Below are 113,924 nucleotides of genomic sequence, written 5' to 3' on the forward strand. Positions count from 1 at the left end.
ATTAGCAAAGTTGGCAACTATTTCTTCCTTGATAAAGTCGTCCCTCTTAAAAGAGCTGAATAGAACCTTTCTTTGATGAGGCTTCAAGCCATCAACCATTGACGGAATTGAGCGTTGTAGAACAGCAAGCATGGAAAAGGGTATAAGCTCCTTGTCAACAAAGTCACAATAAGTTACAAGTTTCTCCTCATGATCAAGATGCATACCAGACTGCAAACTTCCCACCTCAAACTTCTTGCTGAAAGCAAGCTCAATTGCCTCATCATCACGTTCATCAACCCAAACAAAATCTTTCTTCTGCATTAAAAGATTTTCAAAATAATCCTTCCCTTCATCAAAAACACATGCTACATCCTGCAAAGACAAGAAAGTGAAACAATATGACGCGGTTTCATCAGTTTGTTACTTACTGGAGCAAGTGAAAACAATATGAAGCATTTACATCAGTTTGTTACGTATTGGAACAAAGTGAAAACACACACCTTCTCAATGGCCCAGCCACTCGCATTGCCCCTCAAACTTTCCCTCCAAGCTTCATACTCTTGCAGGGAATAGAATACACGTTTTTCTTTCCCTTCCTCACTCTCTTTTGTTGCCTGTGCAGAGGCGCGAGCATATCACAATGATACTTGAGAAGAATCTCTTCCACTTATATCGAATTAGTTGCTAAGCAAGTGCATGTATACACTAGTCAATAACTCAAGTAAACCAACCAACCAACCTTGATGGTAAGAGGAGCTATAAGCTCAGCCAAAAATGACGGAAGCTTTAGCAATGATGGCCAGAACATATGAAGAAAATTGATCAACAACCCTTTGATGTAACTACCATAATGATCCTATCAAGCAACAAAACAAGTATAACTAAAACCGAATATCTAACCATGAAGAATGAACAATGAACCAACTTGTTAAACCTGTTCAGCAGTCATAATAATGACCCGGCCATATCTCAAAGATTCGGTACTGGTAAATTCTTCATCTAGCTCAAGTCCGAGAGTCTTCATAATCGTCTTGAAAATCGGATTATACATGACCTCGAAGAAGCCAGCTTCTCTCACGTTGAGCAATTCACCTACCAGTGGGTAAACACCGTACCTTTCCCAACCCTTCATGGAAACAACGCCGTTTAGCTGCGTAAGAGAAGCCAATCACCTGTTAATTATCCCTTAATTAATTAATTAACTGCACTAATTAGTTTTTTTTATATAAATTATATAGAGAATTAGTCGATGTTATTAGTTCTTCTGCGACAGTCAATCGCAACTAGGAACCCACCGCCCGGCCCTCCATTTAATTTTATTAATAAAAGAACTACACTAATTAGTTGATAATCTATTTAATTAACTAATTTAAGTAAGTCGTAAGTGCTTACTGCGAGACTTGAAGTTGACATTCCTTGTGTCAAAATCAAAGTACACTCTTGGGACTTGCGCCCTCCGGCGAATTCAGCTTCCTCTAGCCACGTCTCATCGCACTCCACCTCTTCCTCCGACAACGACTCGTCGCTGTCGACTTCGTGGATAAGCTCGTCGCCGTCATCGTCGTCGTCTTCTGGATTCTCAGCGTCGTCGTTCTCGTCAGCTTCTGCGATCTCGATGTCGTCGTTCTCATCGCCTGAGCCGCCGTTCTCCTCGTCGTGTTCGCCGTCTGAGGGGTCGTCGTCGTCGTCTGAGATTTGCATATCGAGGTCCGCGGCGATGTCGCCGTCGACTCCGGGGGCGGGGGCGTCCTCCGGGACCTCCACCGCCATGAAGAGGTGGTGATCGGAGCGCGGGAAGAGAGAGAGAGAAAGAAAGAGAGGGAATTATCGGTGATCTGAGAGGGTTTAGAAAAAGTGAAAATGATTGAAGGGAAAGAAGAAACTGGAAATGTTGGGCCAACTGTGTGAAAATTCAGAGTAAGCCCAATAGTTAAATATGTTTGCCCAATTCAAATTGAAAAGCCCGGTAGTACTTATGCTCATTGGTTTAGTCGGAACAAATTTAATGATCCGACCGCCAGATTACAAACTCACAATCATGAGACAGAATTGTTATGAAAATAATATTCGATAACAAGAAGTTTCATACCCAATCAAATGTAGGAGATGCCTGTTGCACTTCTAGAGTGTTTCGAGCTTAGAGCTTCGTAGTTAAAGCATCGCCAGGAATTCCAAACTTATAAGTTATAACCTAGCTAGTGTTGAAACCCTAAATTTTGAATTTTGAATAACAAGCTTCGTCACAACTATTTCGTTCATATATACAATCAGGGCCATCCCTTGGCCAAGGCAACTAAGGCAGTTGTCTTGGGTTCTAGGAGAGCTCGGATTTTTCCAATTCAACATATAAATATATAGTTTAACAACACTCCTGCACCCTCCTTTCAAAAAAAAAAAAAAAAAAGATAAGAAAGCTGATGAAAAGGAACTTGACAATATGAATAGTCTTCCTTGCAAACCTATGCCGCAAGTATGTCATCTATGCCACTTTAATCTTTGCCTAATATGATGTTAATAAAACCACTCTCTCTTCATACATCATACTCTCAAATTACACTCTTTATTAAGTTTTAAAGGTTTATTCAAAATTCGTCAAACGCCTTTTTTTAAAATCGGAACAGCCCCGCATACAATTAATTAAAGAATACTAGTTAAATAATAAATATACATGTGCATATATTATTAACACTACGTGCTATTCGAAAAGAACTAATTGATCAACAGCTTATCACCATTCTAAGATGCCGTCTCTTTCTCTTGCTCTTGCAAACCCTAGCGACGCCGTCACCGGTGTCGAGCACTTGGCGCATGATCTCGGTCGCGCTCCTTCCTTTCGCGATCTCCCAAAACGATCGCGTGTGTTGACCTCTCCTTTTTGTTGGTTTTCTGATGGGTACGGATCTGCCATGGCTAGGGCTGCACACAGATTGGGTTGGATCGGTTTTCACTCCAAACCGTCTCTATGCCAAAGTGAACGGTTTAGGCATTTTGGAAAACCGGTCATAAAAAAAAAAAAAAAACTAAATCCGACCCAATCCAATCCAATTAAAGATGGTTTGGTTTGGTCGGTTAGGCGGTTTTCACCTATATAATATTAACATGCTATTTATGAAAAAATTCATAGTAAAAATTCAATCTCGAGAATTGAAATTATGTTAAATTATCTAAATTTAAAATTCAATAATTAAAATCCAAAACATATAGTCCAAAACTAAAAGCTAAATTAGATTCAAAGTGATTCACTTATTTAATGACTTAGTCATCAATACTAGCTTAATATGATAGTATTAAAGGTCAAAGAATGAGAGATTGAGAGATCAGAGATGTGATATGAAAGGATAAAAAAAAATTGTAGCGATTATATACTAAGGTTTTAGGCCTTTGAGCCTTGAATTCAATATGATAGTATATCATTTGAGAATAAAGTTATAACTGAAGATTTAGAACTTACTTAGAACAAACCGGACAAATGAATATATATTTATTATGTGTATATATATATAAAAAAAACTTTTTCTCTTATGTTTCAAACATACCGGTCGGTTCGGATTCCGCGGTTTAAGCACAAGAGAAACCAAACCAACCCAGTTCATAAATGGTTTGGTTCGGTATTGAACCAATTTTCAATTTTTAAAGTTAAAAAACCTTAACCAAACCATATTTATCGGTTGGTTTTGGCCGGTTTGGTCGGTTTGTACCATGTTTTGCCCACCCCTAGCCATGGCAGATCTCCTTTGGCTTCCTTTTGGCTGGCAAGGACGGCCACGAAGAGGGCGGCTGAAGGGTGGTCTTCGGTTCGGATGGGGCGGAACTCAGATGGACTGGTTGAGGTGGATAGTGGCGCTATGGATGCTACTGGCGGCGCAGACGCTGTTGGCGGCGGAGGTACATATCTGGCTAGGTTTGGCGGTCTGCATCGCTTGGGTGCCCAAATCAGGTGCTTGCAGATGGGTGCCCAGATCAGGAGATGGCTTCTCCCAGATGTCTACAGGGATTTGGATTTGGGATCCAGGAGGTTTGCTAGATATTCTTTTCCATGTCACAGTTGTTACTTGTTTGGGTGTGCTGTTCTTAATTGCTGGTAGAGTGATGATCTCTATATTCTATGAAGAGCCTCGATGTAATCACACTGTGAGTACCACAATTGCATGCCTTGGCGAGCAGTGTGGTGAAAGCGGGGACGAGTCTAGAGTTGATTGGTTTGCCGATTTTTTGCATTCCCAAATAGCAAATTCTGACTGCTGGGTCTACAATTCCCAAGATCATGACAATGGTTCTGTTGTTGGTAATTATCTTGTGGATAATGAAGATTTACCTTTAGAATTTGCTAGTGCTTCTAGAAAAGTTTCAGAATTGAGCCTTATTGTACAAGAACAACTTATTGATATAGTACATCTTCTAGTTTGTTCTACTTTAGTCTTCAGACCTAGGCATTTTTGGCATTTGTATGCTCCTCATTGGGATGCCCTCTTAAGCGATTTCAATCGCTAATTCAACGAACTTTTCTTTAAAAAAAAAAAAACCTACGTGTTAATCGAAACAACTGGAATATTGGTGAGGCCGAAAGAGACTAAACAAATAAATTTGATCAATGAAGTTGACTAAGAATGTGGGGATCGAATGAGGGACCCCTCATCGTTCACATCAGCTTAATCATAATTTTTATATACCAAGTGATGAATCATTAACAATAATGCCATGCATGATTTACGTACAGCATGAGGTCATGGACTCATGGCCTGATTGGCCTCTCGTGTGGACCGTGAATTAACAATAATCATTGACAATATAATGCGCGCTTATTCTTTTTTTATTTTATTTTTTCTAACTAGTTGGTGACATTAATTGAGGCATCTTTGAGAAATTTTGCACTAAATAATTTGGTGTAATAATGCGATTGAGATTGAGAAATTAGCTAACTGAGAAATGAGGCAGGTTAATTACAAAGCTATATTACGCTTAATTATGAAGCTATTGGAATATTCTTGAACCTAATTCCCAATATTGTATAGCCAATATTGAAAGAGTGAGACGTTAAAACTTGCGCCCTCCGGCGAATTCAGCTTCCTCTAGCCACGTCTCATCGGACTCCACCTCTTCCTCCGACAACGACTCGTCGTTGTCGACTTCGTGGATGAGCTCGGCGCCGTCGTCGTCGTCGTTCTCGTCAGCTTCTGTGATCTCGATGTCGTCGTTCTCATCGCCTGAGCCGCCGTTCTCGTCGTCGTATATATTCGCCGTCTGAGGTGTCGTCGTCGTCGTCTGAGACTTGCATATCGAGGTCTGCGGCGATGTCGCCGTCGACTCCCGGAGCGGGGGGGTCCTCCGGGACCTCCACCGCCATGAAGAGGTGGTGATCGGAGCGCGGGAAGAGAAAGAGAGAAAGAGAGGGAATTATCGGTGATCTGAGAGGGTTTAGAAAAAGTGAAAATGATTGAAGGGAAAGAAGAAACTGGAAATATTGGGCCAACTGTGTGAAAATTCAGAGTAAGCCCAATAGTTAAATATGTTTACCCAATCCATATTGAAAAGCCCGGTAGTACTTATGCACATTGGTCTGGTCGGAACAAATTTAATGATCCGACCGCCAGATTACAAACTCACAATTATGAGACAGAATTGTTATGAAAATAATATTTGATGACAAGAAGTTTCATACCCAACTTCCAGAGTGTTTCGAGCTTAGAGCTTCGTAGTTGAAGCATCGCCAGGAATTCCAAACTTATAACCTAGTGTTGAAACCCTGAGGTTTGAATTTTGAATAACAAACTCTGATCTATGTTATTAGGCATAGTTGAAAAACTAAATGATAATAAATTGGTACCCAAATTAACTATAAACTTTTAATTTCGTGTCACACGGTGAAATCCCGCGCCGTCCAACAAGCATACCCACCTTGTTCCTTGTTCCTTGTTCTCGAGAATTGACCAGCTCTCAAGCTCTCTTGATGTGGCAAAGGCCGTCGGAATTGAAGTATCACTAGGGCATCCAGTTGATACTATATTTAAATGTTTTGTCTCTTAGTGAGGAGATACTTTGAACTAAAATTTTGTTCTTTATGCTCCACATATAGTCATATACGAAACTTGTAAACTTTTATATGGAGATGGAATGGACTAATATTAATAAAATATTGAGGTAAACTTTTATATAGAGATGGAATGGACTAATATTAATAAAATATTGAGGTAAAAGCCTCAAGTGTCAACACTAAATCGTGCTCTACGGATTTAGTGATAAACTCTAAATTACTGAAATATTGGTGAGCTAGAAAGAGACTGAACAAATAATAAAATAGAGAGAAACCAAATTACAACAAACTAGTACCCAAATTAACTTGAAAATTTTAATTTCGTGTAATCAACCGCCATCGAGGAAGTGGGTATGGTTCGTCCACCACCTTTCTTGTTCCTTAGAGCATCTCCAACAGTGTTTGTTATAAACATAGCTAAAAATTGCTAAAAGTTAAATATAGCTATCCAATTTGAGAGTTGTCCTCCAGCAAGGATAGTTATTCTTGAGTTAATTTAAATTTTGAAACGTTGAGGATGTTACGTGAAGTTATTTTCTCTCTCCTCTCTAGCTATATTTAGCTAGAGTTTTTAGCTAAAGTTAAATTTAGCTTTTAAATAGGTATTCTACAGGAGATAAAACTTATCCCAAAATTTGTTAAATTTCAAATTTTTTTTAAAATAGGTATTCTGTTGGAGATGCCCTTATTCTCGAAAACGATCGGCTCTCAAGCTCTCTCGCTGTGGCAAAGCAGTCGGAAAATTTAGGGTTATTTCCTTCCCTTGTTTTAATTCTAAAACATGTCAATGTTAACATGTGTTTAAAGGAAACTTACTGTTTCCAACCGTTGTAATGAAGTTTATCGATGATCAAGATGAAATGTACGTTTTCTTCCATGTAAAGTTTCTCTAGGGCGTCCAGCTGATACTATACTATAATATTTTGTCTCTTAATGAGGAGCTTTAGTTCTCTATACTCCTCATATAGGAAAGATTTAAAATCTTTGATGGAGATGGAATGGACTAATATTATTAATTTTAAGAGTAAGTTGAGAGTAGTGTCAACTGCAAAAGACACAAAATCATGCTCTACGGCTCTAGTGATAAACTCCAAACAACTGCATAACACAACGCCCTACTACCCATTTTTTAAATTAATTTCATATCATATTTTAACGTCACAACTATTTCGTTCATATATACAATCAGGGCCATTAATCCTTGGCCAAGGCAACTAAGGCAGTTGTCTTGGGTTCTAGGAGAGCTCGGATTTTTCCAATTCAGCATATAAATGTAAGATTAGAATGGACATTATCATTTAGTTCAATCAAGCAATCAACAACTTGTCAATCTATTTTCAGAATAAGCAATGGAAATTTTGTGACTTAATTGCAGATTGCTTATTCATTGTGTGTCAAAATGGATAATGCAAGAAATCAGATAAAAACTTGGAAACCAAACCAAGTGATAATGCTGTACAACTAAAATTATGTGATTCAACATTGAATGGTTTCCTTTATGGGAGGGAGCCAAACCTCAAATGAATCATATATAAACTAGGTCCCTGCACTCTCACTATCATCATCAACACACATACTTGTCCCATAGAGAGTTTTGGTTAGTGAGCAGTGCAGAAGACTTGAGTTTGGGATCAATGGCCTCATCAGGTTTGTTGATTCTCTAAGGAACTCCTAATATGCTTATATACATGTTCTTGTGTGATATTTCATGATATGATCTTCTTTTGTATTTATGATCCTTTGTGTGTTAATTTACTTATCAGTATTTTATAAGTTAACAATAAATATATAGTTAAACAACACTCCTGCAACCCCCCCTTTAAAAAAAAAAAAAAAACAGAGAAGAAAGCTAATGAAAAGGAACTTGACAATATGAATAGTCTTCCTAAGCTTTGCAAACCTATGCCGCAAGTATTTCATCTATGCTACTTTAATCTTTGCCTAATATGATGTTAATAACAGATTTGCTCACCTAATGGATAGTTTTAAGGGACTATAAATGACACATGCATCTCAACCACATGTATTAAATATAAAAGTAAAAATTATAACAACTTAAAACTGTACATTTATTTTATGCTGTTAGATTTACTTATCACTCACAGACTCACAGTTCCTTAAAAACTGCCTCTTAGATGAGCAGACCTTCTGTTAATAAAACCATCCTCTGATTCTCTCTTCATACATCATACTCTCAAATTACACTCTTTATTAAGTTTCAAAGGCTTATTCAAAATTCGCCAAACGCCTCTTTTTAAATCGGAACAGCCCCGCATACAATTAATTAAAGAATACTAGTTAAATGTACATGTGCATATATTAACACTACGTGCTAATCGAAACAACTGGAATATTGGTGAGGCCGAAAGAGACTGAACAAATAAATTTGATCAATGAAGTTGACTAAGAATGTGGGGATCGAATGAGGGACCCCTCATCGTTCACAACTTCACATCAGCTTAATCATAATTTTTATATACTAAGTGATGAATCATTAACAATAATGCCATGCATGATTTACGTACAGCTCTCGTGTGGACCGTGAATTAACAATAATCATTGACAATATGTGTGTGAATGCGCCCTTAATTATTCTTTTTTTATTTTATTTTGAGTTTTTCTATTGGAACCTCCAAATTTACTCACTTGAGCTCTATGCTTTTTACACCTCTTATCAAATTTTCAAATACTAAATTTACTCACTGAACCTCACTAAACTTCCTTAAATAACCTCACTCATATAATTTGCAAACAAATTGTTATCTTTAAAATAAAAAATTTAGTCATTTCAATGATTTAATCACTCTATAAATCTTAACTAAATATACATTTCTTAATCAAACTTGAGTTTTAAAAATTAATGTCTAATCAATAAGAAAATGCCATGAACTATTTTTTTTTTTTTTTCTCTTTTAGCTGTGCAAAAAAAAAAATCATTTGTTTTTAGTCTAAAAAAAAAATCACTTGTTTTTTAATGTTTATTTTTTTTTCTGTATTTTTGGTACCACATGATTAATTATTTAAATATTTTTAGTTTTTTTTTAAATGCTAGTTTTTTTTTTTTTCAAATATAATGGATTGACTTAGATTTAGGTCATAAATCATAAGAGGATTTATTTTGTTTTCCCTCACCAATATGCGTTCAACATATATATATCATACATTTTTATGTCACATGATCTTAATCATATTTTTAATTTTTATTAAATATATATGAATGCTTTAATGAGTATGTAGTGAAATTGGAAAATGAAAATAGATAAGGAAAATAATAAGAAATAGAATCTAATATTATTGAATTGGAAAGTCTATAAAAAATAAATATAATATTTTTTGCTATAATTATTGTCCTTTTTTATAGTAGGTTATATATGTCATTTAATAATTCATAATAGAGTGAGGTCAAGTGAGCAGATTTGGAGGTCCCAATAGAAACTCTCTTTTATTTTTTCTAACTAGTTGGTGACATTAATTGAGGCATCTTTGAGAAATTGTGCACTAAATAATTTGGTGTAATAATGCGATTGAGATTGAGAAATTAGCTAACTGAGAGCACTCTTATATATATGAGGCAGGTTAATTACAAAGCTATATTACGCTTAATTATGAAGCTATTGGAATATTCTTGAACCTAATTCCCAATATTGTATAGCCAATATTGAAAGAGTGAGACGTTAAAAGAGTGATTTGTGGTGGCATGCAATCGAGCAATTTTTAAAAATAAAAATAAAGTATTATTTGTCAGAAAGTTCATACGACACAGACTTAGATAACATTATATATCTAGATCACAAATGGCATTTTTAAAGATAAAATAAAAATAAAACATTATTCGTTAGAAATTTCATACAACACAAATTTAGATAACACTATTAAAAAACAACAACGACAGAACATAAGAAGATTATAACAAACTTCAAGTTGTGGATTTCCTTTAGACACGATCTTGCACTGAAAATGGAATTTGCTCTGAGCTAAAGTATTTGATCACAAATAATTAAAGTTAGTCTACGTCTTCCATCCAATGGTGCTTCGTTTATAACTTGATATTTCTAGATGCATAACACTTTAGTGTTTAGTAGAACTCCGAAAGAGACTAGGTTGGCGTCTTGGCGAGGTTCATGGAGTTTTGGAATTATATAGAAACACGTGGGGCTACGCGGTCGTGCCTACAGAGACACACGAAGAGTGACTCAGAGTATCCAGCTACCCCATCCACCATGCTCCACGTGGATCTATAATTATCCTTTTTTATTTTCCAAACCCGATTCGATATTCATTAAATACAGTAATTTTCTTCTTTTTGTAGGTGGAGATCCAGAAACCGATTGTGGATTACTTGGTTGTTAATTATATGATTAACAAAAATAAAATCTCTATTTTAACGGAAAATTTGACATAGATATTAAAGTAATGTTTGATGAAGTACAAGTAAAGGCGAATCATCAGTTTGATAAGTTTACAAATTTGAAGTCTTAGAGTATGTGATGGAGCACCTTTCAAACTTCCAAGTACCATTGTTTTTTTCTTTCTTTTTTGTACTCTATAACTTACATCTCCAAATATTTTTGTACCGTGAATGACGATTCAAATTCTTAAGTCCATACATTATAATATCTCTTATAGCTCACCATTTAATTAAACTAGTATAAATGTGATTTTGAGATTACTTGGGTACGTATTAAAGAATAACAAGCAACAATTAACTAATTTGTGAGCTATTATTAAGAAGATAAAAGAGTTAACAGTGACATATTAGTGAGTTGTGATATATTGATTATTTGAAATATTCGACACTACGTGTTGAGCTCAAACACTACGATTGCATGTTAGCAATATGGGATATGGTGGTGCTACGGCAGAAGATTAGCATCAAACAGTTAGAGCACGGCTGGAAATGAAACCCCAGCTCCTTTCATTTTTTATGGAAAGGAGTGATGTTTGTTTAAAGATGGGTAATGTCATGCCGGATGTTACAATCAAAACAGCTTGCATTTGGTTAGCATATATAATTATGAACATTCTGGATTCATGTTATACACGTTGTTTATGTTTTCGGGTGGCCACAAAGTTCTTCTTTGTTGATTTTTGCCAGTAATATATATTATTTGCTAGTGGAAAATGCCATTTTTATAGGTCAATAATTCTCAACAAAGTCGCCCAACTAGAAAATCTGGCTTTGTACATGCATGACGTAGAACAAATAGTATATCACTTTTTATAAAGGGGAACTCCACTCTTTTAATAAAAAGAAATAAATTTTGACAAGAATAAAAGGAGAAAGTTTAGTGTATATACATAGAATGTTCAAAATGTATGAAAGTTAGGAAATTTGTTTATCTTTACCGAACTTTCATATATTCGATCGCTTTTATTCTCTCTCTCTAATTTATCTCGTTTTCTTTTATTTAGTTAGAGGTTGATCTATCTCCTCCGATGATTGATTATCTAAGCTCTCCTCTATTCATGCTTTTGCATCGGCGGAAGGCTGCCTTTGGATTAGTGTAATATTATTGTGGATAAAGCTTGTGATAGAACCATATTCGATGGAATATTCAGTGGAAGTGGGTTTATCGGCCCTTTACTAGATGTTGTTTAAAGGTGAACCATGTTTATGATCTAAAATAAGCATCAGCGTTAGAAAAAACCTTAGACATACTTATTTATTATGAACCGTGATTTTGCTCCACTTTAATTCAAATCTCACTCGTCTACACTAATTTAAGTGTGTCATTAGACTAATCATTTTTTCGTCTCCACGGAGATGTGCGTAAATTGTTTAATTTTTTTCTTAATATATTTTATCAAATATCAAGAGCTTAGCTAACGGGCAACTCATCCCTCTAACACAAATAACTTTGAATGACCTTTTCTTTTCCTTCTTTTCGGAACATAAGATGTTTGTCGTCATTTCTCCAAAATTGAAATATGAAAAAAGTTAAAAAGAAATAAAATAAAAGCAAGTAATTTTTTCTTTTTGGTACTATTATTAAAATCAGAAAGAGTCCGGCCAGAGCCGACACAAAGGGCTGGGCTAAAGCTGAAAACTATCCAAAAGCGCAGCCGCACGGACACATGGTGGGGCAGACCAATTACTGTCCAGCAGGAAGGTGTTTTGGGTATTGCACTTTAGAGAGCAGGGACAGTTTCGGAAAAGAGAAAAAATTTATTTTCTTCTGATTGGGTGGCCCTAAAACCACGTGGCGGGAAAACCCCACCTAATTTTCCATTATATAAGGCAAAGCAGAGAAGGGAGCAGCCCCAGTTGCCTTTTAAGAATTTAAAGCGAACGTTAAGAGCTAAAGAACCTCTTCTTTGAAATTTAAGAGAGAGACAGACGTGTCCAACCCCATATTAAAGGAATCTGAGAAAACAATAGTTTTTTCACTATCAAAGAAAAAGATTTGGACTAGAAACAAAGAGAAAGGGATCATCCTTTTGCAGTAATTATATCCACCCATCTTGGGATTCTGACACCACAGCTCTCTTTCAAAGGTCCAGCTCTCATCTTTCTTCAGTGAAGATTTTGGGTTGTGTTTTATGTTCTTGAATCAAAGATTATGTTTTTTTGGTTTCTTTTTCTTTGGAAAGGTTCGATCTTTGAGGCATTTGTGTTGTTTCTGGAACTGGGTTTGGCTCGGTTTTAGCTTTTGTTTCACAATTACATTGGTTTCGTTTTTATTCCGCAGAAAGTTTATGAAAATTTGAAGACCATGTTTTTGGCTTTCTATGTTATTTGTGTTATGGATTCGTTCAGTTTTCTGCATTTTCTGATTTTCTGTGTGTTCATTTAATGGAATCAACTTCAAAACCATTTTTTTTTTTATCAACTTCAAAACCATATGTTGCTCTATATGAATTCACCTTTTTATTGTTTAGTAAGTGATCAAGTTTATGGCTTTGAATATGGTTAATTATTTAAGGTTTGCTTCCCAGAATATGGTTTTTTAAGGTCTGTGGTCCCAAACAATATGGTTTTTTAAGTCTGTCATTTTATACATTCATATATGTGCGTTTGTGTTTGTATTGATAGCTTTGAGTTGCTTGAATATGACTATATGAGTTTACATAATTTGGAAATTAATAGGGGAGGTGAGATCAGCTAACATAAGGTTATTGGTATAGGGTGTTTCAATAATATATGAAAATCATTGGATTGTTGGAAGATTACGAAATTTCCACAACAGCTTTGTATTTACTCCTTTAAATATCAAAGACTTGTTTGGTCCCACAATTAATTGAAAAACAGAAAAAAGAAAGACGATCTGCACTACAAATAAGTTGCTTGATGGGTGTTACAGAAATTGTGCTGCCTTCTGTGTCTGATAGAATATTCGTACCTGAATGCCCTTCTTTCTTTGATTGTGCTTCTACAAATGGAGACCTAAGGCACTCACAATTGGTCTTACTGATTTTTCAGTATTTCTGTGAGTGAATTATGTTGGTGTGTTAATGGGCTGCTATTGTTCAAAGCCAGAAAAAACTCCGGGCTATGAGAACCCTACAGTTCTTGCTGCTGAAACACCTTGTAAGCATGCTTTATCATCCTTGTACTGCAACCTGCTCATCTCCACCATAATCATATTTGTCATGAAATGGCTTAGGAAGCCATAACTAGTCTTAGCATTTCTTTTCCTTCTTCATCTGCCATTTTGTCGTAATGAATTGATAATCTGCGATCAACTCGGAGATCATTGTGGTAAACTAAACCAGTACATGCCAAGGCATCTGGATATGTAACTTATAATTCTCAGTCTAGCTATCATGCATAAATGTACTGTAAAATTAAACATGTTGTATTATGGTCATAACTGTTAACTTTGGGGGTAAATTCAGATAAGAAGAACATGGCAAATAAGTTTAATGAGAAGCATGTCATAAGACTCATATAGGAGCATCATTAGTTAAGATAGAAGTCATAGAACTGAGGTCCTGGCTCTTTATAGCTGGATATTGCTTATCCAGTTCCTATCCATGTTGCATACTGCGAAGACATTAAATGGACCACACCTCCTGACTCCTGATTAGTTATCACGGTATTAGTTCCTGATTACTTATCATGGTATTAGTTTAGCCAAAATGGAAATATGACAATTTGAATTGTTTTTTCTTTGTTGCAGTTACAGTAAGTGAAGTAGAAGCCTTGTATGAGCTTTTTAAGAAATTGAGCAGTTCTATATATGATGATGGGCTTATCCACAAGGTAGGTTTGCTAAAATGTGAAGTAATTTCAACCTCATATTTATCTCCATTCTGTTCTGAAATTTTGGTTTTTTATGTACTGATATTGCATTTGTCCATCTTTTTGAACAGGAAGAATTTCAACTAGCGCTCTTCAGGAACCAGAATAAGAGGAATCTTTTTGCAGACAGGGTATGTAATGTCCACTCCTACTATGTTTTTAAACTGCATTATCAGTAATATGTTTCAGGGAGTTTGATGATGAGGCAAATAAGAGGGAGAGTTATATTCTACTTGTGGACTTGTGTATATTAGATAATAAATAAACACTACTAGCTATAGCTGTCTACATAAGTTAATCTTTAGGTGTTGCATGTAGATTTTCGACTTATTTGATATCAAGCGCAATGGGGTTATTGAGTTTGGAGAATTTGTTCGATCATTGGGTGTCTTTCACCCCAATGCACCTGTAGAAGACAAAATTGCATGTAAGTTTACTTTTTTCTTACAATGGGGTAATGATACACATGTTTTTCCAGTTTTAGTTTCCTCTCTATGTCAAACTGCAATGTCTTTTGTTGGAAAGTGGAAAGAATAAACTCTGAAAGTTGAGACTTTCCTACTAAATCTAATATTATCTGCTAATTTATGGCTGGAATCCTTTACAGTTGCGTTTAGACTGTATGATCTGAGACAAACAGGGTTCATTGAACGAGAGGAGGTCAGTTTTCTTTAAGCTTCTTTCTTTTTGTTCCTTCTCTTACATTTTGGTTTCTCTTATGACAGTCATTCCTCTAAATTGTTGAATGCTTTTACATTCATTCTATGAAATTAAGCAACCATAAGTATGGCGTCAAAATCAGTTGCATGATTCTTCTTTCACAACTTATGGTAGTAATTTCTTTGACAGTTGAAGGAGATGGTGCTGGCACTTTTGCATGAATCAGATCTGTTACTTTCAAATGATGTCGTTGAAGCCATTGTGGATAAGGTGCAAATTTATACATACAGTGACCCCAACTCTTCATGCTGGTTAAGATGAATATTCTAAAGTTTTTCCGTCTCTTTTTTTCCAGACGTTTAAAGATGCAGATAAGAAAGGTGATGGAAGGATTGATCAGCAAGAGTGGAAGGAATTTGTTTTGAAGCATCCAACTTTGATCCTAAAGAATATGACTCTACCGTATCTAAAGTAAGCAATTTATTCTAAATGAAGTTGTCAAGCATTAGATGCAAAACTTCGATTTGTCTTCTTTTTATCTTCTATGTAAGCAGTTAATGGTAATGTTTCTGCTCCACAATTTTAATGTTCTTCTGTGTTTCAGGGACATAACACTAGCTTTCCCTAGCTTTGTAATGAGTTCTGAAGTTGAAGATTCAGATATGTGAGAGGATTCCATGTCATTAACAATTTCACGTGCCAAGATGGTGATTGAAATGAATGACGACATTCCAGTGAAGCTACTTACATTAACAATGATATCTTTAGTTTATGAAGAACCCATGAAGCGCAGCTCAGAGATAAGTCACTCATCATCCACAAGTTGCGTTCCTGAGTCTATCTTCAAAATCCCAACTGGTTCTTGAAATCCACTGTAGGCATGGATAAGTGTATATAGCGTCCAACATATGTGCAGCTGGGGGTAAAATTATATATGCAAGTCAATCTCTGTTTTGCCTCATACAATGGGGTTTTGTAACACCAGTAGTCCTGTGATAAGAGTTGAGTTTATATCTGTAAGTCAATCCTTTGACACAGACACAAATTGTTTTGACTATGTCCATGTTTTCTTCTTCCAAGATAAGGAATGCTAGAAGATTGCATGTCTGGTAGCAATGTCATACCTTTGAAATTGTTATTATACAAAACCATCTACCAAGGAGATAAGAACTGAGATAAGGCAGGAGTCCTTATCTATGCATAAAGAAACGACAAGCGTGACTCGTGGTCCACCATTGTACAGATATTGTTCCAACTTAATCATCCGATAGGTGATGGGTTTTGTCCACCGTTGTACAGATATTGTCCCAACTTAATCACCCGATAGATGATGAGTTTTAATCGCAAAAAGTCTCTGTACAATTGGTTAAGAGCTACCCACACTTATAAGTTATATTTTATTTTGCCACTTTTCCAATGTGAGGACACAAATTGTTTTGACTATGTCCATGTTTTCTTCTTCCAAGATAAGGAATGCTAGAAGATTGTCCGGTAGCAATGTCATACCTTTGAAATTGTTATTATACAAAACCATCTACCAAGGAGATAAGAACTGAGATAAGGCAGGAGTCCTTATCTATGCATAAAGAAACGACAAGCGTGACTCGTGGTCAACCATTGTACAGATATTGTTCCAACTTAATCACCCGATAGGTGATGGGTTTTGTCCACCGTTGTACAGATATTGTCCCAACTTAATCACCCGATAGATGATGGGTTTTAATCACAAAAAGTATCTGTACAATTGGTTAAGAGCTACCCACACTTATAAGTTATATTTTATTTTGCCACTTTTCCAATGTGAGGGATCTTTCCTCTTTAACACGCCCCCTCACGTGAAATTAGTTAACAATCCAATTCTCACATTGGAAATTAGGACACAAATCTCATATCGGAGACTTGGCCAATATAATAATCCAAGGCCCACATCGGACACTTGATAACAATCTAATCGGAATTTTCTGATGACAATATAAGAAACCCAAATTTAGGTCCATGATAATTGGAGACGCAATTGGAGAGGGACCCGCTCTGATACCATGTTAAATAGCGACAAGCGTGGCCCGTGGTCCACTATTATACCAATATTGTCCTAATTTAACCACCTAATAGGTGTTGAGTTTTAATCACAAAATGCCTTGGTACAATTAGGTATGAGCCATCCCCTCATAAATTATATTTTCTTTTGTCACTTTTTCAATGTAGTATTTTTCCTTTCTAACAGAATAGCCCAGCAAAAGGGTAGGTTACCTCCTCAAAAGGGGTCAGTTAGCATGGGAGGCCACTGAATCAAGGCAAACCATAACACCCACAATCTGATCCACAATGGGCTTTTATTGGGCATGGTCCCCTCATCTTTTGTGATGATGGAAAAGTAAAAGTCGATGTGTTTCATGCTCTGCTTGTTATAAGACTTATAACCAAAAAGAAAGGACACCACATGATTAAATTGTCATGTTACTAAATATGGTTTCTGTCACAGTGTTGGGTCTCTAATCCACTTTTCCAACCAAATTTGTCATTTGGATTTCAAGCAATAGTGCAATCCACTTTTATTGTCTAAGTGAGATAAAAAGTAATGAATCGTCGGTGATTCATACAAAACATAATATTTTCTGTGTACTTTATGAAAATTAAATAATTGTATAATTTGTAATGATAGTCAATCTTTATCTAACATGCTTACACGCATGGGAATAAATAGTTTCAGAATACATTGTCACTTTTTTTTGGGGAAATTACTGGTCCCCCCTTTAACTTTTTAGGATTCGACAGTTCAGTCCCTGCTATTCCAATTTTAATAGATAACTCCCCACACATTCAAATTTCACACAATTTGGTCCAAAATGACCATTTTACCCCTCATTTCTTCTTTTTTATATATCTAATATATACACACACACACATATATACATATACATATATACATACATACATACATACATATATATATATATACACACACACATATACATTATATATATACACACACATATGTATAAAATTATACATATATTTATATATCTACATATACATATACATACATACATATATATATATATATATATATATATATATATAGATATATACACACACATTAGATATATAAAAGTTGTGAATTTTTTTTATAATATGAAACATAAACATAGTATATAGACTTACCAAATACATAAACACATTAGATATATATATATATATATCTACATATACATATATATATATATATGTATATATCTGCATATGTATATGTACACACACACATATATACATATAAATATATATAAAAAGAGAGAGAGAAGAATAAAAATATACACACATATACATACATATATACTCACACACACACACACACACACACATATATATGTGTGTGTGTGTGTGTGTGTATTTTATTCTTCTCTCTCTCTCTTTATATATATATATATATATATATATAAAGAGAGAGAAGAATAAAAAATATATATATATACACACACACACACATATATACATATGTATAAAAGAGAGAGAGAGAAGAATAAAAAAAACAAAAAAAAAAAAGTGAGGGGTAAAATGGTAATTTTGGATCAAATTGTGTGAAATTTGAATGTTTGGGGAGTTATCTGTTAAAATTGAAATAACAGGGACTGAACTGTCGACGCACCAAAAGTTAAAGGGGGGACCAGTAATTTTCCTTTTTTTTTTTTCCTCATTACACAAACATCAAGATAATCTGATAATGATCAAGCGAGTAGACTTAATTGTTGCTAAACCAAAAAGAAAAGACACCACATGATTGAGTCATGTTACTACTTATGGTTATGTCACAGAGTGTAGTTGTTGCTAGACCAAGAAGAAAAGACACCACATGATCATGTTAATAAGTATATGTCACAAAAGTGTTGTGTGTTTAATCTTACTTTTCTAACCAATTTGTCACTTAGGGTTCAAGGAACAGTGCAATCCACTTCTAATTCTCTAAGTAAGATAAAAGGTAATGAACCGTCGATGATTCAGGTAACACACGTTATTATTTATCTACTTTATAAAAATTAAACAACAGTACGATTTACAATATGAACTAATGTGTACCTAACACGCATGCGGATAAACAGTTTCAAAATACACGTCGTCACTTTCTTTCTATCACCTAACGTTAAAATCATGATCACGTCTTAGTTGTATTATTCGAACTTTAATTATTGAAAAAAAAATTGTTTTTCTCGACGTGATTGAAAAAAAATAAATAAATTAGGAAACAAAAAAAAGCCACGGCGCGTTTACCACACGCGATTAGATCTGTTCCTAATTATTACGATTTGTTTTATAAAAAAAAGAAGAAGATGATGATGACGATTAGTAGAAGCCAACAAACAAAACAGATAGAAGAAGAAGAAGAAGAGATAGTCAAAATCAAAAATTAAGCGAGATTTTGATTCACACTGATTCTGAAGAATCCGATTCCTCTCTGAGCTTTCATGGCCGATCATTTTCACCTCTTTTCCAGGTTCACCTCCCAAACCGACTCCACTCATCTTTTTCCTTCTCTTGTACGTTTCTTGATTGCGATTGATTTGATGTAATTTTTGTTCTGGTTTTTGTTGCAGTTCGTGTGATTGGATCCAGTGGATTATACTCTGGTAAAAGATCGAAAAAGGATTGATTTCTCGCCTGGTAATGCTTTTCAATTTCGACTCACTCGGATTCATATGTTTTTTCTATGACCTACTCGTATAGGTTAGGGATTCAGTTGTTTGTTGAATTTTTCGCAATCACGAAACCGGTTATATGTGTTGTTAATCGAGTGTTTGTTTGTTTTCGGCTGGGTTGGATTGGTGTAGTGTGAATTGTTCAAAGCAATTGGAGTTTTATTTGTAATGCAATCAGCTGATGAGAACAATAAGAAGAAGAAATTGAAGTTAAGTTGCGAAATGCCGGTCACGGATTCTAATTTTTCACAGAGACTGGATGACTGTATTGTGTTTCCTATTGAGGAGATTGTGCAGCAGCCTCTGCCTGGATGTGTTGCTCCTGCATCGATTAGTTTTAGTGGTGATGATAGCATTGTGACGTATCTGTTTAGTCCTGATCAGAGTTTGAATAGGAAGGTGTTTAAATTTGACCTCAAGAGTTGTGTGGAAGAGCTGTGTTTCAGTCCTCCGGATGGGGGACTTGATGAGAGCAATATATCGGCGGAGGAGAAGTTGAGGAGGGAGAGGTTGAGGGAGCGGGGGTTGGGAGTGACAAGGTATGAGTGGGTGAAGACAAGCTCGGTTAAGAAAGCAATCATGGTGCCATTGCCAGCTGGGGTTTGTAACTCAATCCCTTAGAATGATTGAATGTTTTTTTGTTTGCACATACATGAACTTGAAATGATATGGTGTTCTCTTTATGGACAGATTTATTTCCAGGATCTTTCCTGTTCAGAACCGGAGCTCAAGATTCCAAGCACACCGTCTTCACCAATTATTGATCCCCATCTGTCCCCAGATGGTACAATGCTTGGTTATGTAAAAGACAGCGAGTTGCATGTTCTATATTTGTTGTACAATGAATCAAAACAGCTTACATCTGGTGCTAGAGGAGATGTTTTGGTAAGTCTTCTTTAATAGTTAGTTAGTAACTGTAGGTCTGTATTAATTGAGTCATTGGGATTATCAGTATTCGTTACACGTTAGATTTTCTATAAACATATTGTTTTATCTCTATCATGATTGTATGTAACGGCTCCATCTATCCTAACCAAATAATTTATGCTAAAGATGTGCTAGTGGTCTGCTTTGAAAAGTAATATGTCTATCCATTTGATTTTAAAAGCTCAACCTTATGTAGATTAAGATAGTTGAATTTCTGTTGTTTTTGTAACTCTTGTTAATATGGCTCTGGTGTTTTCTGTATTGCAGACTCATGGCCTTGCTGAATATATAGCGCAGGTGAGAAACTCATCAAATGATACTACATTTATTTTTCAGGGGATTCAGTTAAATTATTCTTACATTTACAGCATTTTACTGATTGCAGGAAGAAATGGACCGCAAGAATGGATACTGGTGGTCTCTAGACAGCAAATTCATTGCATTCACAGAAGTTGATTCCTCTGAGATTCCTCTCTTCAGAATCATGCATCAAGGTAAAAGTTCTGTTGGTTTAGAAGCTCAAGAAGATCACCCTTATCCCTTTGCGGGAGCTTCAAATGTCAAAGTTCGCCTTGGAGTAGTTTCCTCTGCTGGAGGTCCTGTTACTTGGATGGAGCTTCTCTGTGGGGGTACAGATCAACCAGACAATGAGGAGGAATATCTGGCAAGAGTAAATTGGATGCATGGAAATGTTCTAATAGCTCAGGTTTTGAACAGGTCGCACAGCAGACTAAAGATCCTTAAGTTTGACATTAAAAATGGGAAGAGAAAGGTTTTATTGGTAGAAGAACAACGCACATGGATCAACTTACATGACTGTTTTACACCTCTAGACAAAGGACTAACCAAATTTTCTGGGGGATTTATCTGGGCAAGTGAGAAATCAGGATTCAAACATCTTTACCTGCATGATGCCAATGGGACATGCTTAGGTCCTATCACTGAAGGAGAATGGATGGTCGAGCAAATTGCTGGTGTAAATGAAGCTGCTGGTCTTGTTTATTTCACTGGAACTTTGGATGGGCCTTTAGAATCACACCTTTATTGTACTAAACTATTCACAGATGGAAGCCAAACCTTGGAAGCTCCAGTGAAGTTGACTCGCAACAAGGGGAGGCATGTCGTCGTGCTTGATCATCATATGAGGAATTTTGTAGATATCCATGACTCCCTAGATTTTCCTCCCAAGGTTTTACTCTGCTCCTTGCACAATGGAAGCATCATTATGCCTCTATATGAGCAGCCATTCACAATTCCAAGATTCAAAAGGCTTCAACTTGAGCCACCAGAGTTGGTTCATTTACAGGCTAATGATGGGTCAACGTTGTATGGGGCTCTATACAAGCCTGATGCAGCAAAATTTGGACCTCCACCTTATAAAACGATGATCTACGTGTATGGTGGACCATGCGTCCAGCTTGTTTCTGATTCTTGGATAAGTACAGTTGACATGAGAGCACAGTTTCTAAGAAGCAAAGGCATCTTAGTATGGAAGGTCAGTTTTGTTTCATGCACATTCCATGGGTTTTCTATGTTTTTCCCAGTTCTTAGTCTAATACTTTTATAATGTACTAGTAGTCTCAGAATAGAACTTATAATTGCATATGAAGAAAATCCCCCTCTTTTAAAATCCAAGCACTTGCATGTTTTATAAAGGATTTGGAAGTTGAAATGTACGCTAATGTTGTAAGGACAGGTTGATAGCTTGAAAGGGGTTTAAAATATGATGAAAATAGTTATCTGAACTTCAGTGTAATCTCTTAACTTTGAAGAGGGAGATTTTGGAAAACAATTTGCATTGGGAGCCAATTGGGGAAATCCTATTCTGGAATATTAGGTATAGATTTAAGGCAATGTTTTGACTGTTTCCTTGCTTACAGTTGGATAACAGAGGAACTGCTCGACGCGGACTGAAGTTTGAAGGCTCTTTAAAACACAATGCTGGTCGTGTTGATGCTGACGATCAACTGACTGGGGCCCAGTGGCTTATAGACAAAGGGCTTGCAGAAGCAGGTCACATTGGATTGTATGGTTGGAGCTATGGTGGGTATCTTTCAGCGATGACTTTGGCCAGGTATCCTGATGTGTTCCGATGTGCAGTGTCCGGTGCCCCCGTTACAGCGTGGGATGGGTATGACACATTCTATACTGAGAAATATATGGGACTTCCTTCTGAGAATGAAAAGAGTTACGAGTATAGCTCATTGATGCACCATGTGCACAAGATGAAAGGAAAATTGTTACTCGTGCACGGAATGATTGATGAAAATGTGCATTTCAGACACACTGCCAGGCTTATCAATGCACTTATTGCAGCTAGGAAGACTTACGAACTGTTAATTTTCCCGGATGAACGGCACATGCCACGTCGGCTTAGTGATCGGGTTTATATGGAAGAAAGAATTTGGGAATTCATAGAAAGAAACTTGTGAAAGCTGAAAACCATGTGCTTATTATACCTTTGTTGTTGTAATCTTCTCTTCTTGTTGGGGCCTTGGCGGACACCAGTGGCTAGAGAAATTTGTTCATTTCTTTCAGTTCTCTCGTTTTTCAGTTCGAATTAAAATCTTACTTCTGTTGTTCAAATTTAAGTTACTGTACAAAGATAATAAGAGCTCATGGTTTATTCTTCCTCGTAGAATTCAGTGGATGTCTAGTTAGAACAAAGGTTGATTAATCTGGAAGAGTCCTGGTTACTCCAATTGTGTTTCTTTTGTGTCTGTAAGTGGGTAAAGGGCCTGAAAACTATTGGGTTTATTCTCATTTCTTCAGCTGGTTTTTGGGACATAGCTAAATGTGGCAACGTCCTATTGGCTTGTTTGATGTGTTGTGCACGTTGTCATGTTCCCAATCCGAATTTTCTAAAAAAAAAAATATATATATATTTTATATAATTAAGCCAATTCCCGAGGAAATAGTTAAAATTTTAAACTATATTGAATAACAAGCAGACCGCGATGACATGCTTGCTTTGGATTGACCTTTCCGATTCCACTTGGTTTACAATAGCAAAGAATCATTGGCATTGGAAAAACTTTCGAGTTCCTTCCTCAGTTGACTTAATGTTTGGTATATACTTCTTGAATGAGAATGAGACTTACCATTGGCTAAGAATTTATGCACAACACCAACAATCTCGATGAAACTCCAAGCAGAAATTGAAACTACCTCTCTATCCTTCATCATTTTCCTTAGCCTCAACACATTCTCCCAGTTTTCCATTTTGGCATACATGTTCGCTAAAAGAACATACCTTCCACAATGTTGAGGCTCTAATTGAATGAGAAGCTTCCCAACCTTGCCGGCCAACTCAAAATGGCCATGTATCAGACACCCGTTAAGTAAAGACCCCCATATAGCTCCGTCTGGTTCCATTGCCATACTTCTTATCAATATCTCTGCCTCTTTCACTCGCCCAGCACGGGCCAAGAGATCAACCATGCACCCATAGTGCTCAATCTCTGGAGCAATGCTATAAATTTTACTCATACGTCCCAATACTCGCCATGCTTCATTTACCAGAGTTTTGTGATTACATGCAGTGAGAACTCCAACAAATGTCACAGCATTTGGTTTAGGTCCCTTCTTTTCCATTTCAGCAAAAAGTTCAAGCCCTGTATCATTCTCACCATTAGTAGCATATCCCATGATCATAGCACTCCAAGTTTACGCGGCATCTTATCAAATATCTCTTTAGCATCTTTAATGAATCCACATTTTGCATAAAAATCTATTCCTGCCGTACCATGGTCATCCAAATACATCTGAATCCACTTCCGTTCCTCGAATGCACCCACAGAAGCACAGGCATTAAGAACACTAACCAAAAGAGACTCTTTCAACCTCACATTCGCACGACGACGCTTGAAATCACGAAACAAATCAATAGCTTTGTTGAAACAAGCATTCTGAACATAACCCGAAACCATTGCACTGTAAGACACATCATTTCTCTCAGGCATTTTATCGAACAGGTCACGGGCATCATCAACCAACCCATTGCCACAATACCCGCTAACAAGACTAGTCCAACACACCACATTCCTATCCAAACTTTCATCAAACACTCTCCGAGCAAATTCCACAGCTCTCAATTTACAGTACACGCTAATAACTGAGCTAGTAACATAAACATCACACTCATGTCCAAACTTCATTATCTGACCATATATCCGATCAAGCAAAGGCACCCCCAACACAAGCTTTAACCAAGACTGTGAAAGTTGGAGCATTTGGGTCGGCGCCTATCCTTCTCATTTTGGTGAACACAGAGAGACCCTTTTCGGAATGTGAGTTTTTCAAGAAACCCATGATCATGGAATTGAAATCAAAGACATTGGGCGCCGGAATTCGATTGAATAGAGTCTGTGCGTGGCGTAAATCACCGTGTACGTTCCGATAAGGCGGAGAAGGCTAAGAGCTTGCTGGTGATGTAGGTGAAACGAGCTAGGCCGGTGATGAGTGTGTGGGCATGGATTTGCTTGAGTTGGTTCATGCTTGAACATGTCAAGATAACTTCTGTACTAAAATAATCATGTCCAGACCAGAAATAATAACTTTGGGTTTGTGGGCATGGATTTGCTTGAGTTGGCGGAATAAGCATAAGTTCTATTAAAAAGTTCAACCACTCGATGAGTCATTATTAATATTTCTCCAACAAATTTATTTCTTGGCTCTCCCCTCATTCCACTATTTCCTTTGAACTTAACTTTTTATTAGCTCATATATAATAACTTTAGAAACTAAAAAGAAATGTTTCATGAGAAAGTGTTGACAGAATTTTGAGATGACTAGAAGATTTGGATTGTGAGCTTCACCTTTCAAACACACCACTAATCATTTTATCATTTTTTCCAACTTCAAGTTACTAATTAATTAAAAATAAAAAATATTTCCTAAATCCCCACCCAAATCGTAACGTCCGTTACAAATTCAACCACCCCCGAAAATTCCGTCCCACGTCTAATCCCAAAATTCCGTCACACGTAATCGTGTCCCAACCCTATAAATACCCTTCACACTACTACTCCCTCACATGAACGAACAATTATTAGGCCCTTCACACTACTACTCCCTCACATTCTCTCACTGCTCTCCTTTTCACTCCTCTGTTTCTCTCCAACATTCTCTCTCAGTTTCCAAAAATTAAACAACAAAAAAAACATCCTGAAAATTTGTATGAACACAAAGCCATCGGAATATGACGAATGAGATTTATGGTACCTTGTTTGATCGCAGCGTCGTCTGAATTTCTCTGCTCACATTTTCGGCTTCTTGAGGCCGGTAACCATGCATGTTCTTGTTTCTTCATGCATGTTCTTGTATCATTTCCAGAATTAATGGCTCTGATTAATTTGTTTGGATAAAAATTTTCTTTCAAAATTACTGTTATCGGTTTACTCCGGTTCTTTGTTGGTACTCTGGTTTCTGAAGGATATATATATGACCTGATGATCTTAGATGCATGTGTTAGATATATAGATATAATTTTGTTTATTTATTTATTCTTGGTAAAGTATATATAAGACAATGAAAGAAAAAAAAAAGGGGATGGATTTCTGGGATATAGATATAACAATCCAGGGATGAAACGATCTGATTGGAAATTTTTTGAATTTGTAGGGTCGAGCTAGCGGGGGAGGTTATTTCGTTTAATGCTGACAGGAACATATAGTTTGAAGAAGAAGAAGAGAAAGAAGATTGTTATATAGCATCGGCTTTTATTGGTGTGGGGGCTTGGCGCTTTAGTTTAGCCCCATTGATTAGTTGGAGGGAATATGAGTTTAAATCTGTGAGTAGGTTTGGGATTGAGAGTTCACAGTTGTGACAGGATTTGAGTTACAAGGGTGTTAAATTTAGAGGACCAATACAATGTCTATTGCCAGTGTAGCTCTTAGTCCCGTATATGAAGAATCTTTGAACTTCCCTTGCAATTTCGCCGGTGGATATGGGCTGTCATCGGGTAACTCCATTATGATATACCTCAGTGTTGGTGGGTCTGTGATTCCAATGTGTGTGACTGAGTCAGATTCCATTGCCTCGGTAAAACTGAGAATCCAGGCCTCGAAAGGGTTTTTTGTGAAGAAACAGAAGCTGGTTTTTGAAGGTAGGGAATTGGCTAGGAACAATTCTCGGGTAAGGGACTATGGGGTAACTGATGGGAACCTATTGCACTTGGTACTTAGGCTTTCGGATCTCCAGGCTATTACTGTTAGGACTGTGTGTGGCAAGGAGTTTGAGTTGCATGTTGAGAGGAGTAGAAATGTTGGTTATGTGAAGCAGCAGATTGCTAAGAAAGGGTCTGTTGATCTCAAAGATCAGGAACTTGTATGTGATGGTCAAGAGCTTGAAGATCAGAGACTCATTAATGAAATATGCAGAAGTAACGATGCTGTTATTCATTTGCTGGTCCGGAAATCTGCTAAGGTTAGAGCTAAACCTATAGAAAAGGATTTTGTAGTGTCAATTGAGGCATTAAATTTGAATGAGAAGAAGCCTGCTTTAGCCAGAGAAGTTGTGGGATGTCAAGTTTTAGAGAGGAAAGCAATTGGAAGAGAACTCGTTTTGGAACCTCTAATTGTAAATCCTAAGATTGAATTTTCATTAGGGATTAAAAAGCTGATTTACTCTACTTTGGACGGGCTAGAGAGAGGCTGTGAGCCAGTTCGCTCTTCAGAGGGATCTGGTGGAGCTTATTTCATGCAAGACTCTTCTGGTCTGAAGTATGTTTCTGTTTTTAAGCCAATAGATGAGGAACCGATGGCAATGAATAACCCTCGGGGATTGCCCTTGTCAGTGGATGGTGAAGGTTTGAAGAAGGGTACAAGGGTTGGAGAAGGGGCATTGAGGGAAGTTGCAGCATACATTTTGGATCATCCAAGGACTGGGCCTCGTACATTTTATAATGAGGAGAATGGCTTTGCCGGGGTGCCACCCACAGTTATGGTCAAGTGCTTGCACAAAAGATTTAATCATCCAGAAGGTTATGATTCTGCTGCTAAGAACATGAAGATCGGATCGCTTCAGATGTACATGAAAAACAATGGAAGTTGTGAAGATATTGGTCCTCGCGCTTTTCCAGTGCAGGAGGTACATAAAATTTCTGTGCTGGACATGAGGTTGGCAAATGCAGACAGGCATGCTGGAAACATACTGATTAGTAGAGAGAGTGAAGACAGTGAGATTGTGCTTATTCCCATTGATCATGGGTATTGTTTGCCTGAGAATGTAAGTCTTCTTCTCCTATTGATGCTTTACTAGAGTTTGAAATTTGTTTCATTCATTACACTTTACAGTACACATGACCTCTTTTTTACCATTTGAATTTTAAAGATTTGAAACTTTGGGGCTAAGGAATGACCTCTCTTGTACCTCAATATGTAAATGCAGTTTGAAGATTGCACATTTGATTGGCTTTACTGGCCTCAAGCTCAGCAACCTTATTCCTCTGACACTCTTAACTACATCAAATCATTAGATGCCGAACAAGATATTGAACTTTTGAAGTTTCATGGATGGAACCTACCACCTGAATGTGCCCGCACTCTCCGCATTGCCACCTTGCTTCTAAAGAAAGGTGCAAAGAGAGGACTCACTCCCTTTGCCATCGGAAGCATCATGTGTAGGGAGACTTTGAAGAGAAAATCTGTTATTGAACATATCATTCAAGAAGCAAAAGAAGCTCAACTCCCAGGAACAAGTGAAGATTCATTTCTCGAATCTGTGTCATCAATCATGGATCAACACCTTGATGAGCTTTACTAAAAAGACTACATTCTGAATACAAGGCATAATGCCTTTGTCCATATGCTCTTTATCCATCTCTAATGGCTTGCAGGTTTCTTATTTCTGTTGTCTGATGATGAATCTTGTATCTACCACCTTAATAATTCCTCTTTTAATTTTGTTTTCCCTTTTTTAAGCTTTCATACATCCCCGTTCATTCTGTGTAGTAGTACTTGGAATCGAGGAATAATAATCAGACAGTAATACATAATACATACTTTGATTGTACACTTGTCCCTGATTCTCTTCTTTAATTTATGCTAATGCTCTCTCAAGCTTCCCAATCGTGGTTTCTGGTTTTGATCTTTGAAATTTCAGATTTAGTGCTTCTCTTTTGGCAACAGGTGAAAACGATTTCAAAAGCAGTAAATGAGATGGGACTTGGGAGTGAATTTTTTTTCGGATGGAAAACGAAGTCTGAATCTGAGATGTGCTACATTACCTACCTGATTGTGACTGAGCATGTGTTTGGCCTTCCATGTTGCCTGACTAAGCTCCGGTAGTACCTTCCAAAGTCGATTTTTGTTTTTGGATGCGAGTATACGACGACTCTAACCTAAAACTTCATTTCAAGGACAAATCCAAAGAAATGCTATTCTGGTTTGAGTTGGGGGTGGCAGATCTAATTCAATGCTTGGCAACCAAACTCAATGAACCAGGAAAAGATCAAATTGGATATGGAACATCCTTTTGGGATGAGCCATGTGAGCATTTGGTGTTTGGAGGCACAAAAATGGATGCATGTTACAAAATCACATCAACATGAGTGGACTACACCATGACATTATGAATTGATATTCCACAGCTGGCCATGCTCTTTGGTCTTCGATGGGGTTCATCTTTCCCGAAACTTTCATTTATCGGAGGGGCCTAAAGACCAAACAAACAAGGCACTTGGTTTGACCCTAAAACATAATGACAAAAACAAAAAGTTTGATCATATAATTCACAAAGTTTTGCCAACTTTTATGTGCAACGATTTGTATTCTCCGACAGGTGGGTTTCCTCATCAGAAGGAGTTGTTGTTGTTGTTGTTTTTTTTTTTTTTTTTTTTTTTTTAACCCTTAGCCCACCCCATCCTTACATATGCTAGTGAGAATCGAACCCATAACCTTTACAATATTGGAATTATAATTTTCCAACATGTCATAGCTCACGAGCAAAAAAATCATAACCTCATCAGAAGGAGTTGATTATAACATGACCTGATTCTCAGTCCTTCATTTTTTGAGCAAGGAACTGAAGGTGAATTTCTAAATTACATTCCAGTTTGTGTGGCATAGGCCGCGATAGCTCATCCGGGGCAAGTTACACCTCCATTGCTCCATTGTAGCTAGATACACCTCTAACTACTGGGACAATGGTTTGCCATGTTTTAAGTTGCCGGAGTCTAAAACGTCTAAAAAAAAAACCTACACTTAACCTAACCTGTGCATACACTATTTCTCTCACGACTTGAGAGCGTTATACATCATTTTTGTTGATGGTAGTGAAATGAAGGATCCATGTTGTCAATATGTAAAATGTACACCATTTTTTCTCCTATTAAGAGTCACTGTTCTACTTGTATACAGTTTAATGCTGGAGCTACTTCTTCCAACCATCACGGGCCACCGACGCCAAACATTTCAAATTTAAGGGCACAACTACAAAGCGGAGGCGACCACAAGATCCAAGTGACAGTGCCAAACTTTGAAGTTGACTACACTGCATTATTAGTTTAGACTTTAGAGGAGAAAGGTAAATTCTTAATTTGTATAGCATTTAACATCATTGAGTTAAAATGAACAAGAAAGGAAAACAATGCGACTTATTCTTATATATTGTCAAAAAAAAAATAGAACAAAATAGAAAAATTATATTCTTACACTTTATCAATGAAATATAACTTTCACCTAATTACGGATATGAGACGGATTAAGTATACTAGTTTTTAGACTTTAGACCGAAAGGCCACCCAAGAATGCCACTCCGGTGGAGGGTAACCATGATGAGCCATATATAAACTGTGCAACGGTGAACTTGTTGGCCTCAACGGTGGACGTAATGACCCGATACCCTGGCCATTTTACACGTTGACCTACAGCCCCGCCTGGCCCATAGTTCATGTATTCACCGTAGTAGAGAGTATCTAGGGCAAAATTGGCATTCCACTCGAGCCAGCCTCGGGGAGCTACATGATCCCCAATGTATGATAACATGTACACAACCCTAGAGTACATTTTCCAAGGGCGACCCAAATACGTCGGAAAGCTACCCTTTACGGGGCCAAGATCTGACGCGGCAAGGATCCGGCAAGCGTGGATAGACATCCCCGTGTTTTGATTCGGGTCTTTCCTGTTTTGAGCCGTGATGGTGTTTTTCTGAGAGGGCATTGGCTTGCGGGCGTAGATACTACAATTTTGAAACACCACGGCTGCATTGCCAAATATGAAGTCCACAGTACCATAAATGTCACATTCCCGAACGAACTGTCTGTTCGAGTGCACATAAAACGTGTCTTGGTATCCGATAATGTTGCACCGGTAGACCACGGCATGATCTGCCCCAACGCGGAGGGCGACGGCTTGGTGCTTCTGCGGGCCGGCATAGTTCTCAAACGTTATGTCCCGTGCAATGAAGCCTGCTCCGGTAGCCGCTGTGGACCACCAACCCAAAAGAATCCATTAATCACAGCTTTTATCACCGTCATGCATATAGGACCATACACGTACCAATAAAATATAAACATCACCATCACCTAAAAACATTAATAATTGACTAATATACCCATTCGCCATCACAGTCTCCCACTTTCAATAATTTATAAATTATTAGTACCATATGTTGCTATCCAATATCCAAATCAAGTTTGGCAGGAGAGATTAATTAAACATTATGACAAATTGGAAAAGATTAAGAGTTTAGGTGAAGAATAAGAGAACATTCCACCACTTGGTAATTTTGGGAAGGGTAATTACGTCAATTCAGAGAACATAAGAAAAGAGAAAAATAGTGAGGTTGCACACACATCACCCAGTTGCATGATAAACTAACATGCCACGTGCAATGATAATGCGCAAAATGACCCACCACAAGAAGAACACAGATAGCTCAGTCATTATAACATCATAGACCGTATTTTAGAGTATTGAAATTTCCCGAAACATATTGTTTACGACTCAAAAATCACAAGGTAAAGAAACTCCCACTTATTAAAGGGGTTGAAATTTTGAGATGGAGGAAGAATTTACCAAAGGATGCGGTGCGGAATGTGGTTAGCTTTTCGGAAACGCTTTTACCACCGGTGATTACGGTTATACCCTTGCCGTCGCCGATGAACATCAAGTTCGTTTTCTTCCTTCCTACCTTCAGATTATCTTCTTCGTACCTGAAAAATCGATCCAAATTATTCTTTAGACCTCAAAAGGATTAAGTCATTTTTTAGTGAAAAGTAAAACGGGTCTAAAACGGGGGTCAAGTCCATGATATGCATGCCAGTAAGATAAGTATATTGACCACATGCACATGTGTTACGTACTTTACATGACCGTACGCAACCGGTAGAAAACGACGTCAATGCTCACGGTCCTCCCCACTATGATCCACCGACAACCACCCATACTTTAACTTCAAAACCTTTTTTTTTTTTTTTTGCAAAATTAAAAATGTTGAAAAAAGTTCATGAAAAAGTGGTGATCATAGCGGAAAGTTTGCAAAATTAACCGTATCGGAAAATTTCTACTCACGTGAGGTGATCATAGCGGTGAGAAAAAGTGGATAGAAACCGAATCTAAACACCGTCGGAGGCCAAAAAAAGCAATAGGAAAGTAGTGTAGGGAAAAAAACAGTCCCAATTTTATTAGTCGAGTGGATTTACCTTCCTGCCCTGACGTAAATAACTGTCCGGCGTTTACTATACTCCGGCGCCTTTTTGATCGCCTCGGCGATCGTCTTGTAGGTCCCATTTCCGTCCTTGGAGACGATTATATCGGCCTGTATCTGTGCCACCGGCAAAGCCAGCAACATCCTCTCCTTCTTACCCAACCATCTCGGGAAATCCCGCGACACATCGGCATTATCTCCTCCCATTATATCACTCTCCATCAGCAATCTCCTGTTCTGAATCGGCACTCCCGAGAAGTCGTTACTACTAGTCGCTGTAAATATCGCCAGGCAGTTACTCACCAGCTCCGACAAGTCCTTCAGCTTCTGGCCCAGCTCCTGTTTCACCGCGCCGCTCACGTCGGCGAGGCCCTCCCCGCACGTGTCCTGATTTGTCAGCGCCGAGCTCAGCCAGGTCAGCACGTCCTGGCTAGACCCGGGGCTACCGCCGAGTCCAGGCGCGACGGTAGTCAGGGCGCGCGTGAGCGCGTCCACAGAGTCGTCCAGGAGCTCGAGGCAGTCCTGGTAGGCGGACTTGGCGTGCGGGTCCATCTGGAGATACGATAGCCCCGAGGAGAGGTAGAGGGCTTTGCTGAGGTGCTGCAGCGTCATGTTGAAGGAAATGTGGACGAGGTCGGCCTCCGACGCGTTCAGAGATCCCGGGAAGTCGAGGAGGGAGTTGACGCAGAGAGAAGGGAAGCGAGTCTTGGAGCAGGCGTCAGAGATGGCTTGCGTCGGCTGGCGGTGGAGGAGGGACTGCTTCGCCGCCGGCTTGGATCGGACGGCGATGAGGAGGACGGCCGAGACGGCGGCGGCGGCGATGAGAGTGATGGAGAAAATGGAGAGTATGATGAGCTTTTTCTTGCTTTTACGAGACGGTGGTTGTTGCGGCGGGGATTGGTCGCCCATGGAGCGGGAGGAGCCTCCGGGGTCGGAGGGTTGGAGACGGCCGTATCCCATTGGAAGTTCCGGAGAGTTAGAAGTAGGCTTTAGGTGAGAGCTTTACTTGCAGCCAGCCAGGTAGCTGAGAATAGAGAGGGGAATTGAAGGAAAGGTGGGGTTTGAGCTTTGAAGATAGAGTGGGGTGCTGTGTATTTATATATATGCTGCGTATTAATAATTGTGGATGAAGAAGAAGATGACGGAGAGAGTGTAAATATATATATACGGTGGGAGTACGTATGGTGATGGTGATGGTGGTGGTGATGGTGGTGGTGAGAGAGAAAAGAGAGAGTGGAGTGGGGACGGTACCGTAGTGAGAGAATAAAACAGGTTGTTGTGAGGTCTGTGTCTTGAGCAATATTAGCTGGCTACTACTTCCTCTCAGCTGCTGAGCTCGATCCCACAGTCCCACTGAGTCGTAGACCACAGAGATCCTATACAGCTTTTCTATTTGTATTTCTTGGTTCCTTAACTAAATGGTTTTTCTCATCTCACTTTCTTTCTTTTTTCCTTTCTGATTTTTGGAAACTACTTCGAAGGTTAAACAGAGAGGAAATGTATGTATGGATGGAACTTTCCTCCGGACAAGGTTAAGAAGAAAACGTTTACGGTCTCCAGTTTGGTTGTATAACTGTATTGAGTGTTTTCTTAATCTATTTATTTGTTTTTAAAGACACTGTTACGAACACTCTGGATCCTTGTAACGTTGCTAAATAATAGGACGTAACTTGAAATTGGACTATGAGTAGTTTCCTACACTCACTCACTAAAATACACCTATGTTTGAACATCATCATCCACTCTAATGTAACGTAAACGAATAATGTGGTGACACCTAAATTTATGACACTTTCAAAATCTATATATTATTCATTTTTGTTTTTCATGAGACTTGAAAATTTATGAGATAATATATTTTTAACCATTATTTGCAAAATCATAGTTAGTTATACTCATTTTTTAACACTTAAAACTTTGAGGGAGATCATGTTCTATTCTATAAAGCAAAATAAGGGTGACATCAGAATATTAGTTAAAGTTGAGTACCACCGGTGCATGCATGAGTTTGATTCTCTTAGCTCTTAAGCTAAGTGTCAAAGTGCTGCTCACATTCTCTTTGTCATTTTACCTGGTGATTCTATTTAATCAAGCTTAATGGTTTTAATCAATTAATCCAACCAAATGGATTAGCCTTTCTATGAAAAAAATTGGGACTAAATTCAGTTTAGTCCCTTGAACTTTAGGGCTAAAATCACTTTAGTCCCTGGCTTTTTTTTTAATCACGATGGTCCCTGCACTTTCAGATTGCATCAGCCTTGTCCAAAATTTGACTTTGACTCGAAATGTGACGTCATACGCTGAGGTGGAACCGACATGGGGTCCCACTTTTCAGATTTTAAACTCCCACGAAGGGCAAAATGGACATCTCCAATTTAATCTAATTTTTTTTTTACCAAAATTTATTCTAATTTCTAATTTTCTTTCTTTTTTTCTCTGTATTTTTTTCTCTCTTCTAACTTTACCTCTCTCTCAGACATCCCAAGCCTAAAAGCCAAATCGATCCAACGCACGCCCTCCTCCACCGCATCCGAACTCCAACGTCGATACCACCATCTTCATCCCTAGAAGAGAGAAGAAGTAGGGGCTAATTTGAAATGGGGAATAGGGTTCCGGTGCAGCTCTTCAGCCGCCCAATTCCTTCATCGGCAACTCTCTGCACGATCTCAACGCCGTCGACGACAGCCTGGACAACGACGTCGATTCCAGCGCCGTCGTCCTTGCACTTACATAATCTCATTCTCCCATCGTCTTCTTCCTCTTCAATCCAAATCAGCACAAGCCGCAAGAACCGCCACTACAGTCACCTCATTTGCCCTCACACCAGCCTCCTCCATCTCCAAAAACACACGAACCGCCTCCTTAGGCTTACCACACTAACCAAACCCCGAAGTCATCAGCGTCCATGACCTCACACTTCTATCCGGCATCCCCGAAATCAAATCATAACCTTCCTCTATATCACCTCTATTCATCAACAGAGTCATCACTATGTTCCACATGACAACATCCCCCTGCGACATTTTATCAAACATCAACCGTGCATCCCTAATTTCCCAACATAATGCATACAAATTTAGAATCATGTTCATCAAAAACAGATTGGATCGAAACCTGTGCTTCTCCACAAAGCTCAGATCTTTTCTGAAACCCAATCAGATCATCCTATGAATGCCCACAAGAATCAAGCTTCACATGGACGCCGTCTTCTCCTTCTTCTCCTCCGCCTTCTCAGATAGGGCGGTCTTTTCTCCGGTGCACCACCATATCGTCGTCTTGGTTCGGGAAAACTGCCCCGTCGTGGCCTTCAAAACCAACCCTGATCTGCTGACAAACTAGCATCCCAGCCTCTTACTAGCATCGATCTGCATCGACAAATTCCTCCAAACCTCCGATCTAAGCCGCGCCACCGCCTCCATCGAAACTCCAGACTTGAGCATTGTCAGCGTCGTCGGGGTTGAAATATGCTGCCATGGCTGGCCAGCATCGCTCGACGGACCACCTCCTTAGAGATCCACAAGTGTTTCATCCTCCTCATTGTTCAACCCCACCGAGATTGCAATTTTAATCGCCTCTCTTTTGTCTCAAGCCATCTATTGTTTCTTCCGTGCTCGGAGTAGGAAGAGAGCCGGAAGAAAATGAAAAGGATGTGGCCTGGAATTGATGGAATCGGGGAGTTTTATCGGTGTAAGTTTCTGAGGTCTGGAATCATAGTTGAGGAAGAAAGGGAATAGAAAACTGGAAGAGGAAGAAAGAAAAAGAAAAAAAAATTATGAAGAAGTAGGGGTAGTTTGGACTTTTCGTCCAAACTGAGGGTTAGAGTCTGGAAAATGGGCCCTCATGTCGGGTCCAACTCAACATCTGAAGTCACATTTCGAGTCAAAGTCAAATTTTGGACCAGGTTGATGCAATTTGGAAGTGCAGGGATCATCGTGATTAAAAAAAAAAGTCTGAGACCAAAGTGATTGTATCCCTAAAGTTCGAGAGACTAAACTGAATTTAGTCCAAAAAATTGAGTTTCACTTTATTCATAAGGCTAAACTACTTGTTTATTGTGGCAACATTTGTCCCCATAAAATTGAGACGACTAGCGAGTCTAGCTCATTAACAATGGCAGCAAGCAAAGTTTGGTCAAGGTCCCCACATTTTGTAGCATGTATTTATTAATATGAACAAAGTAGTAGGCCTGGTAGTGAAAGTGAGTTTACCTGTTAATTAACTCATATACATTTGATGTTGTACAATGTGTAACAGGAATATAATTAAATTATAACCATACACACACAAGTAATGCAAGGTTCAATATCAATAGTGACCCCACGTAACAATTAGTATAAAAAGATAACAGCGAGCACAAGAACTAAAACCGAGGCCTTATTAAACTCGTAGACACCATCCAAAGACGTAGGCAAAAAATATGAGTTTTGACGCGTGAATTGGCGAAGTTAAAAACACCAATTCTTGATGATAAATCCTAATAATCTTACATCAATTCTGTAACATATTGGACCAAACATGATAACTAGACATATTCCTAAATCAAATTAAATCTTTTGATGCATAAATTGGCAAAGTTAAGAGTACTGGTTTTAATGGTAAACCACTAAACCTTAAAACTAGACATATTGACTGGGTTCCAAACCCCATTTCAAAAAAAAAAAAAAAAAACTAGACATATTGACGTTTTATCATATTTGATCAAACATCATAGCCAGACACAATAATTTCTAAATCAAATTAAGGCTTTTAGTGATAGGGGTAGATGTAAGAGGTAGGAGATTCCCTAACAAAAAAAAGGATCATCGGTCCTATAGATGCATTGAAATAGATAGATGTGATCGATTTCTACTCATGTCATGATATTTAAAATATTTTCTCTTTTTCATGATGTTTATAATATGAATAATTGAATATATAGGATTGATCCGTGATCCTGTCACGTACCTTTTGAGTTTATGACTTTTTGTTTTTGATTATAGAACTTTAGATAATGATAATTACAACAATGAGAAAACCTTGTCTATCTCGGCTTGAATTCCTCAACCTGTCTTCAATCACATGAAAGTATTAGGTCAAGATATACTTGGTGGTTAACGTGTGCTTTGTCCCCAACCCAAGTGCATCATATATTTTTTTCCAATCATAAATGCATGCAATAATGTTGAAACTAATGAATTATGATGAAAACTTTTAGGAGATATTTGATGAAATTAGAATGATACCCAAAAATTATACACCACGTATATGTATATGTATATATATATAGGATTTTTCTCAAGTAAGGATATCCTTACATAAGCTTATGGAACAGATTTTCAGTTTTTGGCCACTTTTCGATCACATATTTACATCTTAACCGTTCAGTTTTTAGGTCCTAATGTATAGATCACTTCTGCAAATTTTCAGCCAAATTGATGATCGTTAAGGCATCCAAAACTGCAATTTACACGAACGAACCGAATGTGTCGAACCGGAACCGTTCGTGTTCATTGTTGTAAATTGCAGTTTTGAATGCGCTAAAATTTTGTAGAGATGATCTATACATTAAGACCTAAAAACTGAACGGTTAAGATGTGAATATGTGATCGAAAAGTGGCCAAAAACTGAGAATCCGTACCTAAGCTTAGGTAAGGACGTCCTTACTCCTTAGCCAAGAAAGACTATATATATATATATATCTTTTGTATAAGTGACCCTTCACGTAACTATGAAAACATAATTATATATGAACAATTGATTGTACGAGAATGGACTATGTGTACGTTGTCAACTCCATATATATATAATGTAGAACTTTTCTACTTGCTCTTTGCTGAAAGCAATTTGATGCCAAGAATTGATGTTCTGATTCGAATTAGTCGCACGTTTAGAACTTTTCAAAGGGAATATTAATGGATTAAATAGGTCAAGAATTTGGGGAAAAGAATTACACGTTAACCCCAAAACTTATATAAAGTATAAGCACTACATTTTGAGCACAACAAAAATGAAAGTGCTCTATAATCTAATCCACAAAAAGAATCCTTAACGTGGAGAGCTTGTGAAAAAAGGATGCATAGATACAATTTATAGACAAAGGGATAAAGGGGCACGAAAGGTGATCGATTACCCGGTGATGAAGGAAAAACCCTTCCCGGTGAAAAGCCGAAAAAACAAAAAAGTTCTTGCAAAAAAAAAAAAAGTGATATTCGATCTTGATTAATTCTTAAGAATAGTGTCCACCCTTTGAGAATCAGATGTGATATACCCACGGGTGCTTTGGATGTGAATGATTAAACTATCGGATAATTAGTAGAAAGAGATTAATTTTTTATCTTGAGCGAAGATGTATTCGATTTTTGGACATGGTCTAGATTATAAAGTAGAATACAAATAGACCAATTTGATCTCGATAACATGGCGAGATTAATTAAATGTCCTGAGCAGTACTGTATATGTACTAAACAATTAGTAATCCATTGGTTTAATAATCTAAATTAGTAGCCAATCATTGACCATTAGATTGAATATAAATTTCAATAGATTCTGATGAGGAATGATCAAGGCTAAACATTGTTAACTGCTTTTGTCCAAAACAGAACATTGTTAATGGCTAATATCGCTACAAGTCACATAGTTTGTCAAACAGAAAAAGATGGCCACCCATTGAGAATTCACCGACAAAATTATTTATAAATATGAATATTCAAGAATGAAAAATTAAATATTGACATGGAGTGCGTAAAGTCGTGAATGAGTCATGGATTTGACTAATTTTATGTGTAAGAGGGAACAGTAGTCATAGCAGTAAGAATATGATCGAGAGGAGAATGATGGTTTTACGTTTAACTTTGAATTTGTTGCAAATTAGTAATAAAATTACATGTTGCTGTTAATTAAATCAAAACTCTTCATGTAATGATAAGATGAGAGAAAAATTAGAGAAACGACAGAGTACCAATAAAACGACACCATCCACAACCAACCCACTCAAACTAAAGTCAGGGTGATGCAATTTTGCATTCTTTGCTTCAATCACTACTCTCCTGAATTAAGTAACTACTACTAAGAGGGTTTAGCTGCTTATGGTAGTAATTGATCGAGCTTTCTCCATCCGGAAACACTCAAAACAGTGATTCAACTACCTTTTCTTCTTTTTGTGGTTTAAGGTTACTATTACGATCAAACTTGCTGTCGACACAAACTCAGTAAAGGAATGACAAGGCTAGGCTAGCTTGTTCTTGCAGCTAGAGACATATTGTGCAATCGACTCGAAAGAGATTTTTCACTCTATACTTTAACCAAAAGATCATTCTCTTGAGAAAGGGATCTTTCTTGATTTAGAATAATATGGTTTTGAAAAGAAAGGGAATGCATATTGTTTGAGCCCAAAAGAATTTTAGGCAAGATCTTTGAAGGGGGTTCAGCCTAGCGGGCCGATACCTGCGGCCCAAAATTAAGTCTACTTGGTTTTGGGTTACAGCTTCTCCCATTCCGAAAATCAAGTAGTAGAGACCAATTAGGAATCTTCAGTCAATAATCCTTCCATAGGCCATAGCAAGGAACAGTCGAAACCCTAGATATAAATACCGGGGTTCAAGGACACAAAAAAACACACAACTCTCAATCAACTAATCTCTTAGATTATCAAAGTCTATCCGGAGCAATCTACCTTCAACCTAGTTGAAACCAGCGAAGCAAGAGTAACGCCCTCGCAACCCAGCGAAGCTAAAGTCACGCTTTAGCAAAACCCGTGCTTTCTCTTACTTCCTAGTGATTGCTCAGATTAGTCTACAACATTAAGTATCAACTCGGTGACGCAAGAGATCACACCACAAGCCCTTATCCATAAGGCAAGAAGTCCTTTTCCAAAAGGCAGAGAAAAGAACCTGGTGACGAGGTTGGTGCTCTCCTCGTCCACATCGTTTGATTCAGAAGTCAGGTCAATGGACGCCCCGACGACTGCACCGCACGGTGCTGGCACGCCCGCGCACTCAAAAGATATTGTTTGCACGCCAGACTGATTTTGGAGCCAAACACATATAAAAGTGGAAAGGAATATGAAAATCCACTACCGACTACTCAATTAGCTAGCTTGTATATATAAGAATCGAGCTAGCAAGCTTCTTCTTTTAATTATAATTACCTAAATAAAAGAAGGGTTAAATACTGTTTATTCCCTGAACTTTCAGGAAAAAAAACAATTCAGTCCCTCCCTTTTTAATTTCACACGTTTACTCCCTCATCTCTCAATTTTGGACCAATAGGTGCATCCGTTAAGATTTGACGTTAAATCAATGGTAAAAATGTCTTTTTTCTCTCTTCTCTCTCTCCATAAACAAATTCCCAATTTTTTTTTTTGGTTTGATCCCACCTCAGTGAGTTCGATGGTTGCGGAGTTGTGCTCTTCATCGTCTTCCTCAACCTCTTATGGCACAAAAGACTTGTAAGCTCTTCATCTGCCGCAATGAAGAAGCCGCCCTCTACACCCGCCACTCCATCTACTCCAACTACCGCCGCACCATCTACACCATCAACTCCGTCCTCGCCGCCCAACTCCGCCAGTCCAAGTACTCCGACCTCTTCTCCCTCCACTGTTAATCTAAGGTTTCGAAGCTTAAGCATGGCGGGTGAATTGTGAAGGCAGTGTTGGTTGTCGTTTTTGAGCTATGAATTGGTCTCGGTGAATTGACTAGTCGGAGAAAAGAGAGAGAGAGAGAGAGGAAGATGAATGTTGCTCTTTTTTTTTTTTTTTTTTCTCTCTGTAGAACTTGTTATGAGCTTGAGGCAGTGAGGCTAATTTTGTTTGAGTGATGATGGGTTGCTTAGTAGTGAATTGCAGAAACAGAGTATAGAACTGGATGGGGAAATGAGTAGGAAGAGAATGAGGGGAGCGATGAAATCGAAATTGAAAATTGGGAGCTCCAGAATCTGAAATTGATGAAATCGATTTGACGGCAGCGGTGTTGGCTGAAATGGAGTCGAGGGGTCGGATCCTCGGCCGAATGAGGGAGGTCAGAGATGGAGATTGGAGAGAGCTGTGGGGATGGGTTACTAGAGTTATATATGGGTTTTGGTAGAAAGAGAGAGAAGTAAGAAAAAGGGGGTACATGAAGTGTTGGAGGTAGTGGCGGCGAGGGGAGTGTCGGAGGGGAACAGGCTTCGTCAGACTGCCCCGCCGTTGCTGGCACCGACGATGTAGACTGTGTCATGAGCTTGGAAAAGTGCGGAGAGGAGCAAGAGAGACTAGGGTGAGGGCACGAATTGACGAGGATGACATGTTGTTGAGATTGGACAAGTCTCAGACTTGAAGGAGAAGGGGAAGGTTGCGGAGGAGATGGAGGGAGATATCTGGAGTAGAGAGAGCTGAAAGAAGGAAGAAGAAGAAGATATAAAAAAAAAATATATAAAAAAGGCGAGGGTATAATAGACTTTTTGACGCGGAAGGATTGTCACGTCACCAATTTAACAGAGTTTTTGGACTGAAAGTTAACGGATGGACCTATTGGTCAAAAATTGAGAGATTAGGAAGTAAACGTGTGAAATTAAAAAGGGAGTGACTGAATTGTTTTTTCCCTGAAGGTTGAGGAAGTAAACAATATTTAACCCATAAAATAATTTACTTTTTATATAAGTACTATATACCATAGGACGATAAAGATCAAAACGACTGAAGTGATAATTTGATAAGAACTCATGTATTTTATCATGTTACATATATATGTTTCGAAATGACTATAAATATAAATTAACTATAAAAATGACAAATGTAGGATTATCTGTAAACTAATACAAACAACGATCTATGTTAGTCCACAAAGCCCGCGGTAAAATCAGTGACAAAAGTAAATTTCTACCGACTAAAGTTATCGAAAAACATTTGGTTGCCGTATTAGAGGAAAAAAAAAAATGAGGAGTTGACTATTTAAATTAATAATGCAAATGAGAATGGTCGATCTCATACATAGGAATTGATTGATCGAAAAGCTAAATAGCTAACTAGCTAACAGAAAATTGATTGCAGAATTGATAAACATGCATGTGCCTCAGTGCCTAGTTCCAAGATGGTGGGGAACATAAGGCCAAACGCCCTCTTGCTAATCACATGATTGTTAAATTGTTTGCAGCAAATCTCCATAATACACATTTCCACACAATAAGATAATATTCTGCTTTTATAAGCAACCATTATAATGATACACTGATACCCTTTTCCAGATTATGCAAAAATTCGCTACTGTAGACGGCTAGATTCCATGTTATCTCCATACCCTAAAAACTAAATCGAAACCTTAAGTACTTCAAACCAGTTATACTCAATCGACTGTATTAGTCCAATCTTAAGTACTTTCTTTTCAACGCGGTTTAAGTACTACGTCATCTTTTTTTGTTCTTATTTAATGAAAAATAATTTGCGCTTTAATTTGAGCATCACAAAAATAAAAAGCCTTTCAATCAATACAAAAAATAAACGAGTTTACCATTTTATATATATTTTTCAACCTTTTGGTTTTTTTTTTTTCAAATAGAAGTGTTTGATTATACATATATACACTACGAATCAACGATGTTAGAATAAGAAGTATTCAAACCAGCAGAGAGGTTAAAGGGAGACATCAAGCTTAAGATTCATGATCGATGCATTTGTGGCAAGACATGGGTGCATGGCCTTGGTTTTTGGAGTTGTCCACAATCAACATGCTTCTCTAACGAAAACAACGCAACATTACCAGTTGTATATCTATCAGCATCTGTATCGCAATCAAATAATGAGCATGCATGTTCTGGAAAATCTACGCGAAGAAAACACAAACAATTCTAGTATTCAATAAATTTCAGGGTTCCAATCATATTGTGCTCGCTAATGATTGACTTGATTATAATGATTTTTGATCTGCTAGCTGCGCGCAAATACTCACACATATATATATCATTTACTAAAAGCATTTTTAGCAAACTCTCTATTTTGACTCCTTAGCTATTTTGAAGAGGATGTTTAACTTTTTATCTATTTTAGCAGCTGCACCAGACTCCTAAGTGGATCTCCATTATAACTTTTAGCTATCCCGCTGCTATAGAGAGCGAGATGAGACTCTCTATAATTTAAACAATTCCTTTTAAGTTATTTTATGTAATTTAAAAATATATTTAAACTATTTAATCTTATTTAAAAAATTATATAAATTCAAAACTAGCTAAAATAGATAGCACTAATGCAGATGTATTTCTAAAGTGACTAGCCAAAATGACATTTTAGCTATTTTAGCTAAAATTTGACTATAAAATGGCTAACATTGCTAAAAATGCTCTAACTCATGACCAGAGTCAATTTTAATTAGAGTTTATATAACAATCTGAACCAACCAAACTGTAAAAGTACTATATATAACTATTCATATATATATGAAATGGATGCTAGCTAGCTCAGAGGTCACTACAGTAGTACAGTACTCGATCACCACCAGTTGTAATCACCATCGATCAGTACTAGTATACATCATCGATTAAATGAAAAGATAGAGGTCATTATCATATTCAATAACCTGGATCGGTATTGTTTTCTTTATAAAAGCAATGTTAATTGGTAAAATGACATCCATGACGTTAATTTGCTAGTTTCCTTGTTTTAATGAAAGAATAACGATCTTTTTCAGCTTTTGTTCCCCATCAAATTGTTTATCCGAAGGCAAAATGAGTCTAAAATATTGGTCCAACTTTTTTATTTTTTTTCCGTTCAAGATCTCATACTCAAATACGAACCTAGACGCCTTTTCATGAAAAATCTCACTTTCCCATAAACTGCAAACCAATTAACATCACCATCGATAAATATATATTCACGGTTTCAAACTATAATCACAGTTCCACGTATACTTTAATCAATTAGTTAGATCCGTGACACGTATAAACTCTCCCATAAGAGAAAAGTGATGAAAATCACTTCCACCCAACATTTGCTTTTCCCATGTATCTAATCAAAGATCATGGGTAATCTCTATATGTCTAATAGCTCTCCAACCAAAACAAAATACCATAAAATGAAGATTCTCAGCAAGTTTAATCCAACATGCATCCAGACATATTAACCGTACTTCTTTAGATAGATTCATTGTCATGATGGAGTTTCTCTTAATTAAATAAATTAATAAATCACTTATTATTACTGTCAAATAATTAATCAGAGACTTACTTTAATGGGAATTAGTCTATCAATACTAAAGAACAATATATTGATAGATAAATGTATCATAAAAGTATTAATGAAATCAAGCTAGCTAGAAACCCTAATTATATTATACCATGGATTTTGGTGAGACGTAGCATCAAACTACTTGACGTTTTGTGAAAAAAATGCAGTGGTGTGACTTAGTTTGACAAACTGTCCACTATTACACTAAGTTGATGATTGATCGAAAGTGATCCGATATGTACGTACATATGGGTACAAAACAAGCACATATGTATGAACTAACTATGTTACGATTGTCACTCTCTAAATCATCGTCGTTTGGCTAAACCATTACCAATGAAATAGAAAAAGGAGATATACAGATTGATGGGAAGAGGCGACGTTCATACATAGTAATAGTGGTAGGTTCATGCACTTAATTTGGAGTTTGGACCACATTCAAAGTGTGACATCCAAGCTATAGCTATACAAACCCTACAAACTAACCACTGGATGATGCATTAATGTGTAATTTCTTCCTTTAGTTTTTTTATTTGTAAATCAGCTATTGTACAGTACTAATATCTTAAAATTATGTTAAAAAATAAAATTAAAATAAAAGGTACATCAGAAACATGATCGAAGTGATCACCCAATTTGTGCCCTACAATACCTACATTCACGACCTTTCTAATTCAAGACGTTATGACATGTTTATAGAGTTAAGAGTGACTCTACTAAAGTGAATAAGTGAAAACAATCGCACTCATTTGTAATTCTATTAAGGACATAGGTGTTACCCACTTCCGCTCTTGCTTTCAAACATATATATATGGGCCTTATTTCATAGCCCATTTTTCATGGTGACCTGGCCCATTTTATGAGCGTTAGAGCGCATTTTGCATTATGCAGAGCAGTTTGCCCTCCTCTCTCTGCACTCTGCAGCATCCCTTTCTTCATGTCTCGCTAGAAATATATATCCTTACATCCTTGCATCAACATGCAAGCCCAACAAAAGAAATTGACAAGAAGACTTAGAAAGAGAGAGCAAGAAATCTTACCAAGTACTCGACGATGCCATGTATTCTACTCACGATCTGTTCTTGAACGAAGGAAAAGAAGGAGATCGAAGAATAATTAAGAGTGGCATGACATTTGATCATCTCAAGAATTAATCATACAAGCAAGAACTGGGTGTTCTTATATAGAGCTAGATTTCGTAGAAAACGCACAACCTCAATATTGGAAGATACTTGTGTCTAAGCCAACTTTTTACTGCTATTATTGCACTCGCCAGCGATATGCTCACTAGTACTTTTACAGATACCTACTAAAGTTGATCCAATTCAAAGAACTAGCTAGGTAGATCAAACATGCTAGATCTGCCTAACCAAAGTCGATCGTACTCGATCTTTCGTTAGAATTTACAACCAAGGCAGAAGGGATGGTGGAGCAAGATAAAATAATTTAAGCAAAAAAAAACCAGCAAAATGAATGGAGGTGCGGGGAATCGAACCCCGTGCCTCTCGCATGCGAAGCGAGCGCTCTACCATATGAGCTACACCCCCAATCAATGGTAGCCTACTGATTCAATTATAATTAACAAATTATCTACAGTTTTATTGCAACTAAGGGTCCTCTTTCTTGGGCTAAGTTTCATAACTCATCACTATCACGTCTGAAAGTCGATGTCTTGGTTAGAAAGACTGTGTCTGGTTCGATCAGGCAAAGACAGAGTTTCTATCAGAAAATGGAAGGGTTCCCCTCAGATTCTGTTATTCCGGTCTTCATAGAAGTTTCCCAATAAGGAAACCAAGCTAGTCCCACTACTAATCTAGCTAACTCCGGAGTCCGGACTATAGAATTTTTAGTTGAATCACCACCTTCACCTATTTCAAACCTAACAGTCTCTGATCGACCCAAGCTCTAAATTTCCCAACCTTCTACTTTCCCCAGTATCCCCACATATGAAACCATCACCTGACCAAAGCCATGTATATAAAAACAAGAAAACACCCAGATGGAGAACACAAGCAGCTTGCTACTGAACTTTGAGGCAGAGATGGAAGATCAGCAACCAAGTCTAAGCCCGGCAGCGCGTCTGTTTCACTCACCAAAGTTCATCTGCTATATTGTCATAAGAATGGGGTGCAGCATCAGGATCAATCCTGAAGTAATCAGCGCCGGCTTGAAGGAAACCTTGTATAAGCATCCTCACTTCTCTAGCAAAATGGTAAACATAAAATACTTCTATTTCAGTTTCTTTTGTGATCAAATGTGCCTTTAGTACATTGCTCTATACATGTTCTTTGTTTATGCCTTTGACATTAACATTTCAAGAAGTACAAATGTACAATATATAGTTTGGGAAATATAGCTGTTTAGCTTAATTTATAGAATCTTGTTAGTAGGTGAACGTGGATAGCATATATGTTACGTAAAAGAATGAGATGGAACCGTGAGGTGATCATAGCGGTGAGAAAAAGTGTCTTTTTCCGGGAAATGATAGAAACCGAATCTAAACACCGTCGGAGGCCAAAAAAGCAATTAGCAAAGCAATAGGAGAGTGTAGGGAAAAAAACAGTCCCAATTTTATTAGCCAATCAGAGTTGGTTCAGTTGGCAAGGGCGGACTTGAGATGTAAACTCACACAAGTTCGATCCCCGCTACCAGCAATCTCTAATTTGGTGGGCAATCTAGAAAATATCTTGCATAATTCCATACCAATGGGCTGGGCTGGGACACTGGCCAGTTTCGTAAGTCCTGTTGGGTTAAGGTCGTAGGTTTGCCCTGACCCTGCTAGTGTAGGGAAGCCTCCCTCTTACCTGAACTTTTATGTACCAAAAAAAAAAAAAAAAAAGAGATGGAACCGGGTTTCTATTAGCCTATTAGGCAATGCCATTCAGAATCGTTGTGTGAAGAAGGTGGTGATTTGTCAAAATATATGTGTGTGTGTGTGTGTATATATATATATTTAGACTAGGGTATCTGAGTCTTTGACCCGACTAATCCCTAGCCCCCCCCCCCCAAACATTTGGGGAACTGGAAACTCTAGCAATTGCTAGGTGGCATGGGTACCTTTGGAGAGGGTCGAACCCCAGACCACTTGGGAGCAAACCAAGGGCCTGACCGCTAGGCCAACAACTCTTTGGTTCTAGTGAAAATGTATATGAAGCTTTGGATTTCCATTATTTCAGTAGAATCTTAGGTAGAACCTAATATTTTCCCAACAAGGAAAGCAAGGTGGTACTACTGCTACTAACTTCCAATTTTTATCAGTTCCCCAGAACCCCACATTTTAAACGTCTCATGGTTGAAGCCATGGATGTAAAGAGAAGAAAAGATGGAAAATACAAGAGACCTACATGTAATCCAAAACACAAAATTGGAGAATGTCATGATGAATACTTATTCTCTAATGAAGATCCAAAGCCTAATTCTAAGCTCGACAGCAGTTTGTTTCATTCACCGAAATTCAGCTGTTACATTGTTTTAACAATAGGCAGCAAGACAAGAATCAATCTGGAAGTTGTTAAAGCCGGCTTGAAGCAAAACTTACCTGATCATCCTTGCTTCTCTAGCATAATGGTCTACAATAGTTGCTTTTCTCTTGCTTGGTTAAATGCGTTTCTTTTTCTTTTTCCTGGATTTGCTTTCTGTGCATGGATCTTAGTTGATGCCATTTCAATGATTTGACTTGATCAGACATCTGTAGGTATAATCTGTAGACTGTAGGTTTTAAGGTACAGAAGATCACTTTTTTAGATTGGAATCTGAACTCTGAAGTACAATCTATAATTTGGGGGACTTATAATTTTTTTTAATCGGTGAAGGATAAAAAATTATGTGGTAAAAAGATATGGATATACAACTTTCAATAAATATGGAGGACCATGTTATTGTTCCAAACATGGATTCAGATATGGAGGATGCAGACCAGTTTGTTAGAGACTACATTTCGCGCCTTACTACAAGCCCTCTTGGCCTTTCCAAGCCACTATGGGAAGTCCATATCCTCAATGTCGACAAAACCTCTGATGCAGAAGCCGTTGCAGTGATTCGGATTCACCACTTGATGGGGGATGGCGCATCCCTCATGTCATGTCTACTAGCTTGTACCAGAAAAACATTGGACCCGGATGCATTGCCTAGTGTTCCAACCAAGAGGAAACATGAGGGTGGTTCTTCAAGTGATTCGAGCGTATTCTGGTGGTTGTTGATGGCTATTTGGTTAGCAGTAACATTGATAGGAAACACTCTTGTTGATCTTGGGCTGTTTGTTGCCACAATTCTGGTTTTGAAAGACACCAAGACTCCTATTAAAGGTCCACCTGGGGTTGAGCTTACTGCCAAGCGGTTCTTGCATCGAACGGTTAGTTTGGATCACATCAAGCAAGTGAAGAATGCTATGAAACATGGTATGTTAGTCGCACATACATATTTCCTTATAGTTTTAGTATTCAATGGATCTACCAAACTGGGTTCAAATTCATAATGATGGATAAATATGCAAGTAGATGTCAAGACCTATTTTGGGTGAAAATGAATAACCTACCGCTGTTTGGCTGACTCTCTACTCTCTATGCTCATAAAAGATATTAACAAAGACGTTGGGGTTGATCTAAGCATGGTTTCAACTTCAGAAGTAACTGAAACCATAACAATTGGTCATGCCATTATAAAGTACGTAGTTGAGGAGAGCCATCTACTCATGGGATTGTTTCAAACATCTGACAAGACTCATATTTAGTTGCTGTTTAAATTTTACCAGACCATGAATCTTGTATTGGGAGTCACAGAAGCGGGTCTATCGCAATATTTGAACTGCAGATATGGTAAGATCTCTTGGTCTAATTCAGCAGATTATATCAGTGTTCTATAACTATTAGCTGAGTCACCAGTACCATATTTTCTCTCTCTTTTCACTTGGAAAACGACTTGGAAATTTTCAGAGAAAGTTCCAACTCCCAACTCCTATAGTATCTTTTTGTATGATCTACTATTCAAATCGGCGAGCATGACTTCTACAACCATAACACAGATTTATCATCTTATCACTTAAGTTAGACTGTAGCTTCTCCTGATCCTTTTTCCACTGGCTCTTAAAATTCGTTGATACCCGAGGAAAAACTTGCCAATACCTCAAAATACTCATTAGTATCTAATAACACAATTTTGTGTTTATATAGCAGCAGTGAAACTGAGAATGATGAGGAAGTAAAGAAGTGAAAGCTGACCTATGAATCAGAGACGAAGGAAGAAGAAGATGAGAGAAAGGGACTATGGGAGAGAGAGAAATCGTGAAAAATGAGAGGACTGCATTGTTACTGAGCTGGTTACAAATTACAATTTTACATGGGCTTATACATCAGCTTTTCTACGACCAAAATTACCAAAATACTCTAATATGCTCCTAACATCCCCCCTCGATCAACCACAGGCTTTGGCTACAAGCATATGGTTGGAGCAAATGTGAAAAGTAAAACGCCATAACCAAATGATGGAACTGGTGCCTCTTCTTCAGAACAAGGACGGGTAATTAACTCCAAAATCAAGGGCACAGTAAATACTCAGAACATAGCATGCCTCTTTTGATCAGAAAATACTATTCTTGGCAGTGGCGGATCCAGAATCCAAAACCTGTCTAGGCTAATTAGACAATCAGTTAAATTAGACTAATTTCTCTATAGATTTTTTTTGGTACAATGACAACAGCTCACAGCTTTCTGTACAAAATTGAATGTATAGAAGTGCATGGGTATATACTCACAGCTTCAAGCCAATGCAATATATCATGAAAGATATGAACCTAAACAGGATAATTCCAAAAGTTGTGCTAACCTTGAAAGTTGAAATCCAGATATGGGAATGTATAAAGCAGCAAGAACAACGAAGACCCAGAACACAAAAGGTCAAGTCCTGTAATCAAAATCCACCACTGCCCAGAATCTAACAATGAAACAATTAAACAAACAAAAGCAACTCTAATTGCCCCTCCACTCTAGCTAGGCAGGAACAAAGTCGAAGATTTGGAACTTTTGGGCGTTCATCGCATTACACCCCCCACAAAAACCCAAAGAATCAAAAACGGAAACCCACCACCTCGGCACCTCCACTCTCCCAGATTGAAATTCCACGGTTGTTGGTTCTGATGGAATTTCAAAATTAATTGAAAAAAAACAGAAATTGAAAATGGTGAGAGAGAGAAAGAGAGAGAGAGGTGAGGAGGATGATGATGATATGTGAAGATGGCCTGCGGTTTGAAATTTCAGAAATTTGGGGAGTGTGGTTTATCACAAAGGGTTTGGGGGGTTGTGGGTTCAAGTCGAGTAGCTCCAGTCTCCAGATAGGTTTTTTTTTTTTTTTTTTTTATTTATCTCCTTTGGGTATGGGCTGAAAGGAAATATACATATACTTAGAGGTTTTTGGGCCAAATTCTTGTCTAGGCTGCAGCCTAGATAGCCCACCATTTGGTTCCGCCCCTAATTCTTGGAGTGACATCAGGCGCCTCAGAGCAACTACTTGCTTGAAAGAAATCTTGAAGACTCAGGAACCAATTAGAAAACCAACTTCACCCTAATCAATAGAGAAATTACAGAGCCAAGATCATATCCCTTTAATGAGATGACAAAAGAAAGATTATGAGCTACTTGTACTCATAAGCTTCTATCAAAGTAGAGTGTAGCTCCCACCCATGCCAGGGTGCAATATCGGCCTTGATCTTAATTGTAAACAATAACCCTTTGAATCAGTTCAGTTTCTGATTAGTACACATCTATCATGTATAATAAAGGATGCAATCCTTGTAAGTTGTAAACATCCCTTGCACAATGCGTAGATGAAAGTTCGTTAATTCAATGAGTCACCCTTCAATCTTGATAATGCAACGAATTTCTCAGATATCTGAGATGCCAAGATCTTTTCACCAAGGACAGCAGCAGTTCATTGCACAGAGGAAAACAAGGCCAGCGACTGCCTCTGACATTCCAAGAATTATCTTCTTCCTTGACATTGTCCACAAGGCCTTCCCTCAAGCCATGGCCAACAAAACTTCTGCCAGTAACAATTTCATTTTCACCACCAGTGTTTCCAGTAGCTCCATTGTTTCTCAGTGGATAAAATCTTGTCATCTGCTCTACCTCCATAACTCCTCAAACCATATCCAACACCAAAATCATATCCAAAACCATCCCTTCCAATCTGTCGCCCTTTATCTTTATTTATTTATTTATTATTATCTCTTACGCTATTTGATAATTAGGAATCTCATCTTTCATCTGCGATTCAAAATTTCAAAATCAGATCACTGTTCAACAATGAAAATTGTAAGGAGTGTTGTATGTGATAACCATGGCAGACAAGATGACCTAGGGTTTTGCAGAAGAAAGAGAAAGATGAAGAAGAAGAAGGTGCAGAGAGTCTTTGAGAGAAAAGTTACTAACAGAATTTGTTAATTTGTTGAAGCATTCGTTACAACCAAGCAAAGAGATCGTACAACTATTTATACAACATGAGCTGATAGAAACATTAGCTAACTAATCATGCTAATTAACTAGACTAACTAATTAGAGCAAGAATTAACTAGCTAATTAACTAACAAAATGTTCAGCTGCCATCAGCTGCCACGTGTCCTCCTCAATCACTTAACATCCCTCCTCAAGCTCAGTTAGGGTAACTAGCCTGAGATTGATGCAGTGAGTGCGAAAGAGAGGAGAAGATAACCCTTTTGTCAATATGTCTGCAGTTTGGTCAGTTGTAGGGACATATTCAAGGCAGAGATCATTTTGCTGAACACGTTCACGAACAAAGTGAAAATCATTATCCAAGTGTTTGATCTTAGAGTGAAACATTGGATTGGAGGCAAGAGCTAATGCAGACAAGTTATCACATTTTAGAAAAGGAGCTATAGGAATATAAATCTTCAGGTCACAAAGAAGATGACGAATCCAACTTACTTCAGCTGCAGTATTAGCTAGACTTCGATATTCAGCTTCAGTGGAACTCCGGGACACAGTGCCTTGTTTCTTTGATTGCCAGGAGATTGGGCACATGCCAAGATAAACGACAAAGCCAGTGGTTGATCGTCGTTGAATGACCTCACCTGCCCAATCGGCATCACAGAATGCCTTGAGATGTACTGCATTAGATAGAGCATGAGCTGAGCTATAAAACAATCCTTTATGAGTAGTACCATGAAGATATCTGAGTATCCTTTTTACTGCACTGAAGTGATGGCCTAAACGTTGGTGCCAAACAGGAAAAGATGGAGCTGATCCAATCAAAGCAGTATGAGACAGTTGATTTATTGCTGAAAGTTGTGGTGTCTTGAAGAGAAACAATCCTTCTTCACTGCTCTTTCCTTGATAGAGAATTGTTTTTGTTTCCTTGTCCTGCACAACAATATTACTCTCATCAAGCTAGACTAGGAACATGCAGAACTTGATTTAGTTTTAAGACATGATCTGCAGGTTTAATATAGCAAGCACCAGTATGAGCCACATTCAAACCTGCACCATTCCCAATAGTGATCTTGTTGTCTGCAGTATATGGTTGTGCAATAGTCAAGTTTCTCATATCAGAAGTCATGTGATGAGTGGCACCAGAATCTCCTATCCACACTTCAGTGTTGCTTGAAGAACCAGCAGTACCAGAAGTTGAGGCTCCATGACTTGGATGAAAACCACCAGGAAAATGAGATGAGGAAGCATCATTTGACACCAAGTATCCCATTTAAGGCTGCTGAGGAACTCCACTGTGGTTTCCACTATTCTGTGCAATCAGTGCAGCAAGAGATGCAGGAGGTTCAGAACCTTGATATGCAAAGTTAGTCCTGTGAGAACAGTTCAAAGCAACATGACCCTTTAGACCACAAATCTGGCAAGTAGGAATAGACAATGATGGATGTCCAGCAGGAACATCAGTTCTATAAAAACAGTTAGCAGCAGTGTGGCCTTTCTTTGAGCATATTTGATATTCAGGAGATGGTCCACTGTTGAGGCTTGAAGCTTGAGTGCCTTGTTGAGGTTTGTAATCAGGATTCTGATAACATGTACTAGTGAGATGCCCATGTTTTCCACAAATTTGACATTTATGGACCTTGAAGCATGTATCCACAATATGTCCCTTCTTTCCACACACTTGACACTCAACACCAACTCCACTGTTTCTTCCATCCTTCATTTTGCCACCATTTCTATTGTTCCAAGAGCTGTTTTCTTGTCCTGCATTTCTTGGTTCTTCTCTACGAGCTATCATAGCACTCATGGTAGGGTTAAGAGAAAAACTTCCTTCAATGCGTCTTTCTGCTGCAAGCAACTGTGATCTTAAATCACGAAGTGTGATCTGTGTTTCTCTGCTTTCAATAATTGTCCTTACAATAGATTATTCCTCAGGAAGACCATTCAAGATCACAATGATAATATCCTCTTCTGGGACACTTACTCCAACAGACAGGAGTTGATCACGAGAATTTTTTTACTTTCTGCAGATATTTTTCAATAGACTCACCACCTTTTCTCATGGTTTGTAACTCAGTCTTGAGTTGCATAATGCTCACTCTTGAGGCAGCAGAAAAACGTTCTTGAAGAGCAAGCCAGGCCTGTCCTCGATGTTTTGCAACCAATGATCACATCTACAATATCCTCATCCAAAGTAACCATAAGCAAACTCATGAGAGCCATATCAGTTTGTTTCCAAGCTTTATAAGCAGCTGTTTCTTCACTAGTGACTTCTCCTTCAGTAGTGAGCACATAGCGAGGAGGAGTTATCTCTGTACCATCATAATAACCAAAGAGTCCATTTCCAGCAAGAGTTGACTGAAACTGGAAACTCTACTTGATAAAATTTCTTTCACCAAGTCGAATGGTAATGACACTCAATAATGAGTGTACATCAGCATGAGTGAGCCCAGAGGTTCTTTGAGACGCCATGACCATGACTACACTTTGAGTAAACTCACTTCTTCCAAAGAAAATTGTGAACAGTGATTAGCACAATGAATCTTCTACAAACAGTATCAAGATTTCTCTTAAACGATTATGCTCACAACTATGCTCAGAGTTTGTTCATACTGATAAAGATCAACACTTCACAACTTCTACAAACAGTATCAAGATTTCTCTTAAATGATTATGCTCACAACTATGCTCAGAGTTTGTTCATACTGATAAAGATCAACACTTCACAAGCCAATTTTACTCAAATCTTTACTTTATCATACTCTAATTTTGTTTTGCACATCTAATCACAACTCACAGTTCAATCGATATAATTTTTGCTCAAGAAATGATGTTTGCTCCAGTAAACAGCTAGTTCATATTTTGTGGCTCAAGAATATAGGTCAAGAACACAGATCTGACAAATTTTGAGGCGAAAACAAGTGCGATTCACCTGAAGATTCAATCGAACACTTAAGTTGCAGAGACTTAGGTCTTCACGAAGCACAGTACTTGATCCAAGCTCCGATGACATCCAAAGACTTCAATTGATGCAAGAACAACCAAAACAACTAGATCTGAGAGTAAGAAATGAACATAGTATATCCTTTCTTGACTAAGAGATGCGGAAGCAAGGTTCACAGGTCCGGGATCTATGGATGCTCTGATACCATGATAACCATGGCAGACAAGATGACCTAGGGTTTTGCAGAAGAAAGAGAAAGATGAAGAAGAAGAAGGTGCAGAGAGTATTTGAGAGAAAAGTTACTAACAGAATTTGTTAATTTGTTGAAGCATTCGTTACAACCAAGCAAAGAGATCGTACAGCTATTTATACAACATGAGCTGATAGAAACATTAGCTAACTAATCATGCTAATTAACTAGACTAACTAATTAGAGCAAGAATTAACTAGCTAATTAACTAACAAAATGTTCAGCTGCATGCCATCAGCTGCCACGTGTCCTCCTCAATCACTTAACAGTATGAAACTTGTCAAGTTGTCAGCTTAGTTATTGGGTAAACTCAGCCAGCTCTATCAAGAACAAAGAGGTTGAAATCTATTTTTTGACTAGAACCAAAGAAGCTAGAGTACTTTTGGGTGTAGTCATGCCTAATTTCCTCTATATGATTTGGTAAATGTACTGGAAAAAAGCAGAAATCTGTAGCTGGACGACTCTAAATCTTCTTCAACTTCATTCAATTCTTCTTCTTCTTCAAACCTATACAACTAATTCATATACTTCTTCAAAATTCAACCAATTCATCATCTTAAAAAATTCAATTCTTCTACTCGTTCAAAATCCAATAATTCTTCTTCAAAAAAATGATATACTTCTTCTTTCAACATTCAATCAATTCTTCTTCTTCAAATATATGCATCTAATTCTTCTTGAAAATAGCAAAATTCTTCTTCTTCTTCAAAATTCAACTAATTCAACTATACTTTCAAACTGACGGATGAAAACTGGATACAACAACCGAGGACAGAGCTTCCATGACGGACAATAGCTCAAGAGCAGAAAAAGAGAGAGGTGCCAATCGGAAATAAATTACCAAACTCTCTGTGATCGTACAAAACCATGGAGATGAATGAGTCCACATACAAATTCCGATGGAGGCTGCGATGATTATATTGCAGAGGTTCCGATGCGAGTTGAGGCGCTGGAGTAGGCGAAGACGTTTTGCATTCTCGGTTTGAGTTTCACTCCAGAAGTACTGATGAAATCGTATTGTGACATAACGGAGAAGCTCTCTCCGATCAGAGAGAAATAGTATCCGCCTTAGAGCAAATATTTTCGTTAATTTTCGACCAGTTGTTGATCGATGTATAGTGGCCCTCCTCAATCCTCATGCTGTGTTTTTAATTTAACCACTGTCTCTGACTCTCTGTACAGATTATGCAAATGGTTCTTCTCCAGTGTTCTCTTATTACATATACGACAGGAACTGGCCGATATGATGGCTAAGAAGTCCAAGACCAAGTGAGGTAATAAGCTTAGATATGTCCTACTCCCATTCACCATTGCAAAATTCCCGGTAGGGCTTGAGCCCTACCTATTATTGCTTTGGATCCGCCCTTGGACAAACCCCTCTAATACCTTTGGAGAGTTTTCATCTCAACCTTCAGGTCTTTTTCACATGCTAATACTTTGATTCCGAAAGGCAAAGGAGGAAAAAGAAAGGAGAAGGAGAAAAAAGACGATAGAGGGGAATCAGGGGATAGATAGAATTCAGTTCGGATTTTAGGGTTTTTTTTTTTTGAGAAATTTTAAATAATCACTTAATACACATCCCTATTATTTTATATTTCAAATTAGATTTTGTAGGTAGGTTAAATGACCAAAACAGACATCTATGCATTAGAAGAAGAAAAAAATAGTCATATTTTCCTTATATTATTCTATTTATGTATAAATAGTTAGATAAACACATCAAATTTCTATACATGACCTCCTAATTTAATACAAGAAAATCTAATTTAATTTTTTCTTAAATAAATTGTAATTAAATGAGGTTAGAAACCATAATATTTAGAATCAAAATCAATGGCATTAAATGTTTTTAAAACATATCGCTTTACTCCAATTTTTTTTGTTAATTTTCTTTTTTGTTCTAAGAGTTATGATTAATCAATTTATTTTCTAATATAAAACATCACAGGTGAATTTTTTTTGTAATTAGTAATTTATTTGGTCTCTCTAATGACACATTTTTAGTTCCGCCACTGTGGAGAAAATACTGATATAGTTTTGGTTGAATGTTCAACTCATAATTCTTGATTAACATGGTGTTTGGTGGATGAGAGCTCAAATAACACAAATCCTATTTATATGCATCTATTTAAAGGGAACAATAATAAATCTTTATGGATTTCTCAATAACTAACACAAGTAATCAATATGGTCATTTACAAAATGTCATTTACAATTTGTATAGAAATGGAAGCGTGATCTTTGGTGTCAAAAGCTTCACCAAAAATTGCAATGCCAAAACTGCCCATGTCAGAAACAAAAGTTAATTAAATAAATGGGAAAATTTCGCAAACAGTACACCAAGTAAAGACCACTAATAATTCTTATACATAAAGTTCCAAACCAAACATTTTGGTACACTGTATCTCAAACTCGACCCACTATGCACTCAGTTTTTTTTTTTAATAATTTTTTTTTCTGTTATTTTTTTTCCTTCATTTTTTCTGTTATTTTTTTCTATTATTTTTTTCCTTCTTTTTTTTTCTGTTATTTTTTTTTCCTTCGTTTTTTCTGTTATTTTTTTCTATTATTTTTTTTCCTTCGTTTTTATCTCTTTCTTCTTCCTTCTTCCGGGCTCACTCCCTCGCTTCCAACGCCGCCTTCCTCACCTCCACGCTCACTCCCTCGCTTCCAATGCCGCCCTTGCCCTCCAATTGGTGAGATTTATGGTCCTACAGCTTATATTTGTAACTCAGCAAATATTTAGTCATGTGAAAAGAAAGAAAGAGATAAAAACGAAGGGAAAAAAAAAGAAGGGAAAAAAAATAACAGAAAAAATTAGAAAAAAAAATAATAGAAAAAAATAACAGAAAAAATGAAGGAAAAAAAATAATAGAAAAAAATAACAGAAAAAATGAAGGAAAAAAAATAATAGAAAAAAATAACAGATAAAACGAAGGAAAAAAAATAACAGAAAAAAAAATAATAGAAAAAAAGAAGGAAAAAAAATAACAGAGAAAAAAATAACAGAAAAAATGGAGGAAAAAAAAATAACAGAAAAAACGAAGAAAAAAAATAACAGAAAAAACGAAGGAAAAAAAAATAACAGAAAAAAAAAATTATTAAAAAAAAAAAGAACTGAGGGCATAATGGATATTTTGGTGTCAAAAATTGACGTCGTGTACTGATAGTGGGTCGAGTTTCAGATTTCGTGTACCGAAATGTTTGGTTTGGAACTTTATGTATAAGAATTATTAGTGGCCTTTACTTGGTGTACTGTTTGCGAAATTTTCCCTAAATAAATTTATCTAGAAGGGTTAGCATTGTAAAATACAAAAAAGAAAACAAAAAAAATTGTCCTTATTTGTAAGATTTAATCTCTACTATTAGAAATGGAAGCGTGATCTTTGGTGTCAAAAGCTTCACCAAAAATTGCAATGCCAAAACTGCCCATGTCAGAAACAAAAGTTAATTAAATAAATTTATCTAGAAGGGTTAGCATTGTAAAATACAAAAAAAGAAAACAAAAAAGTATAAATACAAAAAATAGGAACGTGGGACTCCAAACTAATACGCCGTAGAATACAATTCGGGTAGAAAACGCACGATCTCTACAGGAACGAAAAACTGCTAAGGCGCACGACCTGAAAAGGAACGATATCATGACGACGTGGGAGGTATCCGTTAGTACAACAGGGAAGCGCAGGCCAGAGGGAAGAATAACGAAATCAAACGACAAAAGATACAAAAGAAAAATATCGATTAGAATCAGTAGTTTGCTGATTTTCCCTAATAGGTGAACCTAGCAGGTAAATTTACATTGGGTTGCTTTTGTTTTTTGTAAATGTACAGTTCTATTTACATTGGATTCTGTTGATATTGTTTACTTAGGAGACTATTGAGAAGTTTGTGATCGTTGGATAGTTTTGGTTTCACAAATAAGGGAACAAGAAGAAGAATAGGACCACAGAAGCAGGTATGTGTATAAGAGGCGTAATTGTTACTCTCCTCGGTACTAATAAAGAAGCAGGTATGTAATTTTTTTTAACCACTTCGGCTCATATAGGTAATCTGGGTTATCCCTTTATGCAGTCTCATGTGTTTCAATCGATGTCTCTCAATGGTTCTCTCTCCCCATGCATTCAATTTCAAATTTAACCAAAATGAGGCTGTAATTTCAGGTACTCAACCTCTCCTTCATATCTGGATTTTTTTATGATCTCTGTCGATCTTCTTCTTTTTTCTCCTACTATGAGAGAGAGAGAGAGAGAGAGAGAGAGAGAGTATGACTAAAATGGCCAGTACTGACTGGCACGTTGTTTAGAAGTGAGATTATTGACTCTGCTATATTTTCTTTTTGTTTCTCTTACCACTAATTTTGTTGAATGCATTGATGGATTTTGACCCATTATCAATGAATTAGTTTTTTTGGCAAAGATTATCAATGAATTAGTTAAAGTCTCGAATAAGAGATTTTTTTTTTTTTTTTGTTCGTGAAAATCTTGCAGAATTTGATTGCAGTATATGGTGGCAGGATGGTTGCACTTCGCATTGTCCCGCTTCCATGAGTGCAGTTAAGGAAAGAGTGACAACTTGAGGTATTTTTTTTCACAAGATGATTTCTATGTTTTTACCATTTTTACTTTCAGGTTTACTATTGTAACTGTTTCCTTTGAATGATAGTGATTTTGTGAATGAGCCAAGGTGATTGTTTCGTCAGATACCAAAACCAATGGCACTAATTTTGCTTTAAACTCATCTGTAAATACCTGAATCCTAATATGGGAATTTAATGGTCTATTTGTCTGTTAGTTTAAGAATTCTGACTTTCCCCTTTCAAAAAAAAAAAAAAGAATTCCGACTTTAATTATTTCCCCATAAATCTCTCTCTTAATGAATATTATGTATTTTGTATGGTTCTTTTATATGATCTGTGACTTCGGTTGTGTTGTTTTATAGATAGGGACACGATATGTCCTGATGCAATTTTGGATACTGAATCCTTCATGAAGTAAGTTTATTCTCTTTGTTACTCCCATTAGGTGTGGCAAAGTCATAGACCTAACCGCACCTTCAAATGAATATTGGCACCTAGCTAGGGGGATTATCATCTAGACCTTGGATAGGAACACTAACATATGTTACTCGGTTCATATCACCTTCAAATGATGAATTTTGTTTTGTATCTCCTCCAGTTTGATTCATTTATGTGATCAAACAACAATAATTTCAGTTACTTGGATCACCTACAATTTCCGAATGTTGATTCGTTTAAATAGTTTGGACTGTCTCCACTTCTCCTGTGATCGTTTGTTCTCCAGGTTTAAACCGCATCGGTATCAAATTTGAATCTCTTTGAATCTGTGCTTTTAGTTTTCACTTCACCTATAAAATTTCAAATATGTTTTGTTTTCTCTTAAATCTGCAATAATCCATTTCCTATTTTTTTATACAGAAAATCTAAAAATTTCCAAGTCAGTGACCTCTGGTACTCAAGATGGTAAGTATTTGTTCCAATAATTTTGTATGCAGATGCTTCTGTTCTTTGTAATCCTATATGGTCATACTTGAATGGATTCTCTTCAGATGCTTTTACTTCTATTTTTCCTCATTTGTCAGCCAATTTGTGACCTGTTCTTTTTTTTTTTCTTTTTTTTTGTCTTCCTTCTTTTCTTACATGTGAGCTGTTGAACTTAGCAATCTTTGTGACATAAATATAACTTAGCATTTCCTGTTTTTGGCTTCTTTTGCAATTAATGTACAATGAAGATATAGTTCGAGGTTTCATGTTCATGGTTACTCCCAATTTTACTCACTCTTTGGGTCTTTACTTTTCTTCATCCCTATTTTGTTTTTGTATGCAGAATGCAGCCTGATTTGAACTTGACATTTGTTCTGAGAAAGAAATAGCAAACGTAGAGGATGAACTTTGTAGAGTTGGACTTCATACATAATTGCTGGCCAGCACCTTCAATCAAACATCAAAACATGAGGTTCAGTGCAATCTGCATAAGTTTTCTGTACATCTTTCATATGCAACTTTTTTGATTTCAACCATGTACATAAATGTTTCATATAAATGCTCAAATTCTCAAATTTAAGGGTCTGTATCAAGATTTTGTTACTTGGGTAGTCTGGTGAGGAATCTACTTTGAGGTCTCTGAGTATAATATTTCTATAATTTAAATACCGCAAAATGTGTCCATTAATTATAAACAAATTAATCTTAAAAGTAATCAATACACGGGTATTATCACAAAGAAGGTAATTTTGATTTCTGATTTGGTTTCTGTACACTTGCAGAAGGTAATTTCGATATCGCAATAAACACCATTTTCAACATGTGTGAGTGCATCTACGTGAGTGTGTGTAAGAGTTAATACAAGCCAAGTATGAGTATATTAAGTTGGCTAAGCAGCAGTATATCAAGCAAATTTTTTTTTATCAAACTCAAGTATCAGTATATAAATTGTAACAAAATTGAACACATGTAGACAATAAAATAAACACTACGCATGCGCGAGCGCAGTCATTCCGCACGCGCAAAGCGCGTGCAGGAAAGCTAGTCCTTATAAAGGGATTACAAGTCAAAATATGTAGTTAAGGGTAAACAAGTAAATTAACTCATGACATGTGGCAAGTGGAGAGCATATTGTCCTTAAGTGTAAACTTTTGTCCTTAAATGTTCCAAAACCAAATGTTGTGGAGTTTTTTGTGTTTTGAAATCCTATCAAGGGGGTATATGTAGTTTGCTATAAAAATAACACCCTGTCACTTTCTTTGTTCACCATACTTACTTATTACACCATACAGTTTAATTTCAATTAGAAACATCGCTGATCTGGAGCCCACATGGTCTTAACACTATGAGCACCACCACAATGCCGCCAATTGTGTAAAAACGGTCCGACCATGGTAACCATCCCAAATCGAACCTATGATAAGCGTCACCCTTCTTGCTATGAGGCGGCCCCTCTTAGGCAGAAGCCCACAAACAAACTGGATCTCCCTAAGCCAACGAGCAAAGCGAGCCAAGCACTACAACCAACAACAAAGAAAGAAGGAGAACCATGCCTTCTAAGTTCCTAGAAGGTGATAAGCAATGTGAGATCGCAGCCACGGGCAACAAGGAAGATGGCAACCCAACAACAACCGTGAAAAAGCACATGTTGCTTAAGAACGAGAGGGTTGAAATCATAGTGCGACTGCTATTACGGTTTGGAGAGCAAAGCACAGAAATATATATATATATATATATATATATATATATTTTTAAAGATATTGTTTTTTTTTCTTTAAATTGTTCTACGACTTTCAGGTTGGTTTTGGGAATGTATAAGATATTTGATTTTCTTTGTGTACCAATACTGCCAATTAATGTAGTTATATTAAAAAATAGATTCACAAAATTTGACAGCAAACAGCAAAGTATGCTAATGAGATCTTGAGAAGAAAAAGAAAAAAAGGATGGTAATGAGAATCAAAGAGTGAAATCCAGGACTTTATTTTTTTGATATCGGATTAGCAAAGACAGGTCGGAAATCATTTGTGGACCAAATTCATTCAAAATCAAATTAATATCAGTCGTCTCTATTTCAAACATAAACGGAGGTATTAAACTGAAATGCAGTTTACAACCAACACCAAGACAGTCAAATTAAAAACCAAATCCCCTATGACAAACCAAACCCACAATGGTCATAATTCCACGTCCTTTCTTAGCCAAAGCCCAAAGGAAACAAAACACCTTCATCAGTCATGAAGGCCCCCAGAGATTTCACAATCCTAGCATGCATATAAAAAAGAAAATGGGGAAAATAAAATGTTGGGGCAGAAATTGAGGAAACTTCAATAATAAATCCCAAAACAGTCCCCAAATTGAAGAAACTTCGACAATAAATCCCAGAACACCTCAATACTGAAACGACATGGAACTAAAAGGATCGAGCATTATAACTGCTCTCTTTCAACTACATTTCAAACTAAACCTGATCAAGAGCAAAACAAAAGGAACAGATAATCATTGCATAGAAAATCAAATGGTCTTAAAACAAATTACAGGCTCCTCATCATCTCTAAGATTTTCTTAAGAAAATGCATAACCAATACTGCCAGCCAGACTGAACTGAAGTACATTTCATACGAAAAATTCACAACCTGTGATTCTGCATCATCTCGAAGAACTTTCTTAAGAATATGCATAACCAATACTCCCAGCCAGACTGAACTGAAGTACATTTCATAAGAAAAATTCACAACCTGATTCTTCTCAGCCGCACCTCCAGACCTGCAAATGGACCAAAAACCAGAGTTACGGTATACAAATGATATTATCGTAATCCTCTGAATTAGAGTGGAAATCAAAGAATGTATTCCCTTTGATACAAACCAGTTACCCTCCAACAACACAGTCCAGTAAATAGAAAAGGGACAAGCATAACCAAGTATTGCAAACAGCACAGAAGAATATACTCAATATAGCAATACCACAAAAAGATATTAAAGACGGGTACAAAGAGCAATAAGAGTGAAGATTCTTGAAAACCATAGATTTGGAAACTTATTATATTGACACAACTCCAGGGACCAAGTTCTTCATTCTCATCCTGCGAGGCACATGTACTCCTTGCCCCAAGCTTTGGTTGCACATTTATAAATGTATAGCCCACTTGGCCCTTCCATCAACAAGTGTCCAGACTCTAGTTACTAGGCTCACCAAGTAAAGCTAGCTTCTCTTGATTACATAATGGGGGTTAATCAACTCTACAACTTTTAATTCTTTAGTTGTTAGTTTAACAATGCAAAAAATCAAATGCCACCAAAGCAACCAATTTAACTTTCCAATTCTCTTTCCAAAATACTCATAAACACCATAGTAGTTTAGTTTGTTGGAATCAAAGAAAAAATAGATGTGAGATTGTGAGTGTGCAGATGAAATTGATTTGGTTGCTGCACAAGATAGTTAAGAGTAGTCCACAATTTCTTACACCTGAACTACAGCTAGCAAGCTTAAGTATATGTTTAAGAGGTATAAGGACCCCCTATAATACATTTTTAGAACCCGCACTAACATTTACAATACTGAAAAAATAAAAAACAAGGATGCCAAAAAAGTGAAGTACATGACTTGATTAAGAAAGTAAGAGGAGGATGAGTAAGTCAATTACCAATGGATGGAGCGAGTTAAAGCAGAAAGCAACCCTGCAGATTGGGGTGCCAGATGCGAGGGAAATGGCCCTGGTATTCAAAGGTGCGAGTAGCCAGGAACTTGAAGGAGAAATCTCCTGATTCCAAAACTTGAAATTGAATTACCAAGAAAAGAAGACGCAAGGTCTGGCGATGACAGAAACTCTCGTCGTCTCTGCCTTTCGGGAGGCTCGAGGACAAAACAAAGCAGACTTTTTTATTTCCTAGATCAACAAAATCCCACGACATTTTCACCATTGACTGATTTTGAATGGTAATTTCCAATAAGCTAGTCATGAGGGTATCAATCCCCAGAGATTGGTGCGGTGAGTTCTTAATACTACCATCATCCTCATTAACTACTAATCGGCAGACTCTTATAGCAAAATAATTATTGAAGTAAAACATGACCTTATCATGGGTACCATCCTCCAAGTCGACCACTAAAGCCCTGTGTCGGAAGGGAAAAGGCTTACCATTGAACAAGGTAGTGACCTCTGTCCACTTTTTTTCCTTAACGTCAAAGCAACAAACGGGAAAGTGAGGGGAGGAACCTGAACCAGGGATCTTGCTCGAGACCAAAAGCTTGGTGCCCATGATTGCATAAGACAAGTGTGTACCAGGCCTAGGGTCACCGTGTTTGTAATTCAGTGCTTCGGGTCTGTAAAAAGGAGGATCCGGCAGAGGCACCCATCTCTCGTCAAAGGGATCGAACACCACAAAAGTAGGATGAGCGACTTGCAGACCAACGAGTAAACCAGAGAGACAACAGAGACTTCCATCAACGTTAACCAGCAGGGGCCCCTGTTTCCCGCTTTTGAGATAGTACGGAAGCCTTATCCACTCGGGATTATAGTGGTAAATATCTCTCGGCTGAAAATAATAACATTTTTGACTCGGCACAAAGTAAGGAGCTCAAGTTTGATCTGGTGACTGGTCCAGGCCACCGGCGAACATAATTCCGCTGAAACAAGAAGTGCATCCCATAAGCCTCGGACTTTTTTCCGGTTGCCGAAGTCCTTGGTGCATAGCCAAGCCTGCTTTTGCAATTCAAATGGCACGTTGCAGTCGGCGCAATAGCGGCAGGTGATTATACTCCCAATCTTTTCGTCAAACTTGCAAGAGCATGACAATAAGTTCGACAACTTGAGGGTGCGGATAACGTAACAACCGTCTTTTTCCTTACACAATTCCTCCATACATAGATACAGAAACCTATTACCTAACCAGTTGTTGTAGAGAATCTCTTCAACTATCTCATATGTTAAACCAGACACGCCTTCCTGATGTTGCTGACCACCACCAGCAGCTGGTTTTTCATTTACAGCAGGTATCAAGTGCTTGTATCTCAAGAGCGCTTTGTTGGCGTTCAATTCTTCACCTGCATCATTAAAACCAAAGTACGAACAACGCTCGTAAGCATAATCCCAGCGCCACATCATACCGGTAGCATCCATATCCCATTTCAGGCGGTATATCTGAGCGTAGTTTGGCATCCCGAGACCATTGTAGGACTTCAAGATCATCTCAGCCCAGCTCCGAGAAGTAAACTCAACAAAACCAGTTCTCACATTACCATGAATAACAGTGGCAGCTACAACCTGGGGAAAAAAGAAAAAAAAAACTACCATGAATAACAGAATGGGAATTGGCAGCAGCAAACATACACGCATGATGCGCAGCAAGAAAATTATACATCTAATACACACAGATAGAGATATTCACTGAAGCAGCCATAGAGATATTTCGCATCCATCTCTGGCAGCAAGCCCTCGACGCGTAGGGATCGGATCTCATGGGTGTTGGAAGTCGACTTGACGATACGCGAATCGGTCTCCTTAGAATCAGAAGAATCAAGGCGATACATGGCCGATTGGTTGAAGGGGCTTGGTGCGGCCGCGATTGGAAAAGTTTAGGGGAAGCGCCGTTTAGGGTTTTCCAAGGGCAAAGTCCTATTGCGCGCCGAGCGAGCCAATGTGGGGGTCACACAGGTGGAAAATTTCTCAAAACCATATATATACTCTTAACTAAGTATTGCTGAACACTTGTGTTTATCTTTTGCATGTTTTTTTTTTGAACTCTTTGCATTCACTTTGAATTTGATTTTCTTTCTTGACAAGAGAGAACCTCATTTCCTTAATGTTGATTTGTTATCCATATATCGTCTTAGATATTACAATTTTCTTTTTTTACTTTACATAAGATGGACTCAGCAAACTGTTTTTGTTTGATAACTGATTTGATTTTCTTAACCACCACAGAATTCAACAAACTCTTCATGAAACTTCTTTCCAAAACTAAACAGTCTACAGAATTTGAAATGTTAAAAGTGATCCATTACACAAAATTGCATTTCAATTAAACAGCTGTTGAACTGGCTTGGTACTGTGCAGCTGTTTGTGAACCCGCTTGGTGTTTTGCCCCTGGTTGTTTTAGTTGTCACTACTGAAAATGCAAGTATAAATTATAATTAGGTAAACCAAATTGTTTTCGACTATTTAAAAAAAAAAATTTGAACTTACAGTTTAAAGCTGAGATCAATGTTCTCTTCAACTTAAAAGTTGAATAAGGTAATCATCATCATCTGGAATGTGCTGCTCAAAATTTCCTCCAAAGTTTCTAATGAGATTTTCCGACCCTGCATCAAATTTTTAGCAAGCTAGTTAGTACACTTTGTAAATATTTTGGTGCTGCTTGGTATCACATGTTGTATCCTTAGGGTTTATGTGTCTTTCATCTGTTTTCAGTTTGAGTTGATATTTAGGGTGAACTGACCTCTTCCAAATAGTCGTTGTAGTGAAGGATGCAGTGCCGGTAGAATTTGAAAGCTGCCCTTGCATCCGTTTTGTACTCCCGGCTGTTGTACGCTGCCTCTAATATCGGTTTGCCACTGATTATGTTCTCGATGTTCATGAACTTCTGCATTTCTTCTAGCCTCTTCCATATTGTTTTGTCCTCTGTCATACATTTTTGTCCAATCATGACGAAGGCATGATGGACAAAAAGTATTCTTTCTACTCTGGACAGCAGTATTGGGTGGTAAAACAACTGCTCGAGCTCAGTCCTGTAATTCAATAATTGCAGATTGAATTAATGACAGTTTTAGTTTCATGTTAGATTAGGTCTGAGAATGTGAAAAAAGAAAAAAGAAAAAAATCTTACTGATTGCTTGCCCTACTGGCCAGATGCTTAAAGTGCTCGAACTCAAGCGGGTATGATAGGTCTGCTGGAAATATGGTCTCAATCAGTCTGTCAAGGGCTTCATTATACGTCTGTTTAGCTTCAGTGGAGGATTGGTCCAACTGTATGTATTTTAAAAATGCTTCAGAGTCAAGTTTAGCACTCCGAATTGATGTTGCTTCTGCATATTGATGGAATTTTTAATCAAGTCCCTGCAAAATTTTAAACATGCTATATATGAACATCCTTGTTAATATGAATGATTGACATGTGGTAGTCAGCAATGTATGAACATCCTTGTGAATTTGAATGCACAGTGCACACATTTCTGAACTCTAAACCCGCAATGAATTAATCCGAATCTTTTTGTGCATGATTTAACTGTGGAAGCTTTTTGTTCATGATTCAACTGTGGAAGCTTGGTTTTGTGTATAAGAATGTCCTTATTAATCTGAATGCACAGTTCAAATATTTCTGAACTCTATATCCTCGATAAATTAATCTGAAGCTTTTTGTGCATGATTCAACTGTGGAAGATTTTTGTGCGTGATTCAACTTTGTAAGCAGGGTTTGGTGTATATGAATGTCCTTATTAATCTAAATGTACAGTACACATTTCTCATATCTGGAAATTTGAAATATTAGCAAGTCGTAGTCTGCTATATATGAATATCCTAATCTGAATACTTAGCAGACACATTTCTATTTCCTATTCCCTCAACGCGTAGGGATCGGATCTCATGAGGGTTTAGGAAATAGAAATGCGTCTGCTAAGTATTCAGATTAGGATATTCATATATAGCAGACTACGACTTGCTAATATTTCAAATTTCCAGATATGAGAAATGTGTACTGTACATTTAGATTAATAAGGACATTCATATACACCAAACCCTGCTTACAAAGTTGAATCACGCACAAAAAGCTTCCACAGTTGAATCATGCACAAAAAGCTTCAGATTAATTCATTGAGGATATAGAGTTCAGAATTATTTGAACTGTGCATTCAGATTAATAAGGACATTCTTATACACAAAACCAAGCTTCCACAGTTGAATCATGAACAAAAAGTTTCCACAGTTAAATCATGCACAAAAAGATTCGGATTAATTCATTGCGGGTTTAGAGTTCAGAAATGTGTGCACTGTGCATTCAAATTCACAAGGATGTTCATACATTGCTGACTATCACATGTCAATCATTCATATTAACAAGGATGTTCATATATAGAATGTTTAAAATTTTGCAGGGACTTGATTAAAAATTTCATCAATATGCAGAAGCAACATCAATTCGGAGGGCTAAACTTGGACAGCATAATCATAAATGCAGACTCTGAAGCATTTTAAAAATATATACAGTTGGACAAATCCTCCACTGAAGCTAAACAGACGTATAATGAAGCCCTTGACAGACTGATTGAGACCATATTTCCAGCATACCTATCATACCCGCTTGAGTTCGAGCACTTTAGGCATCTGGCCAGTAGGGCAAGCAATCAGTAAGATTTTTTTCTTTTTTCTTTTTTCACATTCTCAGACCTAATCTAACATGAAACTAAAACTGTCATTAATTCAATCTGCAATTATTGAATTACAGGACTGAGCTCGAGCAGTTGTTTTACCACCCAATACTGTTGTCCAGAGTAGAAAGAATACTTTTTGTCCATGATGCCTTCGTCATGATTGGACAAAAATGTATGACAGAGGACAAAACAATATGGAAGAGGCTAGAAGAAATGCAGAAGTTCATGAACATCGAGAACATAATCAGTGGCAAACCGATATTAGAGGCAGTGTACAACAGCTTTAAAGGGGAGTACAAAACGGATGCAAGGGCAGTTTTCAAATTCTACCGGCACTGCATCCTTCACTACAACGACTATTTGGAAGAGGTCAGTTCACCCTAAATATCAACTCAAACTGAAAACAGATGAAAGACACATAAACCCTAAGGATACAACATGTGATACCAAGCAGCACCAAAATATTTACAAAGTGTACTAACTAGCTTGCTAAAAATTTGATGCAGGGTCGGAAAATCTCATTAGAAACTTTGGAGGAAATTCTGAGCAGCACATTCCAGATGATGATGATTACCTTATTCAACTTTTAAGTTGAAGAAAACATTGATCTCAGCTTTAAACAGTAAGTTCAAATTTTTTTTTTAAATAGTCGAAAACAATTTGGTTTACCTAATTATAATTTATACTTGCATTTTCAGTAGTGACAACTAAAACAACCGGAGGCAAAACACCAAGCGGATTCACAAACAGCTGCACAGTACCAAGCCAGTTCAACAGCTGTTTAATTGAAATGCAATTTTGTGTAATGGATCACTTTTAACATTTCAAATTCAGATTCTGTAGACTGTTTAGTTTTGGAAAGAAGTTTCATGAAGAGTTTGTTGAATTCTGTGGTGGTTAAGAAAATCAAATCAGTTATCAAACAAAAACAGTTTGCTGAGTCCATCTTAAGTAAAGTAAAAAAAACATGATAGAAAATTGTAATATCTAAGACGATATATGGATAACAAAGAAACAAAAATCAACAATAAGGAAATGAGGTTCTCTCTTGTCAAGAAAGAAAATCAAATTCAAAGTGAATGCAAAGAGTTCAAAAAAAAAACATGCAAAAGATAAACACAAGCGTTCAGCAATACTACTCCCTTTTTAAAGCCTGCACGCTTAACAAAAAAAAACCAGATACGGAACACAATACAATACAGATACAAAACAAAACAATACAATACAATACAAGAATTGTCCTATACTAAATAAAAGAGGAATCAAACCTTGACAAGAGACTGAAACATGAACAAAGAAATCAAAATCAACAGAAAAGGATCTCATCACAAACCGTGCCTTCATATAAATATCTTGTTTTCAGTGATCTGATAAAGGATGACTCTGTATATCAGAGATAATGGCTCCAGATTCTTTCCATCATGCGCTGTATTGGCCTGAAAACTTGAGTCATTCCCCTCCTTGTGTGAAAATCTATATGAGTGGGATTCCAACACTTGCTGTGTGGAGTCTCTCTTCTAGATACTGAATCCTCTTTGTTTTTTAAAGCCATCTCTTCTAGCCTGGGACACTGATCTGCTCTCTACTTGCAAGATTATTGATGACAGATTTCCCTGGTGGTTCAGAAAATCAATTCAGTTCATAAACAAAAACAAGATGCTGAATCCAAAGACCAGGCAAGGAAATCATCAGAGACAATTGTCAGATCTAAGACGACATATATGGATGACAACAAAAACAATATCAGCAAAGCATGTTCTGTAATAATCTTCCTTGTGCTTGAAAAAAACACAACAACAAAGAAAACAATACATAACGTATACAGAACAATACAATACAAGAATTGTCATAAAACAAATCAAAGAGAAGAATTCAGACCTAGACAAGAAATTAATTGATGAACAAAGAAATTAAAATCAGCAAGAAAGATCCCATCTCAAACCCTACCTTCACATACAAATTTCATGTTTTCGATGATCTCAGCATAAGACTCTTGTATATCAGAACCGCTTGTTCCAGTTTCTTCCTCTTCTCTTTTCTCTTTGTCCCGGAAACTGCTCCTTATTCTCTTTCCCTATCCCAGACTGTCTACGATTTATATTGGCCTAAAATATTTAACCATCAGTACTACAGCAGTAAATATCCCCGTATTCACGCTGACTTCTCGAGAAATACGTAGGTGTGCCCATCCACCGCCTCGAGACGCACCACCGACTGCCCATCCACTCGCAATTTGATATTATCAAACTTGTACCATAAATATCAAAATTTCTCTTATAATTTTTCTTTCTTTTATATTTTTTTTTCCGATTACTAAACGAAAACAACCAATTGACTAATTCAAAGCTCTTTTGTATTTCCCTTAATAATTTGTGATATATACGCGAAGATGTATTTACTTTTTTAAGAGGTTTTGTCACCCAAAACTAAAAAATTTAACACAAATAACCCTAAAAACTATCCACTGAATCTATTTATTCTGCAGATAACTTTTTTTTTTTTTTACAATTAAATTTTTTTTTACACATGCAGAACATGTGATTACAGACTAATATATATATATATATATATATATATATGAAGATTTGAAATCTATAGTTGCGATTGAGATTACCTACTAAACGCAGGGTGTTGTTTTTAGAACATATATAATTTTTCATCTAAAGAGATTGAATTGAAGAAGTGTGTTCACGATTGTTGGTAACTTGGTATTGGAAAGAGACTGAATTAATGGCCGGAATGGTTGCGATAATCATGCCCCTTTATGACTGTTTAAAAGTAGGTGAACCATTCATTTCCATTGTGATTTTGCATAGTAATCTGTTTCTCTCTTTTTTCTCCAATGTGCATTTACTTTCGTAACAAATTTATAACCGACCCTAAAACCCCTTTATGACTGTTTAAAAGTTCGTGAATCATTCATTTCCATTGTGTTCTGTTTCTCTCTTTTTTCTCCAATGTGCATTTACTTTCGTAATAAATTTTTAACCGAACCTAAAACCTTTCCAAATATTTCTCTTTGACCCTTTTTTTTATTTAGAAGAGATTTCTCTGACCCTTGATTTTTGAACATGGAAAGAAAAATTGTATAATTCTTGGACAATCAACGGTTCATATTGTCACTTATCAATGATATTTTAACTCACCTTTTACAGATTATTTATGCAAAAAATTTCGTTGATTACATTTGCAAAGAAATCACTTCTTGAATAAAAATCTGGTTAGTTATCAATTTTGTCATTTGAATGTAATCATAGCATATCACATAAAGAAGGGAAGAAATCTGCCATTACTCCACAATAAATAGCATATATACTATACTCTTTATAAGAGGATATTCCCACCCACCAACTACCATTAATCGAGACTAGACGTCATTAAAAGTATCAAGAACTCACTTGGTATATGTGTTGCCAGCTGCCAAGACCACATAATTATCAATTTATCATTCTACGCGAAACTTGTGACTGACATAAAAGAGAATATTTATTACTGAAGTCTAAGATTGAGGCGCGATTGAGGTTACCACCAAATGCAGGGTGTTAATACTATTTTCAGGACATATGTAATATTTTTAAATTTCAACGCTTGGAGAAAAAATAATTGAGAAAAAAAGGGTATGATCATTTTGAAGCAAATTTGAGAAGAAATATAGTTCTACTCAATGATTGCCAAGAAGAAAATGGCAGAAATGAAGTTCATGAGTTCTAAGGTTCTGTGCAGCAAGGTCACTAAAAGATATTTACTACATTCAACAAACACCAATATGTTTCATGGATCAACAAATCAACATGAAGTATATAAATGTTGGTCCCCATTTTCTTTATTATTAACTAATCTGCCTCCAACAAAAAAAAAATTATTGCACGCAAATTTTTTTATTTTTTCTATTAAGAATGAATTTTATTATGAAAATGAACTAAATCTTCGACACAGAAACACTGTCTTTTCGAGCTCTTACAAGGTGTAACCATAATTTACTAAATAACCAAATACAATACTTGGTCTAAGAGTCAGGTTGGTAATTTTTCTTTCATCTCTTCCACCCAGAGCCCATTGTACACCCCTAAAATAAAGAGCCTTGAATACTAGAAGAAAAGCACTTATTTATGCCTAACAAGATTAGGCGAATACCCAAAAATTTGTAACTCCCTGAGAACATCTTTCAAAAAAAAAAAAAAAAAAATTAAACTAATTTTAGGTTAAGTTTGATTTTCAGCAGACTACCTAAATCTAACTTTAACTAAAAAAACCTAGCTATATTTAGCTAGAGAGGAAAGAGAATTTAACTAAAATTTAAATTTAATTTGAGATTTAGGTATTCTGCTAGAGTATAACTCAATAAGTAACTAGTTATATTCAAGTTTTAGCTACTTTTAGCTATGCAAATAGCTATCACTGTTAGAAATGCTCTAAGGTAGACCGACCTTCTAGTGATATATCGATTAAACTAAAATTTACGCTTTCGAAACCAAGATATAAGCAATTCGATTTTTTTTGTTCCTTCCAAACATGCTTCCAAGTTTCAAGAGTTCAAGACACAATCTTTAAATTTCACCTTCAATTTCCAGACTTCTTCCATCACTGCACCCACCTTCAATTTTATTTTTTCCTTCTTCTCTTTAAGAAAAAATGGAAAGTTCCACTTTCAAAGCGTGCCCAATTTTACTTGAAAAGAAAAAAGAAAAAGAAACCTTAGCCGGTAGGCCAACTCTAAGAAAAGAGGGAAACGTGAAAAGCGGATTGGGCACGCGTTTTTCAACAGAGATCGTGAGCTGGAAATCAGAACCTTCCTGTATACATTATTGTTAGCCAGTGAAATCTAGCCGAAAGAGGGAGATATTAGATTCTGTCAGCATTTGTTTTTTGTACTGAGTGGTCAAAAAAAAAAGTACAGAGAGATAACAAGTGCGTTTGCTCGATGAGTTGTTTGCTTTCTCTTTTTCTTTCTTTATTCTTACTAGATTTGAAGGCTGAAGCCAATCCCTAGCAGCGCTTGTAGCTTGAGTCCAAGACAAGCCAAGGGCATCGACCACCTTATACTACATTACTTTCACTCTACTCAAACGAGTTTAAATGCATTATTTGAGTGTTTTTTTTTTAAGCAAATTGAAATCAGATATGTCAAATCACTAAGTGCATTATTTGAGTGTATCCTCTCGAATCTTTACATATGTTGAAAGGCCAATACACAATAATCCCAGATATGAACACGTCCTTAACTTCTCCTGTTACTCTCCAAGAAGTCAAGGATGCTGTTTTTGACTTGGGGGGCTTTAAAGCACCGGGACCTGATGGCTTTTCTGGCATTTTTTATCAAACTCATTGGGATATAGTCAAGTCTGTTGTCCATGAATCTGCTATCAACCATCTTGCTGCACAAAACACTCTCTCTCACTTTAACCAAACTCATATAGCCTTAGTTCCCAAGGTCCAGTGCCCTGTTTCTGCCTCACAATACCGACCTATTGCTTTATGCAATTTCTCATACAAAATCCTTGCCAAAATTATGGTAAGCAGACTAAAGCCTTTCATGTCTGACTTAATCACTGAGAATCAGTCAGCTTTCATCCAACAGAGGCAAATCCAAGACAACATCATTGTTGCTCATGAAGCATTCCACCATCTCAAACTGCTTCGCTCTGGTCATGATGGTGCTTTTGGGTTGAAATTAGATATGAGCAAAGCTTTTGACAGAGTGGAATGGACCTTCCTAGATGCTGTTCTCCGAAAATTGGGGTTTGCTGCCCATTGGGTGGATCTCATTATGAGCTGTGTAACTTCAGTCTCTTACTCTGTTCTTTTTAATGGAAAACCAGGTGCAAGCTTCAGACCCTCACGTGGCCTTCGCCAAGGAGATCCCCTGTCTCCCTTCTTATTCCTATTCGTTAACGATGTCCTCTCTAGAATGTTGATCAAAGCCTGCAATACTCAACTCCTGCATCCAATATCTCTTGGTCAACCGGGCATTGAAATTAGTCACTTGTTCTTTGCAGATGACTCTCTTTTCTTTCTAAGAGCAACTCTTCAAAATTGTGAACATCTCTCCGACATTCTTCATACTTACTGCCTCGCTTCTGGTCAGCTCATCAACGCCGACAAGTCCTCCCTCTACTTCAGTCCAAATACCAGGCCAGAAATAATCCATTTTCTCAGCTCCATTTTGGGTATGAAGGTTGTAACTGATCCGGGCAAGTACTTAGGACTTCCCACCACTTGGGGTCGTTCCAAAAGAGGTGCTCTAGCTTACATCAAAGAAGCTGTTTTGAAAAAAGTTAAAGGTTGGAAGCAAACTTCACTCAGTCAAGCTGGGAAAGAGGTTCTAATAAAGTTTGTAGCCTCTGCTATCCCGGCCTACCCAATGTCGTGCTTTAAGTTCCCTCTTTCTACCTGCAATGAGCTTAATTCTATATTGAGTAACTTTTGGTGGGGTAACACTGATTCCTCGGGAATTCATTGGAAATCATGGGACTTCCTTAGTTTGCCTAAAGATCAGGGTGGCCTTGGATTTCGAAATCTGCAATCCTTTAATGATGCCTTACTTGCCAAGCAAGCTTGGAGGCTAATTCAAGATCCATCTTCCCTGTGTGCTAGAGTTCTTAAACAGAGATACTTCCCTAACACTACCCTGCTCCATGCTCGGAAAGGTGGCACCCCATCATGGATTTGGTCTAGCATCCTAATCGGTAGAGATCTTCTGCACCAAGGTACTGTATGGAATATTGGAAATGGTTCTTCAGTCAATTTGTGGTCTGACCATTGGGTCCCAATGCCCTCCCCTTCCCCAATATGTGCTGATCATATCGACTCCTCCTCTTTAGTAAGTTCTCTTATTGACTGGAACTCCAAACAGTGGGACACTAGCCGCATTTCTACATATCTATCTGCAGATTCAGTTCGGCGTATCTCTGCCATCCCTCTCATTGACCCTCAGACCCCGGACAAATTGATTTGGCCTCATGTGAAAAATGGTAATTACACGGTCCATTCGGGCTACCACTTTCACCACAATCGTTCACACATCCACTCCTTCATTCATCCTCACCAATCCCACTCAATTCAACCCTCCATTTGGCCCTGGATCCAAAAACTGAAAACCCTTCCAAAAATAAAAATCTTTTTGTGGCGAGCATGCCATAACATCCTGCCTGTCAAAGCTACTCTTTTTCATAGGCATATTTCTACCTCTGCCCTTTGTCCTCTATGCAATTTATTCCCTGAATCTGTTGAACATCTGCTCCTCACCTGCAAATGGTCAATGGCTACTTGGTTTGGCCATCCTCTAAGTTATAAAATCCAACCTCAACAAATTACCTATTTTGATCGCTGGCTTCACCAAATCAGTTTGATGGATGCCTCCGGGGACTTCTTCACTCAGATGTCTTTTCTTCTTTGGAGAATCTGGAAGCATAGGTGCTTCTGCTTCTTTAACCATGTTGAACCCAACCCGTCTTTGATTGCTTCCTCTGCATTTCATGCAGCTTCAGAATTCACTGTGCATAAGAAATGTCCTTCACCCCCTCACACTCCTTCATCTTCCACCTCCCAATCCCATGCTTCTCATCACTGGCAACCACCCCCCATACATGCTCTCAAAATTAATACTGATGCAGCCTGGCATTCTGACTCATTATCATGTGGTGTTGCCGCAATTGCACGTAATCATCACGATCGTATAATTGTTGGGTCAGTTAAAACCATTTCCGCTCCTTCTGTGTTGGCAGCTGAGGCTTTTGCAATGAATGAAGCCATGGTTCTTGCTCTCTCCTTCCCTCATCGGCATGTGGAATTAGCTTCAGATTCTCAATCTCTCATCAAGAGTCTCACTACAAATGTTCCCCCTGCAGATTGGCAGGCTACTAACATTATCACTCAAGTCCGGTATCTAGCTTAAACCCGGCAAGTCAGCTGGCTTTGGACCAGCAGATCAGCAAATTGTGCAGCAGATCATCTAGCTGCTCTTGCTTGCAGAGGAAAGTGCCCTGTGAACTGGCTTTCGCACCCGCCTTCTTCTCTTTCTGAAATCTTGTTGTATGATGGTGCCCTGGCCCTCCTTAATGGCCTCTCCTTTTTTAGGCTTTATGAGCTTTGTCCTTCTGCTTGTTTCCTTTGGTTTCTGTTTTAATGAAAGTTTTCATTCCCAAAAAAAAAAAAAAAAAAAAAAAAAAAATACACAATAATCACTCGTATATCCTCTCCGTTGAAATTTGAACACGTTATGCAGCCATGTCTCTTCTTTTGGTAGATATACTAAGCATGTCGCATAAATCCATAACCTGATCTGTTTATCTACCCTTCTTTAACCTAAACCTGATTATTTAGAAAGCGATTGAGGAGGTCTGGACAGAGCTATTCTAAAGAGCTAATGACCCATTTCTATACAAAAAAAAAGCTAATGACCCCAACTTTTCTTGTAGGATAACGACGAGCACACTTATTGTCGGGTCAAATTGTCTGTTAGTGAAGTTAGAACACGTTAAAATTCAGGGCACATGGTTGCTGGTATTCACTTCACGGGTTCATCTCCGACTGTCACTATCTCAACAATTATTGGCATGCTAACCTTCCATGCAGGCACACGTATTTTCGGGTAATCTTTGGGGTGGGTGTAGAAGAAGATCTCGTGAAACCCAGTTTCTTGGCCACATACCCATAACTGCTCGAAGACTCTTGACCCAGAAATTTTTTTGTGAATTTTCAAAATCGAAAAGGAACAATACTAGTAAGAAAAAGTTTTGCTTTAGATTTCATGTTCCATGAGTTCGTGCACCTTCTTTTTTTTTTTTTTTTTTTTAAATAAATTCGTGCACCTTCTATAAATCAAGCTTAACACATGTGAAACTTTTTTTGAGGAAATTTCTACGAAACAGTGTGTTCATAACGTATGGCATTTTTTTTATTTCTATAAATAAATAAATAACGTATGGCATGTTTTTTGCAATGTGTCTCAAACATACAAATCTATGGATTAGAAATCCATTTTGGAATTTCATCAGAGACCCGTTTAGAATGGTTTGCATGAAGCACGCGAAATTGATTAAAATGTCTTGGAAATTGGAGGTTGACAGCAGGTTTGGGGGGCTAAGGGCTTCCATCATTTTTCAAATATATGAGTCTTCAAATTCAACTTTTCAACAAGGATAAGAAAGAGTACAGAGACTCCATCTACACGATCAAAGTGAGTGAAACCAATGTGATTTTGTAATGTTGAAACTACAATGGGACCAATGTTAGCCAAGAGCGGGTCAATACTAGCTCCGCCCACAAGTTTCCCAAGTTGGTATTTCATATGGTGGAGCATAGTATTGGGCATCAAGTCAATCAAGTTTCCCAATTTTAGGGTGCACCTCTGAATATAACATTTCGCATACCTAAAGTCCCGACTCCCGAATGAAACAAATGGAATTGTTCAAAAAAAAAAAAAAAAAACAACAACAACAACAAAATTGAATAACAAGGTCTTCGGTATTATTTTCCGTCTTCCTATCAAGAAAAAGGAGCCAGAGCTTCCTTATTCATCACCTTCAGCAACCTCTTCCCGCATTTTAGCTTTGGACGAGATTTATCTACCTTCGGTTTGAGGAAATATATATAAGATGTGTGTGTGTGTGTGTTTTAATCTTAATTCTTGAATTTAAATCTATGGGTGGATGACCATAAAATTCTAATCACCCAGTGAGAGAGTAATTTCTATTAAGTAGGTTGGGCGGGTTTGGTTCCATCATTTGTGTGCGAAATCGAATAATGCGACTCTATATTTAATAGTGTCTGTTATGTTTTCTTTTTAAAGCGGACACATTAATTTCATTAACAAAAAAATATAATTTTACTTATCTGAGATTAGCTTTAGAAAAGTTGAGAATGTTCATAAAATCAAAAAAGGTACAAAAACGATAACAAACCCAAACCTTTTATTTTAAGAGGACTTTTTCTTCTTCTTCAAATATTGGAATGATCAGAATCTTTGAGCTTCATTGAGCTTGTTTTTATTGTCACGGGGTAAGTACACATCTTTTACTAGAAGAAGAGTCTGATGGTGGAACCGTGGAAGTATAAGTTGCTTCAGGTCAAAGTCTGTAAAAGAGTTAGGTTTAGAAGAAAAAGAGTTAAAAAAAAACTTGATTGGTCCCTATTCTCATTGAACTTTTAGTTCTTCACACGCGTTCTTATTGTGCAGTGTTCCCATGCGGCAATGTTCGAGTGTCATGGGCGGTAGTTTAGACCACGCTGCATCTTTCTTTCTTTCTTTTTTTTGGGAGAATTTAATAAATTTGGCATTTAACTAATGAAAAAACGAATTTTACAAAAACAAAAATTAGTATTACGTCTTCTTCTAATTTGTGCATAATTCTGCAAGACCACTTTGTGTAAAATTAGTTATCCTCGCGAATGCTTTACAAGCTTGGTAGAGTGAAACAAAACATAGAAAGAAAAAGGCCAAGTACAATATCATAATCCCAATATTATATGAGTTCAGACTCATTAGCTAAACCCTAGCCACAATTGCACTTCGCACCATCACCCAACTTATAAATTGATGTATTGTATCAAAAAAACTTACAAATTGATGTAAATATTAAAAGAAAAACACATTATGTATCTTCGTCAAAGTAATTGACGAATAGAGAATTAAGGAATTAGCGATTACAGCTCAATCATCATTTACTATTATTATTGTAATTGATATTTCCATTGTAATCTTCTTTCTATATAAAGGGATTATCTAATAAAATGAGTAGATCAATTCTCATTTACTTTTACAGTAGAGGAGTTATGAAGTTAACTTACGATTCCCTTCATTTTTCTTTAAATTTATTATTCTGTTATTTATGAAGGTATTCTTCACATTTTAAAATTATTGACATCCATTTTAAACGACACAGAGAGTTTTATTAAGTGTAAGTAGAGAAGTCAATATTTAATCGGGAGAAGTAATTAAGCTCCCTTGGTCTATGATTTTTTCCTTTTATTTTGCCAAAGTTATTAAGTCAAGATCAGTTTGACTTTACAGTACACTGGAAATGTCGTCACGGGAAGGAAACAAAATTCAATTATTGAGACTGGTTTGGCTTTATTGTAGGGAAGGGAATAGTACATGACATCAACCTAGGGCCAAACCGTAGAAGAGCAAAAAGCTGTTTTACCTGACCAAATGAATGTAAGCCGCGAAACTTAGAATGATTTACCATCTCAACCTTGAGGCAGAATGTATAAAATAGATCTATTCAGTTCTTTAAAAAAGACAACTGTATAGCATAATACTTACTGTTTTGTTATGTACCCAAAAAAAAAAAAAAGTACATTTTTGCTGGTTCTGTGAGTTTTGGTTCATCATTGTCATCGTTGGCAAAGGCTACATATGGTGCTCTGAAAATACCAATATACATACATACATACATATATAAATACACATATATAGGTACCCAAAAAAAAGAAAAAAGTACATTTCTGCTGGTTCTGTGAGTTTTGGTTCATCATTGTCATCGATGGCAAAGGCTACATATGGTGCTCTGAAAATACCAATATACATACATACATACATATATAAATACACATATATAGGTACCCAAAAAAAAGAAAAAAGTACATTTCTGCTGGTTCTGTGAGTTTTGGTTCATCATTGTCATCGATGGCAAAGGCTACATATGGTGCTATGAAAATACCAATATACATACATACCGTATATACATACATATATAAATACACATATATATGTACCCAAAAAAAGAAAAAAGTACATTTCTGCTGGTTCTGTGAGTTTCGGTTCATCATTGTCATCGATGGCAAAGGCTACATATGGTGCTCTGAAAATACCAATATACATACATACATACATACATATATAAATACACATATATGTATAAGATACTAAATTCTATTAAGTAGGGTGGGTGGGTTTGGTTCCATCATTGATGAAAGGTGAGTGAAATTGAACCTCTGCTTCTCGCATGCGAGGCCAACACTCTGTAGTCTATACTAATAATGTTGGTAATACTTTTTTTTTTAAAGACATAAAAATTATGGAAGCTTCTATTCATACATCTAAAATTAGCATTTAAACCTCCTCACTTAATAAACCTCCAACTTACTTTTACAAATAACCAATTTGATATCTACACCTCTCTAATTTTCCCACAATACCCATCGTCCAATAAAATCAATAATTTTTTTTTTATTCGTACCTCCAATGTGGGTAGTTCCGTAGTTGGACTTTCTTCAATTTTTGTAGATTTCACAATCCTATTTTATCTTGATACAATTAAGCTGAACCAAACAAAAAAAAAAACAAGAAGAAAAAAACCCAGTTGGTATGATTCAGTATAAACAAAGGGAAAGAGTAGACGAACACTAAAAAGAACGTCTGGCCTGGACAATGTTCAAGAAGCCACAGGCTCTTAAGCCATGTGGATCCAAATGTACTACGAGTTATTAGTTAGATTCATTTAGTACTTCCTCCTTTTGAACTTGAACTTATTGGGATGCTTGCACAATGCTCATTTTTCACCTTTCTGATCTACTAGGACAAATGATGATCGACTTGCTTTGGTGCAGACCGTGCAGCAAATATGGTAGACGGTGATCGAGTACCTTGAGTGGCATATCTTTCACGGGAGAGGATCCTCTCCTAATCCATTCCCCTCCTAACCTGCCTAAGCTTTCGATGACAAAGCGACATGTGTGTAAAATTAAATCCAACGGCTTATATTGACTTTCATAAATATGTACTTATTTTTCTTTTTTCTTTTTTAAATCAAACTCACCCCCACCACCCAACCCTCTCCCTCTTTTTTTTTTTTGGTCTGACAACCCTCTCCCTCAGAGCAAGTACACCGATCTCTACTTGACCGGGCACCAGCTCAGAATTGATGATGTGTTGCCCAGCTGAAGGAATTTTCATCTTCCACCGGCCCAACTCTGACCAGCCAAAAGTTGGCTTTGCATGACCAAGGCCAAAAAAAAGGGCAAGGGCATGACTATTTTCGTGACCCAGTCAAGTATGCTGCCAGGTCAGCCCAAGCCCCACACGTGGCTGACATCAGCCACTGACGCCGAGAGTGAGACGCGCTGGAGAAGGGCGTGGAAGGCACGGACCAATTCAAGAAGTGCTGGATGCATGTTTGCCACGATTTTGTCGCGTAGCGACAGACAGTGGAAAATGAGAAGGCAACACGTTCCTCTGAACCGGTGGATCATTTCGAAATGGCTGCCTAACGGTCATGAAATCCCAGCGGTCCATTTCAATTAAGAAGAGGATCCAACGACAAACAATTAATAACCACTATATATATATGTAACGTTAATAAACGGTAAGAAAAAAATTTCTAAAATTTTTTCTATAAATACCTAGCATTTTCTTTACATCTCACACCCAAAAAATTCAAGTTCATAGTTACACCTTCCTCCTCTTCATATAGCTCTCATCATCCAAATTTTTCATTATCCAATATGGCCGAACAAAGGGGAAACACACGTCCAATGGCCGGACACGTGGGAGATCAAAGTGAAGATGATAATACCGAAGAGAAAAGGAGATGGACGGATGAGGAAGATGTTCAATTGTGCAAGTCTTGGAAAGCTGTAAGCCAATGTCCGGCTGTGGGCACAAATCAGAAAAAAAACGACTTATGGTTGCGCGTGAAGCGACACTTTGACGCAAATTGGCCCAAGAGCCGATCAACCCAATCTTTGCAGGGAAGGTGGAAAATTTTGAAGGTTGAACTCTTTGAGTGGCATTGTGTATTATGGTAAGCGAAAATTTGGTACAAGAGCGGTTCGAATGCGGTTGATGAGGTATGTATTTGTTGATAAATCATTTAATTCCTCTTATTAAAGCACACACCTCTTAGTAAATTGCATAATTATGACATTAATTATCCATAAATATCCATTATTATCATCTATTTACATCAAATATATTTTAATTTTAAAATATAAAAAAAACAGTAAAAATGAACAGTTAAAACAATCAATAAACAATGAAAATGAACAGTTAAAAATCGATGAACAGTGATACATGAACAGTCTTGACTGGTCAAGAAAAAAAAACGGGTGGAAACCCATGTCCAGTGGCAGTGAACAGTTACTTGACTGGTCGAATTCTTGACTTTTCGACCTTGACATTTCTTGACTACGGGTGAACTTGCTCTTATGTTTCTTCTTTGCCAGTTTCCCAGATCTTGTCTCCCTCTCATGGAATGCAATTTTTTTATGCTTCAAATCTTCAATTCCATCTATTCTCAAAACAGAAAATCCATCATCTTTTGGTTTCCATGATGGGTTCATGCTCACTGATTAAGAGGAGAAGAAAATGAGGAATCTGGGCTTGAGCTGAATGGGTATTTGCTAAATTTGAAAATAATTCATGGGATTTAGCAAAATTTGGGTAGTTGATGAGGAAACCTTTCTGCCAAAATTTGTCTTCGTCAAAAATCTTCCTTGCCAAAGTTCATCGTTAAGGATGAGGATGTACTAAGATTTATTTTTGGGTTTTTTGTAAGGTTCAAAGAACCATCCACCATGATCTGAATTGATTTGTTTGGATTTCAACAATTGTCTGGGTTATGCTTTTGTAGTGTTTATTGGAGATTGTTCTTGTCATATTGGCCAGGCCAGATTTGTATTGTGTAAGGTTACTCATATAGAGAAAGAAGGAGGAGGAGGAGAAGAACTGGAGAGAGAAGTCTTCTCTCATGCGTGAAGGAAGAGAAGAATGGGGGCCAGAAAAAAAAAATTGACATTGTTGTAGAATGTGGACCATTATATTTACTATAGCCACGTGTCAAAATCTAATAGAAAGCTTAGGCAGGTTAGGAGGGGAATAGATTAGGAGAGGATCCTCTTCCATCTTTCACATATGCACTGCACCTTCCAATTATATGTTGGAAGATGGAATTCAAGGTTAGAATTATCGAGTGCTTTTCGAGATCCATATGCACTGCACCTTCCAATTAGGAGAAGAATGTTTTCTCCAAGGTAAGACCTACTACTGTTCATAGAGGTAAGAAATTTTTTTTTTCCCTTATTTTGTGTCCTTATTGATAATTTGATATGAGTTGACAAAGTCAATTATTACTTGAAAAAAAAAAGTTGTCTAAATGTCAATCTTGGAGGTATGAATAGAAGCTCCAAAAAATTATACACGATGACTAATTGCTCGTGAATGTCACATAAATTTAAAAAAAATATGAAAAAGTCAAAAATAAATTACAAAAGTTGAGAATGTACCTAATATTAGAAAATGGTCAATAATTAAAGGGGTCGTGACCACTTACCCAAATAATGCCCAACAGGAACCCAAACACCCCACCTAGAGTTATTTGTGCCCACTTACCCAAACCAACAGTGCAAGGACGCTTCTGGGCTCCGAAAAAATGAAATTACAATCCGTGCCACTATCCCTACAAACTAACATCACGACTCATTTTAATTTTCAGTTCTCTCTCTCTCTCTCTCTCTCTCTCTCTCGGTAAATGACCACGATACTCACCAAACACCGGCGATTAAGATTCAAGGTCCGGCACCAATAATTTCTTAACTGTGGTTAATTAATCACTGAAATTAGAGTTTTGATAAGTCTTATGTTGTTTTGAGTTTATTAAAGTACAATAATCTGTCAATGATAGAAACTGGTGATTTTTGGGGTGGTCTATTGGGGGGCAATAGACAGATTATTGCCCCCCAATAATGTCTTAACTGTGGTTCATTTATTGCTGAAATTAGGGCTTTATAAAGTAATCTGTTGTTTTGTGTTTATCAAAGTATACTAATCCGTTATTGATTGAAACTGGAGTTTTTTGTGTGGTCTATTGGGGGGCAATAGACAGATTATTGCCCCCCAATAATGTTTGTTTATTGCCCCCAATAAAGTTAACATGAATTCATTTACTGATTTACAGTGCTGATTGCAGACCTTTTATGCTACATTTCATGGAGAACATAATAAAAGGGGAGGAACCAAGCAAAGAAGCTGGGGACAGCATGAGGAAGAAAATTCTAGAGAGAATCATGACTCTTGATGGAGCTTAGAGAAAGTGAAAACCGTAATCCTGAACATGATATCTAACTTCTAATGTACTATAAAGTAGGATCTTTATTTTGAAAGTAGGAATTTAACTTAGGGATTCCGAAAGTAGGGATTGTAAATTCTCGTAGGGAACTTATTTTTCAATTACGATGAAATGAAATGATTTGGATGATGCAATATGCTTCTGTTGCCTTCAAATTATTACAGGTCCTTTCAACAAATTGCTGATAGATTCATTAAACAAAATAATTATGTTTATTGGGGGGTCATAAAAAGTTTATTGCCCCCCAATAATTTTTTTATAGATGGTCAGAAGTATCTCAGTTGGGTTTTAAATTAGTTTACAAATGTACAGGTATTCAAATTCAATACTTGGTGAATTTAAGTCCCCAAATAATCAGGTTATGAGCGCGTATTTTGCCACAACGGCCGCAATGAATTGGCTTTTTTTCACACTCTCCACTTGACTTGAACAGCTTCACCCTAGGCCTCCCGGGTGGCCTCTTCGCAAGAATAAATGCACCTAACAACCAAAGGATCACCCATACTCCTGCAAAAAAAAACAAAACAAAGATATTATTGCCTCCCAATAAACAGATTATTGTCCCCCAATAATATAGTCAGAACTACCACAACACATTAGAAGCAGTCTCTAAACACAAATGAAAAGATCACTAAACACAATTATAGAGACTTCATAACAATTAAGACACATTATTGCCCCCCCCCCCCCCCCCCCCCAATAATGTAACAGAACTACTTAAACATTTCAGAAAATGTAACAAATTGCTCTGAACAAAAAGTAAAAGATCAGTAAACAACAATTATGGAGACTTTATAACAATTAAGACACATTACCCAATAGACATATTATTGCCCCCAATAATATAGTCAGAACTACAAAAAACACTTCAGAAACAGTAACAAAATGCCCTGAACACAACTAATATTTCGTCAGAACTAGAAAATATGAAATCTAACTGTTTCAGAACAAACATAATCAACAAATACGAAATGAAACGAAGATCAAAGTAAAAAAAAAACAGTTCAAACTTAACACAAAGATCAAATTCACCAAAATCAATTCGAAGTTAACAAAGCAATTCAAAACTAACACAATGTACACAAAACGACCCAGAAATTCAAATCCAACAAATTAAACCGAGCTAAAATAAAAAAATTAGAGATCGATGAAGAAAAGAATCAAACCGCAATGAAGGAGGAACACAAACAAGAGCTCGATCTCTGTCTATGGTGATAATCGCAGCAGAGCTTCTCTCTCTAGAAATCGCAGCAGAGCTTCTCTCACTAGAAATCGCACAACTTCTCTCACTAGAAATCGCATAGATCCTCTCTCTCTCTAGAAATTGCAGAGCTCCTCTCTCTCTCTAAAATGGAAGAGCTTCTCTCTCTAGAAATCGAGTAGATCCTCTCTCTCTCTCCAAAATCGGGGAGCTTCTCTCTAAATCTCAATCTGTTACGTTTGCAAGCTTGACAGTTACAAGAGGGGCAAAAGGGTCAGAAATTTTATAGAAAACAGGCCCAGCTCTTAGAGTTTTGGATAAGTGGGGTTAAAAAATGTAACTTGTTGTTTAAGTCAAACTCTTAGAGTGTTTGAGTAAGTGGAGTTAACTAAGCCTAAATTTGGGTAAATGATCATTTCCCCATAATTAAAAGGGGACTTCATAAGTTATGACACGTGGTTTTTAGTTAAGTAAAATTTCTTTTTCCAAGAATGGAATGATCATCTTTTTGCGTCTTATTTTTTACTGCATGAGGTCAGTACACATCTTTTACTGGAAGAAGAGTCCGATGGTGAACATATATGTTGGTTCAGGCCAAAGTTTGCAACCAAGTAAGGTTTCTAGTTAAGGGTGTCTATAGGAGTATGATTGACTTCCATTTGTAAATTGAGACTATTAGCGCTAAGCTAACATCGTTTTTCCTTTAACAAATCAATCTCATTCACATTGCACGTCCAAAGTTGCTAATCATACCATCGAACATTATAATGACTAGACCGTCCAAATGGTTCACACTTCAAACTCGATCATTAAAGCTTTTTGCACATACTGATTTGCCTACATTTTGATTAAACTATTAGACACAAGGTACAATTAAACTTAGCATTCTCAAACTTGATTGGTCACTGTCCCAAGTGTATTGGGCATTACCCGTCCGAGGGTTGCCTGCTTCTCATAATCTCATAAACCAAAAAAGAAGAAAACTTAGATTGGTCCCCTCTCAAACAAATTATTCTTCACAGCCATGCCAAGTCCCCATCAGTTCTTCACTTCCTTCGCATGCAACCCCTTAGTTTCTTTGTCATTTTAGGCTATGAACTCTTGTGTCCTCACATTTTGGTTTGCAATGGCATTGACCCCTACTGGTGTATTTCCTCCTTTTTATTTTAAATTTTAGTGAGACCAACATCCTTTTTTTTTTAATGAGTATTAGTTGCCATCATAAAGAAGAAAACCAACTATATTTACTTTTTTTTTTTTTAAATTATCTATATTCTTAATTTACTTATAGGGTACACAAACAAAAATATATGCATGAATATTTTCGAAACAATGAATTTATTTCAAAACTACTCTCTGCTTGTCGTTTACAAGTGGAAACGTCGTCGTCGGGTGAATCATTGCGAATGAGATGGAAAAGGAAAGGAGATAAATAAGTGATATGGGCAGTGTGCCCATGTTAAAGTTTGGCCCACGCTGCAATGAAAAAACTGTGGCGAAAAAACGAATTTTACCACACCAAATTTAATATAAAAAAAATGAGACAATACCACATAATAAAAGTCGAGTCCTAATTTATGCATAATTTCGTAACATCACTCTGCGTTAACATGCTTATATGTAATATAATTTGAGTAAGTGTCAACAATTATGCACTCATAGACTTAACAATTGAGCAAGAAAAAAAAATAGAAGAATGGGAGGGCCTCCGACACTTGCGGAGCGACCCCGGAAGACGAAACCTAAGTTTCGTGATGGCGGTGGGGAGTCTCGTACTCTCCAGACCGAGCAGTGGTAGGACGACGGCGGAGTAGGCTTGGAGAGATGGTGGTTTCTCCTACAGCGACGTCGGGGTCTCGACCAAGACTTTCGGAGACTCCGGTTGAAGCGTTTGTCAGTTGAGGGTGTTTTTGTGAACAAGGTTGGGCGGATCGGGTCGGAGCGGCGACATTGGGGTCGATGCCTGCAGTTCTGGGGGCGATTGGGCTCTGCGTCGGCGTGGCGGCGTGTTGTGGTGCCGGATTGGGCCGGCGTGGTTTGCTTCCTCGGATTAGGCCATGGTGGTTCGGCGCGCTTCGTGGAGGCACCGCGATGGGTCTCTGTAGCACCTGGGCTGGTGCCGGCAGTGATTGGATTGGTGGCTGAGATTGGTCGTCTGAAAGTCAGGGCGGCGAAAGCTGGGCAGGAAGCAGTCCCTGAAAATTCGGCGGAAACCCAACTAGGGTTGATTACCGGTTTGATTGGACTGTTTTCTGGGCCACATGTGATTGGACCTAGGGCAATGACTGGGCCGAAGGTAGCAATTGGGCTTTTTTGGCTCATATCTGAAAATGGGGGCTATTTACTGCAGATCCCCAACGAGAGCCCGAGGAGCAACCTGATGCCGAGGTTGTTGGCTACTGAGGAGACTGAAGAAGGTGCTGGTTCCAACCCTATGGGGGAGGGACTCGCGCTTTTTTAAGTCCTCCAAGCTTTTAGACATTCTGGACTCAAGCCTTTTGAAGGAGGGGTAATTTCTATAGGCTTTTCTAAGACGTTTCTAGTTGATATTTGTACCACAATTGAGTGACTGGCAGATTAGACTAGATGAATATTTCTCCCTTAGAGAGCGAGACTACTCTTGCTTAGCTTAGGCTTGCTGTTCAGCGAGCGTCCCTTAGATCTTAATGAGTTTAGAGTGGCTTAGATAGGTTATCCGATTTGTCTCGAGTTTTCTTATGTAAGTTCTGTTAGACTCTGGCCTGTTTTTATGGCTTTGATATCTAATTACATCAAATCCTTTCAAAAAAAAAAAAACATGCTTATATGTATGAAACAAGACATAAAAAAATATATAAAAAAATAAAACCCAAATACAATATTGTAATATCGTCCTTAAGGAGTTCATGTTCATTAGCTAAAATCTAATTATAATCGCATCGTCACCCAACAGATTGTCACCATCAACAAAACTAGTAGCAAGTCTGTGCTTCCTGCTGCCATTAAGTCAATAACCATCCCGATAGCACAACCATTAAGTGTCAATACCACAATTATCCCTACCATGATTAAAAGTGCAAACATCAACAAAACTAGGTTCCATAAAACACCTATTCTCAATCTAGAGACCTAGCAGAGCGCTCTGCTAGGGTTTGTGGTGCGGCGGCTCTCTTGTTCGTCGTGTCCTATACCTACTCCATCCATGGAGAAAATTTCCGGCTTTGGCCTCTTCCTCCTTGTCTTTGTTGTCTTCGAAGGCAGTGCCTCTTTGGAGGGGAGTTTGGGCGATGCTGAGGCTGTGTTGAGTTCGGGGTTTGCAAGCGATGTTGTTTCTGCATCTGTGTTCGATAGTGCTGTGACAGATGCGACCTTGAGGCTGGGGATGGCATCTAGATGGCAATGGAGCAGCGATTCGGTCTTGGTTTGGTCAAGATCGGATCGGAAAGGTAGTTCCTGATCGAGCCCATGGGACGTTGGTGTACCTGTTACAGGGACTACTGCTGCTGCTGCTGGTGGTGCTCATGGGTATATCAGCTGCAAGGATGGAAGCAAGAGCCGTTGTCAAATCAAATCGGGGCTTCTGGAGATGTGGGCGGATCTGTTGTTCTCCGACCCGGGTCGCTCGTTGGCGTGGCTTTGCTCATCGAAGAAGATTACCTCTGGGGATAGTGACTGGTGCAGCAACGGGGTCTACCACGTCGGCGATGGTGGAGGCTTGCTGGTTGACGGCGAAGGTGTGCTGGTCCTGTGAGGTGGATCTTGTGGGGTGCCCTTAGCAATTTCTGCTTGGGCCCTCTCGGTGTCAATCTGGTCTGTGGGCTTTACACACTGCTGGACTTGGGTGGGCTGGACCTTCAGTTTTCGGTTTTGGGCTGCCTTGGTAATGGGAGTGGATGGTGATCTGTCACCTTCCGCTCCTATTATTGCTTAATTTTTGTTTGAGTCGCAAAAACCAGTACCTTAGTTATTTACTTTTATGTCTTGCTTCGAGGTTTCTTGGTTTTTGTTAGAATAAAGGTGCATGAATTTACCAAAAGGTGAGTGTACTCGGGATTTTGTGGGAGTTTATTCTTCTAGAATAGGGGTTCACGAAATTCTAAGGGACGATTCTTTCTGACGACCCCATAGGGGTGTTTCGTTCTTGTACTGCTTGCTGAATTATAATGAAATGGCTGACCTATTTCTGTCAAAAAAAAAAAAAATCACCAAGCTTATCGGTGCTGTGACTGCTGTCACCATAATTTGTTTCATTGATTTATCAATAAAAATTAGTAAAATTAGTTTGACTTTGATTTGAGGGATTTAATATTTCTTGTATTATTAGGCCATACTAATTTTAAGTTTGAAGGGCATGCTTAGATCTACTCACATTGAAGAGCGAAGATAATCGCGCACTCTTAACACTCATTCAAAAACAAAATTACTCTTTCACAACTAAATGTTTAAGACTTAATGTCGTTATTGTAGGTTTAGTTACTTCTACAACATCCCTTCATATTGCTATTTCAAATTAATTTTTTTTTCTTGCTTGAAAATAAGTATAATGTTCATATGTAAATGACTTCAAGGAAGATTGAGATACCGATTTTAATCTCTTGGACTTCACCTTTTAGATGTCGATTGTACATCATCATAAAACCTATATCCTGATTATCCTCCCTTATTAATCTTAGGTTAGGTTGATGTAATTCCTATTTCTTGTGGTTCTTTGGTCTATCAGTGCATTAATTTGATTTTGCAGGGTTAGGCTATTTGTAACTTTTTTTTTCATTCTTTATCGTATTTTTATGCCTTTTTTTATTTTAAAAAAATAATAATTTATTTATTTATAAATCAGATGTCGGCCTTGAATGGATCTTATTTATATTCGGTCGAAAAAAGGTATGGGCCTAATTTCACGGTTTATGCCACTGAGTCCACTCTTCTCTGACCGTCTGATGGTTGCAACAATTGCACTCCTCCATCTACCATAATGTTTCATGACTTCATCTCCATAAATTTTTTGCAGCAGAATCGAGTGGACCAATCAAAGTTTTATTCATTTTGTCATTGTAATAGAAAACTCGTTCATAATTCTACGAGAAAATCAATATACAATCTTGAACAAGTTTATGTGCAGAGTTCTGTATGGTTGTTCTTTCTACGACCCAACAGCTCAAGTCAGGTGAGGCTTCTCCAAGTCCTCGATGTTGCCATGTTGGTAAGGCAGTACCAGGCCTTCCCCTCCAGTACTGTTGTCTCGTTACAATTCACAGCTCCAGATTCTCCACCTGGGGTGGAATTATGCGCAGTCACAGGCCCAAATACCCCTGTTCAAGGGTTTGGAGGCCTAAAAAAAAAAAAAAGGATGATATTTCACAGTGAGATCTCAACTAACAAATTTATCAAGCGAGAAAAGACGCTATGAAATAGAGTCTCTCTCAGGCCGTGTCCACTGGCTGTGAGATAAAATAAATTTGTGCTATCCACATTGATCATATTTACAGCGTAGCCAAGAAAACCAGGTGGACACTCCCCATTCGGCAACCTTGGCTTCAGAATATATATCAAGCCTCCCTTGGGGGTCATTGTGTACAAACTCACAAGCATATGGTCTGCAGAAGAAATAATAAAAGTCTCTTTGAGTGCATAGGTCAATACCTCTGCAGATTGCCTGACAAAGTGACAAATGACAGCAAAGAGGAGTCATACCTTAAATTTTCAAGGCAAATGACCAGAAACCGACCTTCCAATTTCCTCACAACAGAAGTACCAAGCCCGCGAAGACCAGAATTTAGGTTTATGCAACCTTCATTGTCATACAATTCTAGTGCTCTGACACCATCATAAGTCTTGCAGACAATTGCTAACATAGTCTCCAGTCCTAAGTACTCTGAAAAAAGCCTGCATGCCAAATAACCCAAATGAAAATTAAACCGATGTTAGTTATAGGATTGGGTGGATATGAGAGCTAGAGTGTGTGTGTGTGTGTCCAGGTGTACTCGGTGGAATTTACTTCCCCTGAATTAAATCATTAATGTGCAAATGAAAATTCCATATTTTTTACTCAAACACACTCCAACTAGAATTTCATGGCAATAGTATGGCTCCTTAAAGCACGCCTCATATTAAAAAAAAAAAAAAAAGATAGTGAAAAGAATGCACATTAATTCACATGCAACAATGTTCTTATGCAGCTATTATGAGGTTATGGCTAATCCGCTAATGCACAGTTCCACACTTATAGAATACACACACACACACATATTTTTGGCAATATACTTGTAGAATTATTGATGATAACAGAGCTGACTGCTAAATGGAATAACAAGCATGACATTAACATCTAATAAGCTCTGAATCAATGAGCATCGATTCAGCTGACTGCAAAAGGAAAGCGAAGAATTCAAACATAGAAGAAGAAATTCATGCACAAGAATGTCAGAACATAGTCACACTCAATCAATTAACTAATTAAGTTCCCGTTTAACAAAAAAAAAAAAAAAAAAAAGATTTTTAATAAAATTCTTTCAAACACATAGCAAAGTGTGAACCTTACATTACAATGAAGTAATACTGTTAAGCCACAAAACAGATAAACACGTCATACATTACTATCACTACAAGAGCCATTTCAAGTGACCTCATCTTGCATTTTATCCAGATAACACAATGATTTTTTTTTTTTATCGAGATCACACGGTTCCTCAAAGGCTTCCTAAGCCCAGAGACTAATCACACAATTGGAGGCACGTGAACATGATCAGTAAGACAACGATCGTTTGTTGACTGTTTGTTTAGTTGGTTAATACTTTGGCTACATGCGTAAACATACTCTAATAATCAATGCTTTGATATAGTCTATATCTGGAATTAGTTTATTCTACGTATCTAAATAGTAGTGTACAACAGAAAAATCACATCTTAGCTCAAAAGGTTTTAAAAAGATTATTTTCCCATCTTTGTGTACAATTTATATATTTGTCAGCTCGGAGATTCATCAAGTGGTTGATTATGACCTATAAATCACAGATAAGCACATTGTTTGGAGACTAAACTGTGTTCTATTTTAGCCTACTTGTTTGAAGTATAAGTATCGATCATGTGGACTCTCTTTTATTAATATTGATAGGTGACCGAGTTCTATTTGCACCTAAATTGGGCTTCAATAATTGAACCTGCAATAATATTGTTCAATCTGGGACTGGATTAAACTCCTCTGGGCCAACCCTTTTGAAACATCTGGAAGGCCCAGTTTCTTGCACTCACTCTTGATTTTTTTTTTTTTGATCAGGTAGTTAGCTGTTAGTAACTCACACACCCATGCAAGTGGTATCCTAGCGCCAGGACACCTGCACCGACATTGCGGCAAAAGTCAGGCAAAGCCAAACTAATCCACTGCACCGCAGACGCACGAATCCAAAGGATCCCTCAAATCTGCTGGCCACGGGATGGAGCTGAGATTCGAACGCTAGACCTGGGGGTTCCAGACTAGGCCGTTCGACCAATACACCACACCACGTGGTTCACTCACTCTTGATTTTGATTGGAAGAAAATAATTTTGAAAAATACCGAGTTCACATGATTATTTTGTCTCTAGGCGCTAAAGATCGAGGCTGTGTGGCTCTCTGTCTGTTTACCGCTACAAAACGACATGTCACCAGCGGAATTTTCAATTAAATTTTTTCAGAAATTTCCAGTCTGTCGAAAAAGAATAATTGTTAATCACATACTGAGAAGCACTGATACAGATACGGGTACATAAATACAGTACGGTGTGATATGAGAAAACGAGAAATCTTAAATGGTTTAAGATATGGATACGAGAAGGATATGCCGAATAAATATATATTTAATTATTTATATATAATTATAAATAATAAAAAAACCATTGCATTGCTACATCCGTTTTCATCTATATGGGAGCTGCTCTAGAGGTGTCACTAGGATCAAAAGTACCATACCCAACCTATGACATTGAATTCAGAAGAGGAGAAAGAGAACACCTCTCTGCTTGGGCTAAGTGAGAAGGAAAAAAGCTTGTTGAAAAATTCTGGAGAATGACGAGGGTTTGTTTTTATTCTCTTTGATTTTATTTATATTTATTTTTTTAGGGTTGGAAAGTCCAATATTCCCTCGCGTACCTAATTTATTTACAAAAAAAAATATATATCCAAGTCAGATACGATGCATATCTATACTATATCGCACCCGTATCCCGTATCCCGTATCGATACAGAATAAGGTCTCAATTTCACGTATCTTTATAGATCACATAACAAAGTTTATCAATAGAAAAAAAAAAAAAAAAAAAAAAAAAAAAACTAACAACCAGTAATGAACTCAAATGAGACCGAAATTAGACCGAAACCAGTTCGAAATCATAATTACCAAAATCATTGATATTAGTCCGAAATCATAACAAAATCAGTCCAAAATCATGATAAATCTTAGAAAGAGAGAGCAAGAAATCTTACCAAGTGCTGTACCTACTCGACCATGCCATGTATAATGTTTATTAATCTCGATCTGTTCTTGAACGAAGAAAAGGAGATCGAAGAAGAATAAGAGTGACATGGCACTTGATCATCTCAAGAATGAATCATACAAGCAAGAACTCGGTGTTCTTATATATATATAGTTATATAGAGCTAGATTACATAGAACACACATGACCTCAATATTGGGAGACACACATACTGCCATACTGGCGTCCAAGCCAACTTTTTACTTCTATTATTGCTCTCGCCAGTGATTGATCGAGCACCATCTAGAGTACTTTTACAGATACCTTCTAAAGTTAATCCAATTTAAAGAGCTAGCTAGGTAGGCAGCTGAAGCATACTTGATCTGCCTAACCAAAGTCGATTGAATATAAATCTAAGAGGGAAAAAAAAAAAAAACACCAGCAAAATGAATGGAGGTGCGGGGAATCGAGCAAAATGAACCCCATGCCTCTCGCATGCGAAGCGAGCGCTCTACCATATGAGCTACGCCAACATCAATGATAACCTACCGATTCACCTATAATTAAGTGTGGTTCTTACTTCTTAGGGTCCCTCTTTCTTGGGCTTAGTCTCATAACCCATCACTATCACGTCTGAAAGTCAATGTCTTGGTCACTTGTTAGAGAGAATGTGTCTGGAGCTATCAGGCAAAGACAGAGTTTCTATCAGAAATGCAAGGGTTCCCCTCAGATTCTGTTATTCCAGTCTTCATAGAAGTTTCCCAGTAAGGAAACCAAGCTAGTCCCACTACTAATCTAACACCTTCACCTAGTCCGAACCTAACAGTCTCTGATCGACCCAAGCTCCAAATTTCCCAACCTTCTACTTTCCCCAGTATCCCCCACATATGAAACCATCACCTGGCCAAAGCCATGTATATAAAGACAAGAAAAGACCCAGATGGAGAACACAAGCAGCTTGCTACTGAACTTTGAGGCAGAGATGGAAGTTCAGCAACCAAGTCTAAGCCCGGCAGCGCGTCTGTTTCACTCACCAAAGTTCAGCTGCTATATTGTCATAAGAATGGGGTGCAGCATCAGGATCAATCCTGAAGTAATCAGCGCCGGCTTGAAGGAAACCTTGTATAAGCATCCTCGCTTCTCTAGCAAAATGGTAAACACAAAATACTTCTATTCCCGTTTCTTTTGTGATCAAATGTGCCTTTAGTACATTGCTCTATACATGTTCTTAGTTTGTGCCCTTGACATTAACATTTCAAGAAGTACAATATACAGTTTGGTTAATGTAGCTGTTTAGCTTTATAGAATCATGTTGATAGGTGAACGAGGATAGCATACATGTTAGGTAAAAAAATGAGATGGAACAGGGTTTCTATTAGGCAATGTGATTCAGAATCGTTGTGTGAAGGAGGCGGTGATTTGTCAATTTATACCATTCTAGCTCTAGTGAAAATGTATATGAAGCTTTGGATTTCCATTATTTCAGTAGAATCTTAGGTAGAACCTAATATTTTCCCAACAAGGAAAGCAAGGTGGTACTACTGCTACTAGGTAGGCTTTTTATTTCCAAACTTTATCAGTTCCCCAGAATCCCCACATTTTAAACGTCGCATGGTTGAAGCCATGGATGTAAAGAGAAGAAAAGATGGAAAATACAACAGACCTACATGTAATCAAAAACACAAAATTGGAGAATGTCATGATGAATATTTATTCTCTAATGAAGATCCAAAGCCTAATTCTAAGCTCGGCAGCAGTTTGTTTCATTCACCGAAATTCAGCTGTTACATTGTTTAACAATAGGCAGCAAGACAAGAATCAATCTGGAAGCTGTTAAAGACAGCTTGAAGCAAAATTTTCCTAATCATCCTTGCTTCTCTAGCATAATGGTCTACAATAGTTGCTTTTCTCTTGCTTGGTTAAATGTGTTTCTTTTTCTTTTTCCTGGATTTGCTTTCTGTACATGGATCTTAGTTTATGCCATTTCAATGATTTGGCTTGACTGGACATCTGTAGGTGTAGGGTACAGAAGATCACTTTTTCAGATTGGAATCTGAAGTACAATCTATAATTTGGGAACATGGATCTTTTTTTTTTTTCTTTTTTTTTTACTGTTATAAAATTTTGTTAATAGGTGAAGGATAGAAACTTATGTGGTAAAACGAGATGGATACAAGTTCCAATAAATATGGAGGACCATGTTATTGTTCCAAACATGGATTCAGATATGGAGGATGCTGACCAATTTGTCAGAGACTACATTTCCCACCTTACCAAAAGCCCTCTTGACCTTTCCAAGCCACTATGGGAAGTCCATATCCTCAATGTCAAAACCTCTGATGCAGAAGCTGTTGCAGTGATTCGGATTCACCATTCGATTGGGGATGGCGCGTCCCTCATGTCACTTCTACTAGCTTGTACCAGAAAAACATCGGACCCGGATGCATTGCCTAGTGTTCCAACCAAGAGGAAACATGAGGGTAGTTCTTCAAGTGAATCGAGCGTGTTCTGGTGGTTGTTATTGGCTATTTGGTCAGCAGTAACATTGATAGGGAACACTCTTGTTGATATTGTGCTGTTTGTAGCCACTATTCTGGTTTTGAAAGACACAAAGACTCCTATTAAAGGTCCACCTGGGGTTGAGCTTACTGCCAAGCGCTTCTTGCATCGAACAGTTAGTTTTGATCACATCAAACAAGTGAAGAATGCTATGAACATGGTATGTTAGTTACACTATTTACTTATAGTTTTAGTATTAAATGGATCTAGCAAACTGTTGTTCAAATTCATAATGATAGATAAATATGCACAGTGGCTGTCAGGAACTTCTTCGGCTGAAAATAATAACCTACTATTGTTTCTCTACTCTTTATGCTCATAAAGGATATTAAAAAAGAAGTTAAGGTTTGATCTAAGCATGGTCTTAACTTTAGAAGTAACTGAAACCATAACATTGTCACACCATCATAAGCGAATGTGGTTGATCAACCATATGCTTGATGGGGCTTGTTTCAAACATCTCACGGGACTCATACTTAATTGCTGTTTACATTTTACCAGACAATCAATGATGTTGTATTAGGAGTGACACAGGCGGGTCTATCGCAATATTTGAACTGCAGATATGGTAAGATCTCTTGGCCTAATTCAGCAGATTATATCAGTGTTCTGTTACTTTTAGCTTAGTCACCAGTACTGTATTTTCTCTTTCTTATCACTTGGAAAACGTTAAGTGATAAGATGATAAATCTGTGTTATGGTTGTAGAACTCGTACTAGCCAATTTGAACTTTCTCCGCTTTCCATGTTTAACTGTAGCTTCTCCAGATCCTTTTCCACTTGCTCATACAAGTTCATTGATACTTGAGGAAAAACTTATCAATACCTGAAAATACTTACTCATTAGTACCTAATAACACATTTTTGTGTTTAGCAGCAGGTGAAAATGAGAAAGATGAGGGAGCAAAGAAGAAGGGACATAATCTACCAAAAAGTATCCGCCTTAGAGCAAATATTCTCGTTAATTTACGACCAGCTGTTGGGATCCAGGTGATCAATAGTTCAAAATAGAGTAGCGCTCAATCCTCAAGCTGTTTTTTTTTAAATTCAATAACCACGTTCTCTGTACTGATTAAGAAAATGGTTCTTCTTCAGTGTTCTCTAATTACATGTATAACAGGAACTGGCCGATATGATGGCTAAGAAGTCCAAGACCAAGTGGGGTAATAGGATTGGATATGTCCTGGTACCCTTCACCATTGCTCTACAAGATGACCCTTTGGATTATGTTCGTGGAGCCAAGTTGCTTATGGATCGGAAAAAGCACTCATTTGAAGCATTTTGCACATACTTAAGTGCCAATCTTTTAACCAAACTAATCGGAGCAAAGGTACAAAATCATTATACACTGTTTGTTTGTTCATATAGAGGAGTATAGTTTTGCAGTTACAGATAGTTGTATGGTTTTACAGGGAGCTGGAGCAGTAGCACACAAAGTTCTTTGTAATTCCACATTAGCATTCACAAACTTGATTGGTCCCCTCGAAGAAATTAGCTATTACGGGCATCCAATTACTTACATTGCTCCTAATGTTTACGGCCATCCACATGTAGGTTTTCTCCTTTCATTTATTTGTTCTTGTACTGACTTCAGACCATACAATAAACAAGGTTTTCATCATTTTGTTCTCTCAATTTTCGCTCATTGTTGTTGCATTTTGGTGGCAGGCATTGCACATGCATTTTCAAAGCTATGTTGACAAAATGATTATTAGCTTAGCCTTTGACCCCGATTTAATCCCTGATCCTGAAAAGTTGTTGGATGATTTAGAAGAATCACTCAAACTCATTCGCGATGCTGTTGTCGAAAAGGAGCTCAACATTGCCAAGGAAGGAAGAAGCAGCTGTGTTTAGCCAAATGAGTCCAGAGATTTGCAACATTTTTTCTGCCCAAGTATAGTTCTATGTAGGCATTGTCGATTATCTATATCCATGGTTTAGGTTCTTTTCTTATTGTTGCATTAGATAAGCAACATGCATGTGAGTTTCAAACCAAAACAAAGGTTCATGAACTTGCAAATGGCATGTGTATGTATTAACAAAAAGAACCTCTACGCCGTACTGCATCATAGAAACTTGAATCAATCTTGCATCAAATATTTCACTTAGCAATTTCAAAAGCAAAATTACTCTCTCTTTCACTATAAGGCAAAGAAAATCAGGGTAAGAAAGCAGAACTCATAAAACATCCCATGATACTGGGTAGGCATGAATTAACTAGAGGAATCACTCAAACATCTCGTTAACCCAGATGTGATCCCAGATCCTGAGAAGTTGCTGAATTAACTAGAGGAATCACTCAAACTCATCTACGATGTTGTTGTCGAAAAAGGCTTCTACATTGCCAAGGAAGAAGCTGTGTGGCACCAAATGAGTTCATGAGATGTGGAACTTTTTTTCTGCCTAAAGAATAGTTCAATATAGGCACTGTTGATTCAACTTACCATATATTCAATGGCTGTGACAATATTGTATCTCTAATGTTGAATTTGGCGCCTTCTGGTAAATAGGATACTAGATGTAGTGGATTGAATGAATATGTCAAACTTTTGATTATCCATAGTGAAACGGTTTTGAGAAGCCAAGAAGCTGATGCAATTTGTTAATCTCAAATATTCTTAATTGCTTTTGAAGTAATAATGTTCTTGTGAAATTAGTTTGTAAGTGAAATTTGATAAAACTGATATAAATGTACGTAACATCTCATTTCCTGACTTTCCTCCACAAGGTCGTAAAGACCGAGTTTTTTGTTTTTTCATCACTGTACGAAGCAAACTAAAACTGAATGAATCCGTAATCACCAATTGTTCACTGTCGAAATCAGCTTATCACACACGGATCAATATAAACCGCACGACACAACTACTCCATAAACATCGAAACCAAAAACCTAGTCTAATCCGAGCAAAAAGAAAGCCTCAAATCTTGATTTGTCCAAAATTAGGGTTGGACTCGGATCCTAAAAACTCGACACTGTTCATGGGTATTATCGTAATTACAAAAAAATTAGATAAATATATATATATATATATATATATTCAAAAATGAAAAATAAGGAGTTTAATACCAAATGTGAAAAAGCTTTCTGGAAGTCTCTCTAATAATCTTGACCGATTTGAGTCCCCCTATATAAATAGCTCAAAATTACAGCGAACCATAAACCCTAAACGAACCAAAAGCTCTCAACTTTTCCGATCAGCGATGGCGATAATCTCCGATATCCAAGAGGAGCAGCAACAGAGCTCAGCGCAAGCCAAATCGGCGTCGGCGTCGGCGTCGGCTTCGGCGTCGTCGTCGGGGGCGAGAGTGGGAGCGACCTCGTTTAGCACGAAGTTCGATCGGAACAACACGTCGGGGTTTCTGGAGAAGGCGTTGGAGTTTCTGGCGAAGGAGAGCGACTTCATGAGGCGGCCGACGGCGGAGAGGGATCTGGTGGCGATATTCAAGGCGGTGAGGGAGAAGGAGAGGAAGAAGATGGAGGAGGAGAGGAAGAAGAGGTGGGCGGCGGAGGAGGAGAAGAAGAAGAAGGAGGCGGAGGTCAAGGCCAAGGAGGAGCCCAAGGCGGAGCCCAAGGTGGTGGAGGAGAAGAAGGAGAAGGAGGTGGAGGTGGAGGAGAAGAGTGGCAAGAGAGGTATGGATCATGAGCTGTTTGAGCTTTTTGATTTCGAAGATATAAACTTTTTGTTGCCTTTAGTTATATGATTTTGTTTGATTGCCGGAATTAGGAATGAGATGTTTGAATTGAAATGTTGAAATTTTACAGAAGAACAATGTGTTTGTTTGTATAGGGTGGAAGACAATGGGATGAAATGTATGAACTCTAGAATTGGTTTGGAATTTCGGTGAAGAACAATGGGTTTATATAGTGTGGAAAGTTTTGAACTTGGAATCTGTTAGCAGATGAGTTGTGGTTTTGCGATGTGATAGTTTCATGTTTTTGGATTTCAGGAAATGTGTTAGGATGTAGAAAGATTGCTGTCGTATATGGTTTGTAAGAAATTAGTGATTTTAAACCATATGGTTGTAAGACTCTGGGTCCATGAGCTCCATATCAAGCAGTTCTCACATTGAATTTGCAAATATATTTTCCCAAACATAATGTGATTTCAGGAACTGCACATAAAACATATATGGGGGTTTGTAAGAAATTGGCGATTTTAAACCATATGTTTGAAGATTTTGAATTCGTTGTTCTGTGGCATATATGAGGGTTTGTAGGAAATTGGCGATTTTAAACCATATGCTTGGGCAAAGATAATTTGGTTGTTGTGGTATTGGAATGATGAAGCACAGTATAATTGTTTATACAAATGCTAATTGTGTTTGCTGCCCTAAGTACACAGCGTATAATTATATATTCTTGATTTTAACTCTGATTATTTATGTGCAGTTCCAAACAAAGGGAATGGGCTTGATATGGAGAAGTACTCATGGACCCAGAGTCTGCAGGAGGTTAATATAATCATTCCAGTGCCTGCTGGAACTAAATCAAGGGATATTGTTTATGAGGCAAAGAAGAACCGTCTGAAGTTTGGACTGAAGGGTCAGCCTCTTATAATTGATGTAAGTCTGCTGCTTTATTATTCATATTATTAGTCTGCTGTATATTCCAAACAACTAGATATTATATGAATGCATAGAGTAGTTTACTACATGGTAAAGTTTCAAGCAGAACAGTATATTTAGTTAGAGATCCTACACATAATAAAAAATAGTGGCAGATGAGAATGTGTGTGCATGACCTATACTAAAATGATGATGGTTCTAGTCTGGAATGATTGTTTCTGTATTAATATTTTGGCTCTTCTAATGTACATTAAATACTTGCAGGGGGAGCTCTATCAGTCTATCAAGCCTGATGATTGCTTATGGAGCATAGGTATGTTAGTGCATACAAAGTGATGGCATTTCATTTTAGTTCTATTCATTGTTAAACGAGAATTTTAGTCCCAAATGATATGGTAGCACACCTAAATGCTTGTGTTTATGGGGACTGCTTCACTTCAGTTGCTGTCTCCTTAAATACCTGTTATGGAGGGGTACTGGCTTGTGAATGGTTAAGTGGATTTAAATCATTTATTGATGGTTCATCACCTTTGCAGAGGATCAAACTGCTGTCTCTATTCTCCTGACCAAACACAACCAACTGGAGTGGTGGAAGGCTCTGCTGAAAGGTGAACCTGAAATAGACACTCAGAAAGTTGAACCGGAGCCAAGCAAATTGTCTGACCTGGATTCAGAAACACGTCAGACCGTCGAAAAAATGATGGTAAAGTCAACTGATGTTTAATTTGTTTTCCAATTTCCTCCTTTAAACTTACCGGGAACCATCTGCATCATGCTCTGTGAACACATGATTTCTAAGCTCTATATGTTTTACTTCACAGTTTGATCAGCGGCAAAAGCAGATGGGCCTTCCAACCAGTGAGGAGATGCAGAAGCAGGAGATCTTGAAGAAATTTATGTCTGAGGTGATTTATTGTGGCTCTAATACACTAATCACTTGCTCCTCACTTTGTATGAAAGTGTTTTTGGCACCTGCTATCAAATTTACTGATGTTCACGCGTTGTTTCTTTGCAGCATCCGGAAATGGACTTCTCAAGGGCCAAGATACAGTAAATGGGATTGATGCGGTTTTGCTGACTATGGTCTTGTTTGGCTGAGAAGATTGGTGTGCTCAGACTGGAAAATATTTTCAGCTCAGCTTTGCTTATTTTGTAGGGTTATCTAAGTAGAAGGGGTTCAAATGCGGGGTTTGGATCGCATATGGTTTTAACAGTTTGCTTTTAAATTAGTAATCTAGTATAAATATCTCTTTCCTTTCCATCCATTAATCCAATGCCTTTTCTCCCAATTTTATCGTGGGCATTGAACAAGTTCTTGCTAAATTGATCTTAGAAACTCTTGGCCTCATAGTAGGTGTCGTTTTGCACCCTGACTATGAACTGACCAGAGTTAAAGTTCTGATATATCAGAGAGCATCACCGTTTTCAACTCCCTGTCCATTTATCCCACGGATGGCAATTCTTATGACGTAGTAGTGCATGCACCATGCTTATGTGACATAGTAGTGCATTGACATACTTTTTGGCCCAAGTATCATCAAGTGTTGCTAAGATAGTGTTTTCCGGTCCACAAAGAACTCCGCCCCGCTCACAAAACATTACACATTTAATGGCGATTTGTATCCATGCAGCCAGTGCAAACTCCTCGCAATAGTTGACAGGTGTGTGAAAATCAGTATTTACTTATGTGCTTTCCAAGAAGAACTCAAAATAAACCAATTCCATGATATCTCGCAGCGATCAGATAGTGTTAAATGTATCAGTTGGGGTCATGAATTTCCAGGTCCTGGGCTTTTAAGGAAGACGAAAAAGAAAACTTAGTGGATCTGAATAATGCTCGTGTCATTTGGTCCAAATCAAAAAACGTCCATCCAGTTCAAGCACCCTCTCTCACACCTTGTTTGACTAAGCAAAGCCACACGGCACCCAATCGTCACTTAGCAATATGCACACTTCAACCACAAGCCGCCACGTGCTGAGATGCATGCCACTCGGGTCATACTCAGACGCCTCTTTCCCCAAAAAGGCGAGTGTCTAATCTAGGGCACCACCACGAGATTGTCCTATAGTGAGGGAGGTATTGGAGGCTTGGACAACAAGCAAGAAATAGACCACCTTGTTGTTTATACCTGGAAGAGAGTCTGTATTTGAATCATATCACCCTTTACTTAGAGATCAAAAGATGGACTTGTTCCCCTCCGGCGTTATTTCGAGTGGCTCTCGTTGTCCGTTGGTGATCGAGGTGTTCGTTGGAGTTTAGCAATTGAATAACAGACAAAGAAGTGTTGCTAGGTTTTGAGCTAAGGTGGAAACGACGACCTGCAATTATTGTGTCCCGGTGTCCCCTGTTGCCTTCACTACCTTTTCTTCCGACTTTGATGCCTCATTTTGCCTCGTTTATTCTTAGCTAAATCAGTAATTCATATTATATATACAAAAATATTTTACAAGAAAGTACGAAGGTTAGGATGAAGACATTGGTTGTTTCGGAGACATTTAAAGCCTCTTATAAGGTACCCATACGAGTCTAACCTACGGTAAAAATTTGATGTTATTCGCACTTTCGACAAAGCTTTCCACGTTGAACAACAGAACCATATATACTGGTAGTTGCAAGTTAACACCATTTTTTCCGACCGGTGTTGATGAGTTTGGTATAGAGTCTTTTCGTTAATTAATGAAAATAGTTTGCCCCTGTCTCACAATAGGTTTTGGCTTATCAAGAACGGCATGAAGCTAAATTGTGATTTGTGAAAAGAGATGTTAGCCATAGCCAATTAGCCATAAACTTCTGATTAGATCATAGAAAATTCCAGATATGCACGTGGTGCTATATATGATTGTCGGTATATGCTGGAGCTTTGCGTCTGTTGCTGATATGACTATGCCTTATGCAGTGGCTGTCCCTTTCTAATCTTCCCCTTCAGGAATTGAAAACTATTAAAGGTACGAACTTACCTCTTTTAGTTTATTACTAGAAACTACCACCATACCATAATGAATGATGTGTGAGTTATGAGATCAAAATGTTCTTTTGTCTCACTCTCAATTCTAATTTAATTAAGGTTTAAATTATATGTTTGGATTCTGTGAATAATTTAATTGGGAGGGAGGGGCAAAATGATAAATTAATATTGCATATTACTATTTATAGACTTTAGAGCTTTAGTATAGGTTCGAACCTAGGTTCCCCAATTCCGAAGCTGTCAAAGTGGCTAGGCATTGTGCTGCAATTCACAGTTGGAGCATTTCACATGCGCCGAAAGGGTTTATCTTGGGCCGAGGAAGCCTTTGGGTTCTCCTTGACAAAGTCAAAAAAAAAAAAAAAAAGACTAGCGCCTAGCGTTTTTTCGAACCTTAATTTTGTATGAGTAGAAATTGAAACGAAATAGTTCATAGGCTCAAAAAGAAGCACCAAGGATCCCATAATAATTTATCAAAAAAAAAAAAAACTGAATCGAAAATCAAATACCCAGATTCATGCTCTTCCTGTAATCGAATACCCACCGAAAAGATTTGCAGCCAAACTCCAGCTCCACTCTTCTCGTCTTCCCCAATTTCAGACCTTAATTTATCAAACCATCAATAACCCAATCTTACAAACCAAATTGAAATTACCAACTAAACACCATGGGGGGCTGAGCAACAAAATCTAAATAATATAAATAACGGGCGTGGGGCTGAGCCTCCCAGTTAGGCTGGGTTCCAAACCCCATTTCCAAAAAAAAAAAAAAAAAAAAAAAAATGGTAACAAAAAGAAGATGGATACGTCAATGGCTTCTAACCCGTGGCCATGGCTGATTCCTCCATTCTTAGTAAAGATTGGTGAGGAAGGTGATTGAATTTTGGGTGGGTAGGGTGAGACGATAGTGAGCATATTTCCTTAAGCAAATCTTTTTCTTCTTCTGATAATCTGATTGGTAACGAAAGCAAAACAAAGAGGCAGTCGGAGAAAACGAAGCGGTGCCGAAGAACAAAGAGGCAGACAGGGGCAAAACTGTCAAAGCGCAGCGTCAGGGGCAAAATTATCAAATCACTTGGAGGTACTGTTCATCCCCCACTGGAGATATAAAATAGAGAATAATTAGGCCTGGCTTTGCCTCAAGGAATTGAAAACTATGACAGGTACTTAACTCTGCTTAGTTTATTTGATATGGGGATGAGTTTAAGTGGGATATTTTGGATGTGTTTAGTTTATTGCTATACTTAACACTAATATTGAAAATATCTACTTGATCTGAAAATGACGCTTCACCAGCGGTTGGTAAAAATGACTTTATTAATTAACTATCAGATTGCCTATCAGCAGAGAAAAGTTTTATTTCCTGGTTACACTTAATTATATATAGTATATATATCAGATCGACTATGCTAAAGAAAAACCAAATCTATACTTTCACACCGCCGGCAAAATTAGGCTAACTTGGTACAATGATCAAATATGAAGTTAGGAATTCTTATGATATGCTCCAGTCCATGATGGGATGATCAAAATTAGGCTAACTTCGTACATGATCAAATATGAAGTTAGTTCGACTAGCTATGAACTAAATCACAGGACTTCCAATCGATCGATTAGACTATGAACTAAATCACAGGACTTCCGACTCCAAGAAGTACGTACCCCACAAAACAAAACTTTGCATAAAGCACCCAATGGTTTATCTTCGCAAACTCAATAATGTGAAATGTGGACTGATCGACGACATCTTATCTTTCGAAGAAAGGACAAGTACAACCTAATGAATGTCATGCGCGAACAAAGTCCCTTTATAAAGAGGGAGTTGAGGCTCTCTGCTAGCTATGTATGCATGCTGATATTGATAAAGTCTTGTTTCATTGAAAGGTGTAAGAGTCTCATTCACATCGATCGATCGGGTTAATTAATATAATCTCACAACTTGCCATACATACAAAATAGCAAAGCATATCATGGCCACTAGTTCTTAGATTTTAGCATGCTTTTTGCGCAGGGCGGGTCCCTCCCTACATCAATCATAAGCATGTATCTCCGTGTCTGGACAAAGCGTCGAATTTTCAGAAACTCAAACTCAAGCCATGTACGCAGCACTACCATTGTGTTTATGTTTGTATATATATATATAGCAACTTGTACTGGCAAATAATTTTCGAGTAAGACAACATGTACTGCACCAGGAATTGAGGAAAATGATATATGCCTCCACTTTTAGGAGCGGTACCACTTTGTCAATTTCATGATCAAAATTATTCATTATAGATCGCTACGACTGTGAGCTGAGAAAAACATATATACCTATCTAATTTTATGTAATTCTGTCGATAAATTATTGACTCCCTTACAATATCTTGATAACCACGCCCTATACCGACAATGATGAATATGAAAATCTATTATGTACATATTTTAGTGAAAATTCTATTATATATAGACTATGATGCAGGTGAATCATAGTTAAATTGGGAACCGCGCGTGACTGAATTTGGACTTGGTGCAGGTGGACCTTAGTCCACAAAAAACTCTTCCATATTTTAGCTACTATATTGTTGGTGTTCTCCAATACATCATATGAGAGACAGCTTCAAAATAAACCACCTTTTTAAAAGTTGCTCACATATGCATGCATATACAACTTGCATGTATACTTCGTTCGTTAAAGTAGAATATTAGATGATCAGTATGAATTATAGACCAACATTCTGTATACATTTAGGAACTCCTGAATGATGAAATTTGTGTGAACAATAAAACTAATTTAACAAGGTCCCAAAAAAAAAATGGCAAGATTAAGATAAAAATCAGGTATTGTTCTTAGAGCATCTTTAGCAATATTAGTCACTTTTTAGTTAAATTTTGATCAAAGTAGCTAAAAAATTATTATTATTATTATTATTTTCGATTGGAAGTGAGGCAGCAAGCCACTTCGGTTAGCGAGTTAGTAACACACCCACCCAGTCAATATTCAGACCGAGATCCACGAGAGTTTCCCAGCAAAGCTAGACTAATCTCCCGCCATAGGCGCACGAACCCGAAGGCCCCTCAAACCTACTGGCCACAAACTGGTGGGAGTTGGGACTCGAACTCTAGACATGGGGGTTCCATACTAGGCAATTCGACCAACCTTACCACACTAGGTGGTTAGCTAAAAAATTATTTTTACTAGCCACTTTAGAAATACATATACATCAATTTTCTCTATTTTAGCTAGTTTTGAATTTATATTATTTAATAAATAAATAGAAAATAGTTTAAGTGTATTTATAAATTACACATAATAACTTAAAAGGAATGTTGTAAATTTACAAAAATAATAGAGAGTCTCATCTCGGTCTCTATATTTAGGAGCTAGACAACTAAAAATTAAAATGAAAAGTTACTTAGGGCTAGTTTGGGATTAAAAAAAAAAAAAAAAAAAAAAAAAAAACTATTGTTGCTGTGTTGTGACTTGTGAGAATAATCAGCTGTGAATTAAAACATGTTCGTGTTTAGTAAATAATACTTTTAAAAGTGTTGTCAGTACATAAAACAACTTCAAAGTAGCTTCTAAAAGCAACCTTTGGGTTGCTTCTAAAATCTGCTGCCAGTGACCTGTAATTAAAGTTACTTTTTATTTATTACCAAACACAATAAAATCTAAAATTTTAGACAAAAACTGATTTTTTTTAAAGCTAAGCAATCTCAAACGGGGTCTTAAGAGTCTGGTGCAGCTGTTAGAGCATCTTTAGCAATGGTAACCATTTTTGAGTCAAATTTTAGTCAAAATAGCTAAAAAGTTATTTTGGCCAGCTACTTTAGAAATACGTCTGTATCAGTGCTCTTTATTTTAGCTAATTTTGAGTTTATATTATTTTTTAAATGAATATTAAATAGTTTAAATGTATTTATAAATTACATAAAATAACCCAAAAGGAATGTTTTAAATTATAGAGAGCCTCATCTCGCTCTCTATATTTAGGAGCGAGATTACTAAAAGTTGTAATGGAGAGCCACTTAGGAGTTTGGTGCAGCTGCTAAAATATATAAAAAGCTAAACATGCTCTTCAAAATAGCTAAGAAGCCAAAATAGAGAGTCTACTAAAGATGTTTTTAAAACTGATAAAGAAGCTAAACATGCTCTCTAAAATAGATAGAGAATCTGCTAAATATGCTCTTAGTGTAAGAGTTAAAATTAAATCTAATTTTTTTATTTATTCAACCAGTAAGTTTACCTTGGCAAGATCTTTTGGGGCAATTAATTTGAAAAATGAAAATTCTTTCTTTGACAACAAACTTATATGATAGAATAGGAAGGATGTCGAGACCTGACCTAACTTTTGTTTCTCCACCGAATCACTTGTGCTTGTATTGGACGATGATACTACTATCCCTGCCAATATCATCAATTTTCCATAGTTATATTTCAATTTTCCATAGTTATATTACAATGATGACGACATTTACTAGCTATATGAAAACTCAGTCTTATTACATATACGAATCTAATTTGTATCCATTCCAATTTAAATATCTGATCTCGTTAAAAATGTATATTTTCTAATCTGATGTTAGTTTTGTCTTTGGTAATATCTAGTTTAATACATGCTCACCTCATAATCTAGAGCAAATTTCTAATGGAATCACCAAGTTGATAGACTGCACTTAGGGCTATCAATTTTGACACGACCCAATAACACGACTTGAAACTCGTAAGAAATAAAACTAGTTGAACTTGCACGATTAAAAAGCGGGTTGGCCGTGGGTCAACCCGTCAACAAGAAGTGAACCCGTATAACTCAATTATGTTATATTTCTTCTTAAAATTTTGGACCTTGGGAGTATTTGATCCTAATATTTGACAGTTTGAAATATTTTTCTTCATCATTATTGAATTTAATTATTTATATTTTTGTCTTGTGGAGTTTTTAGTGAATTTAATCAATTTATGCATTTTTTTTAGTTAAATGAGTCGCACTGTTAACCCTTAAATGGGTATGTCCAACACGATACGACCTATATCTTAAATGAGTCAAGTGGGTTAGAAACGGGTAACTCGTTTAATAAATAGGATGAATTTGGGTTTAAATTTTCGACACGATTATTAAATCAGTTGGGTTTGAGTCTGTCTCTTGTGACAATACCAATATCTTGATCCGACACGACCCATTGACAGTCCTAACTGCATTAGTCAAAAAAGAATAAATTGCGAAGTATTTGTACAAATACTCTAATAAACTGATGACTGTAGTACTACTACTACTGCCTAGTTGCTACACTTTCTTAAAGCTGTAGCTTGTTTTAAGTGTGCAAATGTTGAACATGACATATAACGAAGTAAGTATCAGAAAATTGTGCGTACAAAAGTTGTGATTTTCGAAAAACTAGCTACTTCTCTTTCTGTTTCATAATTTTTTGAAAGTATCTCCTCTCGATCTCCAACTCTATCGCTCTAATACCGAGTTTTCTTGAATTTTCATGATGATTTAGGCATGTTTGCTTCTTGGTTCACTTTTCCTACTTAATTGAGGTATATCAAGTAGAGTGAGAACCATAATTTGTGCTTGAAATTAAGGGATATATACATATACAGTCCTTCTCTGATAAGGACCTCCGCATATATTAATATATGTTGATTTTCTTAATAAACTCACTTTTCGATCGCATATCCACGTCGAGTTCAGTTTTTAGGTCTTAATGTATAGATTGCTTCTGCAAATTTTCAACCAAATTAATGATCGTTAAGGTATCGAACTCGATTAAATCAATGAACGAACCGAATCTGTCCAACCTGAACTGTTCATATTCATAATTGTAAATTGCAGTTTTGAATGCCTTAATGATTATCAATTTGGCTGAAATTTGCAGAGATAATATACTTATATACACCTAAAAACTGAACTTTTAAGATGTGAATATGCGATTGAAAAGTGGGTCTATCAAGAAAATCCGCATATATTAATATATGTGGAGGTCCTTACTAGAGAAGGACTACACACACACACATCATTTCTATGCTAAGAACTTTTTTAGATTTTAAAATTTAAGGATTTCCTTGAATAGACTCACTTTTCGATCGCATGTCTACATCTTGACCGTTCAATTTTTAGGTCCTAATGTGTAGATCATTTCTGTAAATTTTCAGCCAAATTGATGATCGTTAAGGTATCGAACTAGATTAAATCAATGAACAAACTGAATCTGTCCAACCTGAACCGTTCGTATTCATAATTGTAAATCGCAATTTGAATGCCTTAATGATTATCAATTTGGTTGACAATTTATAGAGATGATCTACTCATATATAACTAAAAACTGAACTGTTAAGATGTAGACATGTAATCGAAAAGTGAGTCTATTCAAGAAAATTCTTAAATTTTAAAATCTGAGTAGCATACAAAGACCAATTATATATATATATATATGTTGTCTGCGTGAAGAAATGTATTGTCTACTCTCACATCAATTAGAGTCTTTGATTGACTACAACAATTATAAGATGTAGGCTCTAATTATATATATATATACAGATTTTATCCAGAGCGGGGCTCCACTTTGAAATTAAAGTGTGAAGTTCGAGTTTTGGGTCACTTTTCGGTCGCATATCCACATCTCGACCGTTCAGTTTCTAGGTACTAGTGTATAGATTATCTCTGTAAATTTTCAGCCAAATTGATGATCGTTAAGGTATCTAACTCGTTTAAACCAATGGACGGACTTAATCTGTCAACCTGAACCGTAATAGCTTTAAGGCAGTTATCAATGCCTTAACGATCATCATTTTGGCTGAAAATTTGCAGAGATGATCTATACACTAGTATCTAGAAACTGAACGGTCGAGATGTGGATATGCGACCGAAAAGTGACCAAAAACTCGAACTTCACACGTTAATTTTCAAAGCGGAGCTCCGCTCTAGATAGTTACTGTATATATATATATATATATATATATATATATATATATATATATATGCTGTCCGCGTGAAGAAAATGTATTGTCTACTCTCACATCAATTGGAGTCTTTGATTGACTGCAACAATTATAAGATGTAGGCTCTAATGACAATTGATTATGACATAAATATGCACAAACATATACAACTACGAATACTGATACCAACCAGGCAACCACCACAGCCAAGTATATATATAATATATGGGGGAGAAAAGTGTACATATACATTGGCCTAATAAAAGCGCATGGCACTAGTCGCTTTGATCTTTTCTTTCTTTCTTTCTTTCTGTTTTCTCGTATATGCATAGTCACACAGAAACAGAAACAGAAACAGAAACAGAAACATCACTTCAGGTTTTACATCCAAGAGAATCCAAAAAGTGTTTTCAAGTAAGAGGACCCCTTGATAGATCGACCACCAAAGCAATTCCAATTGCAAATTGGTTCGTCTGGAATTAGGATTAGACAAAAAGCACTACTAGACAATCCTCACCAGCTCACCAGCTGTGTTATAACAAGAACCCTATCTCTTTCACATATATATGCATTGAAAACACCTTGTCATTTAACCTGTTTTAATTTATACCACCCCGGCCATTTTCTAATCTCAACCTCCCCTCCCTAACCCTAGCTTTTTTCAATTAGAAGAAGAAAAAAAAAAAAATATATATATATATATATATATATATAGAGGGCCATTCCACTAAAACATCCTTTTTTTTTTGGTTTTTTATAGGGATAGGACATTAGACAACTTTTCGATCACATTTTGGCATCTCAACCGTTCAATTTTTAGGTCATAATGTGTAGATCATTTCTGCTCATTTTTAACCAAATCGGTGATTGCTAAGGTATTAAACTAAATTAAATCAATAGACGAACCAAATCTGTCAAACTTGAACCGTTCATACTTATAATTATAAATCACCGTTTTGAATGCCTTAACGATCACCGATTTGGCTGAAAATTTGCAGAAATGATCTATACATTAGGACCTAAAAATTGAACGTTTGAGATGTCGAAATTTGATCGAAAAGTTTTTCTAATCCCCTGTATATATATATATACACAAAAAAATTTTATGTCCATATTTCGACTGTTCAGTTTTTAGGTCCTAATGTATAGATCACTTCTGCAAAATTTCAACAAAATTGATGATCATAAGGTATCGAACTAGATTAAATCAATGAACAAATTGAATCTGTCCAACCTGAACCGTTCGTGTTTATAATTGTAAATTGTAGTTTTGGATGCCTTAATGATTATCAATTTGGCTAAAAATTTGCAGAAATGATCTATACATTAGGACCTAAAAACTGAATGGTCGAGATGTGGATATACGATCGAAAAGTGAGTCAATTCAAGGAAATCCTTAGATTTTAAAATATAAGGAGGTCCTTAGCAGAGAAGGATGTGGATGCTACTTTTCTATGCTAAGGACCTCCTTAGATTTTAAAATTTAAGGATTTCCTTTAATAGACTCACTTTTCGATCGCATATCCACATCCTTCTATGCTAAAGAGGTCCTTAGATATTAATATCTAAGGTTGTCCTTGATATACCCATTTTTCGATCGCATATCCACATCTTGACCGTTCAGTTTTTATTTATATATGAGTAGATCATTTTTGCAAATTTTCAGCCAAATTGATAATAATTAAGGCATTCAAAACTGCGATTTACAATTATGAACACGAATAGTTCAGGTTGGACAGATTCGATTCGTCCATTGATTTAATCTATTTCTATACCTTAACGATCATTAATTTGGCTGAGAATTTGCAGAAGTGATCTATATATTATGACCTAAAAACTGAACTATCGAGATGTGGATATGCGATCGAAAAGTGAGTCTATTCAAGGAAATCCTTCAAATCTAAGGAGCTCCTTAGCATAGAAAAGTTGTGTGTGTGTATATATATATGCACTTTATTTGCGAGTTTAAGACTACATTTCACGGATGTAATTTTTTTTTGTTCCATGACATGTTCGAGCTCAAATAACCCTGGACTGAAATATGTCTTTTTGCCTTCTCTCTCATTGACATCTTTGATAAGTGAGATTTGAGGGATTGGAACGTAATTGTCTTCCAAAAAAGTGAAATCACGAAGCGTAAACGAAACTCGGTTAATAGTGTTAATTTGTCTCACAACTACATCATTATGCAATGGCTTTAATTGTTGAACCAGAATATAGGTTGTGCGCGCCATTTGCAATTTGATCACGAAAACACTAAAAAGAGAAGGCCAAAGTACTAGATGCCAAGAACACCTCTTAGTAATCCTTTGATCCTCTTTAAAAATAGAAAAAAAAAAAAAAAAAAAAAAAAAGAGCACCTCTTAGTAATACA

At 37.3% G+C, this 113,924-nt stretch overlaps 10 protein-coding genes, 1 long non-coding RNA gene, 1 other non-coding gene and 1 pseudogene across 19 annotated transcripts in view; 7 read left to right on the forward strand and 6 right to left on the reverse strand.

Annotated features, from left to right (window-relative positions):
- Positions 1 to 1,845, reverse strand: part of LOC133717464 (DNA topoisomerase 2-like) — a 4,350-nt gene extending 2,505 nt beyond the window's left edge. For all 3 annotated transcript variants that reach the window (XM_062144178.1, XM_062144176.1, XM_062144177.1), the window contains exons 1-5: positions 1,375 to 1,845; positions 917 to 1,132; positions 722 to 838; positions 483 to 596; positions 1 to 354 (exon numbers count right to left, since the gene is read on the reverse strand). The exon at positions 1 to 354 is cut by the window's left edge and continues 162 nt beyond it. In XM_062144178.1, the coding sequence (XP_062000162.1) occupies positions 1 to 354; positions 483 to 596; positions 722 to 838; positions 917 to 1,132; positions 1,375 to 1,752 (1,179 nt within the window). In that variant the 5' untranslated portion in view covers positions 1,753 to 1,845. The remainder of the gene's footprint in view (positions 355 to 482; positions 597 to 721; positions 839 to 916; positions 1,133 to 1,374) is intronic.
- A 10,446-nt stretch (positions 1,846 to 12,291) lies between these two features.
- LOC133717908 (calcineurin B-like protein 4) lies at positions 12,292 to 16,101 on the forward strand. The gene is made up of 9 exons (XM_062144662.1): positions 12,292 to 12,508; positions 13,434 to 13,541; positions 14,134 to 14,216; positions 14,327 to 14,386; positions 14,574 to 14,682; positions 14,863 to 14,915; positions 15,105 to 15,185; positions 15,271 to 15,386; positions 15,520 to 16,101. The coding sequence occupies exons 2-9, from the start codon at positions 13,466 to 13,468 to the stop codon at positions 15,581 to 15,583; spliced, it is 642 nt and encodes a 213-aa protein (XP_062000646.1). The 5' UTR covers positions 12,292 to 12,508; positions 13,434 to 13,465; the 3' UTR covers positions 15,584 to 16,101.
- Positions 16,102 to 19,239: 3,138 nt separating this feature from the next.
- On the forward strand, positions 19,240 to 23,171 carry LOC133714838 (uncharacterized). The gene is made up of 7 exons (XM_062141096.1): positions 19,240 to 19,401; positions 19,502 to 19,568; positions 19,736 to 20,203; positions 20,294 to 20,488; positions 20,798 to 20,827; positions 20,916 to 22,025; positions 22,411 to 23,171. The coding sequence occupies exons 3-7, from the start codon at positions 19,772 to 19,774 to the stop codon at positions 22,960 to 22,962; spliced, it is 2,319 nt and encodes a 772-aa protein (XP_061997080.1). The 5' UTR covers positions 19,240 to 19,401; positions 19,502 to 19,568; positions 19,736 to 19,771; the 3' UTR covers positions 22,963 to 23,171.
- Positions 23,172 to 23,471: 300 nt separating this feature from the next.
- LOC133717458 (pentatricopeptide repeat-containing protein At5g66520-like) lies at positions 23,472 to 25,202 on the reverse strand (annotated as a pseudogene).
- A 378-nt stretch (positions 25,203 to 25,580) lies between these two features.
- On the forward strand, positions 25,581 to 28,545 carry LOC133718641 (phosphatidylinositol 4-kinase gamma 3). Its single transcript, XM_062145510.1, has 3 exons — positions 25,581 to 25,813; positions 26,153 to 27,757; positions 27,920 to 28,545. Exons 2-3 carry the CDS (start codon positions 26,402 to 26,404, stop codon positions 28,292 to 28,294), a joined length of 1,731 nt encoding a protein of 576 aa, XP_062001494.1. The 5' UTR covers positions 25,581 to 25,813; positions 26,153 to 26,401; the 3' UTR covers positions 28,295 to 28,545.
- Positions 28,546 to 30,110: 1,565 nt separating this feature from the next.
- On the reverse strand, positions 30,111 to 33,306 carry LOC133718606 (probable pectinesterase/pectinesterase inhibitor 34). Its single transcript, XM_062145474.1, has 3 exons — positions 32,175 to 33,306; positions 31,549 to 31,685; positions 30,111 to 30,953 (listed from the first exon to the last, which is right to left on the reverse strand). Exons 1-3 carry the CDS (start codon positions 33,137 to 33,139, stop codon positions 30,256 to 30,258), a joined length of 1,800 nt encoding a protein of 599 aa, XP_062001458.1. The 5' UTR covers positions 33,140 to 33,306; the 3' UTR covers positions 30,111 to 30,255.
- Positions 33,307 to 45,822: 12,516 nt separating this feature from the next.
- On the reverse strand, positions 45,823 to 45,895 carry TRNAA-CGC (transfer RNA alanine (anticodon CGC)). The gene has a single exon. It is a non-coding gene; the product is annotated as a tRNA-Ala (tRNA).
- Positions 45,896 to 46,009: 114 nt separating this feature from the next.
- LOC133718607 (wax ester synthase/diacylglycerol acyltransferase 11-like) lies at positions 46,010 to 49,296 on the forward strand. The gene is made up of 2 exons (XM_062145475.1): positions 46,010 to 46,560; positions 48,161 to 49,296. The coding sequence occupies exon 2, from the start codon at positions 48,187 to 48,189 to the stop codon at positions 48,820 to 48,822; it is 636 nt and encodes a 211-aa protein (XP_062001459.1). The 5' UTR covers positions 46,010 to 46,560; positions 48,161 to 48,186; the 3' UTR covers positions 48,823 to 49,296.
- Positions 49,297 to 53,057: 3,761 nt separating this feature from the next.
- Positions 53,058 to 53,591, reverse strand: LOC133717007 (uncharacterized). Its single transcript, XM_062143630.1, has one exon. The coding sequence runs from the start codon at positions 53,589 to 53,591 to the stop codon at positions 53,058 to 53,060; it is 534 nt and encodes a 177-aa protein (XP_061999614.1).
- A 5,464-nt stretch (positions 53,592 to 59,055) lies between these two features.
- LOC133713696 (uncharacterized) lies at positions 59,056 to 61,170 on the forward strand. The gene is made up of 4 exons (XR_009848201.1): positions 59,056 to 59,138; positions 59,466 to 59,555; positions 60,413 to 60,457; positions 60,822 to 61,170. It is a non-coding gene; the product is annotated as an uncharacterized LOC133713696 (long non-coding RNA).
- Positions 61,171 to 62,958: 1,788 nt separating this feature from the next.
- Positions 62,959 to 71,078, reverse strand: LOC133718751 (uncharacterized). 5 transcript variants are annotated; one of them, XR_009850553.1, is made up of 4 exons: positions 70,796 to 71,078; positions 65,853 to 70,461; positions 64,125 to 65,744; positions 62,959 to 63,244 (listed from the first exon to the last, which is right to left on the reverse strand). XR_009850553.1 is itself a non-coding variant. In XM_062145626.1 (4 exons), the coding sequence occupies exons 2-3, from the start codon at positions 70,190 to 70,192 to the stop codon at positions 64,980 to 64,982; spliced, it is 771 nt and encodes a 256-aa protein (XP_062001610.1). In that variant the 5' UTR covers positions 70,193 to 70,461; positions 70,796 to 71,062; the 3' UTR covers positions 62,959 to 63,244; positions 64,125 to 64,979. The 5 variants fall into 5 exon arrangements, 4 of the variants coding, with proteins under 4 accessions (XP_062001610.1, XP_062001609.1, XP_062001611.1 ...); XM_062145626.1 differs by having other exon boundaries at positions 70,187 to 70,461; positions 70,796 to 71,062; XM_062145625.1 differs by lacking the exon at positions 65,853 to 70,461 and having other exon boundaries at positions 64,125 to 65,737; positions 70,796 to 71,065.
- A 23,912-nt stretch (positions 71,079 to 94,990) lies between these two features.
- On the forward strand, positions 94,991 to 99,642 carry LOC133718591 (wax ester synthase/diacylglycerol acyltransferase 11-like). 2 transcript variants are annotated; one of them, XM_062145459.1, is made up of 7 exons: positions 94,991 to 95,695; positions 96,677 to 97,261; positions 97,603 to 97,669; positions 97,975 to 98,090; positions 98,221 to 98,430; positions 98,513 to 98,650; positions 98,769 to 99,642. In XM_062145459.1, exons 1-7 carry the CDS (start codon positions 95,483 to 95,485, stop codon positions 98,952 to 98,954), a joined length of 1,515 nt encoding a protein of 504 aa, XP_062001443.1. In that variant the 5' UTR covers positions 94,991 to 95,482; the 3' UTR covers positions 98,955 to 99,642. The 2 variants fall into 2 exon arrangements, with proteins under 2 accessions (XP_062001443.1, XP_062001444.1); XM_062145460.1 differs by having other exon boundaries at positions 94,992 to 95,695; positions 97,978 to 98,090; positions 98,769 to 99,637.
- Positions 99,643 to 100,176: 534 nt separating this feature from the next.
- On the forward strand, positions 100,177 to 102,925 carry LOC133717388 (protein BOBBER 1). The gene is made up of 6 exons (XM_062144091.1): positions 100,177 to 100,731; positions 101,491 to 101,663; positions 101,931 to 101,979; positions 102,203 to 102,369; positions 102,488 to 102,571; positions 102,682 to 102,925. The coding sequence occupies exons 1-6, from the start codon at positions 100,302 to 100,304 to the stop codon at positions 102,718 to 102,720; spliced, it is 942 nt and encodes a 313-aa protein (XP_062000075.1). The 5' UTR covers positions 100,177 to 100,301; the 3' UTR covers positions 102,721 to 102,925.
- Positions 102,926 to 113,924: the final 10,999 nt, after the last annotated feature.

This window comes from Rosa rugosa, chromosome 6, assembly GCF_958449725.1.
Source record: "Rosa rugosa chromosome 6, drRosRugo1.1, whole genome shotgun sequence".
In the NCBI taxonomy this organism is placed as follows: domain Eukaryota; kingdom Viridiplantae; phylum Streptophyta; class Magnoliopsida; order Rosales; family Rosaceae; genus Rosa; species Rosa rugosa.

Coding starts and splice junctions, on each gene's coding strand:
- LOC133717908 (XM_062144662.1), top strand. CDS start 13,466: ATGGGCTGCTATTGTTCAAAGCCAGAAAAAACTCCGGGCTATGAGAAC. Junction 14,387..14,573: donor GGAATCTTTTTGCAGACAGG/GTATGTAATGTC, acceptor TGTTGCATGTAG/ATTTTCGACTTATTTGATAT. Junction 15,186..15,270: donor TTGAAGCCATTGTGGATAAG/GTGCAAATTTAT, acceptor CTTTTTTTCCAG/ACGTTTAAAGATGCAGATAA.
- LOC133714838 (XM_062141096.1), top strand. CDS start 19,772: ATGCAATCAGCTGATGAGAACAATAAGAAGAAGAAATTGAAGTTAAGT. Junction 20,489..20,797: donor GTGCTAGAGGAGATGTTTTG/GTAAGTCTTCTT, acceptor TCTGTATTGCAG/ACTCATGGCCTTGCTGAATA. Junction 20,828..20,915: donor TTGCTGAATATATAGCGCAG/GTGAGAAACTCA, acceptor TACTGATTGCAG/GAAGAAATGGACCGCAAGAA.
- LOC133718641 (XM_062145510.1), top strand. CDS start 26,402: ATGTCTATTGCCAGTGTAGCTCTTAGTCCCGTATATGAAGAATCTTTG. Junction 27,758..27,919: donor GGTATTGTTTGCCTGAGAAT/GTAAGTCTTCTT, acceptor ATGTAAATGCAG/TTTGAAGATTGCACATTTGA.
- LOC133718606 (XM_062145474.1), bottom strand. CDS start 33,139: ATGGGATACGGCCGTCTCCAACCCTCCGACCCCGGAGGCTCCTCCCGC. Junction 31,686..32,174: donor ATTTACGTCAGGGCAGGAAG/GTAAATCCACTC, acceptor TCGATTTTTCAG/GTACGAAGAAGATAATCTGA. Junction 30,954..31,548: donor ATTCCGCACCGCATCCTTTG/GTAAATTCTTCC, acceptor GGTGGTCCACAG/CGGCTACCGGAGCAGGCTTC.
- LOC133718607 (XM_062145475.1), top strand. CDS start 48,187: ATGGATATACAACTTTCAATAAATATGGAGGACCATGTTATTGTTCCA.
- LOC133717007 (XM_062143630.1), bottom strand. CDS start 53,591: ATGAGTGCTATGATAGCTCGTAGAGAAGAACCAAGAAATGCAGGACAA.
- LOC133718751 (XM_062145624.1), bottom strand. CDS start 66,010: ATGTATCGCCTTGATTCTTCTGATTCTAAGGAGACCGATTCGCGTATC. Junction 65,745..65,839: donor TCTATCTGTGTGTATTAGAT/GTATAATTTTCT, acceptor TTTTTTCCCCAG/GTTGTAGCTGCCACTGTTAT.
- LOC133718591 (XM_062145459.1), top strand. CDS start 95,483: ATGGAGAACACAAGCAGCTTGCTACTGAACTTTGAGGCAGAGATGGAA. Junction 97,262..97,602: donor TGAAGAATGCTATGAACATG/GTATGTTAGTTA, acceptor ACATTTTACCAG/ACAATCAATGATGTTGTATT. Junction 98,651..98,768: donor ATGTTTACGGCCATCCACAT/GTAGGTTTTCTC, acceptor TTTTGGTGGCAG/GCATTGCACATGCATTTTCA.
- LOC133717388 (XM_062144091.1), top strand. CDS start 100,302: ATGGCGATAATCTCCGATATCCAAGAGGAGCAGCAACAGAGCTCAGCG. Junction 100,732..101,490: donor GGAGAAGAGTGGCAAGAGAG/GTATGGATCATG, acceptor ATTTATGTGCAG/TTCCAAACAAAGGGAATGGG. Junction 102,370..102,487: donor AGACCGTCGAAAAAATGATG/GTAAAGTCAACT, acceptor TTTACTTCACAG/TTTGATCAGCGGCAAAAGCA.